Source organism: Pecten maximus, chromosome 11 (genome assembly GCF_902652985.1).
Source record: "Pecten maximus chromosome 11, xPecMax1.1, whole genome shotgun sequence".
Lineage (NCBI taxonomy): Eukaryota > Metazoa > Mollusca > Bivalvia > Pectinida > Pectinidae > Pecten > Pecten maximus.
In genome coordinates, this window is record NC_047025.1 from 3153107 (window position 1) to 3255063 (window position 101957).

The window sequence follows — 101957 nt, forward strand, 5'->3', positions numbered from 1 at the left end:
AAAATAGACAAATAGCACCATGGACATTATACATTTAGTAATGTATAAAATAGACAAATAGCACCATGGACATTATACATTTAGTAATGTATAAAATAGACAAATAGCACCATGGACATTATACATTTAGTAATGTATAAAATAGACAAATAGCACAATGGACATTATACATTTAGTAATGTATAAAATAGACAAATAGCACAATGGACATTATACATTTAGTAATGTATAAAATAGACAAATAGCACAATGGACATTATACATTTAGTAATGTATAAAATAGACAAATAGCACAATGGACATTATACATTTAGTTATGTATAAAATAGACAAATAGCACCATGGACATTATACATTTAGTAATGTATAAAATAGACAAATAGCACAATGGACATTATACATTTAGTAATGTATAAAATAGACAAATAGCACAATGGACATTATACATTTAGTAATGTATAAAATAGACAAATAGCACAATGGACATTATACATTTAGTAATGTATAAAATAGACAAATAGCACCATGGACATTATACATTTAGTAATGTATAAAATAGACAAATAGCACCATGGACATTATACATTTAGTAATGTATAAAATAGACAAATAGCACAATGGACATTATACATTTAGTAATGTATAAAATAGACAAATAGCACAATGGACATTATACATTTAGTAATGTATAAAATAGACAAATAGCACCATGGACATTATACATTTAGTAATGTATAAAATAGACAAATAGCACAATGGACATTATACATTTAGTAATGTATAAAATAGACAAATAGCACCATGGACATTATACATTTAGTAATGTATAAAATAGACAAATAGCACAATGGACATTATACATTTAGTAATGTATAAAATAGACAAATAGCACAATGGACATTATACATTTAGTAATGTATAAAATAGACAAATAGCACAATGGACATTATACATTTAGTAATGTATAAAATAGACAAATAGCACCATGGACATTATACATTTAGTAATGTATAAAATAGACAAATAGCACCATGGACATAATACATACTATTGCCACACAATGTACAGGAAACTTTACACAACATAAAAGCCTCAGGTTATCATAGACAAAAATATTTAGAGAGAAAATACCCTGTTTGATCAATACCCCTTAGAAAAATCCCTAGTCTGACCCACAGACATGGATAAAATCATACACTTACTTTTTTTCTTAATAAACAAAATGTATTCATACCATAGACAGACTAGCGATGGTCATATTTCGGTAAATTAAGCATTGAACTGCTTTCATTTGGAAGTTATGGGGTGATGAATGCCAACTGGACGAAGGCAAATAATGAAGCGCGCTAGCGCTTCATGTTGAATTTGCCTTTGTCCAGTTGGCATTCATCACCCCATAACTTCTAAATGAAAGCAGTTCGATGCTTATATTTACATTTGACAACGAATTTGAAAGGCTATATCCAGGAATTTTACTCTGATAATGAATAAACAAATCATTAACGTCAAAGACGGAACAGCATTTTCAACAGCCATATTTTGTTACCGCCGACGTAACAATTATGACGTCACTATAATAATGACGTCATAATAAGGATTTGGAAGTTATGGATTCATAACTTCCAGGTGAGCTTGGTAAAGTTATATAGTGGGGCTGTAGTGTAAATGTAAATAATCTAGTGATGAACGTGTTAGTGTAGCGGAGTTATTTCCCTTGCTTTACTTTCGTTAGATTTGATGAGTAATACTGTCTTATTAGATAGGCCTATGTCAATCATCACACATATATTTCGTTAGTTGTCAATAAAAGTTGGACCAGGAGGATAAAATAGGTCACCTGTGCATTACTTCCATTTTAATATCCACAAAACAATTTTTTACACACATATATTTGTTAGAAACGGTCTCTACATCAAAAATACAATTGACCTGACATTTGCTGGTCTGAAACGTTTCGGGTATTTCTGTAATCGTTCTGAATTTACGCAAAACTCATCCGTGTTTACGTAAGCGCAATTTTATAATGTATTCAAAACGCATCTGTATTTCGCAAAATGGGGGTCGCGGTGGTTAAGGTGCCCCGACACTATAACACTAGCCCTCCACCTCTGGATCGTGAGTTCGAAACCTACATGGGGCAGTTGCCTGGTACTGCCCGTAGGCCGGTGGTTTTTCTCCGGGTACTCCGGCTTTTCTCCACCTTCAAAACCAGACAGTCCTTAAATGACCCTTGGTGTTAATAGGACGGCAAATAAAATAAACCAATATTTCGCAAAAAAGGATTAAGAGTTATTTCCCTTTATACTGCAGTTTGGTTTCACATAAATAGTGATCAGATCTGCATTAAAATAAAAGAATGTCCCCAACTGTTTCTGGAGATTGATTTAAGTATTATACAGCCTTCATTCCATCAACATCGTCACCGGAAAAGGGTAAATATATTTAAAACATCGATATACAGATGTATATACATAACTCATCAAAAGGTCAAATTTAAATTTTCAAAAAGTATTTAGGAATCAAAACTACCGCAGATTTGTTTCGATGAATGACCGGACCTAATATTCCTTTTTCTGGTGGGGATACCGAGTTACTGTACGTCAGGTGGGGATACCGTGATACAGTACGTCAGGTGGGGATACCGTGATACAGTAGGTCAGGTGGGGATACCGTGATACAGTACGTCAGGTGGGGATACCGTGATACAGTACGTCAGGTGGGAATGCCGTGATACAGTACGTCAGGTGGGGATACCGTGATACAGTACGTCAGGTGGGGATACCGTGATACAGTACGTCAGATGGGGATACCGTGATATAGAACGTCAGGTGGGGATACCGTGATACAGTACATCAGATGGGGATACCGTGATACAGTACGTCAGGTGGGGATACCGTGATACAGTAGGTCAGGTGGGGATATCGTGATACAGTATAGGTCAGGTGGGGATACCGTGATACAGTACGTCAGGTAGGGATACCGTGATACAGTAGGTCAGGTGGGGATACCATGATACAGTAGGTCAGGTGGGGATACCGTGATACAGTAGGTCAGGTGGGGATACCGTGATACAGTACGTCAGGTGGGGATACCGTGATACAGTACGTCAGGTGGGGATACCGTGATACAGTAGGTCAGGTGGGGATACCGTGATACAGTACGTCAGGTGGGGATACCGTGATACAGTAGGTCAGGTAGGGATACCGTGATACAGTACGTCAGGTAGGGATACCGTGATACAGTAGGTCAGATGGGGATACCGTGATACAGTAGGTCAGGTGGGGATACCGTGATACAGTACGTCAGGTGGGGATACCGTGATACAGTAGGTCAGGTGGGGATACCGTGATACAGTAGGTCAGGTGGGGATACCGTGATACAGTACGTCAGGTGGGGATACCGTGATATAGTACGTCAGGTGGGGATACCGTGATACAGTACGTCAGGTGGGGATACCGTGATACAGTACGTCAGGTGGGAATGCCGTGATACAGTACAGGTCAGGTGGGGATACCGTGATACAGTACGTCAGGTGGGGATACCGTGATACAGTACGTCAGGTGGGGATACCGTGATACAGTACGTCAGATGGGGATACCGTGATATAGAACGTCAGGTGGGGATACCGTGATACAGTAGGTCAGGTGGGGATACCGTGATACAGTACGTCAGGTTGGGATATCGTGATACAGTATAGGTCAGGTGGGGATACCGTGATACAGTACATCAGATGGGGATACCGTGATACAGTACGTAAGGTGTGGATACCGTGATACAGTAGGTTTGGTTTGGTTTGGTTTATTTTGTTTAACGTCCTATTAACATCTAAGGTCATTTAAGGACGGCCTCCCGTGCGTGCGACATGTATGAGTGCGGTGAGTGCGTATGTGTGGTTTGGGAGGCTGTGGTATATTCGTGTTAAGTCTCCTTGTGATAGGCCGGAACTTTTGCCGATTTAAAGTGCTATCTCACTGAAGCATACTGCCGAAGACACCCAGCAGCACAGCCCACCCGGTCACATTATACTGACAACGGGCGAACCAGTCGTCCCACTCCAAATATGCCGAGCGCTAAGCAGGAGTAGCAACTACCATTTTTAAAGACTCTGGTATGTCCCGGCTAGGGGACAGAACCCAAAGCCTTCCTCACAGGGGTGAACGCTCAACTAATGGCCAAAAGTGAGGCACTGTCAAGAGAGACATTAGGAAGAAGAAAGTTATCAAGAAAGAAGAGAAATGATAATATCCCAAGTTTAGTCGCCTCTTACGATCATGCAATGGGGGCAGCAGGTACAATTCTTACGCCCTACCTGCAGGGCAGGATACAGTAGGTCAGGTGGGGATATCGTGATACAGTATAGGTCAGGTGGGGATACCGTGATACAGTACGTCAGGTGGGGATATCGTGATACAGTAGGTCAGGTGGGGATACCGTGATACAGTACGTCAGGTGGGGATACCGTGATACAGTACGTCAGGTTGGGATATCGTGATACAGTATAGGTCAGGTGGGGATACCGTGATACAGTACATCATATGGGGATACCGTGATACAGTACGTCAGGTGGGGATACCGTGATACAGTAGGTCAGGTGGGGATATCGTGATACAGTATAGGTCAGGTGGGGATACCGTGATACAGTACGTCAGGTAGGGATACCGTGATACAGTAGGTCAGGTAGGGATACCGTGATACAGTAGGTCAGGTGGGGATACCGTGATACAGTAGGTCAGGTGGGGATACCGTGATACAGTACGTCAGGTGGGGATACCGTGATACAGTACGTCAAGTGGGGATACCGTGATACAATACGTCAGGTGGGGATACCGTGATACAGTAGGTCAGGTGGGAATACCGTGATACAGTAGGTCAGGTGGGGATACCGTGATACAATACGCCAGGTGGGGATACCGTGATACAGTACGTCAGGTGGGGATACAGTGATACAGTACGTCAGATGGGGATACCGTGATACAGTATAGGTCAGGTGGGGATACCGTGATACAGTACGTCAGGTGGGGATACCGTGATACAGTACGTCAGATGGGGATACCGTGATACAGTATAGGTCAGGTGGGGATACCGTGATACAGTACGTCAGGTGGGGATACCGTGATACAATACGTCAGTTGGGGATACCGTGATACAATACGTCAGGTTGGGAAACCGTGATACAATACGTCAGGTGGGGATACCGTGATACAGTAGGTCAGGTGGGGATACCGTGATACAATACGTCAGGTGGGGATACCGTGATACAATACGCCAGGTGGGGATACCGTGATACAGTACGTCAGGTGGGGATACCGTGATACAATACGTCAGGTTGGGATATCGTGATACAGTATAGGTCAGGTGGGGATACCGTGATACAATACGTCAGGTTGGGATATCGTGATACAGTACGTCAGGTTGGGATATCGTGATACAGTATAGGTCAGGTGGGGATACCGTGATACAGTACATCAGATGTGGATACCGTGATACAGTACGTCAGGTAGGGATACCGTGATACAGTACATCAGATGGGGATACCGTGATACAGTACGTCAGGTGGGGATACCGTGATACAGTACGTCAGGTGGGGATACCGTGATACAGTACGTCAGGTGGGGATACCGTGATACAGTACGTCAGGTGGGGATACCGTGATACAGTACGTCAGGTGGGGATACCGTGATACAGTAGGTCAGGTGGGGATACCGTGATACAGTACGTCAGGTGGGGATACCGTGATACAGTACGTCAGGTGGGGATACCGTGATACAGTACGTCAGATGGGGATACCGTGATACAGTATAGGTCAGGTGGGGATACCGTGATACAGTACGTCAGGTGGGGATACCGTGATACAATACGTCAGGTGGGGATACCGTGATACAATACGTCAGGTGGGGATACCGTGATACAATACGTCAGGTGGGGATACCGTGATACAGTAGGTCAGGTGGGGATACCGTGATACAATACGTCAGGTGGGGATACCGTGATACAATAGGCCAGGTGGGGATACCGTGATACAGTACTTCAGGTGGGGATACCGTGATACAGTACGTCAGGTTGGGATATCGTGATACAGTATAGGTCAGGTGGGGATACCGTGATACAGTACATCAGATGTGGATACCGTGATACAGTACGTCAGGTAGGGATACCGTGATACAGTACGTCAGGTAGGGGATACCGTGATACAGTACAGTCAGATGGGGATACCGTGATACAGTACGTCAGGTGGGGATACCGTGATACAGTACGTCAGGTGGGGATACCGTGATACAGTACGTCAGGTGGGGATACCGTGATACAATACGTCAGGTGGGGATACAGTGATACAGTACGTCAGGTTGGGATATCGTGATACAGTATAGGTCAGGTGGGGATACCGTGATACAGTACGTCAGGTGGGGATACCGTGATACAGTACGTCAGGTGGGGATACCGTGATACAGTACGTCAGGTGGGGATACCGTGATACAGTACGTCAGGTGGGGATACCGTGATACAGTACGTCAGGTGGGGATACCGTGATACAGTACGTCAGGTGGGGATATCGTGATACAGTACGTCAGGTGGGGATACCGTGATACAGTATAGGTCAGGTGGGGATACCGTGATACAGTAGGTCAGGTGGGGATTCCGTGATACAGTACGTCAAGTTGGGATACCGTGATACAGTATAGGTCAGGTGGGGATACCGTGATATAGTACGTCAGGTGGGGATACCGTGATACAATACGTCAGGTGGGGATACCGTGATACAGTATAGGTCAGGTGGGGATACCGTGATACAGTACGTCAGGTGGGGATACCGTGATACAGTATGTCAGGTGGGGATACCGTGATACAGTATAGGTCAGGTGGAGATACCGTGATACAGTAGGTCAGGTGGGGATACCGTGATACAGTACGTCAAGTGGGGATAACGTGATACAATACGTCAGTTGGGGATACCGTGATACAGTATAGGTCAGGTGGGGATACCGTGATACAGTACGTCAGGTGGGGATACCGTGATACAGTACGTCAGGTGGGGATACCGTGATACAGTAGGTCAGGTGGGGATACCGTGATACAGTACGTCAGGTGGGGATACCGTGATACAGTACGTCAGGTGGGGATACCGTGATACAGTACGTCAGGTGGGGATACCGTGATACAGTAGGTCAGGTGGGGATACCGTGATACAGTACGTCAGGTGGGGATACCGTGATACAGTACGTCAGGTGGGGATACCGTGATACAGTACGTCAGGTGGGGATACCGTGATACAGTACGTCAGGTGGGGATATCGTGATACAGTACGTCAGGTGGGGATACCGTGATACAGTAGGTCAGGTGGGGATACCGTGATACAGTATAGGTCAGGTGGGGATACCGTGATACAGTAGGTCAGGTGGGGATACCGTGATACAATACGTCAGGTGGGGATACCGTGATACAATACGTCAGGTGGGGATACAGTGATACAGTACGTCAGGTTGGGATATCGTGATACAGTATAGGTCAGGTGGGGATACCGTGATACAGTACGTCAGGTGGGGATACCGCGATACAGTACGTCAGGTGGAGATACCGTGATACAGTACGTCAAGTGGGGATACCGTGATACAGTATGCCAGGTGGGGATACCGTGATACAATACGTCAGTTGGGGATACCGTGATACAGTATGTCAGGCTGGGGATACCGTGATACAGTATGTCAGGTGGGGATACCGTGATACAGTACGTCAGGTGGGGATACCGTGATACAGTACGTCAGGTGGGGATACCGTGATACAGTACGTCAGGTGGGGATACCGTGATACAGTACGTCAGGTGGGGATACCGTGATACAGTACGTCAGGTGGGGATACCGTGATACAGTAGGTCAGGTGGGGATACCGTGATACAGTATAGGTCAGGTGGGGATACCGTGATACAGTAGGTCAGGTGGGGATACCGTGATACAGTACGTCAGGTGGGGATACCGTGATACAGTAGGTCAGGTGGGGATACCGTGATACAGTACGTCAGGTGGGGATACCGTGATACAGTAGGTCAGGTGGGGATACCGTGATACAGTAGGTCAGGTGGGGATACCGTGATACAGTAGGTCAGGTGGGGATACCGTGATACAGTAGGTCAGGTGGGGATACCGTGATACAGTACGTCAGGTGGGGATACCGTGATACAGTAGGTCAGGTGGGGATATTGTGATACAGTACGTCAGGTGGGGATACCGTGATACAGTAGGTCAGGTGGGGATACCGTGATACAGTACGTCAGGTGGGGATACCGTGATACAGTAGGTCAGGTGGGGATACCGTGATACAGTAGGTCAGGTGGGGATATTGTGATACAGTATGTCAGGTTGGGATACCGTGATACAGTAGGTTAGGTGGGGATACCGTGATACAGTAGGTCAGGTGAAGATACCGTGATACAGTAGGTCAGGTGGGGATACCGTGATACAGTACGTCAGGTGGGGATACCGTGATACAGTAGGTCAGGTGGGGATATTGTGATACAGTATGTCAGGTGGGGATACCGTGATACAGTAGGTCAGGTGGGGATATCGTGATACAGTATAGGTCAGGTGGGGATACCGTGATACAATACGTCAGGTGGGGATACCGTGATACAGTACGTCAGGTGGGGATACCTTGATACAGTAGGTCAGGTGGGGATATTGTGATACAGTACGTCAGGTGGGGATACCGTGATACAGTAGGTCAGGTGGGGATACCGTGATACAGTATGTCAGGTGGGGATACCGTGATACAGTAGGTCAGGTGGGGATACCGTGATACAGTATGTCAGGTGGGGATACCGTGATACAGTACGTCAGGTCGGTTGGGATACCGTGATACAGTACGTCAGGTGGGGATACCGTGATACAGTACGTCAGGTAGGGATACCGTGATACAGTACGTCAGGTGGAGATGCCGTGATACAGTATGTCAGGTGGGGATACCGTGATACAGTAGGTCAGGTGGGGATACCGTGATACAGTACGTCAGGTAGAGATACCGTGATGCAGTACGTCAGGTGTGGATACCGTGATACAATACGTCAGGTGGGGATACCGTGTATTGTACATCAGGTGAGGATACCGTGATACAGTAGGTCAGGTGGGGATACCGTGATACAATACGTCAGGTGGGGATACCGTAATACAATACGTCAGGTGGGGATACCGTGATACAATACGTCAGGTGGGGATACCGTGATACAGTAGGTCAGGTGGGGATATTGTGATACAGTATGTCAGGTTGGGATACCGTGATACAGTAGGTTAGGTGGGGATACCGTGATACAGTAGGTCAGGTGAAGATACCGTGATACAGTAGGTCAGGTGGGGATACCGTGATACAGTACGTCAGGTGGGGATACCGTGATACAGTAGGTCAGGTGGGGATATTGTGATACAGTATGTCAGGTGGGGATACCGTGATACAGTAGGTCAGGTGGGGATATCGTGATACAGTATAGGTCAGGTGGGGATACCGTGATACAATACGTCAGGTGGGGATACCGTGATACAGTACGTCAGGTGGGGATACCTTGATACAGTAGGTCAGGTGGGGATATTGTGATACAGTACGTCAGGTGGGAATGCCGTGATACAGTACAGGTCAGGTGGGGATACCGTGATACAGTACGTCAGGTGGGGATACCGTGATACAGTACGTCAGGTGGGGATACCGTGATACAGTACGTCAGATGGGGATACCGTGATATAGAACGTCAGGTGGGGATACCGTGATACAGTAGGTCAGGTGGGGATACCGTGATACAGTACGTCAGGTTGGGATATCGTGATACAGTATAGGTCAGGTGGGGATACCGTGATACAGTACATCAGATGGGGATACCGTGATACAGTACGTAAGGTGTGGATACCGTGATACAGTAGGTTTGGTTTGGTTTGGTTTATTTTGTTTAACGTCCTATTAACATCTAAGGTCATTTAAGGACGGCCTCCCGTGCGTGCGACATGTATGAGTGCGGTGAGTGCGTATGTGTGGTTTGGGAGGCTGTGGTATATTCGTGTTAAGTCTCCTTGTGATAGGCCGGAACTTTTGCCGATTTAAAGTGCTATCTCACTGAAGCATACTGCCGAAGACACCCAGCAGCACAGCCCACCCGGTCACATTATACTGACAACGGGCGAACCAGTCGTCCCACTCCAAATATGCCGAGCGCTAAGCAGGAGTAGCAACTACCATTTTTAAAGACTCTGGTATGTCCCGGCTAGGGGACAGAACCCAAAGCCTTCCTCACAGGGGTGAACGCTCAACTAATGGCCAAAAGTGAGGCACTGTCAAGAGAGACATTAGGAAGAAGAAAGTTATCAAGAAAGAAGAGAAATGATAATATCCCAAGTTTAGTCGCCTCTTACGATCATGCAATGGGGGCAGCAGGTACAATTCTTACGCCCTACCTGCAGGGCAGGATACAGTAGGTCAGGTGGGGATATCGTGATACAGTATAGGTCAGGTGGGGATACCGTGATACAGTACGTCAGGTGGGGATATCGTGATACAGTAGGTCAGGTGGGGATACCGTGATACAGTACGTCAGGTGGGGATACCGTGATACAGTACGTCAGGTTGGGATATCGTGATACAGTATAGGTCAGGTGGGGATACCGTGATACAGTACATCATATGGGGATACCGTGATACAGTACGTCAGGTGGGGATACCGTGATACAGTAGGTCAGGTGGGGATATCGTGATACAGTATAGGTCAGGTGGGGATACCGTGATACAGTACGTCAGGTAGGGATACCGTGATACAGTAGGTCAGGTAGGGGATACCGTGATACAGTAGGTCAGGTGGGGATACCGTGATACAGTAGGTCAGGTGGGGATACCGTGATACAGTACGTCAGGTGGGGATACCGTGATACAGTACGTCAGGTGGGGATACCGTGATACAGTACGTCAGGTGGGGATACCGTGATACAGTAGGTCAGGTGGGGATACCGTGATACAGTAGGTCAGGTGGGGATACCGTGATACAATACGCCAGGTGGGGATACCGTGATACAGTACGTCAGGTGGGGATACCGTGATACAGTACGTCAGATGGGGATACCGTGATACAGTATAGGTCAGGTGGGGATACCGTGATACAGTACGTCAGGTGGGGATACCGTGATACAGTACGTCAGATGGGGATACCGTGATACAGTATAGGTCAGGTGGGGATACCGTGATACAGTACGTCAGGTGGGGATACCGTGATACAATACGTCAGTTGGGGATACCGTGATACAAGTACGTCAGGTTGGGAAACCGTGATACAATACGTCAGGTGGGGATACCGTGATACAGTAGGTCAGGTGGGGATACCGTGATACAGTACGTCAGGTGGGGATACCGTGATACAATACGCCAGGTGGGGATACCGTGATACAGTACGTCAGGTGGGGATACCGTGATACAATACGTCAGGTTGGGATATCGTGATACAGTATAGGTCAGGTGGGGATACCGTGATACAATACGTCAGGTTGGGATATCGTGATACAGTACGTCAGGTTGGGATATCGTGATACAGTATAGGTCAGGTGGGGATACCGTGATACAGTACATCAGATGTGGATACCGTGATACAGTACGTCAGGTAGGGATACCGTGATACAGTACATCAGATGGGGATACCGTGATACAGTACGTCAGGTGGGGATACCGTGATACAGTACGTCAGGTGGGGATACCGTGATACAGTACGTCAGGTGGGGATACCGTGATACAGTACGTCAGGTGGGGATACCGTGATACAGTACGTCAGGTGGGGATACCGTGATACAGTAGGTCAGGTGGGGATACCGTGATACAGTACGTCAGGTGGGGATACCGTGATACAGTACGTCAGGTGGGGATACCGTGATACAGTACGTCAGATGGGGATACCGTGATACAGTATAGGTCAGGTGGGGATACCGTGATACAGTACGTCAGGTGGGGATACCGTGATACAATACGTCAGTTGGGGATACCGTGATACAATACGTCAGGTGGGGATACCGTGATACAATACGTCAGGTGGGGATACCGTGATACAGTAGGTCAGGTGGGGATACCGTGATACAATACGTCAGGTGGGGATACCGTGATACAATAGGCCAGGTGGGGATACCGTGATACAGTACTTCAGGTGGGGATACCGTGATACAGTACGTCAGGTTGGGATATCGTGATACAGTATAGGTCAGGTGGGGATACCGTGATACAGTACATCAGATGTGGATACCGTGATACAGTACGTCAGGTAGGGATACCGTGATACAGTACGTCAGGTAGGGATACCGTGATACAGTACATCAGATGGGGATACCGTGATACAGTACGTCAGGTAGGGATACCGTGATACAGTACGTCAGGTGGGGATACCGTGATACAGTACGTCAGGTGGGGATACCGTGATACAATACGTCAGGTGGGGATACAGTGATACAGTACGTCAGGTTGGGATATCGTGATACAGTATAGGTCAGGTGGGGATACCGTGATACAGTACGTCAGGTGGGGATACCGTGATACAGTACGTCAGGTGGGGATACCGTGATACAGTACGTCAGGTGGGGATACCGTGATACAGTACGTCAGGTGGGGATACCGTGATACAGTACGTCAGGTGGGGATACCGTGATACAGTACGTCAGGTGGGGATATCGTGATACAGTACGTCAGGTGGGGATACCGTGATACAGTATAGGTCAGGTGGGGATACCGTGATACAGTAGGTCAGGTGGGGATACCGTGATACAGTACGTCAAGGTGGGGATACCGTGATACAGTAGGTCAGGTGGGGATACCGTGATATAGTACGTCAGGTGGGGATACCGTGATACAATACGTCAGGTGGGGATACCGTGATACAGTATAGGTCAGGTGGGGATACCGTGATACAGTACGTCAGGTGGGGATACCGTGATACAGTATGTCAGGTGGGGATACCGTGATACAGTATAGGTCAGGTGGAGATACCGTGATACAGTAGGTCAGGTGGGGATACCGTGATACAGTACGTCAAGTGGGGATAACGTGATACAATACGTCAGGTGGGGATACCGTGATACAGTATAGGTCAGGTGGGGATACCGTGATACAGTACGTCAGGTGGGGATACCGTGATACAGTACGTCAGGTGGGGATACCGTGATACAGTAGGTCAGGTGGGGATACCGTGATACAGTACGTCAGGTGGGGATACCGTGATACAGTACGTCAGGTGGGGATACCGTGATACAGTACGTCAGGTGGGGATACCGTGATACAGTAGGTCAGGTGGGGATACCGTGATACAGTACGTCAGGTGGGGATACCGTGATACAGTACGTCAGGTGGGGATACCGTGATACAGTACGTCAGGTGGGGATACCGTGATACAGTACATCAGGTGGGGATATCGTGATACAGTACGTCAGGTTGGGATACCGTGATACAGTATAGGTCAGGTGGGGATACCGTGATACAGTATAGGTCAGGTGGGGATACCGTGATACAGTAGGTCAGGTGGGGATACCGTGATACAATACGTCAGGTGGGGATACCGTGATACAATACGTCAGGTGGGGATACAGTGATACAGTACGTCAGGTTGGGATATCGTGATACAGTATAGGTCAGGTGGGGATACCGTGATACAGTACGTCAGGTGGGGATACCGCGATACAGTACGTCAGGTGGAGATACCGTGATACAGTACGTCAAGTGGGGATACCGTGATACAGTATGCCAGGTGGGGATACCGTGATACAATACGTCAGTTGGGGATACCGTGATACAGTATGTCAGCTGGGGATACCGTGATACAGTATGTCAGCTGGGGATACCGTGATACAGTACGTCAGCTGGGGATACCGTGATACAGTACGTCAGGTGGGGATACCGTGATACAGTACGTCAGGTGGGGATACCGTGATACAGTACGTCAGGTGGGGATACCGCGATACAGTACGTCAGGTGGGGATACCGTGATACAGTAGGTCAGGTGGGGATACCGTGATACAGTATAGGTCAGGTGGGGATACCGTGATACAGTAGGTCAGGTGGGGATACCGTGATACAGTACGTCAGGTGGGGATACCGTGATATAGTAGGTCAGGTGGGGATACCGTGATACAGTACGTCAGGTGGGGATACCGTGATACAGTAGGTCAGGTGGGGATACCGTGATACAGTAGGTCAGGTGGGGATACCGTGATACAGTAGGTCAGGTGGGGATACCGTGATACAGTAGGTCAGGTGGGGATACCGTGATACAGTACGTCAGGTGGGGATACCGTGATACAGTAGGTCAGGTGGGGATATTGTGATACAGTACGTCAGGTGGGGATACCGTGATACAGTAGGTCAGGTGGGGATACCGTGATACAGTACGTCAGGTGGGGATACCGTGATACAGTAGGTCAGGTGGGGATACCGTGATACAGTAGGTCAGGTGGGGATATTGTGATACAGTATGTCAGGTTGGGATACCGTGATACAGTAGGTTAGGTGGGGATACCGTGATACAGTAGGTCAGGTGAAGATACCGTGATACAGTAGGTCAGGTGGGGATACCGTGATACAGTACGTCAGGTGGGGATACCGTGATACAGTAGGTCAGGTGGGGATATTGTGATACAGTATGTCAGGTGGGGATACCGTGATACAGTAGGTCAGGTGGGGATATCGTGATACAGTATAGGTCAGGTGGGGATACCGTGATACAATACGTCAGGTGGGGATACCGTGATACAGTACGTCAGGTGGGGATACCTTGATACAGTAGGTCAGGTGGGGATATTGTGATACAGTACGTCAGGTGGGGATACCGTGATACAGTAGGTCAGGTGGGGATACCGTGATACAGTATGTCAGGTGGGGATACCGTGATACAGTAGGTCAGGTGGGGATACCGTGATACAGTACGTCAGGTGGGGATACCGTGATACAGTACGTCAGGTCGGTTGGGATACCGTGATACAGTACGTCAGGTGGGGATACCGTGATACAGTACGTCAGGTGGGGATACCGTGATACAGTACGTCAGGTGGAGATGCCGTGATACAGTATGTCAGGTGGGGATACCGTGATACAGTAGGTCAGGTGGGGATACCGTGATACAGTACGTCAGGTAGAGATACCGTGATACAGTACGTCAGGTGGGGATACCGTGATACAGTACGTCAGGTGGGGATACCGTGATACATGTACATCAGGTGAGGATACCGTGATACAGTAGGTCAGGTGGGGATACCGTGATACAATACGTCAGGTGGGGATACCGTGATACAATACGTCAGGTGGGGATACCGTGATACAATACGTCAGGTGGGGATACCGTGATACAGTAGGTCAGGTGGGGATACCGTGATACAGTATGTCAGGTGGGGATACCGTGATACAGTAGGTCAGGTGGGGATACCGTGATACAGTACGTCAGGTGGAGATACCGTGATACAGTAGGTCAGGTGGGGATACCGTGATACAGTACGTCAGGTGGGGATACCGTGATACAGTAGGTCAGGTGGGGATACTGTGATACAGTACGTCAGGTGGGGATACCGTGATACAGTAGGTCAGGTGGGGATACCGTGATACAGTATAGGTCAGGTGGGGATACCGTGATACAGTACGTCAGGTGGGGATACCGTGATACAGTACGTCAGGTGGGGATACCGTGATACAGTAGGTCAGGTGGGGATACCGTGATACAGTACGTCAGGTGGGGATACCGTGATACAGTAGGTCAGGTGGGGATACCGTGATACAGTATGTCAGGTGGGGATACCGTGATACAGTAGGTCAGGTGGGGATACCGTGATACAGTATGTCAGGTGGGGATACCGTGATACAGTACGTCAGGTCGGTTGGGATACCGTGATACAGTACGTCAGGTGGGGATACCGTGATACAGTACGTCAGGTAGGGATACCGTGATACAGTACGTCAGGTGGAGATGCCGTGATACAGTATGTCAGGTGGGGATACCGTGATACAGTAGGTCAGGTGGGGATACCGTGATACAGTACGTCAGGTAGAGATACCGTGATGCAGTACGTCAGGTGTGGATACCGTGATACAATACGTCAGGTGGGGATACCGTGTATTGTACATCAGGTGAGGATACCGTGATACAGTAGGTCAGGTGGGGATACCGTGATACAATACGTCAGGTGGGGATACCGTAATACAATACGTCAGGTGGGGATACCGTGATACAATACGTCAGGTGGGGATACCGTGATACAGTAGGTCAGGTGGGGATACCGTGATACAGTACGTCAGGTGTGGATACCGTGATACAATACGTCTGGTGGGGATACCGTGATACAGTACGTCAGGTGTGGATACCGTGATACAGTACGTCAGGTGGGGATACCGTGATACAGTACGTCAGGTGGGGATACCGTGATACAGTACGTCAGGTGGGGATACCGTGATACAGTACGTCAGGTGGGGATACCGTGATACAGTACGTCAGGTGGGGATACCGTGATACAGTACGTCAGGTGGGGATACCGTGATACAGTACGTCAGGTGGGGATACCGTGATACAGTACGTCAGGTGGGGATACCGTGATACAATACGTCAGGTGGGGATACCGTGCTATATTACTTTAGTTGATATTAATGTTAACGTGGTATGTAACAATTAATGTGTTTTGGTTGAAAATCTGCGTGAAATACGCGTGAAGTATGTTTCCTTTGATGACGAAAAATGTCGTGTTATTAATTTCTTTATTCGTTCATATTGCCAGATAAGCATAATATTCATTATTAATGCTTATCACATATTTATCGAATGTTTGCTGGGTTTATCGCCTCGTGAACAGAAAGGGTCATTTTGAGGCGGAGTCTCCTTGTAGTAGCTGGTGCCTACTTCAATGAACATCTTACGGGAGACACCCCTCTAGATCTCCTAAGGTTAGGTACAAAAAATGTACGTTACCGGCGTTCTGAAACCGACTGAGACATATTATATAAAATTCTGGTGTCTTTCAAATCTATGGCGCGGGAAGGATGTCATAATTAAATATTTTTGCCTAGGCAGAAATAAAATATTGTCTAGGCAAAAATCGAATATTGCTTTGGCAAAAATATGTCAGCCTAGGCAATATTCGATTTTTGCCTAGGCAAAAATAATTTTGTTTCGATTATTGCCTAGCAAGAAATCGAATTTTACCTAGGCAGAAATCGAATTTTGCCTAGGCAAAATTTTAAATTCGATTCCTGCCTAGGCTATAATAATTTTGCCTAGGCAAAAATATTCAATTATGACATCCTTCCCGCGCCATACAAATCCACACCGTTAAATCATGATCATTTTAAAATACACTTGGAAATTTTGAGTGTAAAACTTTCGTCTGAAACTGCATTGTTTAAAATAATAGTTCAACTATTATATATATTCTATAAATGGATTGGGATCAAAATGATTGAAATAAAAATAATGTTTAATTGGAAATCTTATCCGTTTCCATTTACTGACACAATAATCTTCTTGACATGACGTTGGTGAATATTACATTGTTTACAATTTGATAACAAGATGAATATATTATAATGTTGTGATAGCAGAATTGCCATGGCCATGATAATTAGAACGCAAATTTTAGCTTGCCGGACATCAGCCGCGGTCAGCTGCACCTCCTGCCAAACCGAAATGTGTGGAACAGTTGTTATTCCCGCTAGACCGGCGTTTCTGCCCACCACGTGATTCCCGGTGTTATTTAGCCTAAACTTTATGATATTTGAACAACGTTTGGTGCCTGATGGCCGCCGAGTTTTCCGCCGAGGTATGCCCTTCAACTCATATATTATATATATACGTAGAGTTGTACACTATTTATCTTAAATAAGGGACAATCACCCTCTCGTAACAATGGACTTAGACGCAGGCTAGATTCCATATAACACGGTCGGATATACGTGTTACTATTTATAGTAAATTGGTGCCAGACGTTACCAGAAGTCTGCAGGTTATGGACAAATTCTGTATTATCAGAACGAAATGACACCATTATTTTAATTCAGTCGAACGTAGTTTTAGTACTTAATTGGTTCTAGATACCAACACACGATATTTACAAAACTTTCAGACAGATTCACAAGTGGTACCATCGCAGTGCGCCCCCTGTTAGCTGTCGTCTGCTTCATCGCCGCCCGACCATTATCAAGCCAGTTTATATCAAGCAGGAAGGAATGCCTGGAGCCAGGAAACCAGCAGTTTGTCACCGCACCGCGCTCGTCCACCATAAATAACGATTTATGCAGACGACTGTTGCGTACAAGAACCTCACAATATTATTTTGACCGTACAGGTAAGTTATAATCCAAACTGTATTCACCATGATTATAATTCGATTTTTGGACACTTTTGGTCGAAAGGTCACCACCGAGGTCACCGGAGCGTGAAATGGAGCTCACATCCCCTCGTGGTAGAGTATATTTAATTCGGTCTACTGCACAGAGAGCCTTGACACACGAATCCTATTTTAAAGACACTTGTATATGTATATATGTGTGTGTGTTACTTGCTATAAATTTGTAAAATAACCTTAAAGCCATGATATATTCTGGTACAGTGTGTGTGTGATAAAGACACTTGACACAGTGTATGAAACAGGAATTTGCCCTTAAAAGTCCTACAATTCCTCATTCAGTATCACAATATGGCTTGTTTATTTCCTTATAGAACTTTCCACTCGATAGCGACCCCATTGTTTGCTCTAACAGCATGACACAAGTTATCAGCCACACACACTTGATACTGGTCCAAAGTGTACCAGTTTCTATGGAGCACCAGACACTATTAGCCCAGCTGAAATAGGCATGGCAGATTTGTTCCAAAGTTTTGGCAGAACTACACACTGAAATACACAGCACTGAGGAGTCGCAGACTCCAGTACATGTGTGTAGTGCCATATATCCTGCCAGTGCATTGGCTATGGAGAGAGTGTCAATACACATGCTGTATATTATAGATTGGTCTATTGAGGATTATTTAAGGATCATGCTGGCCTCAAGGTTTTCATTATAACAAGTATTTAGACTATTTTCCCTGCAGAAATCTATAACTTTAAGGACAGTTTCAAAGAAAAAAATTGCTTTAAAGTTTAAAAAACGAGACTGACTCATATAGAGAAACTTATAAAACTTTGACTTTATGGAATGTCATGTTGGTGTTCATTTCTATATCCATGAGTATCACATGCGAAAATTTGTAATGTCATTTATATGAATTTGTGACATCGCACATTAAAAAAGTGATGTCACTTTATTGATCACATATAGATTGAATTATGCGTAAATTGGTGACACCATTCATTCAATGAGTACATGACACCATTCATTTAATAGTTGACATCATTCGTTCAATGGTTGACATTACTCGTTCAATGGTTGACATTACTCGTTTAATGGTTGACATTACTCGTTCAATGGTTGACATCACTCGTTCAATGGTTGACATCACTTGTTCAATGGTTGACATTACTCGTTCAATGGTTGACATAATTCATTCAATAGTTGACATCATTCGTTCAATGGTTGACATTACTCATTCAATGGTTGACATTACTCGTTCAATGGTTGACATTATTCATTCAATAGTTGACATCATTCGTTCAATGGTTGACATCACTCGTTCAATGGTTGACATTACTCGTTCAATGGTTGACATTACTCGTTCAATGGTTGACATAATTCATTCAATAGTTGACATCATTCGTTCAATGGTTGACATTACTCATTCAATGGTTGACATTACTCGTTCAATGGTTGACATTACTCGTTCAATGGTTGACATTACTCGTTCAATAGTTGACATCATTCGTTCAATGGTTGACATTACTCGTTCAATGGTTGACATTACTCGTTCAATGGTTGACATTACTCGTTCAATGGTTGACATTACTCGTTCAATGGTTGACATTACTCGTTCGATGGTTGACTTCACACTTTCAATGTCAAATGGTTGACATCACTCGTTCAATGGAAGACATCACTCATTCAATGGTTGACATCACTCGTTCAATGGTTGACTTCACACTTTCAATGTCAATGGTTGACTTCACACTTTCAATGTCAATGGTTGACATCACTCATTCAATAGGTGACATCACTCATTCAATAGGTGACATCACTCATTCAATAGGTGACATCACTCATTCAATAGGTGACATCACTCATTCAATAGGTGACATCACTCATTCAATAAGTGACATCACTCATTCAATAGGTGACATCACTCATTCAGTGGTTGACATCACTCATTCAGTGGTTGACATCACTCATTCAATAGGTGACATCACTCATTCAATAGGTGACATCACTCATTCAATGGTTGACATCACTCATTCTTTATGTGACATCACACTCATTCAGTAGGTGAAATCACTCGTTCCATGGATGACGATGCTGAACCATGAGGATATAGTATCAGTAAATCAGTAACTTTTACAACTTGTTGTAATTTTAACCCATATTGCAAAGTAAAAAGGTAGTTACATATTGAAATCATATCAGAAGTGACGAAGTTCATTCAAACAATTTTGATGTGAATTCTCCAATGTAGATGTTGTACAAGTTGGTTAAGTTGGCTAACAATTGCTTGTTAAAAAAAATATATACATGTAGAAAGTGTAATTTGCTGTTCAAAGTTCATATACAGTAAGTAAACACTGTTAGAAAGTTTAATATATTATACACATACACCAAGCTGTCATCATAAATGTTTGCATGATGTCGTATCTCGTATCCTGGTACCATATACCAATATTACTGTGCAGAGAACTCTGTGATTCCACACACACCAGGCCAAAGGTTTGGCTACACCAGAACACAGGGCTTGTGTAATAACTGCCTACATGTGAAGGGGAATGCAGCAGCTGTGGAAATTTATACAAACATGTGACACATTGGGACACATCAAGTTAATAACATCAAAATCAATATTGTGTGACAGTGTATATACACAGGACGCTAGGTATTTACAGTTGGGTTTTGTCATTCTTATCTGTTCTATAACTTTTGGTTGTTTGGAATTTGTAGTGTGACTCAGGCTATAGAATTCCTCGGGCCAATCAAGTTCTGTACCAGTTGCCCTATCTATAACATTCCTGTAATTTACTAGTCTGGGGTTTATGAATTCTCCTCAACTTTCCATACTTAAAAAAAATTCTTTAACTTTGTAGTCTATGTTACCAAAAGCGATCTATTTATAGATGTTTCATTTCTCACATTTATTGTAATGAGCTATCAATATACACAAGTTTAAGTTTTGTCACTAATGTGATTGTTATTTCATCTGTATTCAATATCTGTATTTAACATATTAATGGAAGTAAAGGCTAACTAGGTTGTTCAAATGACTGACCTTGACCTACTTTCCAGAATGCAGGGGTCATATGTGTTATTGTTAAATCTTTATAAACCACTTCTTATAAAATAAAAAGATACACAGGACCATGAAAGTGTTTGCATGTTGGAATAATTGGCTAAAATTTTGTTTTTGTGATAAATAAACTTGACCTTTATACTTATATTGAAAGGAAGAGACTTTTATAGTTGTATAACTTAATATATCTCTCATGTAATATGCAATATTGACCAATTCTACGAATTAAGTACATAAAAGTTTGTAAAGTAGTACGTAGCCGAACAATACAGGCCCATTGGGCCTCAAAGTAAATTCGGTTTGCAGTTAGTGGCACTATATATATAAAGACTATAAATATATGATATACATGTAATTTTGATGTTCAATATGTACTGTGTATGTGTGAAGAAGTACAAGGTCAGCTGCCACTACATGTATATATAAGTCTCAACAATTGGATCAACCGACATGTGATTTTGCATAGTGTACATTAATATTTGAATGTTAACACCTGTTGGACCAAATTGCCTGAATATAGCAATACACTGTGTTATGATTATATATGACTGATTGATTCTTGTCATTAATTACTAATGATATATAAGCTAGGAGATTGTGTTTCAGGGTGCCATGAAGGTCAAAGACTCGGTCACCGTTGCTATTTATAGAAAATCTTTGTCAGTGCTCTAGTGACTAAAGCAATGCCTTGCTTCCATATATTGGGATGTTTGATTGATAAGACAATTTCTTATTCTACTTCATGAAATTTATTAAGATATAACCCCACTTTGATATAAAATTGCAGACAAGAAAGTCTGTCATATGTTACTTTAGTTTGAACTATTATGTGATGAGTTTAAAGTGGTGATTACCCTGTCGGCATGTCCCTGTGTATTTAGATGATTTGATCTGGGTGATCGAAGGACCACTAACTAAAACAATAAATGTCTGTCTCTCCAGCCTTCGGAGGACTGGGTGTATATAGTTAGAACACTGTTAGCTGCTAGATATTAGCCAGATTTGTGAGTTACGTTGTATAGAGCTGTACCCTGTTATAAATATATTCCAGCCAACAGGTGTGTTTAAAAAAATATATACTTTTGATACTTAACTCAACTCTGAATTTTAACAAACAGTAACTTATTTAATACCCATGATATATTCCTTTTTGAATAAAGAAAGGAATATATTCTACATGTATTTAAAAAGATATATATTTTTGATAGGTAACTCAACTCTGGATTTCAACAAACAGTAACTTATTTAATACCTATAATATATTCCTTTTTGAATAAAGAAAGGAAAATATTTCACATGTTGTCTGACCAAATTTTAAACCTGCATATATATGTGAGGACGGGGTAGGAATTCTCTTGTAACCATAGTGTAGATCTGGCTTTACCTGTCGACTCAAAGATAGTGCCTGCCAGACAGGTGTATGGTGATTTTATTGGTGTCTATAATATGTGTACCCACTACAACCGACTACTACACAGGGAGGGAGGGACACCAGGAAGAGTTAGTCAGAATTTCTGATTGACTGTCTGAGATTCCCAAGTTGATCTTATGTCCCAACACTACCACTGTATAGATATTTACACCGTCGTCACCCTGGACAGACAACCAGGTAGAAATCCAGGTAAAATACAGTTAAACCTTTACGGATAGGTGTGGAGCAGTGGAGGTGAGCTGAAACGGGTACCAGTTGTCTGTATTCAGTACTGGAACTTCTGATGCATAACCACAATCTAAACCAGGCTTTCAGGTTTCAGTGTAGGTAGGTGGGGATACCTCTGGATCAATCGAAATAATTTTCTCATTACTTGTCCAAGAAAGCTAGACCAGAGTCCAAATTTCTTGATTTTGAGGTCGTCTGACCCAAAGATGGTTTCAGGAATTTAATGTAAAAGTTTATCACCATTTGTTAACCTCAAATAAGCCCCCTCCCATAAATTATAAGCCCCCTCCCATAAATTAGTTTAAAAGTTTATTACCATTATTTATCCTCTAATAAACCCCCTCCCTTGGTTTAAATGTTTAGAACCATATCTGCAAATAAGCCCCCTCCCTTAGTTTAAAGTTTAGTACTGTATTTATCCTTAAAAAGCCCCCTTCCCTTAGTTGAAAAAATGTATTTATCCTCAAATATGCCCCTCCCCTTGTGTGAAAGTAAAGTACAATATTTATATCGTCAAATAAGCCCCCTTTCCTGGTGTAAAAGTTAAGTACCATATTTATCCTCAAATATGCCCCTCCCTTAGTGTTAAAATTTAGTACCGTTTTTATCCTCAACAAGTCCCCTCCCCTAGTATAAAAGTGTAGTACGGTATTTATCCTCAAATGAGCCCCCTCCCCTGGTGTAAAAGTTAAATACAATTATTTATCCTCAAACCAGCCCCAACAGTACAATTATTTATCCCCATTGCCAACAAAAGCCTCAACAGTACCATTGAGCCCCCTCTTCCTGTGTAAAAGTTTTGTACCATTATTTATTCTCAAGTAAGCCCCGTCCTAGTGTAAAAGTTAAGCACGGTATTTATCCTCAAATAAGCCCCCTCCCTTAGTATAAAAGTTGAGCACCGTATTTATCCTCAAAATAAGCCCCCCTCCCCTAATGTAAAAGTTCAGTACCATTATTTTATCCTCAAATAAGCCCCCTTCTCTTATGTAAAAGTTTAGTACTGTATATTTGTCTTACAATAAGCCCCTCCCCTGGTGTAAAAAGTTTTTTTTGGTGTCTATGGGGTGGTGTTAAGCTAGCTGTACAATATATCTCATGAACCTCTGGACAAACATCACTGTTTCACAGCATGAAATTTTATACTAGATTAGATTTTTTTGGTCATTGCATGCTGTTGGTCATGATAAAGGTCAAGGGTCGCACTGGATCACTTTGGAATTCTATGTGAGCCCTGTGTACTTTGCATTTATTTGCGGACAACTTTTAGTTTCACTATTTGAAAATCAATGATTCTACAAAAATGAAAAAAATTATAGAGAGGTGTTTATTTATATTCATATATATTAAGACAGTATATATGGTATTTAATATCTAGACTGTCTAAAATTTATGAACCATTTAATAATGATAATAGAAAAACATATAATTTGAAGTTCTTGTATGTAGGAAGATAGCCGGCACTTTGATTCAATAATTTACAGCTAAGTTGACTGGAACACAACAGAGCAATTGAAGTATCTTGTTGAAGGATACAATACAGTGTCAATGCCAGGATTCAAACTAGTGACGCTTTGTTCCTATAGCCCTGCATCCTATCACTAGACCACTGTGTCTATGCCAGGACTGAAAATAGTGACACTTCGGTCACAAAGCCCTGCATCTTACCACTAGACCGCTGTGTCCGTGCCAGGACTCCAACTATAGTGACCCTTTGGTCACAAAGCCCTACACTCTACCACTAGACCGCTGTGTCTTTGCCAGGACTGAAAATAGTGACACTTCGGTCATATAGCCCTGCATCCTATCACTAGACCACTGTGTCCGTGCCAGGACTGAAATTATAGTGACCCTTTGGTCACAAAGCCCTATACACTCTACCACTAGACCACTTTGTCAATGCCAGGACTCAAACTAGTAACCCTACTTCATGTAGCCCTGCATCCTATCACTAGACCACTGTGTCTATGCCAGGACTGAAACTATAGTGACTCTTTGGTCACAAAGCCCTGCGTCCTACCACTAGACCACTTTGTCAATGCCAGGACTCAAACTAGTAACCCTACTTCATGTAGCCCTGCATCTTACCACTAGACCGCTGTGTCTGTGCCAGGACTGAAGCTATAGTAACCCTTTGGTCACAAAGCCCTACGTCCTATCACTAGACCACTGTGTCAATGTCAGGACTGAAGCTAGTTTTCCTCTCCAGGGTTTAAAAATTCCCGAAGTGACTGTTCATTTTGCCTCCAGGGGACTTGCCAGGGTTGGGGAATTATAAGCCCCCCAACCTGGACCTAACGGGGACCTGCACGGCCCCATTTGGCCACTTGGAACCCTGGTTTTCCCCCAGGTAGTAAAAAGGGTATATTCCCCTAAATCTGGATTTGATGCCTATCTAATTTATGATTTGGAACGGGAAATATTCTGAAACACCATATAGTCTATAAGAATGTAGTTCTTTATATAATTTATCAATCAGTGCAGTGTTGACTCTCTTAGATTTTACTGTTAAGACATGTTTTTGTGGGTAACCTATTCTAGCACTTTTCACGGAAGCATTCTGCTAAATTACATTTTTTTTACCATGTTATTCCCCCAGACATGTAAAAGTTCTGCTAATTTATGATTACGCTAAAAAAATAAAAACTATTTCTACGGAAAATAATTATATTGTCATTATATGATAATTCATCATTGTGCTAATTATCTGTAAAATGTGCCAAAATTAGTACGTTTACAGTATTTAGAGACTGGTGAATTTTTTTCTGTATGAATCACACCTAGTACGTATACACACCTATCAAATCTAAAAATTTGAGATGGAGAAAAACATTCTAAAAATATAAAAAGCATAAGTATGTTGACTACATAACAAGAACTGGGTGATACAGAATTAACATCAAATGCACAAAATTTACATATTACAAAAGGAAAAAGAAATGTGCACTTCACAGTTTATAGTCGTGCATAATAATCCATCACAATGAAATGGCAAGAATGGAAACGTACTTAAAGTGGGGTGTCTAGAAGCTTTAAATTTTGTCTAATACATAAAACACACATTAACTTAAACTTATTGTCACTTTCCATTGCAAGTAAGACATAAAACATAACATTTTATTTCTGAAATAAACTGGACTTGGTTATGATCATTTTCTGTTTCAGTTAAAAACAATGAAATAAATATTCCTTAGACACGCGACGACTAGCTGACCTGAGTTTCATCAATATTCCTTAACTGGACATTTTCCATGGAAAAGGATTACAGAATTTAAGGAAAGTTCTATAACTAATATTTTTTTCTTAGATCCAGTTAAGTTCAAGAGTTTCAAAATTGATGAAACTAAGTCCTAGTAGTTTGAAGGCATTGTCAGTTAAAGGGAGGTAACTCGAGAATAACTGGAAGATTGCATTCCTGATTGCCTTATAAAGGAGTATTTATAGTACTGGGTTAAATTGATATCATATTTTATACTCAAATGATCTGACAGATTTTACAGATGAAATGTCTAGATATGTAAATAGAAATTGTTGTTTTGATTGATTTTCACAGGTGTTAACTTATCAGTTTGTGTATGAACAGTTAGTTGAAAGAAAACTTGTGAAAAACAAAAAATGTCATGTTAAGGTCAAAATGTTCTCTTGACAAAATTATTTATATTTTTACCTTTTCTTGACTGTGGAAAGTTTTGATTAGCTCACCTGGACCAAAGGTCCGGTGAGCTTATGCCATGGCGCGGCGTCCGTCGTCCGTCCGTCCGTCAACATTTGCTTTAAATCACTACTTGGCCTAAAATTATCAGTGGATTTTAACCAAATTTGGTCACAAAGATCCTTGAGGGAAGAGGAACAGATTTTGCATTAATGTCAATTCTGACCCCCAAGGGGCCAGAGGGGCAGGGTCAAATAGGGGAAATAGAGGTAATTTCTTTAAATCGCTACTAGTCATAAAGTTATGAAAGGAATTGAACCCAATTTGGTCCAAAACATCATTGGGGGAAGGGGAACAGATTTTGCATAAATGGTGACTCTGACCCCCAAGTGGCCAAAGGACGGGGCCTAATGGGGAAATAGAGGTAATTCCTTCAAATCGCTACTAGTCATAAAGTTATTAATGCATGTTGTAAACTCAGAGAGTCTGGACTTCATTTCTTTTAAGCAGTTGGGATACCCACACTATAACCATATTTAGCATTGTTTGAGGTTAACAAACAAAAGGAATTGAACATGAACATAGTCATTATTTTGACATTTGGTCAAATCCAACCAGGTGAGCGATACAGGCCCCATGGGCCTCTTGTTGAAATTGTTTAAATCAAATAGCAGCCAAAGATGTTCTGTTTTGAGAAACAAGCTAGTATGTTATAGATGCTACTGGTACATGTATTGTAGAGACAGTTGATTGGTCTGTCTACATGTGACAAGGATGCTGCTCTAACGTTGTCCTCATTTCCTTCCTGTGTCTCGGTTTAAAGTATCAAATTCTCTTGTGTCATCATACACAGCTGCTATTGGCTGTCATTTCTTCAGCAAACATTAGTATCTGTCTCTCCATCTGTCTGTCTTTACGTCCAACCATCCGTCCATCACTACTCCGGAATGAGAGTCAGTGTCTCTCCATTTGTCTGTCTTTCCGTCCAACCATCTGTCCATCACTACTCCAGAATGAAAGTCTTTCTCTCCATCTGTCTGTCTTTCGGTCCAACCATCTGTCAATCACTACTCCGGAATGAGAGTCTGTCTCTCCATCTGTCTGTCTTTCGGTCCAACCATCCGTCCATCACTACTCCGGAATGAGAGTCTGTCTGTCAATCTGTCTGTCTTTCGTTCCAACCATCCGTCCATCACTACTCCGGAAATGTTGCATATATACCTTGCAGTGAAACTTTGCTGTTTCTTAATTTTTGTAGGCTATGTATTTGAAATGTTGGTTGAGACAATAATTCTTTTGATAACAAGTGTTATTGAAAAAAGGTTGTGATATACCAGCATTAGATAGCTGGAATTTGAAGATATCTTCTGTACATGAACTGGCTAGAATTTGGAAAATATTTATTATACTCTGACTAAGGTTTTCATTAGTTTTAAAATTCAGAAAAAAAGGAAGAATATTAAGACAAAAAGAAAAAAAAAAGAAAACCCCCAAAAAACAGAATAGTTATGCCTATTAGCATAAGTGTATTATGTTCATGTCTCCATCTCAGTATCAACGTTTGTTTGAAAGCTTGGTCATTTGGATATAAAGATTGATGGATGTTTTGATAATTACAGGAGTGGACAATGCATTAAAAACATGTATGTAATATAGAAGTGTAAACAACAATAAACATGGAATATTAAGATGTAAGGTTTGGCTGTAGGGAAGTCGATCCTTGAGACCTGGACAAGTATGTGATTCAGACCGAGTGACTCGGAGTTTTCAACTCGATTCCACAAAGGCTTACAGTGAGATCAACATATCCATGGCTTTAGTGCGTATTATTTATTTGTCATACTCGGGCCACTTAAGTATGATGGAGGAACGGATGTCAGTCATGAGACTGGATGGTTCATGTTTGAACAAGTTTTGCCAAAATCAGGAAAAGCTTTTGAGTGACATGAATATGTGGCCAGCTAGCCAGGAAGTTTCGTCCTTAAGAGTGGAAGTGTTGGTTTGGATGATAAGGAGACTTCTGAGGCTGTTGAATTTTCTAGTCCCAAAATTTTTCTTGTCTGGGGCATCATAAAGGGAAACTTCAAAAGGGATATACAATGTATATATAAGTTTATATTCAGGGGAAAGCTAATCCTGTTGACAAAAGGTCTTTGGAGTTGTCCGATATCCATTTCCTTCTTTGCCCGTATCTTTACAAAATACATTTCTGTAAAGTCTATATTTTCTTGAAACCTTTTTTTTTCTATCACTTATCTGTTAGTCTTAAGGGAATAATTTCCTGTTTTCAAACTTTAATACAGTATTTATACAAAAAAAAAAAAAAAAAAATTTAATTCTGATAAACTATATAAATCTTATGATATTTATACTGATCAATATCAAATTAAACCATTGATATTTATGGTGAAATTACATGAAGTTGTCAATACTTGTGCCGATATCAAATTAAATTTTTGAAATTTTTTCAACTGTTCACTCTGAAGCCATTGTAGTTTTATTTGCAAGTCATTATCGATCATCTCTCTTTAAAGTCCCCCCCCCCCCCCCCCCCCCTTTGTGAGTTTTAATACATTTGCATTCAAACCCATTAGAGAATTTTAGTTACAGTAAATTTCATTTCATTGAAGCAAATTAAGCTCAGCTGAAAATATCATAAGTTTATTTCTGCTGACAAAGGTGGTGTTGTTTTGCAATTTTTGATGTTCACTCAGTTTTTGATATCAGTGCTTGCAGATGCTTGATATATATTTCAAACCAAAAAATTCCAAAAACATTTTAATTGAGAGAATAATGTTTTTTTTGTCAGTTGTAAGTAAAAGTGATGTTAGTTATAATTTTTCATATATAGGCGATTATACATTGATAAGTTTTAGTTTCATGTGACCAAGAAGTAAATTCCTTGAACTTTTTTTATCAACAGTTAAGTTGAAAATGTACAGTCCATCGATGTAATTCTCATATGGGAGGTTTTTAATATACCAGCAACATTGTCAAACATCGAAAGGAAGGACGCGGATTAGTCATATAAAGCACTCCAAGTCGCAAACACAGAGTCATGTATCCCTGTGACGACAGTGACGGAAATGTAAGCCTCCAATCCCGGAGAGCCTGGTGGCGTTGTCTGCACACATGTAACGCTTTAATCATCTTGGCAGAATCACCTTCCCGCAGGAATTGGCCCACTGCACGGCATGCTTGATTTGTCTGTTGTAAGGTGGTGATTGTGAGAGGATAAGACTGTTTTTTTTATCCCTGCCCGACTGGACCCTCCCAGAATACCAGCTTGCTCTAAGGACTGGCAGTACATTGATAAGACAACACAAACTTTGGAAACTGTTGGAAAGTTTTTACTGCCAGGCCAAGAAGATATTTGTCTGGTGTGATTATACAATTACTTTTGGAAACATTTACTAATTCTTTTAAAGTACCGTCAGATTTTGATTAATGTTTTGAGTTTATACAGTAACAATAGCTTAAAGAACTGTCAGTGTTGAAGTAAGCCGACAGGATGTTTGAACCCTGATAATCCCTTAAGTGTGGGGACTATTTGAGTGGCTCTGTTACATGTGATGGACATTTAAACACCGATTCCCAGACAGTTAAGCTGTTCAAGATTGACTGGCTGACAGAAATGGTAGGTATCCAATATCTAGAGATGTGTCGAATGTATTGTGTGTGATGTTGAATTACCTGTCCATGATGTACCTGGTCGAGTTTCTCACACCTGTATTGGGTAATTATGATGAGCCCAGTCTATAAGTTCAGGGTCGAGGACTCTGACAATAGCTGTGGTATAACTGACTATCTATCTTACAGGAATGCCAGGTGTATCAATAAATTTAACTAGATAACATCAGTCAAGATTGTGTTTATTACCAGGGCTGCTGACTAATGCTGTTTTATTACTGAACAACCAGTACTACAGATAGTCCTACATGTATATCTCTGTCACTTTGTTTGTATAATAGTTCACATTTATCATTTTAAAATTGGAGTAGCGTATAGATTTCTGTTTGTCCGTCTGTCCATCTGTCTTACAGTTCACAAATGGTAATATTGGAGTGGGGGTATAGATTTTCTGTTTGTCCGTATGTCCATCTGTTTTTGATCTGTAACAGTTCACAAATGGTAATATCGGAGTGGGGTATAGATTTTATATTCGTCCATCCGTCTATCTGTCTGTAAAACTAACAGTTCACAAATGGAAATATTGGAGTAGGGGTATAGATTTTCTGTTTGTCCGTCGTCCATCTGTCTGTAACAGTTCACAAATGGTAATATCGAAGTGGGTTAAAGATTTTCTATTTGTCCGTCCGTCCATCTGTCTAACAGTTCACAAATGGTAATATCGGAGTGGAGTATGGATTTTCTATTTGTCTGTCTGTCCATCTGTCTAACAGTTCACAAATGGTAATATCGGAGTGGGGTATAGATTTTATATTCGTCCATCCGTCTGTATGTAAAACTAACAGTTCACAAATGGAAATATTGGAGTAGGGGTATAGATTTTCTGTTTGTCCGTCCGTCTATCTGTCTGTTACAGTTCACAAATGGAAATATTGGAGTAGGGGTATAGATTTTCTGTTTGTCCGTCCGTCCATCTGTCTGTTACAGTTCACAAATGGTAATATTGGAGTGGAGTATGGATTTTCTATTTGTCCATCCATCCATCTGTCTTTATTAGTTCACAAATGGTAATATCGGAGTGGGGGTATAGATTTTCTATTTGTCCATCCATCCATCTGTCTTTATTAGTTCACAAATGGTAATATCGGAGTGGGGTATAGATTCTATGTCTTATTAGTCCATCAGTCTCTCTGTATGACTTTGTCTGGGGTTTGTCTAGATATACAATTATGACTTTGTCTCACTCAGGTTTGTCCCAGATGAACAATTATGACTTTGTCTCACTCAGGTTTGTCCCAGATGAACAATTATAACTTTGTCTTACTGGGGTTTGTCAAGATGTACACAATTGCTCAATTTTAAAAGTCACTTCAAACAATTGTTTGTGCCCATGTGACTTCATTTCATAGATTTAATCAAAAAACTTCTTTTTTTTCCATTTCAACTATCCAGTTTTAATCTAAACAGTTTAAGGTTTTGATAACCAGTAATTAAGGTTATGATGCTGTTAATAATTGTAATACATTGCTCTAATTAACTGGTATTGTCTTCAAGGGGAAAGACTAGAAATTTTCTGGATGACTCTCTTAGAGAATTTGATAGGAAATTGTAATGGTTTCTTCACGTGATATTCCCCGGAGATGGTGTCAGAGTCTTGTCAGTGCCATGATAAATTCGTACTAGCTTCATGTTTAGGAATATTCATTCACTAACACCTGACAATCAATTTATTCATACCTTTGGTCTGAACTTCAAGGAGACAAATTGAATGATTAAGTTTAAATCGGGTGTGAAACATTATTTTGATGGCATCTGTTGAATTGGCCCGGAGATGTTGTGTTGACTTTGAAAACTTTTTATATACACTGGGTAAGATGAAACACTATAGAAAGACTGTCACTTTCAGTTATCAAGAGTTGTGGTAGCTATGGTGATGAAAATGGTATTCAGTTTTAATGGGTGATTCTAAATGGTGATTCAATTGATGTTTTTTTACTTTGAATGGTAAATGATGAATATTTTTATCATGGATGGTAAATGGTGAATCGTTTTACTTTGAATGGTAAATGGTGAATTTTTTTACTTTGGAATGTAAACGGTGATTTTTTTTACTTTGGATGGTAAATGGTGAATCGTTTTACTTTGAATGGTAGATGGTGAATATTTTTACTTTGAATGGTAAATGGTGAATATTTTTATCATGGATGGTAAATGGTGAATCGTTTTACTTTGAATGGTAGATGGTGAATATTTTTACTGTGGATGGTAAATGGTGAATCTTTTTACTGTGGATGGTAAATGGTGAATCTTTTTACTTTGAATGGTAAATGGTGAATCTTTTTACTTTGAATGGTAAATGGTGAATCGTTTTACTTTGAATGGTAAATGGTGAATCGTTTTACTTTGAATGGTAAATGGTGAATTTTTTTACTTTGGATGGTAGATGGTGAATATTTTTACTTTGAATGGTAAATGGTGAATATTTTTACTGTGGATGGTAAATGATGAATCTTTTTACTTTGAATGGTAAATGGTGAATTGGTTGAAATGTTTTCACTCTTGAATTGTTCAAAACACTATTCTGCCTCAAGAGCTCCATGTTAAACAACAATTACTTGGTTTTATGGACTCTCAATTGCGTTAGTAGATTGTCAATCGCGTTCATATCAGTTCTGGAAACAATTACAGCATTTCTAACTATTTCCCAGAATCCTAGTGTCACTTTAAATCCTTATTGACCGTGTAATGATAAGCTTTATTCTCTATGACATATGTTACCCAATGACTAGAGCCTTTTTTTAGTTCATGCTTTGTATCATTATGAATCTTTCATTATGAGGGGCCGGTGGCCGAGTGGTTAAAGTGTCCCGACACTTAATCACTAGCCCTCCACCTCTGGGTTGTGAGTTTGAAACCTTCTTGGGGCAGTTGCCAGGTACTGACCATAAGGCCGGTGTTTTTTCTCCGGGTACTCCAGCTTTCCTCCACCTCCAAAACCTGGCATGTCCTTAAATGACCTTGGCTGCAGATTAATGACATAGTTATACACACATCTGATGACAAAGTATATATTTCAAAGTATGTAATATATTTTCATAAAGAAGTTTGTTCCTTTGAGTAGATTGTAGATTATTACAAAAGACTGATATTGATGTTAAATATATGAAAGACTTTTAACACCCTTGGGATCAGAAAGGAAATTTTAATTAAGTTTGTTAATACGTATCCCTATACAGCAGAATATATATTTGACAGCGGCCCGAGAAATGCTAATACAAATATGTGAAAAATTATGCTACACATATTTATTTCATCGGAAATTGAGTACAAATTGTTGTCAAATTAAGGCAAGAAATATTCTTTGCATCATACACTTCAACTCTTACTGACTTGACAGCCAGATTAATATACTATGGAAAATTGTAATGGTTTAATTGTTTTAATTTCTGAAATTATAATAGAAAACTGACTAAATTGTATAAATATAAAGAAGGAAATCAGTTAAGAAGTTCTAATTTTTACTTTAAAAGCTGTTTCTAGCTGTACTTGTGTAAAATCTCCACTTGTGTGGGAAAACTAGAAAATCATGCTGAAAACACTTAATGCTATTTGTGTACACAGGAAGTTAAAATCAGTTATGTGTTAGATTTTGAATTTCAGTAGAAATCTTTATGTTAATCTGCGTTATATTTATTCGATATTAATTTTTATATTGAATGGTTGGTGGCACAGTAGTAACACAATTGCCTCTTGCTTAGGCAGTCTGGATTTGATTCCCCGATCCGACTCGAAAATTAAGGCAGGATCGAGGGTCACCTCGCCCAACCACTTAGGTTTTTCTCCAAGAATTTTTTATGCTTCCTCCCAAAGTAAGATACCTCACATGCTTCCATCCGGGCCAACACGAGTGTTTGATACAAATTGATAAAAAATATTTCGCAATTGTTGTAAAATAGTTTACATTTCTGTTTGAAAGACATCATATTAGCTTGAACCTTGTTAATAAGGGGAAAAACACACCAGGGGATTTGTATTAGGTTCTGTAATGAAGCAAAACAAAATTGTAGTTCTATTAATATCTTTGTGTTCAATATTTCTCGTTAAGAAATATATATATATATAATTGAACTGTTATATGAAATATAAAAAAAAAACTGGCTTAGAAAACCTGAAGCCATGCAACAGCTAGTGCTTAATTCAAACTGCATAAGAAATTTTATTTTAATTTCACTGAATGCATGACTGGAAAGAATATTTTATCTATATATTCAAATCTTTCCAGGAAATGTGACATTCAGAGATTTAATTGTATAAAATGAAATGTATAGAAAAGATTTAACAAAAGTACTTGGAGGATTAAATTGGGATAGGTTTTTTCCCTTCAGACACTTCTTTTAAAAATGGTTATAAGACAAATGACAAGCGTTTACAGAGATTTAGAATCAGGATATGATGCTCTGAGAGCCCTGTGACAGGATACAGATAAGGGCTGGTCTAATCCCCAGTAGAATCGGTGCTACAGGAACACACATCGTTATCTCACAGGATTGGAGGCTTAAGTGTCCCACTCTCTTGGTAACAAATTTCTATTACACCGAATACTTTGCCCTCTGATAAGGAAGGTTATAAATACTTGTTCACTTGGAGAAGACTTTGACAATTGTGTCCTGTGGTAGTCAGAGTCCATTGTCCAGAGGATGCAGAATTTGAACTGTTACTGGAAATTTAAAACAGGCTTTCACAACTCACTTCCACGCATTCTAGCAATGATTCTAAATCTGCTTTAGTTAATCCTATTAGCTTTGATTAACCTGAAAATAATATCAAAACTGTATCAAAATTTGACTTTGAGCTGGAGTTCTTATCTATATATAAAATTGCTGTTCATAAAGAATTTAGTGGTAAATATGAAAAAGTGGAGGGGAAAATGCTGGGATGTATATTTCCTATTTGTTCACAAATAATTATAAGGTCAAGGTCACTTTTTAAATCTCTGTAATATTTGTGTGTGCAGTTACACTTAACATTTATAAATGGCTGTATTTGTATGTAGGCAAAGTACCAGAGTTGAAGATTGAATGATATTTTGGAACTTAATTGTTATGCGTTAATTTATAAATGTCTATTATATTTCCTTAATTGTGACAGTGGTATTCTTTATTGTAACTCTATTGTAATTGTTCTTCCGAGATTCTGTAGTTTACCAATTTTGTACATAATACTTTGAAAAATAGCCTTTCTAGTCTTCTATTAATCATTTGTTGGAGATGACACTAATTCAGGATCACAGAATTTCTCATGTGAATTAGATGTTTTAGACGGCTCCCAGATCTGAATTCCTGTGTGACTCGACAGGCAGATAATACTTCACTGATAGAACTGAAATCATTTCTTATCAGTCATTTTACAATTTTTATTTGTTCCTCTTTGAAAAAAAGAAGAATTTTATTACATAATTCTTTAGCTGCTTTTGGCAAGACAGTGAAATTGACTCATGGACGACGTACCTCCCTTAGCATGGGAATAATCATCGCTCTCTTGTCTGTTCCTTGGGTGTGCAATACAGTGACCAAAACAATTTTGCAATTTAGGCGGATTCAAGTCTTAAGTGATAGGGATCTCTTAGAACTTTGGCATGAGTTTACAATATATTTGATATTTGAGAAGGTTGCAGAGATTTGGAATACGGAATACTGGCAGTAGAGGGGAGAGGTCAGAAAAAGGAGTCTGGTTGATGAAGCCAAAATCAGACTGGTGTGTATATAATTGTTTAGTGGAATTTAATTTGTGTAATGTGTGTGAGGTCACGGAGAATCATTTTTCATGCATCAGTGGATTTGAATAGCTGTTAATTTCATAGGAGTATTTTAAAAGTTTCTTCTTATAGAAATTGTGAATGTTATGAAAGGGAGCTAACTCTTACATCAAGTAACTTTGTCATGATTATAATGACGATAAAGAAAATAGAATTAATGTGATATTACGTGAATTTAATCTATTTGATAAATATTTCTAAAACACTTTAAATATAATTAATTATATTTTAAATTAGTTACATGAAAAGAAATATAAAAATAAAAACGTAATTTTAAAGAATGTTTTGGAATTTAAAGCACAAACTAGCTTGCTTTTCCTTAATTTATTGAACATGAGGTCTACGGAAGGAAGTGTTTCAATGTAGAGTTTCTGTTTTACACGAGAATGTTGGAGCCACACACACCTGTTGTATCAGTGAGGGGTTCCATGTGTTGTCGATATGTACACTGTATCCAATGTACACATGTTGCAGTTAAAAGCAGTGAAAATATGTTTCTGATTACATGGAATGGGAGACAAAGATAGTACTCATTCAGACTGTTAAATTCCACATGGCTGCTCTCTATAGTTTAATTGTATCAGACCTATTACACAAATCAAAACAAAATGATTACATACACTTAACACAATAATATTGGACGAGACAAGCTGAAATAGTCGTAATAGAGGTTTTCTTGGTTATAAAAAGCATTAAATGGAATTTTAAATTGGTAAATTTTATACAAAACATACTTATGTTACTATGATTTAATATAAAAGCCTTGGGACTGGTCTTATGCTAGAAATAATACAATTTTGGGTTTGTATTTTCTTTTACAATTTTAATGTACTCATAGAAAATATTGAATTTAAAAAAAAAATTATAATGAATATTTTTTGCTTTGTTGTTTGATTTTGAAAACAAATCTGTTATCTGGCAAGTGGCACCAAATTTTATTTGTTTGTAAATAGTAGAAATGGTATTTGGGCAACAAATGCTGTTATATTCTTATGCTTATATAATACATCAATAATGGTACCACGCCAGAACACGATCGTAGCACCGAGTCAATCATTCTCCAAGCATGCTCATAATAAACACTCCTTTCTTCCAATTATTTGAGACCCGTTCATAAGAGGAATATTTGGCACAAACTCATCCCAGGCCGTGTAGAGAAGAACACAGGACAAGCCCGATTCTTGGTTCACTGACAGAGTTGGGATACATTGGTGGGCCACAACCAGATTGCCTCGGCTTGTAATCTCTATTGGTCTCCAAAGAAATACACTATATATCCTGGCTTCAGTTTTTCCCCACAGCCGTCCCTAGTAACAGTAGCAACATGGGCCGATCTTGAAGTGGGACAGAGAGGAGAAATCAACAGTCGTCTGGCACAGCTAAATTTGGCACCGAGTGTCTGTGAGTTCTCAAGAGAGCTTCAGTCGCTGCCAGACCATCAAAGCCTTGCTGACTATTTGGTGATTATGGCAGCTTCCCAGTGAACCGCAAGGAACGGAACGCTCGCAGAGCTCATGGTCTGCTCGAAAAACCTGACTAGAGAGAACGTGAGGGCTGTATGGAATACTGTATAGAAAGACCGGGGAACACTGTCTAGAAAGACCGGGGAACACTGTCTAGAAAGACCGGGGAACACTGTCTAGAAAGACCGGGGAACACTGTCTAGAAAGACCGGGGAACACTGTATAGAAAGACCGGGGAACACTGTCTAGAAAGACCGGGGAACACTGTCTAGAAAGACCGGGGAACACTGTCTAGAAAGACCGGGGAACACTGTCTAGAAAGAACGGGGAACACTGTCTAGAAAGACCGGGGAACACTGTCTAGAAAGACCGGGGAACACTGTCTAGAAAGACCGGGGAACACTGTCTAGAAAGACCGGGGAACACTGTCTAGAAAGACCGAGGAACACTGTCTAGAAAGACCGGGGAACACTGTCTAGAAAGACCGGAGAATATCTGTAATATTAAAAAAAAACACTATGATAACTTATATTTAAAACATTTTCTTGTTTAGATCGTAGATATATTGGTTTTGGGATGATGTCTCTTTAATTATTAGCTAATGACTAAAAACACTATGATAACTCATATATGTATTTAAAACATTTTCTTGTTTAGATCTTAGATATATTGGTTTTGGGATGATGTCCCTTATTAGCTATGACTGGCAGTAATTGGTTATGACCAATATTCTAGCATACAACGGACACTCAAGTGCTGTGATGACAAAGAGTCAGGCTGTAACTGTTGTATATATCCTAATATAAGCCCTGTCCATTAATGTACCAGTGTTTAGTATTGCAACTTGGTGGGGAGGTGGGGCAACATTTGGGAACCATTTTTAGCTTACTATTTTAGAAATAACAATTCTTCAAAAATGAAGAAAGGGGGCTAATTTGTTGGCAGTGGTTTATTTGTCTTTTTCTGGGCAGAGCATGATGTTTTACTGAAATTAACTTCTACAAACCATGATTCCAAAGGTCATGATTTCTCAGCATAATTGACCTTTAATTGATCTTGCTGTAATTATATAACGAGGGCTAACTATCAGATTTGTTTTAATAAGTGGCCTTGACAAATATTTTTCATTGTTACAGAACTTGTTGGTGGTTAAAGTTTTATAACTGTTTCCATAAAGCACTGTGTAAATGGAAATCAACATTTATATCAATAAATTACTTTCGTTACATTCATGACAGGTCTCTTTGTTGAGCTACTCCAGCATGTCAAGACAGTTAGAGATATATTGAAACTACTTTCTAAAATGGTTTTTAATTGATTTATGGGAGCCAGGATATGGGTAATGTAAATAAACACATTTATCATGGAGAAAAGTACAAAAGAGAGGACCTTTTCTATATCTGAATCTACATACTAATGGGCATTCTGTTCTTATCTTCATCAGTTTAAATGGTGTCAGTCTCATTGTTACATGTGATTAGTTCAGTGCTGTTAGTTGGATGTCCAGGGCAGCTGATATGAAATAATTTGCACCTTGAAAACTTAATCAGGTCACATGACATGCATAAATATTAATTAAAACAAAATTTGTTAAAAGCTGATGAAGATTTAAAAATGATGAATACTGATCACTTGTTTGTATTAGGGTCAGATAAGACAGGTAGAGAGGTCCAAGTTCAGGGTCAGTTTACACAGGTAGAGGACAGTGTTTGTATCAGGGTCTGATTAGACAGGTAGAGGACAGTGTTTGTATCAGGGTCTGATTAGACAGGTAGAAAGGACAAAGTTCAGGGTCAGATTAGATAGGTAGGATAATTTTGTATAATGGTCAGATTGTACAAGTAAAGAGGACAAAGTTTGTATTGGGGTCAGATTAGACAGGTTGGATAAAGTTTTCATCAAGGTCAGATTTGACAGGTAGACAGAACAGTTTGTATTGGAGTCATATTAGACAGGTAGAGAGGACAAAGTTTGTATTGGGGTCAGATTAGAGAGGTAGAGAGGTCAAAGTTCATGGTCAGATTAGAAAGGTATAGAGGACAAAGTTCAGGGTCAGATTAGACAGGTAGAGAGGACAAAGTTCAGGGTCAGATTAGAAAGGTATAGAGGACAAAGTTCAGGGTCAGATTAGACAGGTAGAGATGACAAAGTTCAGGGTCAGATTAGACAGGTAAAGAGGACAAATTCAGGGTCAGATTCGACAGGTATATAGGACAAAGTTCAGGGTCAGATTAGACAGGTAAAGAGGACAAATTCAGGGTCAGATTAGACAGGTAAAGAGGACAATGTTTGTATTGGGATCATATTAAACAGTTAGAATAAAGTTTTTATCAAGGTCAGATTGGACAGGTAGAGAGGACAGTTTGTATTGGGGTCATATTAGACAGGAAGAGAGGACAAAGTTTGTATTGGGGTCAGATTAGAGAGGTAGAGAGGTCAAAGTTCATGGTCAGATTAGAAAGGTATAGAGGACAAAGTTCAGGGTCAGATTAGACAGGTAGAGAGGACAAAGTTCAGGGTCAGATTAGAAAGGTATAGAGGACAAAGTTCAGGGTCAGATTAGACAGGTAGAGATGACAAAGTTCAGGGTCAGATTAGACAGGTAAAGAGGACAAATTCAGGGTCAGATTCGACAGGTATATAGGACAAAGTTCAGGGTCAGATTAGACAGGTAAAGAGGACAAATTCAGGGTCAGATTAGACAGGTAAAGAGGACAATGTTTGTATTGGGATCATATTAAACAGTTAGAATAAAGTTTTTATCAAGGTCAGATTGGACAGGTAGAGAGGACAGTTTGTATTGGGGTCATATTAGACAGGAAGCAGACAGGTAGAGAGGGCAAAGTTTGTATCAGGGTCACATTAGACAGGTAGGATAAAGTTTGAAACGGGGATAGATTATAGACAGGTATAGAGGTGAGAGGAGAAAATTTGTATTGGATTTAGGTTAGAGAGGACAGAGTTTGTATATGAGAGGCTCCCATTGAACTAGAAATAAGGTTTTAGGATAAGATTAGTATTTGGGTAAATATACATCTCCGTAAGGCTTCATTCTTGGCCTCCTCTGGCTTGTGTGAGGAAGAGGACACAATGGGATGGTCTGGTGGAGAGGACTGCCAATATCGGTTCAGAAGTGGTAACCTTCGTCGACAGTCAGACTACAGAAACACAAAACCAGAGTTTGGAAGGAATTAGGCAGACTCGCACATTGCTTGTATCACATCATAGCAGAATTAGACATTTCCTCTCCACAGAACGCTTCCAGACTTCCTAATAATCTAATTTAAAAAGCTGTAAAAGGTATATTTCTCAAAATTTGGATACATGATGTTGTTCCTGGGTTTACCATGTTGAGTGCTCACAGACAGATGATTACCGGCCCATTTGGAAGCTCACACTACCTACAAAGGAATTAATTATAGGGTGATGTTTGTATCTTAACTTTGATAGGGAGGCACTGGAGAAAACCCAGACCTTTAAGGTATTAATCAAAACCATTTTTTATGGTAAAAAAATAGTTGGGTGTACTTTTGATAAAACTGACCCTGGAGGGGTTCCATTTTCATGGTGCTTGCAAGTATGTGACCTTCTGGTAGACAAGGATTCAGGAAGATTCCGGAGCCAAACGGGGCAAGTTCTGGAGCTGCATTTTGGCACATCATCTCATTTTCTGTGTGTTTTTTTTTTTAATAAAATTGAAATAAACTTGTTTTTGTTTTCATCTGATAAAACTAATAACATGAAACTATGTATGGAGCTTATTCAAATTAAGCAAATTCTTCAAATGAAATTTATTTTTTTTCTTCTGAAGTTTTTGATTTTGAATATTATGTTTGTAATTGTAGCAATGTTACAACTGAAGTGGAAATAAGGGAAGATTCACAGTGTAGTGAATAAGTATTGAAGGTTTGACTGTTTTCTTGGTCAACACTGCTTTCAGTTGTAAATGTAAATTTTATTTATTAGTCCCCTATTGGTGAAACCAGGGGGACTATAGGTTTCCTTCCAGTCTGTCTGTCCGTCTATCAGTCTGTCCTCTCAAATTTCCACATTTTTCACAGACATGCTTCAAGGTATGTTGGTGAAAGTTGGTATGTAACTTTACTATGAGTAGCTACAAATCAAGTCAAATTTTTAGGGTTTTGAGGTCAAGGTCAAAGTCAAGGTCACTGTAATTATTTTTAGGGGGTGATCGATAGGGTAGCATGCTTGTTTTACAACAGTCGCAAAACAAGTTATACCAACTTATATTAATCAGTTTGTTGACCCGAATGGAAGTTTGTGGGGAGTCTAATAATGTGGAAGGAAACCAGAGTACCAAAATAAAATCCATATGGTCATGAAGGCTGAAGACCCATAACCTTTTCACTTTTCGATTGGGGAATCAAACCCCGGACCCCTAGGTGAAAGGCAAGTGTGCCACCCGGCCAACACTTTTAAGTTCATTGTAGGAAGGGTCTCTTTAGTTAAAACCTTTTTAAAACAAGAAACAAAATCAGTCAAGTTAGCCCTGTATTGAGTTATCAAGATAATTAGAAGCTAATTATTTGTTCCTGAAGAGAAGTACTTTCATGAAGTTATGTAAATCACACTTTTTTTCCCCAAATGGAATCCATGATGTTAATTTTCTGAAACTAGTGTACCATCCTCTCTACTATCTCTACTACCAGAACCTGCTTGATATATATTTGTACTCATTCATGATAAAACAAAAACAGCTTAAAGAAGTTTAAAAGTAAAATGGATCATAAAATTGTGTTACATACAAAAATAACAATTGCCTGACATATCACGGTGAGATGATGATTGAAATGGTTTCCTCTCTGTATTTAGCATCAGTACATGTGTCTAACTCTGTAGCTGGGCAGACTGTAGCTCTGGTAAAATGGAAATATATTTTTATAAAACATTTTACTGATGCAGTTTGTTCTGATTAAAATACTTCTAACCAAAACTTAACAAGCATGCCAGAACTACCAATTACACAGAAATTGGACTATTTTTGGAGTTTTGAAGTTGCACATTTGACGAAACTTTGAGGAAATAGCGGGCACATGCAGAGTGTAAATGGGGGTAAATGTGTTCCTTGGTGTCGAGTGGGTTAGTCAGTCATAGCTAATGCAACAATGCAAGGCTTTAGCTTTTATTAAACAGACTGGAATTTAAAATAACCGTGTCGAACCAGACATAAAAAATAGGAATGAAAGCCAGGAAATGATGAGTAATTATTCCATCGGCTTTACTCCTGAAATTCATATTGGCACACAGACACATCAGGTTCCTTAACAGAAAATCTTTCCAAATGTACGAATTTGTGTTAACAATTAGAGAACAGGTTTCCTCGATAGTGAGGGTTAGGATAGTAGTGTAGAAGAATTAGTACAAATAAAAACAGTGGTATAGGTTCTATCACAAAATCAGAAAAAATAATAAGTTCTTTCAGATAAATATAATAAATGCAGAAGAACATGATAAATTTTGTTCAGAACAAACAACCTGTTGATTTTTAGTCAGGATGGACTGTAAGAGTTACTTCCCTTGATCAGGTTTTGCCACATCCAGTACTTAGGAAGGAAAGAGTGGTTTAATGAAATACAATAAATTCATTTTGTTTGCTCCTAATTCTTTCAAGAATATTAATTCTTCAAGAATGAGAAGGTAATACTTTTGTATCAAAAATATACCTCCTTATTTCTATCCCAAAACATTGTAGTTTAGAAAATAAGGTTCTGCCCAGAAAATCCCCCCATTTCATATTTGTTAAGCCAAAATGAAAAAAGCAACTATAGCTTAATGTATTTTTCCAGCAGATATTCTAACTTGAAGTTTCAGTCTTGTACTATTTACTTTAACTTGATTGAACTTAATTAACCTAAATACTGTATTGTAGTGTCAGAATGTTTAAGATTTTAAGATCAAGTTTTAGAATTTCTGAATAAAATTCAAATCATGAAAATTTTTTGAGTCCTAAATGATGATTGATTGCTTGAATGACATTATAACTTGTTTTCCAAGGAGAAGAGTGGATTAGGAAGGATTAAGTATGTGGCAGTCCGAGATAAAAAGTGTAGAAACATTTGATTTATGCTATTCCACCTCCCTCCTACATGCCATTGTTTCATTGTTGTGTCATTAGCTGTGGTTACATATATACTTGCGTACTAACGGTGAACAAGGAATTTGTTTGACATCCTGATCTGACAATGGGATCGGCACTTGTTGAAGTAAAAAAAAAAAATGATCTCATTTATTCTTTAATGAATCCTAACCAAAGCGTTATTTTCTAAAATCAAATTTTTTGTCAAATTTTGTCTGATATCATTACTATTTGTATACATTTTAAAATAGAATTACTTAATGGTATCGACTAGCGAGGGTGATAATGGTCCTCGTGAGTGTCTCATAGGCTCCATACACTCTACATTTCTTTCTACTTAAATGGACATCTCTGACATTTCCGTTTCAGGTAATCGTGTGTCATGGTTCAAGGATTTCAGTAATTATGTTCGGATTCTTTTTTTCATGTTATATTTTTTTCCTGGTTTGGCATGGATCACCATTTTATTTCTTATAAAACTCACTGTCCTATACATTGTCAAACAACATGAGCAGGTTGAATGATGACGTTGGAGAGAGGGACTTCTTGGTGCCAAACATAAATTTATATGATAATGTTTTCAGTCCTTGACAGTTCTTTCCTGTAGATGGTTTTTTTCTCTCTGAAACTTGAAATGGCTATTTATACCTTTATTTAGTGATAGTTCAAAAGGAAGAAAAGTCTGCTAATAATGGCTAAATGTCTACTTGGGATGAATTGTGGTGTGTTAATTGGTAGTGGTATATTGTGGTGTGTTGGTATATTCTGGTGTGTTGGTATTGGTGAATTGTGGTGTGTTGGTAGTGATGAATTGTGGCATCTTGGTAGTGGTAAAACTAGTTGTGTGTTAATGGTAGTGGTGAATTGAGGTGTTGGTAGTGGTTGTATATGTGGTGTTGGTAGTGGTGAATTGTGGTGTTGGTAGTGGTGAATTGTGGTGTGATGGTAGTGGTACATTGTGGTGTGATGGTAGTGGTACATTGTGGTGTGTTGGTAGTGGTAAAACTAGTTGTGTGTTAATGGTAGTGGTGAATTGTGGTGTGATGGTAGTGGTATATTGTGGTGTTGGTAGTGGTGAATTGTGGTGTGATGGTAGTGGTATATTGTGAGTTGGTAGTGGTGAATTGTGGTGTTGGTAGTGGTGAATTGTGGTGTTGGTAGTGGTATACTGTGGTGTTGGTAGTGGTAAAACTAGTTGTGTGTTAATGGTAGTGGTGAATTGTGGTGTGATGGTAGTGGTATATTGTGAGTTGGTAGTGGTGAATTGTGGTGTTGGTAGTGGTGAATTGTGGTGTTGGTAGTGGTATACTGTGGTGTTGGTAGTGGTGAATTGTGGTGTGATGGTAGTGGTATATTGTGAGTTGGTAGTGGTGAATTGTGGTGTGTTTGTATATTGTTGTGTTGGTAGTGGCATGGTATATTGTAGTTTGTTGGTAGTGGTATACTGTGGTGTGTTGGTAGTGGTATATTGTAGTTTGTTGGTAGTGGTGAACTGTGGTGTTGGTAGTGGTATATTGTTGTGTTGGTAGTGGCATGGTATATTGTAGTTTGTTGGTAGTGGTGAACTGTGGTGTGTTGGTAGTGGTTAAGAATCGCTTACATAGTGGTGAATTATGGAAAATTATGGCGGTTTCTTATTGTGGTGAAGTATCTCATCTGCTGTGAGCTATTAAATGTCGACTGTTGATTGTTGTAATATCTACTCATTGTTGATGAGCTAATGGCGGTGGTCTGCTGGCTCCTTACAGGTAGAAGCAGTCTATCCAGGCATGATTGGGCCTGACTTTGGAGATTTGTCACTTTAGGAACATGTGTTGGATATAGGTAGGTGTTTATACGAGGTTGGTGATGCGTTCACTTGGAACCTTTACGTTTGGTATACTAATTTACATCCACCAGGCAGCTGACGAGCTGGAATAGTCATGAATCACAAGAAAAAAAATCTTGTGAACTTTTTTGTGGCTTTGTGCTGTTCAGATGTCTCAAAGTGGGATGGCGGTAATATTAACTAAAGCAAGACTCTGTGAAGTAATTTGCTCTGATTTTATAATGTTGAGAACCTTGCTTTTACACTTTGTGACAAAAATCTACCTGATCAACACGGTCTCGTGCACCTATTTTTACAGTGTTTCTTAGTACAGTTGAGCATGAGACTATTTCATGTTTTATCCATAAAGATATCTAAACTTGTATTCTTAATCAGTGAAATTATTTCATTTGTCTTCAAATATGGAGTACATTTGATATTATAAGATATAAGCAATCTTAAAATATTAAAAAAAAAAATCAAAAAAATCTCATATTTTTGTGTTGTTTGTTTTCACAGAATTATAGATTTTGAAATTGTTGATATCTCGCCGGCCAGATTCCTGGGGAAAGTCTTGGTTTGTGAGTTAAATAGTGATTTCTTTGTCCCATGTTGTCCCATTTGTCTTTGTAATAGTGTGTCTCTGTCACAGTGTTAAACTATATGTGTGTGAGGAGGAAAGGCCCGCTGATAAAGAGGGAGATGATTAAGTGAAAATTGTTCACATGCAACTGATTTCCCATAAAAAACAATATTGTTAAGTGGCGGTGCCCCCACGTAGGCTGTCATTATTTCTACGGGGATGACACCTCACTTTGAACAGGAAAATAAATAAGTATCGGTACCGTTTATTGTGACAGATAGACAGGACTACAGATATTGATTGTTTTGGTGTGGCCCTTTTCTTCCTGACGTATAATAGGGTGTATCGGGGCGTTGGGAGGGGGTACCACACTATGTGCCGATCACACACATTGTTCCAGGTTGACGTGGTAACATGGCAGGTGACTTGAAGGAAGTTATCCAAAATCATTTAGAAAGAAATCTAATATATGGGATTGCTGATAACTTAGTTTGTCTCATTTTAGTATGCAATAAATTTTGACAAGGAAGCATTTTACATCTCTCTGTTTCCAAATGATAGTTAGTCGTGATAGTAAATAAGCTCTTAATGCTGTGTGATCTCCATGATTAAAGAAATTTATCAATGTTTATATACCATTAATGAGATTAAGACACAATGAGAAGGTATCATCAGCTTTTTCATTTTGGAAGTTTAAATTTAGGTCTAAAAGTACGTCTCAGTACTAAGGATACATTCTCGTTCAAGTTCAGCCTGTAAGGTTTTTAGTACTAAGGATACATTCTCGTTCAAGTTCAGCCTGGAGAGAAAACTTACCACGGTAACCGAGTGCTACCTTGCTTCCTGATTGTCATCAATGACCGACACCTTAATATTTCTATATCTTAGTTTAAAGGAATGAATTTTGTGTGATAACAAGCAGCTCTATGTATTGTTTGTTTCTAATCCTGCAGACACAAAATAAAGTGGAGTACTGGAGTAAAGAAAGATGGGTTTGAAGAGAGTGAGAAATATGTGAAAGAAAAAAAATTAAGATGTAAGATAAAAGTGAGAGAAGAATAGAAGGAGAAATAGAGTGATTGATGGAAAGAAATAAGGAAAAATGGGGTGAAGCAGATAAATAGAGGGAGAAACTGAGGGATTAAGATAGAAGGATATATAGATGAATAGCTAGAGGGAGAAACAGATGGATAGATAGAGGGAGAAACAGATGGATAGAAAGAGGGAGAAACAGATGGATAGAAAGAGGGAGAAGTAGAGGGAAAGATAGAAAGAGGGAGAAGTAGAGGGATAGATAGAGGGAGAAACAGATGGATAGACAGGGATACGTAGATGGACAGAAAGAGGGAGAAATAGATGGATAGATAGAGGGAGAAACAGATGGATAGAAAGAGGGAGAAGTAGAGGGATAGATAGAGGGAGAAACAGATGGATAGATAGAGGGAGAAATAGAGGGATAGACAGGGATAAGTAGATGGACAGAAAGAGGGAGAAATATATGGATAGATAGAGGGAGAAACAGATGGATAGAAAGAGGGAGAAATAGAGGGATAGATAGAGGGAGAAACAGATGGATAGACAGAGGGATAAGTAGAGGGATAGAAAGAGGGAGAAACAGATGGACAGAAAGAGGGAGAAATAGATGGATAGATAGAGGGAGAAACAGATGGATAGAAAGAGGGAGAAGTAGAGGGATAGATAGAGGGAGAAACAGATGGATAGACAGGGATACGTAGATGGACAGAAAGAGGGAGAAATAGATGGATAGATAGAGGGAGAAACAGATGGATAGAAAGAGGGAGAAGTAGAGGGATAGATAGAGGGAGAAACAGATGGATAGATAGAGGGAGAAATAGAGGGATAGACAGGGATAAGTAGATGGACAGAAAGAGGGAGAAATAGATGGATAGATAGAGGGAGAAACAGATGGATAGAAAGAGGGAGAAATAGAGGGATAGATAGAGGGAGAAACAGATGGATAGACAGAGGGATAAGTAGATGGACAGAAAGAGGGAGAAAGAGATGGATAGATAGAGGGAGAAACAGATGGACAGAAAGAGGGAGAAATAGAGGGATATTAAGGTAGAGGGAGAAAGAGATGGATAGATAGCTGGAGAAACAGATGGATAGATAGAGGGAGAAAGAGATGGACAGATAGAGGGAGAAGCAGAGTGACATAAATAGAGAAATAGAAGGAAAGAGGGAGAAATAGGGAGAAACGGGGATAGATAGAGGAAGAGATACAGTGAGAAATAGAGGGAGAGAAATGTGTGTAGGTAGGAAGTGAGGAGAAACAGAAAGAGAAATGAGGAGAGGTAAGGGAGTAAGGATGGAGAGAAAATGAATGAATGAAGGCAGGAGAAAAAGAGAATGGGAGGTATGGAATTGTTATTCCCTGCTTTTCTCCTTTGTTAAATGATTTGTCATTAAGTTCGCTTTATGAAACCGGAAGGTTCACCTTTTGAAGTTTTAGGAGGTTCACTGCTTCGAAAATCCCAAGATATTTAAGTTTATTGCAGGATGTTTTTGGGTAAATTTCTGTTAAACGCTTTGATGAACATATATGTAATGTACAGCTTCTGAAAAGAAGCTTAAAGTACCTTAGTTTGTGACGGGCATCGAAATGGGTCTAAAATAAACGACATTGGCGTCAGTAATTGCAGCACTTACCGTATCACCAAGGGTTGTAGGTTTTAAATGGGACGATTGAGCCCAAGCTTGGGAAATCTTCATAGACACAATGGAAATTAAAATCTCGGCTTGATAAAAACTGGTATAGTCATCACACTGCTATTAATGCAGATTGAAAGATTTTCTATTTCATATTGAAAAGAATAAGAAAAGCATACAAAAATTTAGGTAAATTTTTTTGTATTATCTTGAAAGTCTAATATTCCATTTAGACTGTCATAAACTGTTTTTGAAATGGAGTAGAATGCTATTTAAATGCCATATTTGTATCTGAACCGTTAATCGTGCCGATACATGAACTTCTTAGGAGCACCTGTCAGGAACACATATATATTTATACAGCTGTTGCTGAAAAAATGAAAAAAAAAAAAAATCTTTACAATCTTTTTCAGTGATTTGTCTTTTAATAACAGTATTAGTTAGGTAATTCTGGGGCTGTACACCTGGACAGATCGCTGAAATTATTGTTGTTACAATAACTGACATCTGCTAGGAACTGTTAACAGCTATAGAATCTATCTGTTCACTGGTAATTGATCTTTAAGCGTGACTCCGGACTCAAAATTGTATGTCATTAAACTTATCTTTAACTGTGAATTTTAGGTGGATTATATGTGAATGTTCATTTAATAGGCTTGTTATGGAACAAATCAGAAGTTTGTTTGATGATGTATTGAAAGGGGAGAAAGAAAAGAAAGATGGACAGAGAAACATGGAGAAGAGAAGAAGAGATTGAGAGAAAATGGGAGAATTGAGATAGAGAAAACATGTAGTGAAATGGAAAGAAACTGATAAGAGAGATGGAAAGAAAATGGGAAAAGTGTGATTGAGAGGCTATGGAGAGAAAGGGATAGAGAGATGGAGAGAAAATGGGAGAAGTGAGATGGAGAGGCTATGGAGAGAAAGGGATAGAGAGAGAATGGGAGAAGTGAGATGGAGGCTATGGAGAGAAAGGGATGGAGAGAGAATGGGAGAAGTGAGATGGAGGAAAAATAGAAGAATGAGATGGAGATTAATGAAGAGGATCGATATGGAGGGAAAATGAGTAGAGAGATTGAGAGAAAATGGAAGAATGAGATGGAAAGAAAATGGGAGAAGTGAAATGGAAAGAAAATGGTAGGAGTGAGCTAGATAGAGAGAAAATGCAAGAAGAGAAAGAGAAGTTTAGGTGTTGTCATGCAGGTAGAGGAAGATGAATAACAAATACAAGTTGTAAAAGAGATTTACATTGATCAGTTGTAGACGCCTCACTAGATATGATTTCTTATCATATCACTCATTATGATGGCTGTTTTGTAATTAATTAATTTAGACAAAAGCATGTTAAATCAACAGCTAATCTGGATGAGAAAGACCTTTGTCAAGTTACAGTTATGTCAGATAAGCCTATCAACTTGCTAATTATAACAAGAGCCATTTTATAAGTAATTAATTTGCCAAAAACTAATGTTTATCATAAGCAGAAAGGCCCATAGAATGTGCTTCTCGTAATACAAAAATACCTGTAATTGGGATGTAAACTAACACACTGGCATTTCGGGTTGGTGTATTTCGGTAATCGTGACACTGGGATCGGGCAGCACATTTATATATGTGTGTCACAGAGTGGCAGGCACCGCCACATTAAAATGGAAACGCGTAGAGATACCAGCATGTAAGTGTGGCCTCTTCACTGCACTCTTATCCTCATGTACAGCTTGTCTCCAATGTCTGGGGACTCCATTCTCTTTGCCCAGGGATTAGAAAACATCTTTGGCATGTGAACAGTTTTGGCCCAAGCTGACTTTACACATTTTTGGTAGGTTATATGAGAACTGCATAAAAGGCAGTACAATGCCCTATAGAGAGAAGTAAAGAATATAGAAGGAGAATATCATATCTTTTGTCAGTTTTCAACAAGTTACATTAAACATACCATCTTGAATGCCAGAGGGAAAAAAACAGTGTTACACAATATGTATTGCAGAAAAAGGACACTTGTTTCGTGAAATATTGTCCACATGTGAGGTAGCGTCACAGCGAATTACAATATGGTGTAACAGCCGAGAGGAGTACCAGTTTTGATACCAGACTGTAAAGACTTCAGAAGTGAGCTGCTTCACCGGATATAGAATAATGATAATAGTTGTATACTGTATTCATCCTCAAATAAGCCCTCTACACTTGTATAAAATTCAGTAAGATATATGTTCCTAATTTATCCTTAAATAAGCCCCCTCTCTTAGTGTAAAAATTTAGTACCATATTTATCCTCAAATGAGCCCCCTCCCCAAGTGTAAAAATTCAGTACCATATATATCCTCAAATGAGCCCCTTCCTATAGTGTAAAAATTCAGTACCATATTTATCCTCAAATAAGCCCTCTCCCCTAGTGTAGAAATTCAGTACCATATCTATCCTCAAATAAGCCCCTCCTCTAGTGTAAAAATTCAGTACCATATTTATCCTCAAATAAGCCCCCTCCCCTAGTGTAAAATTTGTTAAGTACATGTATAAAAGTTTCTTTTTGAATCACTTATTATTAGCTTACTATTCTGAAATTGATGCTTCTGCAAGAATGAAAAAGGACATGGGCTTGTTTGTGGACAGGGACTAATTTGTTTCACATAATAAAAATGTGTTAAAATTTCTAGGTATTACCATGGTAAGTTTGTAAATCTGTCAATTAATGATTAATCAAATTATTACCATTTGTAACTTTCCCAGATAGACAATTGTGATAACATAAGAGGTATGCTATATATATATATATATATATATAACATCTATTCAGGAGAAACGACTGTTTTATTTATTAGGATGTCAACTTAAGTGTTTGTTTTGTAACTTCAATATTTTTTTCTACTTTCCAACAAATGGTTTTAACTTTTATGATGCTAAGAATGGAAAACTTTATGATCGAAGTAAGGAAATGTTGATCTGTGAAGATTTTATCAATAATGCCCAGAGGAAGGTTTAGGTTCTATATTAATGCCTTAGGCCTTATCACGGCACACTGCAGCAAGTGCATTAATATTTGCCAGTCCAGGTAGGAGAGTGTGTGCTGCTATGACAGTTTATGAAGGGCCATGCTCAATTGATATCGTGACTTGTTAGACAAGGTTCTAAATTCACTCCTTAGTTATTAAACATCAAAGTAGTTTTCAAAGAGAGATAGAAATATTTCAGATAAAAATTCCAGGTGAGGCGAAACTCATGGCTGTTTTAGGCAGTTGGCAATCGCCCATTGAAATGAAATATCGTGTCACCACTCAAGAGAAAAATTACACTGCCTCCGTGGCCACATTCCATGGCAGATTGTTGTGTGGGACAGAATTTCTTGAAAAGAGCACCAGATTTCTGAGGTATTCATGGTTGACGGATAACAATGAGTTTTTCTGTAAAGTGAACAAGGTAGATGTGGAAAAATTATATTGAGTGTTCATATCGCTGCACTATGCAGATTGCTAAAGGTCATCTGTATCGACACCGTAACAATATTCACTTCAACCATATTTGCAATAAAATCTGATAATATGTAAAAGGAGTGCTTTCTGTCTAATATGATCTTGTTGTATGGGAAGGGGTACCTTCTCGCGTCCCTTCCGAGAGCCGGATGATAAACCCCTGGTGTGTATATATTTATTCATATGTAGTCATCCCCTTAAACGTTTCCTCACACTCTGGTGACGTCAAAGTAAATTCGAGGAAAATCAGAAAACACTTAAACATCAAAATATGTCCTTAATTATGACATTTGTTTTTTCTGCTCACCTTTGGTTCCATGTATCTTACTGTGAAACTGGGATTATATTTTGTTAGATGTCCCCTGGTCCAACTTATCTGGAGTAACTTACGAAATTCAGATATAATCTGGACCATATCTAGACACCAGGATCTGATTTATTGGAGTCTGGTTCATACAGGATCAAACTAGTCAGGTGTCTGGCTTACAGAGGGATTCAGTTATCCAGGTGTCAGTTAATAAAGGGTCTAGTGTTTAGAGGGGTTCAGTTAGTTGGGTGTCAGTTTATTAAGATTTTAGTCAACAGAGGGAGTTATCCAGGTATCAGTTTATAAAGGGTCTGGTTTATAGAGGGATTGAATTATCCAGGTGTCTGGCTTACAGAGGGATTCAGTTATCCAGGTGTCAGTTAATAAAGGGTCTAGTGTTTAGAGGGGTTCAGTTAGTTGGGTGTCAGTTTATTAAGATTTTAGTCAACAGAGGGAGTTATCCAGGTATCAGTTTATAAAGGGTCTGGTTTATAGAGGGATTGAATTATCCAGGTGTCAGTTTATAAAGGGTCTGATTTATAGAGGGATTGAGTTATCCAGGTGTCAGTTTATAAAGGGTCTGGTTTATAGAAGGATTGAATTATCCAGGTGTCAGTTTATAAAGGGTCTGGTTTATAGAGGGATTGAGTTATCCAGGTGTCAGTTTATAAAGGGTCTGGTTTATAGAAGGATTGAGTTATCCAGGTGTCAGTTTATAAAGGGTCTGGTTTATAGAGGGAGATAGCAAGATGTCAGTTTATTAAGGGTCTGGTTTATAGAGGGATTGAGTTATCCAGGTGTCAGTTTATAAAGGGTCTGGTTTATAGAGGGATTGAGTTATCCAGGTGTCAGTTTATAAAGGGTCTGGTTTATAGAGGGAGATAGCAAGATGTCAGTTTATTAAGGGTCTGGTTTATAGAAGGATTGAATTATCCAGGTGTCAGTTTATAAAGGGTCTGGTTTATAGAGGGATTGAATTATCCAGGTGTCAGTTTATAAAGGGTCTGGTTTATAGAGGGAGATAGCAAGATGTCAGTTTATTAAGGGTCTGGTTTATAGAAGGATTGAATTATCCAGGTGTCAGTTTATAAAGGGTCTGGTTTATAGAGGGATTGAATTATCCAGGTGTCAGTTTATAAAGGGTCTGGTTTATAGAGGGATTGAGTTATCCAGGTGTCAGTTTATAAAGGGTCTGGTTTATAGAGGGAGATAGCAAGGTGTCAGTTTATTAAGGGTCTGGTTTATAGAGGGATTGAGTTATCCAGGTGTCAGTTTATAAAGGGTCTGGCTTATAGAGGGATTGAAGTATCCAGGTGTCAGTTTATTAAGGGTCTGGTTTATAGAGGGATTGTCTGGATAAGGCCAAATTTTCTGGTGTGTATTAAAGTCTCACTCAGAGGAGTTAAATTTTGAAAGTCTTTCCAGTGTAAAAATGATTTCAAATGATTGAAAGATTTTAATTCAAATAAGATTCTGAGGACACGTGGCTATTTTTTCATAGGATTTTAAGAAAAAGGTCCCAATTCAAATCATTGAACTATTTTCAATTTCTAAGATAAGACATTTTTATGGCTAAGCTTTCAACAGTTATATTGGTAATTTATGGCTGTTGGTCAAGAAGTGCTTTTAATGGTCAGGTACTTCAGTCACAGATGTTCCAGGTTCTATTGATTATAGTTTTCATCATTACAACCACTTTGTTCATGTCACAAAAATTGAATATTAGACTTAATTGAAATTAAAAAAAAAAAAGTATAGGATTGATGTGTTAGTAGAACCGGATAAATCTGGTTTGACGTGTTACACAATCACTAAGCTAGCCCACAGCATACTGTAATACATTCAGTCATAACTTTGAGTTATGGACACATAAAAAATCAAAACCGGTGTGCTGGTACGAATATGGATCACTAGCAACTTGGAGAATGCAGGATGACTATATGTTTGATAGGTAAGCCCCGATATGGCACACATGTTACAAACAGTACCTTATTGAGGGGAGTATTGAATTACTATTGGCATGTCTCTTCTCTGTTATCCAACTTCTAACAAAAGCTAATCCCATTCACATGTGGCTCCAGGCAGGGAACCCATTTTCAGAAAATATTGAATTTTTCTCTTTTGCATATGATGGTAGGAAGTTTTATCAATTAATGAGATGCCAAGCTGTTGCTTCGTCCCTGGCTAGAGATGTCCAATATCAGATGCTGTCGCCACAATCCATATAGTTGCCAATATGCTGCGTTGTCGGCCAATGTTAGCACTGCAACATGCGGTCCTAATGGTGCTATCACTATTGTGTAGACATGTATATCTATATATAGAGTTCAATAGACCCTTTTGTTCCCTGTCTTAATTATTGTTAGCTTGAATGGATTTCAAAACATTTTTTCCTCTGACTCAGAAATCAATCAAACACTGTCGCACTAGAATTGTTTTTATATTAGGATTACATTTTGAAAAAAAAAATGTAAAGAGAAAGAAAATATTTTTAGCTATTGTATGCAGCGAATAAGATTTTAAGTCTTTGTTAAAAGTTCTTTGACTGAATTCAAAGATTTCTGCTAAAGAAGCAAAAACCTAACTGTTTTGAAGCGCAGGGATCGAGTAATTCAAGGCGTTTTGTCAGTGAGACCATGCCCTGTATGTGACTGTGGTTTGTTTGTACTCTGAACTCTATTTAATGGAATGTCATTATCTAAGAGTGATCTTTGTAAATGGCTCCGCTAATAAAGAGATTGTACAGTTTAAATGGAATCACATCTATCATGCACTCTCCAGAATTTGTGTTTCTCTTCTGAAAATGTAGTCCCAAAAGTGTTTGCTTTAGACAGCTATTTCCTTATTGCTAAAAAGTACTTGGCCCACCCGACTCCACCCCCTATTTAAAATTTTGCTAAAAGTGTCGATTTCAGTTTCTTGAGAAATGTATATTTTCAGCCATGTGCAATAAATATATTATAAATTAAATAGTGTTGCATGTTCCAAATTGTGACAGTTCCCTGTGTGACAATTAACACACCTGTTTAAGGCAGGCATTCATAAAATGGATAAGTTATGTTGGAACTATTTTACTGTACCAAGGCCTCTGAATACCTGGATAAATGTACTTTAAAAGTCCAGGGGTTTTGTAGGATTTACCTTGGCCTGCAACAGAAATACAGGTATACAATCATACATTGATGCAACTTTTGTTCGATCAGTTTCATGGTATAGTGGTGGAAGGTGGTCAAGTTTTATGAAACTGTTAGTTGTATATATTGAGCATTCACTATAAATGAACTTCATATTATGGTATTGATAGACTGTATCTGGCCTGTTATTCGATGAATTCTCCATTTCATATTTTTTCAATATATCACTGGTGTATATTTATCCTGGAGTATTTGTCACGATTACACCAGTCAGAAATCGATTGTGATGTCATACGTTAAATGGACAATGATGTACGTGTCGTCATGAATTGAAAATGGTGCAACAGTATGGCTGCCTGTGTTTATTATTGCCCTCCACGTTAAAATCCTGTCAAAAAGCAAGTTTAATGAGTTATGTGGTAAAAAATGTCTTAAATTTGTTTTATAAATTCATATTTCTTTTTGTGAAACTCATCTTGAAGCTGTAATTTTGGTTAATTACCAAAATCATATGAATTAATGACTAAAAGATCCTATATATTTATTATAAAGAAAAACTCAAAATAATGTGTCTTTAGCACTTTTGTCGCATCTTAGCGATTCTTCAGAGTCTGAAAAATTAATTGCCAAGTTGAAACAAAAGCGCTAAAACATGTGTTGCCGAGTTTTTCGTTTTCTTTATGTATTACCTCGTCTGTAGAGATTATACTTTATTATTATATATATATATAATATATACATGTATAGTCTTACTGTCTTACTAATGATATTTGAAATCAGGAAGAATTTCCATATAAAAACTTGAGCTGAATATTTCATATACATTTCATTCTGCTTGAAATGTTGAAGTGTATATGTCTTTAACAAGGTAATCTTCTCATACAGGTATCATATTCAAAGAAAGCCGAAATCTGCAGGCTTTTAACATGCAATGTAACAATACGCAAAATGTTTCCACCGTAATTAATACTGTCTTTTGAAATTTTACTGAACATAGAAAAAAAAGAAGGGGTTCGCATGTTAGGAAATTTACTTCTGAATGGAAACTTGATGTGACTGAAAGGAAAGCTTGGCTATATGTGGGCTTGGTAACATGTGTTATGGAATCTACAGCTGATGCCCGAGGATAACAATAGTCGACCATGCCCTCGGTCTGCTAAACTCACTCCGAGGTCCTCAGATCCGCCATTGTTACAATTTTATCTTGACACTTATTTTTGCTATCACATCCAATCAGCTTGTTTCTGTTTTCAATATAGCCAGTTCTCCAAGAGTCGCTGAAGCACAACGATCACACATGATAGATTTTAAAGGAATGTTGGGGTTCCAGATGGGCCTTCTTTGGATCGAATACATGCATGGTTCCTCCTCGTTATAATGTATTAAAAATATATAATCTAGTGGTAATTTTATCGATAGAAATGTTAGAAAAAAAAAAGAAAATAAAAATACAAAAAAAAAAGGAAAATATATACAAAAAATATATTTAAAAAAGATATTGGGAGTATAAGCTGTTGAAACAGTCACATGCAACAAGTTTTTATAAACAATTTAAGAATAAGGTTTATCTTAAAATCAGTTTAAGTCCTTTGGTGCAGGCCAAACTCTTTCATCAGAAATGGTTGCTTAATTTGCCTCCACAGTGGGAAGGGTAGCTTCATCACCGCCCCGTAATCCCCACCACTATACGCGTGGGTACCTATTCAAGCAGAAAGTAGTTAAGGATACACTTTAGCGTACTTTTGAATCAAGTTGACTTAATTTGTTTCATGTAATTTTCTGAATATGTTATAAAACCTGTTTTGCTGTCTAAATGGCAAAAGATTAACATATATGAGTTTTTGATTGTACACACTTAAAAATCATTAAATGGAAACTATTCGCGTACAAAAAGATAGTCTCGGCTTAGATTTACAGGTTTATACATGGGTTTGGAATTTGAATTTGAAAATTAAAGAAAAATGGTTTTCCAGATGCTTCATATGACTTTATAATTAAAATGGGAAAATATTAAAATGACAGTCAAGTATGTACTAGTCACTAGACTGGAAAATGGACAGAATTATTCGTATAAAAATAATTTCAAAACAGGTTAGGATTTTATTGTGCGGCTGGAGATGCAGCTGTAAACAGACTGACATCACTGTATAAATCGGCATAATTGTTTATCTCTGATCCCGGCTGTCATTTCTATGATGTCTCTGGCATTTATACACGAAAACATTCAGTTCACAGGCAGAACCAAAGGCAACATTTCCTTATACTTCTGGAACCCTCCATTCAGTAATGGGCTTTGTCCTTGCTTTGATGTAGAATGGTGCATATTTATTTCGAGGGAGGACAGGTAACTTATAAAGATGTAAAAGTTTCTTTAACATAATTTACCTGTAATCTTCAAAGAGAACTTGGGAGATGGAATTGAAGGAAGTCCTCTTAAAATTCATCTGATCTTCAATTCTGGCTGTCATACGCCTTAGTAACAAACATATCACTACTTTGTCATCGCGAGTTCTCCGGCGGTTTTCTGACTTCAAGGCTTGGAAGGATCATCTGTATTCTGGTCGTAGTAGAGACAAAACTGAACAAGTTTTATGGAGTTATACCTAATTAAATATGTAACACAGCGTACAGTGACCTTCCTTCTGCCTCTAATATAGCTTCTGATGGTTGAAAGTGTTTTAGAATTGTTCTCATTAGTTAAACTCTGCACCTCATTTTATGTTGGAAATTATATTCCTTTAGAATTGAAACAGTTAAAACTTTGAAGGTATTAGTGTACGGACCAAAATTTACTTTAAAATGAATACAAGATTAAAAAGAATTTAAAAAAATATTCAAAAATGAAAAATTTATTTCAAATTATTTTGAATTATTTTTAAATCATGTCCATCTGAATTTTTGAAAAGACAACTGTCTGCAGATGTCTATCGATTTTAATTATGTCTGGAAATATTAGCAACATATTTGAATTTCAAATTGATTCTTCTGACATAAACCTATCATAACACTGTTGAAATAAATAATCATTTATGATTCATATTCTCAACGATTTAAGGGTTCTGTGGAAACAAAAATTATTTTAGTTTAAATAATAAAAAGAGGAATATTTACAAGTAAGGGATTCAAGGTCGCAGACAGTTTTTCAAAAGTAACTTGGCTGGTTGTCCTGGTTACAGAGAATTGGAGAGGGCAAGGTGATAAGTAGAAAGGGTGGGGACAAATTAAAGTGTGAAGTAGGTCGGCAGAGAGAAAGAAGACCTGAAGGAGATCATGGGAGGGAAAGAAGAACTGAAGGAGGTCGTGGGAGGGAAAGAAGAACTGAAGGAGGTCGTGGGAGGGAAAGAAGAACTGAAGGAGGTCGTGGGAGGGAAAGAAGAGCTGAAGGAGGTCGTGGGAGGGAAAGAAGAACTGAAGGACTAGGTCATGGGACAAGATAGAGGGATGGAAGGAGATCAAGGGAATGGATAGAGGGAGGGAAGGTTAGGGGAATGGATAGAGGGATAGAGGGATAGAGGGATAGAAGGAGGTCATGGAAATGGATAGAAGAACTGAAGGTCAGGAGAAGGAATAGAGGAATTTGGATGTTAGAGACAGCGAAGCAAGGAATGGAAAAAGCAGAGGGGCAGGGCAGAAATAAAGGAGGTCAGTAGCAGCAACGTCTGGAGAGCCCAGAGAGAACAAGATGAGGCAGGGTCCTGGGATCTGATGTTTTACTGAATGACCTTTCAGCTTTAACTTCTCCACTGATGTCATTTAAAATGGTTACTCTACTCTAACTTCAATGTTTCGATTGGTCCTAGTATTTGGAAGTCTCCGCGATTCACTACACTAAAAGGAGACATGATAGTTTGAGTCAGGAGATGAAAGTTTAATTTTCTATTGAAAATCTGATGAATCACAAAACTACAAATAAGTCTTTGAGTCATCTTTGTTCCACTGACCTTTTGTGTATATAGGTTCAAAGGTCACCTTGTAGGGAAAACATCAATTGTTATAAATTTGAAAAACAAAGATAGGATTCCTAATCAAATCTTAATTTATGTGAAGCAAATTTACAGTAAATAAACTTTAGAAAGCTATTCAGTTTAAACTGAAATTACAGGAAAGAAACGATGTCTTAATAAGGTCTTTGATCACAGTGACTTTGGCAACATGCCAAGTTTTCTGTAAAACCGTTTATAAACTCTGTAAACCTACTTGCTATCAAAAGCTTGGTTGGATGTAGAGAAACAGACTGAAATTTATTCATTCGATTAAGTGCTGTGAGATTTTTTTACCTAGAATAGTTTGAGGGCCTTGTTTAGTGTTGCGTTACAGACAGGATCCATTACACTACTAGCATATGGTGCCACTGGGCTCCTCAGCCTGGTGTTGTTTAGGTTCTCAGATGTACCTAAACACTGAGGTGATGATCAATTATTTGTGAAATATTCATAAGTAAAAAGAACAGGTAGTTTTGAGTGCTGTCATTGTTATTGTTTCAGTGAGAAATCATCCCATAAAGGTCTCTACTTGTGTGACATACAGGTGTCTAGAAATTATGATGTATAGGTGTCTAGAGGCGGTGACATACAGGTGTCTAGAAGTGGTGACATACTGGTGTCTAGATGTGGTGACATACAGGTGTCTAGAGGCGGTGACATACTGGTGTCTAGAGGTGGTGACATACTGGTGTATAGAAGGTGGTGACATACTGGTGTATAGAAGTGGTGACATACTGGTGTCTAGATGTGGTGACATACTGGTGTCTAGAGGTGGTGACATACTGGTGTCTAGAAGTGGTGACATACTGGTGTATAGAAGTGGTGACATACTGGTGTCTAGAGGTGGTGACATACTGGTGTCTAGAGGTGTGACATACTGGTGTCTAGAGGCGGTGACATACAGGTGTCTAGAAGTGGTGACATACTGGTGTCTAGATGTGGTGACATACAGGTGTCTAGAGGCGGTGACATACTGGTGTCTAGAGGTGGTGACATACTGGTGTCTAGAGGTGTGATATACAGGTGTCTAGAGGTGTGACATACAGTGTCTAGATGTGTTGACATACTGGTGTCTAGAGGTGGTGACATACAGGTGTCTAGAAGTGGTGACATACAGGTGTCTAGAAGTGGTGACATACTGGTGTCTAGAAGTGGTGACATACAGGTGTCTAGAATTAGTGACATACAGGTGTCTAGAGGTGTAACATACAGGTGTCTAGAGGTGTAACATACAGGTGTCTAGAGGTAGTGACATACAGGTGTCTAGAGGTGTGACATACAGGTGTCTAGAAGGTGGTGACATACAGGTGTCTAGAAGTGGTGACATACTGGTGTCTAGAGGTGTGACATACAGCAGGTGTCTAGAGGTGGTGACATACAGGTGTCTAGAAGTGATGTCATACTGGTGTCTAGAAGTGGTGACATACATGTTTCTAGAAGTGGTGACATACAGGTGTCTAGAAATTATGACGTATAGGTGTCTAGTTGTGGTGATGTACAGGTGTCTAAAGGTGTAACATACAGGTGTCTAGAAGTGGTTACATACAGGTGTTGAGAATACAGGTGTATATTAAAGTGATCAATAATATGTTTTACTTTGTAGGTAATTCAAGTTAAGCTGTTTGAGTTTCTATAAGCAGCACATGTTTTAGCCATTAGAGGTGACCACGGTGCCACTCTTTATTCTGGTGATCCATACCTAGATTTGTGGTATTTTATCATCGGACTTTCCACCCTAATTCCTTCCTGTGCCTGTTGGCACTAGTTTCTCCTGCTCCATAAAACCTGCGTCTTTGATGTTGCTATGGTAAGAGATGACAGTCTCCTGGTCTAGGCCCCCAGGGACTTCCTGCCTTAGATGCTATCATGTACTATAGCCTTTATGGATCAGAAGACACAGGAAAAGTGGCCACACAATGGCAGTGTCCTACATGGCATTTCTTTGTTAGACTTATTGGGATACACAGAAATGCTGACACTTCGTCTGCTTGAGAAGTTTTAGGACATGTTCCATGAAAGTTTTACTTTGCAAACTTTTATACTCCTTCGGGGATTGTGTGTAGCACATGATAATGACCATGGCTACTTGAGGTCTATTTTAACTTGTACATGAAGAGAGCCAGCCATTTTACCTTTGGTACATTTGATGTTTTACCGATTTGTACAGGAGTTTGTATAGTGAGGTATCCTATAGGTATATATACTAGACAGGTGTCCATAATAGAGAGGTATTCATTATAGACAGGTGTCCATAATAGAGAGGTATTCATTATAGACAGGTGTCCATAACAGAGAGGTATTCATTATAGACAGGTGTTCATAATAGAGAGGCATTCATTATAGACAGGTGTCCATAATAGAGAGGTATTCATTATAGACAGGTGTCCATAATAGAGAGGTATTCATTATAGACAGGTGTCCATAATAGTCAAATGTTCATTATAGACAGGTGTCCATAATAGAGAAGTATTCGTTATAGACAGGTGTCCATAACAGTTAGGTGTTCATTATAGACAGGTGTCCATAACAGTTAGGTGTTTATTATAGACAGGTGTCCAAAATATTTTGGTGCTCATTATGGACAGGTGTCCATAATAGTTAGGTGTTTATTATAGACAGATGTCCATAATAGACAGGTGTCTGTTATAACCAGGTATTCACTAGATATAAGTAAACAATGTAATCATTTGTAGTCTTATGTCCAGAAAAGAGCTGTAATAATACTAAAACATGTTGAATCACAGAAACAAGTGGATCAATCAGTAATACAAATTGGTTAATACAAAATGTAATTATAGTCTCGTAAAACCACAGGTTGATAGCTTATATCCACTGTTGACATTCCTCCTTATAGCTGGTATGCCTCAGTGAGCACACCCAATTTTCTGTCATCTGATGTAGTTTACTGATCACTAATGCAGCAGTGCTTTCAAACTTACTGGTACCTTCTCATGTTAAGTAGGTGTCAAGATGAGAGATAGAATAAAACCTGAAATGCATTCAACTCCTTAAGAGGCACCTCAAGTTTTCGTTGAGATATCTGTCGTGGTAAAACAGTATGACACCAGGCTTGAGTCTCATCATGTCCGTAACAAATAACAATGGCACTTAGTGGTTCTACAGAAAGACAATTTCTCCAAAAAGACAATTTCTCTAATGTGTAGAGTAATTTGGGAAAACGACAAAAGAAAACGATGTGAAGGACTAACCCCACATTTTGTTCGTGAAAATGTCTGGTTCAGAGCTGCTAGGGGAATACTAGGATTCTTAGCTAACATATCCATAGCTTTATAACTATGCCAAGTAATTCTATTCAACTGGTGCATTTTCATGTAACATTTACACGAGTAACAAGTTCTATTTATTTTACAACAATTGCAAAACAAATGATAACAATTATGTTAATCACATTTGTTGCCCCTGATTGCGGCACGTGAGCGTTCTTATACCTGGAGGTCGGGCACTTGGCAGGTGACCCTGAACTTTTTCACGTCCGATCTTGGAATCGAACCCCGGCTGCCTAGGTGACAGATAAGTGTGTTACCACTGTGCCACCCAACAACCCTATAATATGTATGTAGGGCATGATTTAAATCAAGTGTATATTTATCAAAAACTTCCTGAAAATCATAAAAATTTTCATATGATACTTTGAATTTGTCATTTTTATGCAAAATTTGTATTTTCTACAGAAAAACAAATATTCTTTAATATGTGTGGAAGTTTTGATTTCCTGAAACTAGTGAGAGGTACTGACTGACTACATCTTGTCTTTAGTGTTGGGAACAGAGTGTACAAACAGAATGTATTTCTTAACTATAATGGCACTGTACATGTACTGTTACAACATTGCTGGCAAAAATTGTCTGACCAGACCTCTTTGGAATAGATAGAACTTATCAAACCCTCATGTCTTATCAAATTCTAAAGTTTCAGGGGGAGATATATTACAGAAATGGTGCCTGAACCATTTGACATGTGCCTTGTTCTGAACTCACCACTTTTAGAGAATGCTACCATTTTCTGGATTGACATAAAACACAAGTTAAAGGGATGTTTATCATTGAACTGATAAAATCTTACATATGGTTTAAATGTTCCTTTCACTTATTTCTTTGTTGTCAGCTTTCTATTGTTGCCTAGCAACTTTCAGTTCTTTCTTTTGTTACACTGGCTAAGTTAGGTCAAGGTCACAGAAAATGTGCTTCAAACAAATGTCAATGTTACATTGTGTCGTTAGAAACATCATGAGGCCAAGGTAAAACAAAGTGTCTTAAACAACAAACGTCATGGTGTCTTTATAATAAGGTCAAGGTCAAGATTGGGATTCCTCTGACATTGAGGAATATTAAATGGAGCCGAAACCATATGGAAATATACTGAAGCTGTATAGAAGGTAGAAGATGATTGCGAAATGCTTCAGTTTTGTTCAGGAATTTTGGTTTCAAATTTTGAGAATTTAAGGATATTTCTATCAGGATAAGGCTAATTTGTAAAAAAAACGTAAGCAGTAGCTAGTATATTATATAATTATTTTCGTGATATTATAAGACTTATTTCCCAGAACTGGTACACAATAACAATGTCAACTATTCACAAGTACAAAGACTGATTGATTTAATTTGCATCATAATTAGAATAGTGTCCCAATTAAATTTCCATACTATCTGTAATAAGTATATCATTGTTATATATGGTATTATATCATGTTGGTATTGTGATGTGAACTGAATTGTCTTCAGATGGAGCAGATTAATATATTCACAGCCACATGCTAGGGAATATTCACAAACACAGAATGGTGTCAGTACAACCGTGGCTCTGAGACCGCATCAAACGAAGTTTATTAGGACTAGCCACTTCTTTTGGTACATTAATGAATAAAATCTGATAGGAATCTCACAACACTTCAAACTGCCTTAAATACAGCCCCCATTATATGTCGGACATTTTGGTTTAGAGATGTTACATTACTGACAGTATATATGTACATACACTACATAATTCTCATAAGATGGCAGTAAAGAAATATATCTAATTAACACCAACAAAAAAAAGATGATATAAGTGTCCTTATAATGGCTTAATGTTGTAAAAGTACATATTTTAGCGGTATAATCTTATTTTAAATAGCATTTTTGCATTGCAAGCATTCCGCTGAATTATGTTTACGCTAATTGTGGTTAATCTACATTGGTTTCTATGGCAATCATTGTTGGTGTGCAAATTAATTATTCCACTAATATTTTAAATTTGGTTTTACACTAAGGTGTGAGTGTGTCAAATTAAGTTCGCTTACAGTAAGTCAGAAATTTAACTAACAAATATAGATGAATTTCTTTGACTTTTAGAGAAAGGAAGAAGCTCAGACATTTAAGTGTATTGGCATAAGAATGTAACTTTTGGTATTGTATAAAAATATACAATGGCCTATTGTTTTCAATTTGATCCTTTAATTACTCTGTTAGCATTGTATACATAGCATCTTTAATATATTCTTATGGTCAGACTTCTACATCAGAGAGACATTATGTAGATCAGGATTTGACAGACACCCAGACTCCGCAATACATACATCACATTCATGTTCATCTTACAAATTCTGGACAATGTTTAAAATGAGCTCTGTTTTGATTATCAAATTTTTTTTTTAACAAATTATTAGAATCAGATTTATTAAAAGAAAATGATTCAGATGTGAATCTGTTGAGGGCAGTGTATAGATTATAACTAACAAAGTGGAGATACAGTCGATATGAACTTCTGATATACTTCAGAAACATTAAACTTTGGACAACTGTTGCCCGATAGCAAATATCCCTTGTGTGTTTAACCTGTACCGCGACCATCACAACCCATCAGGCAATGATCGACTCCATTGTCTGTGTACACATCGGTTATAATCTTCATCAGATTATTCAACTCGAATTATATTTCTGGAGAATTGTGATCTACAAGACTGATTTAACTATTCTGATACATAGAAACTTCAAAGAAAAAAATACAGAGTACTAGTGTTTTTTTCTTCCAAGCTTTATGAATGATGTATATTTGACCTGGGGGAATGCTGATGGTTCAGGGATGATGTCATGGGTCAGAAGTGTACACCATTACAGTCTCCCAACACCTCAAGTCCAATACTTCAGGTGTTGTGTCAACTAAAATATCTGAAAAAAGATAACACTATATTTTCAGTTTTAAATATTCTAAAGCAAGAGTTTCTTCCCACATAGTGGAATGAAGTGGAAGAAAGTAAACTGAAATTGTCAGATGATGAAAAATAAAGTGAAAAAAAAGTTTAACTGTATTACATTTTGCCTGCTCTTCACTGTTCGTCGATCTACAAGCTGAATATATGATACACATATGCTGTCTTTGTAGAATAGTTCCTATACTCTGAATAGCATGTACTTTACAACCGAGCTGTAGTTAAGTCTTTAACTACAGTCTATATACAGGTATGTCAACACAATATAAGTAATTTCTCCCCTGCCAGGTAAATTAGGTTACCATAGCGACTTTCCACTAGACTGATTCTTGGCCTACGGTTTCAGAGACTCGGAATATCCATTGCAACCCTTAGCCCTTGTGCCTATAGTCACACACATACCAGGAATCACTGGCGACATAAACGCTATTACTATGTAGCCTGTTAATTTTTTTCCCCCTGGTCTCTAGAGTACATTAACATGTCAACAACCTTCATGTTCCAAATGGGCACTTACTTCCATCTGAAAAAAAAAATCCAGATATATATTGTTTAATATTTTGACAACAAATTCTTTTCTTGATAAGTAGACTTGATGGATTAGATAATGGGATGTGTAGGTAATGATTGGTTGACAAGGTATATATATATATTATACAGGAACATGGGTCGGTTGTTACAGATGTCGTTAACTACAGGTGTCGGTAAATACAGGTGTCAGTGACGATGTGTCGGTTACGACAAGTCTCTGTTAACAGAGATGTCGGTAAATAGAAATGACAGTAACCTACAGGTGCCGGTAAACGCAGGTTCATAAAGTAAATAGGTGTCCAGTAAAGACAGGTGTCAGTATATAAAGGTGTCAATGATGATGTGTCGGTTATGACAAGTCACAGTTTATAGAGATGTCGGTAAATAGAAATGACAGTAACCTAAAGGTGTCGGTTAATAGAGGTGTCATGAAGTAAATAGATGTCGGTAAAGACAGGTGTCAGTTAAGACAGGTGTCAGTAAAGAAGATATTTGTAAATACAGGTGTCTATACCTATAAGTATCAGTAAATAGAGGTTTCGGATACTGCAGGTTTCATTTGTGACAGGGATTGTAGCTACAGGTAACTGAAGACAGACTATATATGGTTACAATAATACATTACAAATTCCAATATACCTTACAAACAGGACACACTACCGTCATGATAATAAAACTGGCGTCTAATCATATCAGACAAGCCTTAATGGATCTCATCTTCCTGCTTCCAAGATTTTTCTGAGCTGCGGCTTTAATTATTCAAAATATTCGAAGTTTTGCGGACACTGCATGCGGTTTTGTTTGAGGAGTGCACCTTGTATGTTTAAATGTCATTCGTTTCCTTGTAAACAGAATAGAGAATATGAATTTAAGCCTTCTCTGTTTTGGAGATTATTAAATTTCTTATAAATCGCATCTGATTTTAGACGTTGATATATGGCTAAGGTTTGTATATACCTGAAGAGAACCAGGTACCAACTGATGATTAAGATACAGGTACGCACATACAGGTGTGTCATAAGTGGCTGACACACCTGAGCTTTAGGCATTTGAGTACCTGTCCTATCACCTGTAGTTACATGTTAGAGTAAATGATGAGCTGAAACTGCCCAAAGTTCAATGACTGTCATTGGTGCCTATAGTCACTGCTCACCTGTACCAACAGGTAGATAGGAGGTATGTAAACGAGCTAGGCTGCTGTCATGCCCAAAGTTCAAAGACTGTTCTGCCTGTATCAACATGGCACGGAGCATCTGTTAAAGTATTGCCTGGCTAGCTAGGTGCCCTTGGCGCTGATGCTTTGTCACACTGATAGCATCCATACTATAGGCAGTGGTCCGTCAGGAGACAGGTAAATGGATTGGTGTATAGAAGTCAGATCATCTTGGCACAAACTTACTTACACCTGAGAGTTTTACTATTGGCGGAACCTGGTGCTGAAAGTAAAAGTGTCAAGTGACTGTATATATATATATATGTATATATATGTAGATCTAGTCCGGTACATCAGGACGACACTGTGATTAAACCTGAAACACATCGGTACATGCTGCTGCAGGTCATAGGGTTCAGCATAGTTCTATCAGGTATATCTTCACTGATATAGATAGGAAGCTACCCAGCCATCTATTTATAGATTTACCTGTACCTTACCTGCATTGACATTATACCTTCGTTGACACATCGGTACCAGATAAGGCCAGGTAGATTGTTCCAGTTTTCTCATCTCTTGGACGGAAGGAATTAGCAGTATTATTACTGCTGTGTCTGTTTACCTGTAAAGTTACAGCCTATCTCTCTGTTGACTTTTAAATACTGTATATATATATATATATATATATACACACATATATAATTACAGGACCACTTTAGACAGCGTTATTACCATCATGGAGACATGCTGATGGAACACTTTCAGAACACTTAAGAATGGTTCGCTACATTATGGACATAAATTAATAATAAATCATACGACAAGAGCTCTCAAAGTGTACAAAGTTTGGATAGTTTTACGACTATACCAGCAATGTCAACTTACCAGGTATTGCAGCCCATATAAATCTGAAGACTTTTAAATAACGAGTTTTTCTGCTAAGAGCGCTGACAGATTTTCTAAGGTATTAACGCCTATGGGAGCGAGAACTTTTAAAATACAGATATCCTGCAAGGCTGTTTCCTAGTGAGAGAAGAACTCCATGTTTTACCTTATACCTGGTGCCTGACATTCTTTGATTGGCATTCAGACGAGTCTAGAGGGGAATATTAACACCAAGTGCCATTGTTGACTAGGTGCTATACACCGACAAATTCTTTAATGAGACAATCCTACGTGGTAGGGCCGTTGACAAACTCTGTGTGCCAGAAGATTGGTCCTATAACGTCGGCATGCCAAAACTCACCTGGGCAGCCCTGCTGTGTCTCAGAGAGAAAAACTTTTATAATTATCACTGAGGCGAGTCACTTCATACAAGACGGATCAGTGACTGTGATTGGAGGAGAGAAATCTCTCAGAAAACTGAAAGCAACTGGTTTTCTGGGCTTCTAAAAATAATCCGGTGAATTGAACTACTATTATTGAGTGAGGTATGTACCATGTTAAGTGAAGCAAGTCAGCAGGCAGGCAAACAGTGTACAGATTGGCACTCAGCATGCTTGTCGTCATATGGGACAATTTTTTATGTGGAACACCTTGTTTGCGGCTTTCTTGACTTCCATTGGTTGACGTAATCAGGTATCGGTAGGAATCAGGCTGTGTGACATCGGGAACAACAATACACACACACATCATCTCAGAGCTACCTGGGCCGGTGCCACAGGCAACATCAACATAGCAGACGACAGTCACAATTTCCGATCCGGCTCATTTATTGGAGAAAGTTGACAGACTATTTCAAAGAGTATGGTGAGTGATACTTTTACAAATAATACTTACACAAAGTTTTTAGAAGTTTCAGTAAAAGTTTTTGAGTTATCGACACTTTTGTTCAAAACTTCTGTATAGGTCTGATGTTGGTTGTTTTTGTTCTTAGAAGTGTATGTGGTTCTACCTGACTGGGTTTCCAGGCTATAGCCATCAAGATATATACGTATACACTACAGCAATGAACCTACCTGTCTCCTATATATATATATACACGACAGTACTTAGTTAGGCATGGTCTTCTGGTTCAATAGTTCATCTTTCTGTACCACTATTATCAAAGACATTTTCAGTTCTTTTGTCAGACAATGTAATTGTGTCTGAAAGGAAACAGGGATCCATTATATTGACAAGTGCCAAAAACTTGCCCTGGTCTCTATAGAAATGCTGGGTATTTGCCTGAAGAGCTGACGTGATCTCTATCAGTGTACAGTTCCCAGGGATTCAGGTGCCCATAGCTCTGTTTGTTTAGCTCTACCAATCAGCTCTAAGAGGGATAAAAGGTCTTTTCCGCTAGAGTTATTGAAAAGCTTTCCTACTTTGAGCCTCATTTTGGAGAGTTTTGTTGAGAGTTATTGTTGATAATCCATATCCTGTATTTACAAAAAATGGAGTTGGTGACAGTCTGGGAGTGTGGATTTGTCATACCTGTAATAAATGGTGTTGGTTTTCAGAACTCGTGGTTTTGGCCCCTGGAGTCAGTTCCTGTCATGGAGATAGGAGTGTGACTCACAAAATTGGCAAATAACACCATATATTGAGCAGACGTGACAGGATTGTCAAGTCCAGCCTAACAAGTTTTGGATTTCAATTTTATGACTTTTCAATTTTGATTGAGTTTTATTGTAGGGAAAGGTGACAGAAATTTCCTAATGTTGTAATACTTGATTAACTATCTGGCTCCTCCTATAGCTGTGCATCAGACTGATATGGTACACTGGAGTTGTACAGTTAGCAGACGACACTCTAACTTTTTATGTCTGAAAACAGATGTTGGGTGGAATGGTGTATGTCTGCTAGTGTGTAAGAATGTTAATGAAACCAGATTCTCATCAGGTTTCTGAAATTATACACCATTTCATGTATTTAAAAGTCAACAGGTTTTGAAGGTGGAAATTGCTCACATTTTTAGACAGAATTTACATAAATAATTTTGTTATTTCGGGGTCCATCACAGTTTTATTCCACCATTATGTAAGGCTTTAATCTGTAAATCAAAATTACTTGTCTATTCTAATGTGTCTTATTAAAAACTTGTTGAAGTATGAAGTTTTCTTCATGCGAAGATCTGTGTGAATTAAACAGATGATTTCAAAGAGATTAGTGTGGTTTTAATTACATATCAATTCAATGCACAGAGCATGGTGATGAGTTGATCACTTACTCTTTAAAACAAAATCGCCCATAAAAGATTTTGCTTGTTAAGTACTTTAGAAAAGTTCCAGATGATGCCTGATGGAATTTAAAATTATCATTTATGATAAATAAACCGTGTAGTACATACTACCTGGTTTTACTTCAGTCACAACCATTTGTATAACTTTATTATTTGATATGGTAATACGAGCTACCACGACTTGCGTACTAACTGGAGAAAGAAATATGCCACATATACACCTGTATCATTTCGAACAAAGACGTTGTGGGCATAATCTGTGACGGATCACCATGGTATATATTAGTTAATTAAAAAATATCTGAAGACAAGTTCCATCCAGCATAAATGATATGAAATTAAAAAACTTCATAATTCAATTTATCATTTACAGTAGATTGGTTTAATTACCTTAGGGTGGAAACTTATGAAGTTAGATTATTTGATCTTTAGGTTAAAAATTTGACCTCAGATGATTTGACCTTGGGGATGAAAATTTGACCTTAGAATGGGTGACCTTAAGGTAGAAACTTTTACCTTAAATTGAGGTACAACTTATGACCTTAAATTGATTGACCTTGGAGTGAAGAGTTATATTGCATGACCTTAGATTGGTTGAATGACCTTGGGGTAAAACCTTGACCTTAGATGAGATATATGACCTTGAGGTAGATCAAATGAACCTAGATCGGCTGAATATGACCTTGGGTGAGAACTGGCACTGGGGAAGAACAGGTGACCTTTGATTGTTTAAATGACAGGCTGGGTAGTAACTTCAACTTTCGATTGGTTAAATAACGTCTGGGTAGCAACTTATAAACTTTCACTTCTTATGTCTTTCATGTGACGTGAATAAACTGTTGTAACACATTCATTTTAATTCATAAGCATCTATCACATGATATCTTGTAAGGAATAGATATACTTTGAAAAGTGTTACCAAGAACCAAAATTGTACTGTATACCATTGAAGATGTGTATATAATGATGTCACTGTAGCTGTATATGATTTTGTCGAGTCATTTCATCATGTTGATGCACCATTTCCTTAATGTGTAATTTAAGTGTTCCAGTGGAACAGGTTCTGTACGTATGTAATGGATAAAATCATTTTTTAAAAATGTTGAAAAATTGATATTTTCTTGATTGTGATCTTTCTCAAATTTGAAAAAAAAAAATTGACGCAGACTCTGTATGTGTACCTATTATGTGTATTGGTGACCTGTGTTGAGGTACAAATTGATGGTGAGGTGTACTGCGGGGTGACGTGGTGTGAGAATGTCCCATTCAAGCACGCCAAACTTTCTCTCCAAAAGCCAAGGTCCTGACAAGCACTGAGAACTTTCTCAGGTATTCCAGCTTGTTGCTATTTGTCAGAAGGGATCCAATTACTTCATGACAACAGAACCATGGGCTGTATATCATCCTAAATTACCTTTATTGGGGAGAGAGAGATGGCCGGTCACACCATTCTGTAAGGCCGATACACTATATCTGGCTTACCTGTGCATGACAGTGAATCCCAACCAGAACCCCAGTATACAAATTAATACTCTCTTTGTCTGCGAGAGCTGGAAACCTCAAAGGCTGCCTTTGACGGTCGGAGCCAGCCAAATAAAATTGATCTAATGGAATAAATCATGTTAGGTGACTTTGAGTATATCACAGGTACGGCCAGACTAGTTTATAACCAACCACCTATTTTTATTGGGTACTGTAAAAATTTGACAGCGTGGGGCCATTAGTTTGGGAAAATGGCAGTTCCCATTCAACAGGTGGGAAGTTATAAAATCATATTTCAAATCCTCACACACACAAATGGTGGGATCAGCGTAAAATTTTGTCTTCAGTCAGACTGTAAGGCTGCAGTTGTCACACGGGCCCTAATGGACATTTCTTTCTCCAGGCAGTGGTCAGTCAGAATCAGGGTCAGCCTGAAGTTACAATATTTCACACATTAATAAGATGCTATAATATTAGAAACTTCCTTCAATGCTTGCAGGTATCCAAATATACCTTTTGGAGATAGATTTCCCGAAATTGATGGGACTTCTCCTGAAACAAGAAATGTACAATTACACAGAGGTCACCTCAAGGTCAAAGAATGGTTGATGTATTTGTTGGAAGAAAAGTCTGACTATCACAGACAGGGAAGCCTTTTATAGATCACATTTCAGTTTATATATGTAAGAGGAATTTCCTGTAAGAATGAGAATGTGATTTACCCATGAGTTTGTTCTAACAATGGACAAAACCTATTCTGGCAGTTTTGGCTGCCAGAGATCTGAGAATTTGATAAGTATTTAAACCAACGCCTAGAATAATTGTGTGCATTGTGTTGGTGACACAGGCTGGAACTTACCATCAGCCTCACACAATACAAAGTATTAAATGGCACCCTGAAACTCGACCAGACCAGCTGCGTAATATAGGTAACAGACTTCATTGGTCGACTTCATAATCACTGAAAATTCACGAGGTATCTGGTGATTCTGTTTTAAATAAACCCACATAAACTCTCTAATGGTTCCTGCATGCTGCCTGTATCCCACAAATTTTTCATTTTCTGTTTTTTGAGATGGTACATTTTTCAAAATTTTATGAAATGCAAGGAAAATTGAAATCTTTATGAAATTTTTCTGCTTGTGAGCTACAGTAAAATACTTGAATCATATTTCACTTCCTGCCTCACTCAAATTACTATGGAACAATTCCAAGGTGTTGCTCCTTGCAATTCCTTTTGTCTATATCCCTTTAATGATATCCGAGGTGGTTAAGATATAACACATGTTTAATTCAATGTACTGAAAAAGGAATTTCTGAAAGAATATTTTTTCTTATATATATGTTGTCTAAATGATTTTATCTCAAAGTCTTTATGTCAAATCTGCTAATTTTCCAAAGAAGCTCTGTAAAAGGAGTTTAGAATTTTTAAAGTCTAGTTGATATAGAAATTATAGATGTTCATTTTCTCATGAACTACGTGTACAATATCAAAATTCAAATTCACAGTGACTGAATATTCACTTTCTTTTGTTTCAAAGTAAAGGTATTATGGTTGGCCGATGATAAAAAATAATAAAAAATTAGTTGGAAAAAAAAAAGATCATCGATGACGATTTTGAAAAGGCAATTATTTCATGTGAAATTTTTGAAAGTGTTTGTAAATCTTTGGCTATGCATATTTTTTTTAAAATTGTTATCGAACCAAAAAGAAGTTGAAAATTTTCGGCTTGGTGTATAATTTTGTAATATTGCCGAAACAAGAATTAGTTGATCTTATATCTTAGTGATATATTAATTGGTTGTTTACAGGCAATTAAGGAGATTTAAAGAAATTGACAACCATTAAATGCTTTGTGTTCAATATTAGAAATATTGATAACAAAGGCTAAGATGTATAATAAATGTACTTGATAGGTATAAAAAAAATTCTACGAAAAGGGCACTTCTGTGCTAAAGTTAGAAAAAGGATTATTATCGATTATCGATTCTGAAAGTGAAATAGATTCCCATCACTATTAGGTATTAGTTCAGACAAGTTAGTTTACACTATAATCTTCTTCGACTTGAAAATCTGGGGAGTTGAACAGTAATAATCTTGTCAGTTACACAAAAATGTAAAGAAACTTCAAAAGGAACAAATACCATCCATCAAGCTGTTTTAGACCCGTGCATGTCTAAAAAGCATATTCTAAAATTGATCTAAGCAAACTTCTGAAGTAAATATGCATTTATGATGAATTAGATTTGGTAAGTATTTGTTGAGAATTTTAAATTTTGACATTAGAATTAATTGGAAATGGTGAATTTTTTTGGAAATCAATATTATTCAGAGATTTGAGAATTTCTGCTTTTTAGAGAGTTTAAGTTATTTCAAAATTTGAAAAGTGCCTGGTAAAAGTAGTTGAATATTCTCGCGAAGTTATGAGAAATGAATTAAAAACTTGTCTGGTGTATAGGGAATGTTCTATAAATTACCGGAGATCTTATGCCTAAAGCTAAAACAAAAATTTACCTGTGCGAGATGCCTTTACTAATATGTTCAAAACAAAATTCATTGTAACCTACGCCCTTTTTTACCAGGTAAGGCACTGGATGTTATTGACAAAGTTTTGTGTGCGTCACCGAGTCTGACTAATCAGCCAATTTTTCAGTGTTTTCCATGATGATTGATAAACAGTCCTGGCTTGGTTGGCATACCAATACAAGTTTAACACTGATTTCAGGACTTTATCAGGAAACACTCTGCTGTTTATAGTCCATTGAACTTAGAAATGAATATATGTCATTATAGGTTTGATGGAACATATATTTAATGGACTTGTAGAATTCTGATAGATCTCATTAGTAGAATTCTGAAAGATCTCATCTGTGGAGGTATATATGACAGCTAGTGTAATTGTCTCTAAAGTGGAACGCGGTGCTGGACATCGTTCCACAGTCCACAGGTAAATCGGACCGATCCACATACTTTTCCATTTTGTGTAAATTTACATGAAATTATTGATTCTCTGTATTGGCATATTCAAGCAGTATATTTAATTTGCCCTGAAATCTGTTCTGAGCACCTATCGGAATACAAATGCTGCATTTGAAGTAATTGTCCATCAAACCAGCTGTGGCCACGCAAAAGTCCTGAGAAACTTAATACCGTACGTTCAGGTAGATCGATGATCCAAATAACAATAGAACTGTCGGCCTGAGACAACCAGGCAAAACAAGGATCAAATTGATGCAGCCGATTTGTATAGTGTCGGATATTATTTCAAAAGCATGGACTCGTTCGATGATGAAAAATCAATAAAAAAAAAGAAACAATTTTCAAGTTATAAGTTGGTTTAAGAATATGCTAGTTATATCCATCAAACCTTTTTCTTGACATTATCAATTTAAAACTATTGAAAACTCTTAAAAAATCAGCGGAACTTCTCTTAATTATAGAAATGTCAGTTAAGTCTCTTATTTCTGTCACAGAGGTTACAAAATATTGATTTGCTGGGATATTCGTTATGTCTTTAAGGATCATACAAACTGCATTGCTAACAATAGTAATGAACTCTCTCAATTAATAAACAGTTTTGATAAACTGTCTTAATTCTTATAAATTGTTTTTACAAAACCAAACTACAGGAACAAATCTAAACACTACCAAAGAAATTTAAGAAATGTTAATTTTCATTTTTTGCTGAGTTTGACATGGCCTGGTGACAAGTATCTAAGTGCCCAGCTATAAATGTCATTCCACAGGGGTTTGGAAGGCCCCACGTCACTGATGTACCAAACCTTATAGTCCAGTTCAGTGCTAGACAACCAGACAGGTGAAACAGGATAATTGGATTTTTGTATCTCTACAGGTGAAAATTGTAATCTACCTGTAAATGGAGTTGGGTTTAGGGATATTGGAGCACCTTTTGATAGGAAACGGCAGATAGTTTTAGCTTATCTTCCGTTTAGAATTCTTTCTCATTCTTATCATACAGGTGCATGGGGGAAAGTTAAATGCTGTCTGTGTAAGCAGCAAGGTCTTATGTCTTCGCTGCCGCTGCATAAAGGGGCTCAAGATTTCCCTCTCCCAGAGCACAGACAGAAATGTCTTCCTGCTACAGGTTTCTCTTGTATTACAGATAACAGAACTTTATCTTTTAGCTAAGATTTTGACAGGAAGTTTTGAAATTCAAAGGAATTAGTTTCAAAACTATAGTAATTAACACATTTGTTATAATTTTATCCTATCTGATATGGCTCATATTTTTCTTAGTTAACTTTTTCATTCAGCTTTTGACCTAGATTTATAAATAATACATTTTTAATATCAAATCTGATTGATGACTTAATATCAGTTTGATTTATGAAATTATATTCTTAGATGAATTTGAAATTGGATTTCATTACTTTATCATCCTCAAGTTTAATTTCTGGACAAAAACTTGATGTTCCAGGAAGTTTTGAATCCATAAAATTATTCGAAGTATATACACTTGATAGATTGCCAAATAAAAGCTTCACATCAACGAGATTTTCCATCCTGAATTACAAATTTTTATCTGGTGACGGTACTGTACATTTCTCCATCTGTCACTGAGGGCACCAGTGGGGCCGACTCCGCATCATAGTCTTTTGAGGCAAAATACATACTTCTACATTGACTTGAATTCAGTTAGTTACCCCGTCTTGATTGAGTTGTCAGATCAGTCAGGTTGACAGGTAGCTGACACAAGGTAATTGGGAATGCACAGCTCCCAGGTGAAAAAAAAAAATCACCATATTTTAGAGGAATATTATCGCACCTGAGATTTTGTGGAAAGTAATTTACTTTTAGGTTAAAAAAGGTTTGATGTATTTGTTAAAGTTATGGTTTGTAGACTGAATTCAGTGAGCTGTTTATATTCTTTAACACATAAAACCATTTTTGGCCTGTTTAAATGTGATTTAAGTTGTCGATCCAGCAACAGTGTTCTACAAGAAATAAAAGGAATCCTTTTACTGATGGACGGATATTATTTAAAGTGATAAAAAAAAAAATACTGGAACTTCAGCATAATTAAGTTCAGGCAGACAGAAAACCAGGTATAGGCGACATTCCCAGAATGTTTAACATGCTTGAGTGCCTCAGTTTTAGGAGATGGTCTTGATCAATTACCATCCATCATTCTGAAGAAGTGTGAATTTTTGGAGCGTTGGTTGTTGAAAGTCATCGTTTGGTTGGTCACAGATGGATCAATCTCCGTGACAGCTAAATATCCTAATGACTTGTCAATAAATCACAAATTCCTGATTTCTTTATCAATGTTCCAGACGCAAGTATTAATTGGTAACAGAGTGATTCACTCCTTATATGGCCCCCAACATTGTTGATATTAATTTATTAACAGTTTCTAAGAAAAATTCCATGGTGTATTTTGGCCTACTAGTTAACCAAATATTCCTTTTAATTTATCGTAATGACATCAGAATGCATGGGTGTTACATTATTGGTACCATGTCCAAGAAATGACATTTTATCGAGAGATCTGTAAAAAAAAAATAAAGGCCTTTAAACTACCCCGTAATCTTTGGACAATTACGGTATACGAGGCCTCTTTGATATAGTATTTGAAAAAAAAAGCTACCCCATAATTTATGGACAATACATATAAATGATAATGACCTTTAAGTTAATTACCCCATTAATCTATGGACAATATCTGTATATGATAGAAAGGAAACATACAAAAATAAACTAATGAATTCATCAGCATCAAGAATGATTTTGAAAGTTAAAAAATTTCTATAAGAATCTTAAAGAATCGGCTGAGTCACTGTTTGTCATCCCAACAACAAATAACTCATGATCTTTGATCTTGTAACATGATTGATAAGAAATGGAATTATGAAAAACAAATTGACAGTGGGTAATTAATTCATTTCATCTGTATTATAAATGCAAATAACCTTTGTGGATGACGTTGGCAGTATACGAGAATTTCGTTGTTTCAGTTTAATTAGATTCGGGAGAGAAAAATCAATCCATAAGAGTGACAATTTTTGTAGAGCATTTAATTTTGGATTTAAAAAATGAGATCTTGATTAGACAAAAAAGATAAATTAGAAATTAGTATATGCAAGTGTTAATTGATATATGTGTTAATTAATATGAACATGTTAATCAATTAACACATGCATGTTAATTAATACTTAGTATTATGAATATAGTGTTTTTCTTTTATTGAGAAAATGAGAAAATGTACATGTATCATATACTTTGTCACTCTGTGAATAAATGGACAGCTATTCAATTGTAAAATAAATTAAAAAGAAAATATGTTGCCCTTTGGAATATATAATGGAATGGGGTGGAAATGTGTATGAGACATTGAACAGTTGTGATTTAGTCCATTTCCCTGCTGTCTGGTGTTCATAATTGTAGTCAATTAAGCAGTCAGCCAGATATGGAGATTTTTTATTTCATATGGCATCGTCACAGTGCGTAGTTCTATTGGACCTGTAATTAGAAAGTAATGTTTGGGCCAGGTTTGTAGGCTTTTCACCTGGCTCGCATAGCAGTGCTCATTCAGGTGATCTATCCATACAGGTATACAAATACCTGTGAAAATTCTACCTGTACCTGGCTTGCACCTGACATTCATAGTACTTAATACGATGTGCCTGCCAAATGGAATGAAGTTGTCGGAATCACCTTGATAACTGATTCCAGGGAACCCTCAGGCACAATAAACAACTAAAGAGTTCTGGCGACGCTGGTACTGACACCAGCGAGGTCGTCAGAGCCACAGGTAAATGATGGAATCCATGGTTCTGTCGGCAGTGGACTGCCATGTTTTATCCCAGCCATGTCAAGTGTTACACTCCATCCCTCCCTTTGGAGTGTGATTAATACCCCTTATCTCGGTCCCACCTTTACAAATCCTGCCTCACAAAGACTAGAGTTCACAGCATACTTCAAAGAACTTCTTCTGTCAAAACTTGTTTTCCAATTTTATGTGTATTCCTAAGGGGATTCGGTTCTTTCTCACAGGAGAATAAAGACTACAGTAAGAAGAAGGAACGTCAAGCTTGAGTTCATCTTATGGTATATACATAATTACATACATTTTCACAGCCAGTATCAGAATTAAGATAAAAATAGCGGATAAAATTCATGAAATCTCTTTGGAAAAAATAAAACATTTTATATAAATGTCTCGACAAATGTCCCAGTCAGTGCCTCGAAGGTAAAAACAGAATGTAAATCTTGACAAGTATCAGAACTCCGTTGTGAAAAACAGTTGCTACCACCGGTTGCTTTGACAGGAATGCCAGCACAAAGACCAATCAGAGACTTTCAACATGATATTACAGGCATTTTAAATCGCCAGGAGTATATTAAATTCTTTGTGGCGGTATTCAGCGCGAAGAAATAACAAAGGGATCTTTGAAATGAAATAATTTGTCTTGTGTAGTGTGTGAGTGCGTTGCACCTGCTGCAGATAACAGAAGTAGTAATTGAAGCATGTGACCAGTGTACATATATACAGTTGTCTGTAATAATACCTCAACACATTTATGGTTTCTATTCCTTTCAAAGATATATGCAAATCATTATAGACATTCAAAATTGACTTCAGAAAAAAATCATAATCTTCCTAATCGTCTTACCTCAAGACATTTACTGGTACATTATAGAGATATAGGGGGAAAAAAGTTGGTTGGATTTTTTTAGGGTTTTTGGTTTAAAGGAATTAGTTTCCTTGGTAACAGCAAATTATTTGGAAATTCACCTTTCTTTTATATAGTGTAACTATATGAATATTTCGGTAACTATGTACCGGAATGTCTCCTGGGAAAACAAAACTGGAGGAGTTCGGGTTTGTCAGGTTTACAATACAGGGTGCCATCACCTTTAATAGGGAGTCAACATTCTGGTTTGCTGATAAGAACACGGCCTGGTGGGAGTACAGGTTGAAATACAACCATAAAAACATTTGACACACAAACTTGGGCGAGTTCTCTGTGTTGTCTGCCCTCTGGTGGTGAGACAGAACGGTGGAAGAAAAATTGTTGTGACTGTTTGAAGGTAAAGATTGGATGACCTCTCTGTCAACTCCATCAATTATACAGCCGGTGCGGGATACAAAAGCTCCACCGAATGTCGCCACAATGCCGTTAGTGTCCAGCCAATATCCACCAGTCGAAAGTCTACCTGTGCCATTCCTCACTATTCTCAGTAATTTGACTCCTTAATCCAAGTCCTTTCGTGTAATTTGTCCAAATATTTCACAGTCTTGTGGAATTTTTAATTTTGAAGTTGGAGACAAAAATGCCATTGATTTTGTAACTGAGATATTCATTATTCAAATTAAGTATAATGTTTTCTCATTTAAATTCTTCATTTGCATGGTCATTCTAAGACAGGAAAGGGCTTTTATTAGAAAGATTAGAAACAGATCTGAAACAGATTCTGGATGAATGAATGAATGAAAATTTTAAACTTCACTTTCTGGTCATTTTATTTTGATTGAAATAGTTTTATTTAAAGTCATTAATATATTTATAAAGGGACAAATTGTTATAATTTCCTGTTAATATGTCAGAAATTCTGAGTAAACGTCCACAGGCTATATAGGTAACATTCGCTAATTAATAGATGTATCGCTAAATGATTTAGTCATACTGATAAAATACAGATCTGTTAATTATACAGAAATGGCCCAATCCAACAGCTGTGATTGTCAACCATGGATATTGACACATCGCAGTCTCTGGGGACATTTTCATAGTCCTGTCAGCATTTTATGGTCTGCCTCCTCCTCTTCCCCTTCAACGCAAATTAAAGAATAACAGATATATATGAGGTTATTGGCTGAGTGTCTGTGATAAATGTAAAAAATAGTTAAAGGAATAAAAAAAAAATACACAGCAATAAAAATCTGAGCCGCACTTAAAAACATTATTGATTATCGTGGATTTTTTTTTAGGATTCTAATTAGCGAATTTCCTTATGGGGTGTCAGAGTAGTTTTGAACTGTGATTTAACCAACCAGTGATTGATTTAATCCATTTATCAGTAAGTTTGTATACAGGTAGTCCCTTCAGTCAAGATAGAAGATAACAGCGATGGTTCAGAATCTGTTTTGACATATTTCATGTGATATTTGGTTAGGGACATTTTGATAGGAGATGTGACCGACCCATCCTGGTTTAACCTAGGGTGGCAGTATATTTCTTAGTATTGATAAGTCTATGATAGTATATATGTAGGATGTCCGCTGCACAGTACCAGTACGTAATACATTTGAAATCGTGCCAGTTCTCACTGGACTTGTGACTTTGCCCGTTTTGAATAAGATACCTGTATATGCTTATCAGACAGACAGCAGATACGGATAGTGTATCGGGCCGACTAGTTATCTGGGATAGAGGGATGACATTTTTATCCTCTGATAATATTCTGCCTGGTCTCAACCTGATTCCTCTCGTCAAACTCCAAAGTCATTTGGTGGTCATGTGACATTTGGAGCCGAGGATTAAAGGACCGATGTCAGTTCTGCCTGGTATTTTGTTGGTGCCTGACTTGTCCCGACTTCCTCCCTCTAGCAACATGACACTGCCAATGGTAATTGTATAACACTTGTGTTTGGCGATTGTATTATGTGACATGGGGAAATATTATGTTTTTACACTGCATGATGTTTTTGACCAGGCCTAAGTTGCTGATAACTAAATCGGCACCACCAGCGTGCCACTCTATCAGGCACCACAGCTAAAAGTCCTGATATCTCAAGTTGATCAGTAAATTAAGTAATTGTGGTGGGGAGGTGTCTGATTTCTATGTATATAATGTGGATTTACACTGTAGAAATTTCAATGGTGCTTGTTGAGTGTTACCCATGCATTAAGTGGTACCCACTATAAAGCGTCATGGATATAACTTCACTTAGAAGTGGGCGGGGGAGGAGCTGGACTTTTTATATGCAAGACAGCTATAGATTTCATATGAGAAATCAAAATATTTAAATACTTCAAAATAATATTTTATCTTTTCTGTTTTTCTTCATATGTTGTATATACTTAATTATCATGTAAAATTTATATTGATCACGGAAGCGTTTTTTTTTTTCTATGGAATTTTCAGGTCTGTAAGAACTTTTAATTTGATGATATCATATTTATATATTTTTATAAATGTATAAATACCATTAGTATCATCAATTAAAAATCTTTGCTTTGATTTTGGAGATAAATTCTGATATTGTTTGTTTTTGTCTAACCCCAACACAGTATCTTATTTTGAAAAGAGTCTTTGTCGATCTTTTTAGTGAAAGTATGTTACCTCAAGACAAAGACTTTTTTGTCTTAATTACAAAAACGGTATTTGGTAAACATACAAATATGTCATACTCTATCAATTATACTCGTGTGATAATGATTTGTGGGAGAAGATTTCCGAGCGTGGTTAGTTTTGTCATGATAACAATGAGATGAATTGGCGCTGTGTATGTAAGGAAGTGCTTACCTTGTCTGACAGGTAAAAACACAGGTAAAAGTCTGCCTCGGGCTACCTGTATATAGTTCAATGGGCATGTAACAGAGGACAGCCACATCACAAACTCTATCTCAGACTTGACATTGTCCTGAGGAACTGATTCTCCTGGAGTTTGATTGTTTTTTATGGGAGATACGGGTCATTTGAGGCAAAGATTCACTCGACTGTTAAAACATATAGAATCCAATAAAAGATAATGATAGGCATTTTCTGTCAATAAGGGCACTGCCATGTGGAGACTGTATACCTCAAAGATTACTGCCAGACTGTAGATCTTAATGTGATTCAACAACAGCCTTTATGCAGGAACTTCCTTAAACATGTTGCTGAATTATTTAGCCGGGAGGGTAAGAATTACAATTTGGTCATGCATGAGGTAGCCATGGTTACCAATTGTCTTGTGTGCAGAAATTTATTAGCTTTAGCCTGTATACCAATATGTTGGTGTATAATCTCCTGCCTAATAATATACTCACTCAGTCATTGTGAAACTTTGAAAATTATTTCCGTCTTATTGTCAAAGAAATTTTTTGTCAAGTTTTTAAATTTAAAGACTTTTACTTTGTAAATATTTTGTAATGTATTGGAATCTGTCTTTGTGTGTTCAGGAATGCCATGGTTATAAGGAAGAAAATATTCAAATGAAAATCACATTTTATCATAATTCAGAATGATTTATGACTTCAAGTTTTTTTTAACTCAATACATTTCATTTGCAAAGTAATTTGTTATATATAAAATTGGCATTAATGAGACTTTCAAGGAAGGGTTTAATCCAGAATATGTTAAGTTGAAGACTTGATGGATTGTTATGATCAAAAGCAGCAGCTAAGATAGATGGTTATGATGTGAAAAATATTAATGCATTCCTCGATTTACCATTACATTGTAACAGTTTGTGTCTTAATGTATACCTACATAGATATACTTGTTTTGTTTATATGTATGTCGGATTTATGATTATAAGATACATTGTATACCCTTATACATTGTATATGTCCTTATACATAGATATACATTGTATATATATCCTTATACATATAGATACATTGTATATATATCCTTATACATATAGATACATTGTATATATCCTTATACATATAGATACATTGTATATATCCTTATACATATAGATACATTGTATACCCTACATATAGATACATTGTATATATCCTTATAAATATAGATACATTGTATATATCCTTATACATATAGATACATTGTATATATCCTTATACATATAGATACATTGTATATATCCTTATACATATATACATTGTATCCTTATACATATAGATACATTGTATATATCCTTATACATGTAGATACATTGTAAATGTCCTGTATGTGGGATTTAAACCCTAATATTATAAGATACATTGTATATCCTAGGTTATACCTATGTAAGATACATTGTAATTGTCCTGTATGTGGTATTTATAAGATACATTGTATACCCTTATACATATATATAGATACATCATAAATGTACTTTACGTATGAGGGATTTATAAGATACATTGTATACCCTTATACATATATATAGATACATCGTAAATGTACTTTACGTATGAGGGATTTATAAGATAGATTGTAAATGTACTGTATGTGGTATTTATAAGATACATTGTATACCCTTATACATATATATAGATACATCGTAAATGTACTGTATGAGGGATTTATAAGATAGATTGTAAATGTACTGTATGAGGGATTTATAATTTCAGATACATTTGGTATACCCAACATAGATACATGGTAATTTTCCTGTATTTCTGATGAAACAGTCACTTACATTAATGCCTGTTCTCGGCGAGGAAGAATTTTGCTTCTAGCACTATGTTGTAAAGTGTTTTATGGGCAATACCTTTTTTTACCTGAGAGTTTTAAACATTAAAAAAAAATGTTACAAAGAAAATGTTGACATACTGATGAGCTAGACTATGTTTTAAAAGTACAATATACCTTTCGGCTTTCACCAAATGGTTCTCTATGTGTGACTGTTATAAAAATCAACTCAGATTCTCGGAATAAGTCCTCATATGTAATGATAGTCACTAAACCCATTGTAACAAAACCATTTCATTTTAAATAAGGACTTTAATGTCTGTTTTTCATGTACATCAGCCTAGCGGGCCGTTTTGCAGACAGTCATAGTTAAGTTATAAGTGGGCGGTGATGATCGACCAATTGACTTCAGTATATAAAGACCTAACACATGTTGTCATGCCATTATCTGTAGAGTCCAATGTGTTTCATATTTTTCCATTTTCTAAAACCAGTATAATAATGGTGGTCCGTGGCTTTGTCAGGGCCTGACATTTCAACAGCTGGTGCCAAATTGATAGAACTTATCACTGGCTGTGCTTGCTGCCAGTACTGATGGAGACCAGCATCATTTCGAGAATTATTCAATTGGTGACAATTAGTGAAAGGAAGTCACATGTTGCACTATTTGAATGCTGGTCCCGTAAAGCAACTCTCCATAATGTCACAGCAGTGCCCCATAGTTCCAGCTTGCAGTTCAAACCCGCAGTGTTGTACGAGCTGTGTCAAATTTGTGATGACGATAGCATAGCTCTGTGAAGTATCTGGGCATTTCTCTTTGTTTTCTGTTCTTATGGGGGGAAAAAGTTGCAGAAAATTTAGATATCCTGATTTTAAAAGGTTCTGAAAAAAAATTACAGAAATTTAGATATCCTAATATAAAAGGTTCTGAAAAATTACGGAAATGCAGATTTCCTGATTTTAACAGGTTCTTAAAAAGTTATAGAAATGTAGATATCCTGATTTCAAAAGGTCCTTAAAAATTACAGAAATGTAGGTATCCCGATTTTAAAAGGTTCTTAGAATTACAAAAAAAGTTCTTAAAAATCACAAAAAATATAGATATCCTGATTTAATTTGACAGGTACTTAAATTTAAAAATTTACTAATCACGGTGACTAGTCTATAACCACAGATATTCCTTTGTATTATAATGTCGACGTCATTTTGGTAATTTAACAATGTAAGAAGATAAATCGGACTATAGATAAATAAGTTAAACATGAGACATGTACAGTAACTGGACGCCCGGACTGTTGCATGTAGAAACACAATCAGTACAGATTTAGCCAGTACCGTGCCATCTGGTGGAAAGTCATAATGATGAAACTCCCGGGGATATTTTCTGGAGGCTTACATCTCTTAGATCAGATTTTAGTTGTGTATAGTTTCCATTATGAAAGGTGAAATTAAAATGACTTTACTGACAGAATGACGATGTCCATAAATATGTAAATAATCTCCCGAGTCTTAAACAAGTTACACTGATTTTGAGGTAATTTTATGGGATGAGTTCTGTAGAAAAAATGCTCTACCTGATGTTGTCAATTGACATTTAAAAGAATTGGAGGCGCCAGTTGAAAGTGGTGTTCATTGTGACAGATAGCCATGGATTTTTATGTTAGGATGCCGCATTACCAGGATATGAGTAATGTTAGGTTTTCTGTGAACCTGGAGGGAGTGGAAACCACATCTCCATACACTTATTGTTGATCGTTTGAACTTTATATTCCATAGTGAAGACACTGTCTATAGAGGACATTTTATAGGACACTGTAGAGGACACTGTTTATAGAGGTCACTGTCTATAGAGGGCACTGTCTGTAGAGGACACTGTCTATAGAGGGCACTGTCTGTAGAGGACATTTTATAGGACACTGTAGAGGACACTGTTTATAGAGGTCACTGTCTATATAGGGCACTCTCTACAAATGTTACTGTCTATAGAGGGTACTGTCTAGAGGGTACTGTCTATAGAGGACACTGTCTATAGAGGGTACTGTCTATAGAGGACACTGTCTATAGAGGACACTGTCTGTAGATGTTACTGTCTATAGAGGACACTGTCTGTAGATGTTACTGTCTATAGAGGGTACTGTCTATAGAGGGTACTGTCTATAGAGGACACTGTCTATAGAGGTTACTGTCTGTAGAGGGCACTGTCTGTAGAGGGCACTGTCTATAGAGGACACTGTCTATAGAGGGCACTGTCTATAGAGGACACTGTCTATAGAGGACACTGTCTATAGAGGGTACTGCTTGTAGAGGGCACTGTCTGTAGAGGACACTGTCTGTAGAGGGTACTGTCTATAGAGAGCACTGTCTGTAGAGGGCACTGTCTATAGAGGTCATTGTCTACAGAGGTCACTGTCTATAGAGGACATTTTACATGGCACTGTAGAGGACACTGTTTATATAGAAAACTGTCTATATAGGGTACTGTCTATAGATGTTACTGTCTATAGATGTTACTGTCTATAAATGTTACTGTCTATAGAGGGTACTGTCTATAGATGTTACTGTCTATAGAGGACACTGTCTATAGAGGACACTGTCTATAGAAGACATTGTCTATATATGTTACTGTCTATAGAGGACATTGTCTATAGAGGACACTGTCTGTAGAGGTTATTGTCAATAGAGGACACTGTCTATAGAGGACACTGTCTATAGAGGGTACTGTCTATAGAGGACACTGTCTATAGAGGGTACTGTCTACAAATGTTACTGTCTATAGAGGTTACTGTCTACAAATGTTACTGTCTATAGAGGACACTGTCTACAAATGTTACTGTCTATAGAGGATACTGTCTACAAATGTTACTGTCTATAGAGGACACTGTCTATAGAGGGTACTGTCTACAAATGTTACGGTCTATAGAGGTTACTGTCTGTAGAGGTTACTGTCTATAGAGGTTACTGTCTATAGAAGACACTGTCTATAGAGGACACTGTCTATAGAGGACATTGTCTATAGAGGACACTGTCTATAGAGGTTACGGTCTATAGAGGTTACTGTCTATAGAGGACATTGTCTATAGAGGGTACTGTCTATAGAGGACACTGTCTATAGAGGACACTGTCTATAGAGGGTACTGTCTATAGATGTTACTGTCTATAGAGGACACTGTCTGTAGAGGTTACTGTCTATAGAGGACACTGTCTATAGAGGACATTGTCTATAGAGGGCACTGTCTGTAGAGGACACTGTCTATAGAGGACACTGTCTATAGAGGGCACTGTCTATAGAGGACACTGTTTAAAGGACATTGTCTGCAGGGGAAACTTTCTACAAGGACAATGTCCAAAACTTCAACACTATTTATAATAAACACCTTTGAACAATATCACTGTATATAATGATCACTGTGTATAGTGCCATGTTGACTACACTTAATGAAATAATTATAATCTCCTTAAGTTGAGTTTTCATTGGAATAGCCCATACACAATATATCTCCTCTTAACAAGTTAGATCTCATTCCGTAGATTCTTGTGAGTGCGACATATCACATTGTACGTTTTCCACTTATCTGATATAATGTGAAGCACAAGTGATTTCTCTGATTTCTTACCATATTCACAGTGAAGCTGGTATCCAATGTCAGTTGTTTGACTTTGGTTAGGTCTTCAGTTCCTTCCCCCAATATTCAACCTGCTCCTCATGTACATTATGAATTGTTTTAGTGCGTATGAATAATGGCCTTACCTTATGATTAATGTTTTGTTTAATTTCGTATTTTTCAGGCCACCTCCGGCGAGCTCCAGAACAAATTTGAGGGAAAACAAATATGGCCGACGACGATGAAGGAGTGTGCACATCTGACTCGCATATAAAGACTAGAGGACGTACACGAATCTGTAAATCCTGTAGATTCACCTGCACAGACTCGAAGGAATTCCTAAATCACCAAGTGTATGCACATTCCCAGGACGGCGATCCAGATTTGTTGGCCTCTCTTGGAGGTCGACGTAAAAGTCAGAACTCTGTAAATAACCAACATACCAAGAAACCATTGACTCGATTAAGTTCTTCTTCTGATACCGCTGTGTCACCTTCAGAAAAAACTAACAGAAGTGAAAGGTATTCTAGTTCATCAACAGAAGTCACATCACCATCGGAGAAAACATCACAGGCTGGACGAACGATCGAAACAGACGATTTAGTTAATATCGAGATCGAAACCTCCGACTCTATGTCAGATATACACAAAGTTGGTGTAGACAGTAGAATCTCAGCCAATGAACACACAGTAGACGCTGAAAACAATAGTGACCTTGAAATGGATATCGACATGGAGGACAAGGTCAACGAACAGACGTACATCCTGAACCCCGAGGGGGAAGAACAAGAAGAGGAGGGGCGTCTGATCATTGCGGAAGACGAGCCGAAACATTCCAATCATGCCATCACACAACCAACACGGAGTGGTAATATACAAAATCGGACATATGTATGTAACCTGTGTGAATTCAGCTCCACAAGTGCCAAGATATTCCTACATCACCAAAAGGATAGCCATAATTTAGACATTACTATCTACGAATGTGACATTTGTGAATACGCTACGAAATATAAGCAGAAGCTCCCTCGTCACAGGAAGTTACACTTCACGGGGAAGGAAAACGGTGGAATGATGAGTGGATCCGACCTCGACAGCAGCTTTGGCGAGAAAAGTTTCCACACAGATGATCGCGACCTCGAGATCAGGGAACACTTGGGTGATGATGATGATGAGGAGGAGGTTTATGACGAAGAAGAGGAGGAGGAGGAGGCAGCGCTCCCTGTTATCGCTGATAACAATATTAGTGAAATCGTACAAGGTGAAAAGAAAAAACGAAAAACTAGACAGGAAGTCGACCCCGCCAAGTACTTCGAAGTTTTAGACGAAACAGGAGTCAAATATGCCTGTTCCAAATGTGGCAATGTTTACAAATGGCGTAAGTCTCTCAACAAGCATTGGAAGGAAAAGCACTTCGGGGACCTCCCCGATACCAGCCGACCGCCCCCTGGTCTTGTCAAACTCAACACCATCAGTCATGTTAAATACAGGGTCCCCAGCTCTTTTGAAAACAACGGACGGATGTCCGTCTCGCCATCTGTAGGTAGCCACAAGGGTGGACGCTCCAACACTGCCACCCCTCAGAGTCTCCACGGATACCCAGGACACTCTGAGCCACAGGAAGAAATGCCCATGCCTTCAGCTTCCTCTGTTGTTATGCCTAAGTTCATTGGTCCATTCATCACTAACACGACTTCATATCCGGCCAATAAGGGGCCCGGTCATGCTCTGGTGGCAGCACTCCAAGGAGAGAAAGGCCGTCAATCTGCACACGGTTCAGACGGACATAGATCATCCTCTGGGTCACGCCAGACTGAGCAGCCGTTAGACTTCTCGGTCAAGAAGGAGCTTGATGTCAACAGGAATATCTCTGAGGAGTCGTACACTAATATCAAATCGGAGCCGCAATGGAACGAGTATACGGATGAAAACGGGGAGAATACTAATATGTCAAACAAGATGCATTTACCAGTCACTATTGAGAAGCAAGAGAGCCAGCCGATCCTTCAGTGTTCCAGGTGTGGGTTTGTTGCCAAAACCCTCGTCGACTACAGTTCGCATATGACTCTACATTTGAACAAACGAGCATTCAAATGTGCAGAATGTCAAGAACATTTTAATGGAGTAGATGATTTAAACAAACATTTTGCTGAAGAACATTCTGATAAAATTCATGAGCATAAAGAAGCCATCCAGAAAATACCACACGGCCTACAACAAACCTATCACCTTCTTAAGATGCCACTCAACGCCATAGGCTCCATGTCAACTCAGGAAATCGGCAATGGGGAACCAAAATTTCTCAAGTGCAGCATGTGTAGCTTTGTAGCCAAGTGGCCTGCAGAGTTACAGAAGCATGCCGTGTCCCATTCGGAGGAACGGCCGTTCGTGTGCATGGTGTGTGGCTCCACCTACAAGTGGAAATGGGATTTGGTGAAACATTTTGAGAAAAGCCACAGCACACTTCCTAATCCATATAAACGTCGTGAGCAAGGCGCTGGGGTCCCACCAGTTTCTGGTAATAGTACCAAGCAAGGGAATGGGACAAGTCCAACACAGTCCACCTCGGAGCGGTCATCGGAAACTCCTAACAGCATTTCCAGTTTGTACGAGATCTCCAGTGGGCAGGTATTGTCCAGCACTACGGCTGCTCTGCTGGACGCTGGAAGTCACAACATCCGTAAAATTCCTTTCACAAACTTGCGAGATGATATTGAACCTGTCAAAAAGAAACGGAGGCTTTCGGACACTGATTTGCCCCTACAGAATGGTCAGGATGATGATTCGCGAGACAGATACATGGGTGATATGGATGATAGGAGCCAAGAGCGTCCATCATCAGAGCCACTTGCTGGCCTGAACAACAAAGAGGATAGCCAAGATGCCTTCATGAGAAAACACCTACAACTCAACAGTGTAAAGTCCAACTCCACTCTCAAAGACATTCAAGACCTTATCCCTTCGGAGGATGAAAACTTACAGGACGAACTTTACAGCAAATTTGGGTTTAACTCTCCAGTTAGCAACGAAACACAAAAAGCTATGCTTGAAATAATGAAGAAGCGATTAGAGACTGGAACTCCTCCTGATAAAAATAAGTTGACCATGGATAAGACAGGAAAGGTAACTCCAAGTGATGTCCTTCTTCCCTACAGGTGCCCGAGGTGCGAGTACCGTGCACGATGGCCGTCGGAGATCACCCAGCATATGAAGAACCATTCTGACGAGAAACCTTACCACTGCCCCCGCTGTAGCTACAAGTCTAAGTGGAAGTGGGATGTGGTCAAACACCTGAAGCGCTGTGGAGGAGGCACTATCCGTGATGTCATTGACACGAGCAAGGTGAAGAAAATGCCACCCCCTAATGTTACTGTGATGCCACAGGGGAATCTACAACAGCAGACACCCCAGCCTGTCAACTTCATCATGAACTCTCCCATGGAAGATTCCAAGGAGGAAGAGGGGCTTCCGAATGGCGTGGCTAAACAAGCCATGGCTTACTATAAAAACATGGACATGAGTTCACAGTACGAAGACTATGAGGACGACTTCAGTCAGGATGATAATTCTGACTTGACCAACCAACAGCGACAACCTGTGTTCCGCAGTCTAATTAATCAGGGTATGTACCACTGTCTAGACTGTCCGTTCATAGGCCACAGCCCGGCGGAACTCAGACGACATGCTGTCCTCCACTCAGAGAACAAACCGTTCACATGCACCATCTGTGGGTACAGCTCTCGCTGGAAATGTGATCTGAAAAAACACATCCGGACTTACGAACACTTTGATGTCAACGCTAGCAATAAACACAAGCAAGAATATACGACACCTATGTACTTACAGGACAAATTCAAACTGTCCAAACCCAGCAACATCCTGGAGCAAGAAGACGAGGACGAGGAGGACCGCACCCTGTACAAGTGTGACAGTTGTCTTTACGTCACCTATAAGAAATCATCTTACGATATTCACATTAAAATGCACGGGGATTCCAAGAAAGAAGAAGGCGGTTCTTCGGCTAAACTCCGATGTAAACAATGCGAGTATCAAGCCACGGATTTGTCTTCTTTCCTGCAACATAAGAAGACTCACAGCGCTACTCCACAACCGTCTCAGCCTGCTGAACAGGTGTCTAATCGTACGCTTCATCTCAAGCACCGTCGTAAACCAGTCCAGCAGTTCAAGTGTTCCAAATGTCCCTACACTTGTTTCAAGAGGTCCGGATTGTCCCTGCACGAAGCCATGCACGAGCCCAGAGGAGGCGAGGCCTTTATATGTCTGTACTGCGACTACAATGTGTATAGTAAAAACCTCGTCCTCCAACATATGAGGCTGCATCCCGAGTTTGATGCGAAGGAATGCCAAGACTTCCTCAAGGACGATGACACGAGCGATTACAACGAAGATAATACTTCTAGAAGTAAAGATGACAACGAGGATTGTATGGTGATCGATGATATGGAGCAGGAAGATATGGAGAGAGAATATATGGAAAAATTCACGTCTACTTCAGAAAAATTCTTTGATAAAACAACACATTCAACTCAGAAGGAGACAGCTGTAACAAGTCAGAGTGAGGGATTGGACTTATCGGCTGGAGCCTTGGACCTTTCCTCAGTAACACAAGTGTCTGCTGCAAATCCACAACCATCATCTATATTTGGACGAGGAAATACAAATAACCGATTTCCCTGCGAATGGTGCCAAGCGATGTTTCCGAACGTAGTCACTGTCTATCAGCATGCACGCAGTGTGCATCCGTTTGAACTGCGGGCCCAGGAGATGGGAGAAAGTATGACACTCCCAACCAAAACTCCAGCGAGTAATGCTATGTCTGCCTTCAGTGCTAAAGTAGAGAAACCACAAAACGTATTTGGAAGTCACTCTCAGCCACCACAGAGTAGTTCTGTCCAGGCTCATCCCCGTGCTCCCACTCCACAGCCACATGGACCACGTCAGCTTCACTCCCAGCTCTTCAACCAAACCTTCATCCAACACCCCCGTTACCGCCCTATCGAACCAAAACCACATCAACAACAGCAGCAGCAACAACAGCAAAAACAGCAGCAACAGCATCATCATCATCAGCAACCACAGCCAAATATTCAAAACATTCCAAAACCAACAGTACCTGTAACTTCAAATCAGTCGACACTTCATCAGAGACTGCAAGAGATCTCTAACAAGGTGGCGCTTTCTGGTACATCTTCGTCATCTGTAACTCCCACACAGCCGAGGAGCCTTCCCAGCAGCCTCCCCAGCACGCCGTCGCCACAGCAATTGGCTCAGCAGCAACTACTGCAGCAACTCAAGGCCAAGAAGTCGACTAGTCCTCACAAGCGGGGACGATCGTTCCAGTGCACGAAGTGCTCCTTTACCGCTCCTAATGCTGTCACATATTTACGACACATCGAACGCCACGGCAGCAATTGTCGTCACACGTGCCGTTTCTGTGACTACAGCATAGACCGCCTGAACTTGCTCTACCAGCACATGAAGGGGACCCACAGCGACCTGTGGAGGGGCACACCAGAGGAAAAGATTAACCTCACGTCCAATGGTTCACGGCAGGAAAGTCGACACAAGATCTACCAAAACAATGATCACTCATTTGACAGCAACAGCATTGAGGGTGGTATGGATGAGTATTCGGACATGAAGGGCAGCGGAGGAGACGATAGTCTGAACTCCTCTATGACCAGTGCAGACTTCAACAACATGATGACTTCCAGGGAGGAAAACAAGCCAGTCATGGTATTAAAGGAGGAGACAACTTGGCGAGGCATTCCTGTACAAGTATGCACCATCAATGGCCGTAAAAACTACAAATGTCCCAAGTGTTCTTACGTTAGCAGCAACGCGGCCAACACTACGAACCACGTAAGACAGCACGGATCCAATAGAAAGTACAAGTGTGAGCAGTGCGACTACAGTGTGGACAATCTCAAACTGATCTACCATCACATGCAGTCTGTACACCCCTCGGAACCAAACTTTCTGGAAAAGACGGGCGGCAAACTGCCGTTTACTGTCGAATACGAGTATCTACCCGAGGAGAACAATAACTCTCTGCCATGGGGCGAGGAGGGCTTCTCCAACAGGAACAACAGGACGGATACAGTACAGCTGGCTAGCTGTAACAAATGTCCCTTCAAGACAAACTCCATGGAAAGTATCCAACACCACCAGGAGCAGCACGAGTATAATGGCCCACACAATTGTCAGATCTGTGACTTCAGTGTAGATAGCCAGACCGAGCTTGTCAAACATCTGTCTGTTCACCGCGAATCATACGAACCAGAAATCCTGGAGGATTATGAGGACGAGGCCGAATCGGAGGAATACAACCTGTACCGCGAGCACCAGAAACGCCAGCAACAGAAGGCTGGTAATATTGAGAGTGAGATGAACATGGAAGCTCCCACACATAAACTCACACAACAGTTCCTTAGAAATATCGTAAACAGGATGAAAAAGAACGGAGAAAGGCTTCGCTACAAATGTTCAAGGTGTCCGTACTTCAGCTTCTGTAAAAACAACATCATCAAACACAGACGACAGCACCTTGTCAAAAGTCAGTATGCTTGTCAAATGTGCGACTACAGTGCCACGCGGGCATTCCTTCTCACTCAACATATGAAGTTCCACAAGGAGGAGGAAGAGGAGATGGTTAAGGCACAGGAGGGTACACCCAAATCTGGCGGGACCTTTCAGGATGTGGTCCTTGACCCATTCGACAAGGAAGGCTGTAATCTACTCAAAAACATTGAAGCTCTGGATAACAAGATCGCAGAAAGGACAAACCTTACGCAGGACGAACAGAAAGATTTTGAAGATGAAGCATTGGACGAGATGGAATTCGGACCTCAGGATGAGAATATTGAGGATTTTGATGAGGAGGAAATGGCTGCCTTAGAACGGGCAGAATTTGAGGGGATAAACAATCCTAAAATGGATTCCAGTGTGGTGAAGGATGATACTGTGAAAGAAGGACAGGACTTGGAGACGATGAGTAATGGTTCAGACGACAGTCTGTCTGAAATTGACCCGTCTGCCCTACAGGAGCAGATTTCACTCAATATGTCTGCTACTGTCACAAACGGCGAGAAGATCCGCTACAACTGCTCGCTGTGTCCATACAAGTGTAATGCGCTGCGAAGCTTCAAATGCCACATCCACATGCATGGACTAAACAAGAAGTACATCTGCGACTTCTGTAACTGGAGCGCGGACCGACTAAACCTACTGTACCAGCACCGAAAGGTTCACACTGACGAACAGGGGTTTATTCTCAACCAGGAGGATATAGTCTTCCTCAATCGAGACTTTGCTCTAGAATCTAATGATAAAATGTCAAACAACATCATGGACTTCAATTTCCCCCCAAAAAAGGTCAACAACAACAACAACAACAACAATGCTGTACCACAGGATTTGGAGAAGAATGATCCTCGACGCATGTTTAACCGCAACTTCAGTGGCAAGAAGGTCTACACATGCAAACTATGTCCGTTCACATGCAATAACAAAAACACCTTCGACTACCACAAAAATCTTCATCGTATCAAGGCACGCTACCAGTGTTCGGAGTGTTCCTACAGTGTCGATCGCTGGAATCTCCTGTCTCAACATATGCAACTTCACCAAGGTAATGACTCGTTTGGACGAGGTCAAAGCCGATGTCCAAAATGTCCGTATTTCAACCTTAACTCACAACTCATGGAAGTACACCTACAGCTCCATGGTGCCGGGAAGGAGTTTGCTTGTAAGTTCTGTGACTACAGCGTAGATAAACAGTCAAACTTACTACAACACCAGAAAGTCCATCTCACTGATGAATCAGGCTGTTCGTCACCCCTAGTCAAACAGATGGACATGAAAAATTTTGAAGCAAGCAGTCCAGATATAATTGCTCCGCAGTTATACTTTAACTCACCAGAAAATGAGATTGATTCAGACAATGACAGTCTGGACGATACGGCCAGTGACCTGAAGTGTGATCGGTGCCCATATGGAACGCCGTCGAAAGACGAGTTAGCCGACCATGAACATCAACACAACATCCACTACAAGTTCACTTGTCCGTACTGTGACTACAGCTGTCCGGAGGAGTACGAGCTGGTCGACCACATCCAGCTCCATCTTCCGAGTACGAAGGTTGACCGTGATTTTGTTAAGTCCATTCTTGAAAAACAATCCAAAAGTGGCGACAAATCACTGGAGCGGCCAGAAGTTCCTGTGGTTAGCTTCAGAAAAGCACGAGAGACAGAAGTTGTAGGCGAACCAGATTCTACTACAACATCCCCACCTGGTCAACTCGGAGAGAAAAAGATGGCCGATGACGCTGAAAAAATGAAGGCGCCGAAGGAAAAAACTCGTACAAAAGTTTATGTGTGTCAGTACTGTGAACGAGAGTTTGAAGGCAAAAACTTGATGCTACAACACGAACGCCAACATCTTATAGGTTCCAAATACTAGTGACTTGATTATGTTTTTCTGACAGTGGAAGTGTGTGCTTCTATGTAACAGTGCCTTAGGTCATAATACATTGACATGTTTTGGGGTAGAAATTCTTACATGTCAAGCAGCTGTGAGAATATTGTACTTGGTATGTAGACAAAATCTGTGTAAGAACAATTCTGTTGTCTAAAGATGTGAACAATTCTGTCGTCTATAGATGTGAACAATTCTGTCATCTATAGATGAGAACAATTCAAGTGAATTAGAATACAAAGTCTCTGTAATGCAACATGAAAATGATAATGTTTCCTCAGTCTATACCATTTTTGGTGATAAAAGACACTTATTCAACGAGAGAGTCCGTATATAACATTTAACGTGATAAAAGACACTATCGACACCAGTCGTAACTTCTGAAATCATTCCTAACAGAGAACTGTGCAATTAAAGGGAGATAATTACACTTTCTTGGCCAAGTGTTTACAGTGGTGCTACAGGGAAAAACTTGTCTTGCCAGTCCAAGGGAGATAACTCCATGGATTTGCCTGTGTGTTCAGTCTGCTGTTTGTACCATTTTGCCTCAGAGGTGTTCAGGTGGCTTTGTATATATATATATATATATATTTCATTAGGTTCTGTTCAAGCCAGCAATATTTTTGGTATTTATGAGGTGCGGGCCTATACACAAGTCTTTCACTATGCTAGGGAGGTATAGATAATTCTGTACTGGGTTTTAACCTATTGCCATAAGCTAGGATACTGTCAAAGGTTTACACTGACCATATGTTATTTCAGAACATGTTTCATTGATACATTGCCATGTTCACAAGTTCATTGAAACATTTTTTATGAAAATATTTGTATAATAATTTGCCAGAACACACAACGCCTCAAACCTTGTAAATTTTTGCCTATATCGTCCCATTTTTGTTTTTTATCCTCCTCACCAATTCTGGTTTTATTTGTTTCATATTTTGTTTTTAATAGGCTCTCTTTGTAATTATTCAACCCTTGCTTTACTCATTAAGAACAATATTCAGACCAATGTACAAATTTTGGTTATTTTTTTGCTTTCATTCTATATTCTTCTATTATGTAAATACGATTTATATATATATATATATATAGTTGACGTCCATATAATCTACCTATATCAATATCTGCTGGCGACCATTCGAACACAAGAAGACATAAGTGCAATGTGAAATATATTTTTTCTGAATTTTTTAAAATGTACATATTTATCAGCCATTGTAATTGTTTTAGAATGAATTTTGAAATCCATTTTGTGTAGATTTTGTTCAACTTGTATATTCGATTATGAACAAATTTTTTGGATGAGTTGTAAATTGATGCATTTGTAGTATAATAAATAGGTTTGTGTTCTAATTATTCTGAACAGGCATTAAAACATTCATTACATTCACCAATAGCAGTATATTATGATGATGTTGTCATGACAACATTTTGTTGTATGCGACAACGATCTGTTGTACCTGGCGGTACTTGTTGTGCGTGTTGGTCTACCTAGCAATGCCAAATGTTGTACGGGACAATTATTTGTATTTATGTAAGAAAAATATGTGTTGTGTGTGAGAATATAGTCTATTTCACATTCCAATTTGAATTTTTTAATAGATATTATAACCACACTATGCAATGAAGTCCTAAGAAATGTTTTCAATACACTCAGCTAACTGAGGCTTTCATTAAATTTTTTTGTAAGGCTACAAATTAAATATTTTTGTCCCTATAGAAGGTTTGCTACCTAATATTGAATGAAAAGTGCCTTAAATATGATTTTTACTGTATTTTCATGAAGTCTTCCAGTACATAAACATATATATACCATACATGGTGCCTTTTGAAAGTGAATATTTTTGATGCCTTTTAAAACCTTGAGTGCCTTTTAAATTGCCTGTACATTTTCAAGATATAATTCTATCGAAGGTCAGTTGTAAAATTTATGATAACAGATCACGAGAAAGAAAACCTGTGCCTTGCAGATTGACCATCCTTTCTTACGTTTATTTTACAAAGTTTCTGGTTTGTATATGTTTGTAAACAAATCTCTTACAATCAGGAAATGTCACACATTCCATATATGCCTGTTGCTGGTCCTTAACAGGATCAACTTTCCATTGTAGATTGTGACGTACTAAAGTTATCTGTAAGAGTTGATTTTCCCCTCGTTATGTATCCCGAGTTTACTGTCAGGTATAAATGTTACATACAGGATGGTCTGAGAGAGGCGTACCTGTTAAGTATCCGAGGATTTCTGTAAGAGTCAATCGTACTTATGTATCGAGTTGTGTGTAAGGGTCGTTCATACCCGTTCTGTATGTCTTTTGTCTTAGGTTGGACCCCTACTACATATACACTGTACGAGTTCTCTGAGATTTATACAAATTTGAAGTATGAGTTACATAGTTGAGCCATTTGCCTGGGTACACATTTAAGCTGTTGCCCAGGTTACACTGTAGGGCCAGTTGTCCGGGTTACACTATAAAGTTACCCGGGTTACACTGTAGGGCCAGTTGTCCGGGTTACACTATAAAGTTACCCGGGTTACACTGTAGGGCCAGTTGTCCGGGTTACACTATTAAGTTAACCGGGTTACACTGTTCGGCCAGTTGCCCGGGTTACACTATTAAGCTGCCTGGGTTACACTGTTTGGCCAGTTGCCCGGGTTACACTATTAAGCTGCCTGGGTTACACTGTTTGGCCAGTTGCCCGGGTTACACTATTAAGCTGCCTGGGTTACACTGTTCGGCCAGTTGCCCGGGTTACACTATTAAGCTGCCTGGGTTACACTGTTTGGCCAGTTGCCCGGGTTACACTATTAAGCTGCCTGGGTTACACTGTTTGGCCAGTTGCCCGGGTTACACTATTAAGCTGCCTGGGTTACACTGTTGAGCCAGTTGCCTTTAACACCTAGTTGTTGTATCTGATAGTTACTATGAACTTTTTGCAATATATTTGGGCTAATCGGTAAATATACTACATACCCTTGTATCATAGATTGTAGACATGTATTTAGTGCACCAGTATAGCAGAATGTCGCATCAAGCAAGAACCACATGCAACTTGGCAAGGCAACCTGTAAATCCAATTTTTGATTTATATGAAAAATAGAATTACTACAATTTATGTAGTTGCATAGTTGTAATACATGTATATTTGACCTGCTAATGAATTCAACTTGGAACTTTCAATTGGATAACTGATTAATTGCCTTTAATTAGAAAGTTGACTTGAAGCGACAATTTGTTGACAATAACACAAATTGTATAGATTTGTAGATTATATTATTCTGCAGTATCCTTAACTAAGGTAAACGCTTGTACATATTGTATTATCTCCCCTCTCATACCGACCAGCGATAGGGCTGATATTTGTGGCGGGTATAGGTGTATATATTGAATTACCTCCCCTTCCATACCGACCAGAAATGGCGGTAGACACTGATCTTTGTGGTGCTAACAAAGCTGTTTTCTAGAGCATTAACTGCCAAACTGCTTTAATTAGATGAATACATTCAATATTTTATCTTGTATATGTTATGCACATCACTTCTAGTACAACTTTGTCTGTAGTCCACGTACTTGTACCAGAGAAAAGTGTTCTGGATTAGATTATGTATGAAAGATTTGGATGAAATTTGTGTTGATGGAGGGATATGCTTTATTTTGAATGATTATTAATTTATGTGAAATTCTGCCGATATAAGATGACTACATATACTTAATTCACCCATAGAATTTAAGATTATCATCGTTGGCGTATGGAAAAGTTTTTGATACAAGATATATTCTATTTGTACTATGCCTTTTTGACCTATCAAAGGTCAGTTGTCAACTGTGACCTCCTGTCATAGGTCAGGGGTCAACTGTTGTACAGAACCTGCTATAGGTCAGGGGTCAACTGCCTGTGGGATCTGTCCCTGTTGGAACACTAGTCTGAATTTTCTTGGTTATGGATGGAATGTTTGAGTGCTAGGATTATTTTTGCTGTTACATTTTATTCGTGTATGTTGGGAATAAACACTGAGGCAATATTTACTTGTTACTACAATGTCAAAATAACAAAAATAAAATTATACATGAATTTAAGTGATTATGTTTTATTATTGTTCTACCTAAATCTTGACCACATATATTTAGTGAATGTATTAAGAGACTACCTGTGTTAAGTGACCACCTGTGCTAAATGACTCCCTGTTTTCATTTACCACCCTTGCCTACCTGTATTAAGTGACCACCTGTGTTTAGTGACCACCTTTGCTAAGTGACCACTTGTGTTTAGTGACCACCTGTGCTAAATGACCACCTGTACTAAGTTACCACTTGTATTAAGTGACCACCTGTGCTAAGTGACCACCTATGCTAAGTGACCACCTATGCTAAATGACCACCTGTGTTAAGTGATTACCTGTGCTAAGTGACCACCTGTGTTAAGTGACCACATGTGCTAGGTGACCACCTGTGCTAAGTGACCACCTGTGTTAAGTGACCACTTGTGTTAAGTGACCACCTGTCATTAGTGACCTGTTAAGTGACCACCTGTGTGTAGTGACCACCTGTATTAAGGGACCACCTGTCATTAGTGACCTGTTAAGTGACCACCTGTCATTAGTGACCACCTGTGTTAAGTGACCACCTGTGTTAAAAGATTGACTTTCTAAAGTTATTCTTAAATATAGGTTTTTTTCACTTCCCGAAATTAAGTACTGTACATGTACTGAAGTTTACATAAAATTTTACTTCGTTCAAATTACCAGAAGTATAAATTTTACAGATAGACTTGACCCTTAGATACAGGTGGTCTTGTAAGACAGGTGTTTAGTTGTACAGGTTCTAAACAAGAGGACTCCATAATCTAAATATACCCAGGACAGACTGAAACACAGAGAGTACAACAAATTAACAGATACCTACGGATGACCTGAAATTTCAGGGAATGCTGCAGAGATCTTTAACACATTTCATCAGTAGGTTCCCTTGTTATGTATGATTCATTTCTTGACTGATCAGGAAAACAATTAACACTGGCAGCCATCTTGAATTCAGACAAATGAAGCTGGTTATCTCTATTTCCCCGGAATTATTCAATTTTCCTCTAATTATATACTGAAATATAGGTTATCTAGTGAAAGATCAAAGTTCATGATTGAATAAGCAAAATGGCCGACAGGCAACTAGGTTGGATTCTGAACGACAGGCAACCAGGTTGGATTCTGAAACTTGCTATTTCAGAGGTTATTGCTATTGCTGATTTTACTGATGCATATTCCCCTGACTGATCATAGCTGGCCATCATCTTGAATTTATAGACAAATGAATCTAGGTCACTAGTTGTGTTTGTTCAATAATGAGACTGATATAACACAAAA

General features: G+C 38.8%; 1 protein-coding gene across 4 annotated transcripts; it reads left to right on the top strand.

Moving 5' to 3' along the window:
• The first annotated feature begins 17691 nt into the window (after nt 1-17691).
• LOC117337419 lies at nt 17692-96733 on the top strand. Of its 4 annotated transcripts, XM_033898400.1 has the most exons (3): nt 17692-17780; nt 18084-18305; nt 88287-96733. In XM_033898400.1, exon 3 carries the CDS (start codon nt 88331-88333, stop codon nt 96581-96583), a length of 8253 nt encoding a protein of 2750 aa, XP_033754291.1. In that variant the 5' UTR covers nt 17692-17780; nt 18084-18305; nt 88287-88330; the 3' UTR covers nt 96584-96733. The 4 variants fall into 4 exon arrangements, with proteins under 4 accessions (XP_033754291.1, XP_033754290.1, XP_033754289.1 ...); XM_033898399.1 differs by lacking the exons at nt 17692-17780; nt 18084-18305 and adding an exon at nt 29731-30331; XM_033898398.1 differs by lacking the exons at nt 17692-17780; nt 18084-18305 and adding an exon at nt 68242-69291.
• Nucleotides 96734-101957: the final 5224 nt, after the last annotated feature.

Bases quoted from the DNA above. Each gene is read 5' to 3' on its own strand.
- LOC117337419 (XM_033898400.1), top strand. From the start codon at position 88,331: ATGGCCGACGACGATGAAGGAGTGTGCACATCTGACTCGCATATAAAG.